At 39.9% G+C, this 123340-nt stretch overlaps 7 protein-coding genes across 15 annotated transcripts in view; 4 read left to right on the top strand and 3 right to left on the bottom strand.

Annotated features, from left to right (window-relative positions):
- The first annotated feature begins 1810 nt into the window (after nt 1–1810).
- On the top strand, nt 1811–10599 carry LOC137593172 (flavin reductase (NADPH)-like). 4 transcript variants are annotated; one of them, XM_068311817.1, is made up of 5 exons: nt 1811–1925; nt 2513–2648; nt 5368–5569; nt 6894–7058; nt 8508–10599. In XM_068311817.1, exons 2-5 carry the CDS (start codon nt 2514–2516, stop codon nt 8663–8665), a joined length of 660 nt encoding a protein of 219 aa, XP_068167918.1. In that variant the 5' UTR covers nt 1811–1925; nt 2513; the 3' UTR covers nt 8666–10599. The 4 variants fall into 4 exon arrangements, with proteins under 4 accessions (XP_068167918.1, XP_068167920.1, XP_068167922.1 ...); XM_068311819.1 differs by having other exon boundaries at nt 1815–1834; XM_068311821.1 differs by having other exon boundaries at nt 1862–1880.
- A 4954-nt stretch (nt 10600–15553) lies between these two features.
- Nucleotides 15554–31219, bottom strand: LOC137592666 (long-chain-fatty-acid--CoA ligase ACSBG2-like). The gene is made up of 15 exons (XM_068310978.1): nt 31057–31219; nt 29631–29705; nt 29291–29493; nt 24187–24470; nt 22596–22684; nt 22284–22404; nt 22114–22194; nt 21836–21985; nt 20853–21020; nt 20594–20775; nt 19788–20021; nt 18407–18624; nt 16810–16949; nt 16476–16719; nt 15554–16180 (listed from the first exon to the last, which is right to left on the bottom strand). The coding sequence occupies exons 2-15, from the start codon at nt 29693–29695 to the stop codon at nt 16095–16097; spliced, it is 2265 nt and encodes a 754-aa protein (XP_068167079.1). The 5' UTR covers nt 29696–29705; nt 31057–31219; the 3' UTR covers nt 15554–16094.
- Nucleotides 31220–33193: 1974 nt separating this feature from the next.
- Nucleotides 33194–34844, bottom strand: hint2 (histidine triad nucleotide binding protein 2). 2 transcript variants are annotated; one of them, XM_068311886.1, is made up of 5 exons: nt 34523–34844; nt 34286–34423; nt 34006–34110; nt 33613–33685; nt 33194–33513 (listed from the first exon to the last, which is right to left on the bottom strand). In XM_068311886.1, exons 1-5 carry the CDS (start codon nt 34706–34708, stop codon nt 33422–33424), a joined length of 594 nt encoding a protein of 197 aa, XP_068167987.1. In that variant the 5' UTR covers nt 34709–34844; the 3' UTR covers nt 33194–33421. The 2 variants fall into 2 exon arrangements, with proteins under 2 accessions (XP_068167987.1, XP_068167988.1); XM_068311887.1 differs by having other exon boundaries at nt 34622–34844.
- A 461-nt stretch (nt 34845–35305) lies between these two features.
- On the top strand, nt 35306–42240 carry mrps30 (mitochondrial ribosomal protein S30). The gene is made up of 5 exons (XM_068310443.1): nt 35306–36045; nt 36755–36900; nt 37092–37197; nt 39761–39937; nt 41149–42240. Exons 1-5 carry the CDS (start codon nt 35448–35450, stop codon nt 41406–41408), a joined length of 1287 nt encoding a protein of 428 aa, XP_068166544.1. The 5' UTR covers nt 35306–35447; the 3' UTR covers nt 41409–42240.
- Nucleotides 42241–43142: 902 nt separating this feature from the next.
- Nucleotides 43143–44854, top strand: pebp1 (phosphatidylethanolamine binding protein 1). The gene is made up of 4 exons (XM_068310118.1): nt 43143–43346; nt 43633–43742; nt 43882–43982; nt 44321–44854. The coding sequence occupies exons 1-4, from the start codon at nt 43212–43214 to the stop codon at nt 44536–44538; spliced, it is 564 nt and encodes a 187-aa protein (XP_068166219.1). The 5' UTR covers nt 43143–43211; the 3' UTR covers nt 44539–44854.
- Nucleotides 44855–45051: 197 nt separating this feature from the next.
- On the bottom strand, nt 45052–122064 carry taok3a (TAO kinase 3a). Of its 5 annotated transcripts, none has more exons than XM_068310113.1 (21): nt 121478–122064; nt 112415–112484; nt 86888–87124; nt 83306–83377; nt 82294–82395; nt 82014–82059; nt 81241–81337; nt 80407–80520; nt 78775–78866; nt 78555–78648; nt 69985–70066; nt 65548–65715; nt 63841–64038; nt 62134–62271; nt 53447–53683; nt 52431–52559; nt 51419–51622; nt 50646–50885; nt 49982–50194; nt 49365–49547; nt 45052–46604 (listed from the first exon to the last, which is right to left on the bottom strand). In XM_068310113.1, the coding sequence occupies exons 3-21, from the start codon at nt 87017–87019 to the stop codon at nt 46443–46445; spliced, it is 2703 nt and encodes a 900-aa protein (XP_068166214.1). In that variant the 5' UTR covers nt 87020–87124; nt 112415–112484; nt 121478–122064; the 3' UTR covers nt 45052–46442. The 5 variants fall into 5 exon arrangements, with proteins under 5 accessions (XP_068166214.1, XP_068166215.1, XP_068166213.1 ...); XM_068310114.1 differs by having other exon boundaries at nt 112421–112484; XM_068310112.1 differs by lacking the exon at nt 112415–112484 and having other exon boundaries at nt 121478–122063.
- Nucleotides 122065–123286: 1222 nt separating this feature from the next.
- suds3 (SDS3 homolog, SIN3A corepressor complex component) overlaps nt 123287–123340 on the top strand; it is a 9299-nt gene continuing 9245 nt past the window's right edge. Inside the window, exon 1 of the mRNA XM_068310473.1 lies at nt 123287–123340. This exon is cut by the window's right edge and continues 142 nt beyond it. The gene's annotated coding sequence lies outside the window, so the exon portion shown is untranslated.

Genomic DNA, 123340 nt, shown 5'->3' with positions numbered 1-123340 from the left:
GACTTTCATTCTTCCCTCTATAAATATTGATTATTGCATTTTCAGCCTGAGGTGCAGGCTGCCACATATTTTCAAACAAATCTTCTACAGTTTTGAACTCTAAAGCCGTCTTTCATTTCATAGAGCAAGAAGTGGCTCTGCAGCAGCAGGAGAGGTGACACAGCCAGGCATTTGACTTCATGCTTCATAATCTCGTTATCTTCTGGTTCGCTCCCAACCTCTGTGATTGGCCTCAATCCTGCAGGAGAGGACTGCTTTGGTCTGAATTCTACGAAGGCTTACATAAAGCAATCTAACATCCAAATGAAGGACTTCTTCCCTTTAAGTTGTTTTGAGGCAATGGAAAAACTCAGACATTGATACACTCCAAAAGTCCATGCTCTTTCAGATAAGGAAATGATGCCTGGATTACTGTTTACGATTGAGAGCATCCAATAAATGGTTAAGCATTTAAATTCAAATAAGAAAGAGTTCATCAAATTGTGTTTGCATGGAACTTTTCGTTTCTTTGGTTTTGACCTGTTAAATTTCTATGATATGTTTCATCACAGATGATTCTCTGATCAAAACATGCTTATCATAACACACCTGGTCTACTGGTTTCTTCATTGACCATATCAATATAAAAACGGTACTTTACGATATCTAATATCAGAGTTATTACTTACGTGGTCACCTTGTTTATCCAGTCACCACTTCCCAAGTTGTTTGGCTGTCAGTTCTTAAGCAATCATCTGTTCTGTTTCGCTCACCGTTAGTCCCCCAGTCTGTTTCTTCACACCAGTCATTGCAGGTGGATGAAAGGCAGCAAATATGTGTGTGAAGCAGCTAGCCCCACCACACAGCTCTGACCTAAAGATGGTTTAGTCTTTGTGCTGTGATCACCTAATGAAGGCACCAAGTCACAAGTGGATTACCCTAGCTAATGACTTGATCTAGCCAGACTGGTCTCAATATGGGAGGTGCAGGTGTAAACATGATAGAAAGTACAATTGCAATCAGAATCAATTTCACTTAGTTTGAAAGTGTTTTTGTTTAGCTGCCTTTTTCCCCCCATTTATTTATTTTTTAATTAATTGATTAATTTATTTTTTTTATATTTATTTATTTATTTATTTGTGGTGTCTAGGATTGTGTGTACATCAGGTCAGTTGTGTTTGGACATCAGGACTAAAGCAGAGCAGCTGTTCCCAGTGACGTCATACTTAAGGACTAGTCAGATGAGGACACCTCCATGATTCTTTGTCGTCAGACCTCTGACACCATCAACAAACTTTCATGGCAGGCTGCAGAACAAACAAAAATATTATATATCCTGCCTTTTGTACATTATTTTACATCTTCTTTTGATTTCTCCAAATAGCTATACCAAAAGCATAAACATGTGCTATATCAGTAGTATTTATCTGAAATCCGTTATCGGTTCATTTTGATTAATAGTCCTCTTTAATCATTTTAAAGTGTAGCCTATACAGCTTTAGTTTGTCTGACAAAAAAAAGTTTGCTAACAATCAATCAAGAAATATAAAGAAATTATAACATCCATGTAGCCAAACAACAACTTAGAGACGGTAAAAGTCCATTGTCACAGATTGGGTTATTTTTTGACGACTAGGTTACCATTAATACAGTAAACGAAAAAGTTATGTATGCAATCCGCACATATTCAAATACTGGTTTGAAGTGTTCAATAATGGCTTCATTTAAAAAATAAAAAATAAAAATCCAATAATCGTTACAAAGAAAATCTAAAAGTGTTGCTTAACAAACTCAGCAGAACGCTGTCGCTCTTGAACGCCTCCCTCTTCGGGCGGGTCGTCGGTCCGCAGCGGAGGTGAGGTGTGAAGTGAATGCGGTAAAATCGTGCTTCTCGGGAACAAGTGGGTTCCAAACGCTGCGGGTCGGGTTGTTCTGTCGCGAAGAAGGTAGACTGGGACTGTCTGAGTTTCATGAAATAGTCGTTGAACGAATTTCAGCTGTTGTGACGAACAATTTTGGCGTGTTGAAAGTATGAAAGTAGCTCAGAGTTCACCAGCAGTTGAGACTTGAGACATTTAACCTCAAAAGACCATCAACCTGTTACCAACAGGTAGACTTAACTAGTTTGTTTTTGTGTTGAAAACTAACTATTTTGTTTATTATCAAGTTTTAGTAATTAATTTAACTCAACAATAGCAAAAACAAATTTGTAAAAGTCGACAGAAACAATTGATCTGACTTCTGAATGGAATCTGAAGACTGTGGGTAGTGGGCAGGACAGACATTCCAACAGTAAAATCATTGAATGTCACAATATATCAAAACTATTTCTCTTGAATTGGATTCTGTGTTTCATTCTCCACATTTTAAACTCAAAGTCTGTCAGATGACAAACCTTCATTTCAAAAATAGTGCGGGTTTATTGCACCATAATAATCTTTTTTCACAGTTGGACTTGGGAAAGAGGGAGGGATCTTGACGGCAGCTCATTTGAGGCCAGAGCCGACTGTTGTCCCTTAACTCACTTTGACAGGATGAAGATCGCGGTGCTGGGAGCCACTGGGCAGACTGGACAGTACTTGGTCAGCCAGGCGCTGCAGCAGGGCCACACAGTCACTGCCATCGTCAGGAACCCGGGGAAACTCACCGTGCAGCATGAGAACCTCAAGGTAATGGATTGGAGTGGGACTTTGTGGTATATTGGGTTCAAAGTTCACTCAGTGTGAAGAGACCTACTGAATACTTCATTTTGTTCAAATGGTTGTTCGATGAATTAAAACCTGAAGAACTGAGTGTCTGTCTGATACTTGGACTGAGTACCACTGTGGGTTTGTCACCTGGGTGGAAATGGTACGTAAAAGTGAAGTCAATGAATATTGTTGTTGGACTGTAGCTCTGTAGTTTTTACTGAACTACTGTAATGATTGTGACTTGATATCCACAGACATATGTAACTGTACCAGAGAACCATTGATTTCCATAAAAACAAAGTCATTAAAATATTTCAGTGGCTGCTGCTCTTTCAGTGAGATGAACAGTCAGTCAGTGCTGTGTCGTGCTGCTGTAGGGTAATGTGTTCATCTGCAGCAGAAACTACATCCCTACAAATGTACAGTATTTAAACCAGTTTGAGTAACTTCTGCTGAAACTACAGTATTCAAAGCTAAAATCTAGATGGCATTGTACATGCTGTCATTCAAAGTATATTGCAAATAAACTTTGTAAAAGAAAGAATAAGTGTTTCCATTATAGCTCTCTGTTGAGTTCTATAACAAATAAGTTTATTTGACATAAGCAGGGGGGACACAGCAGCTTTCTGCTTTAGCAGGCACAAGACACAAAATTAGGTAATTGCTTGTTTTTGTTGGAGAAACGTTCTCTAATAAAAAAACTGGCACATGATCTGAGAAGGACAAGTGGAAGAAATACTGGAAATATGCTTCCAACGAGGGTCTGGATTTTGGTTGGTTGCTTTTTACTTTTGGTCTTTCACAACATTTCTCCAGTTCGGTTAGTTTGATGGTTGCCAGCATGGTCAGCCCGCTTTACATCACGCCAAAGATTCTTGACAATATTCAGGTCCGGGAGTGAGATGGCTTTTCCAGAACATTGTATTTGTTCCTCTACATGAATGCCTTAGTAGAATTAGAACAGCGTTTAGGGTCGCTGTACTGTTGACGTATCCAGCCCAAGTGTAGCTTCAACTTTCTCTGATTCTTAAACATTGTTGGCAAGAATCTGCTGATACGGACTGCCAGTCCCTGCAGTGGACAAGATTACCAGTACCTGCAGTGGGCACACAGCCCAACAGCATGATGGAACCACCACCAAATTTCACTGTGAGCAGCAAGTGGTTGTTTTGGAACGCTGTTTTTTTGGTCTGCCATGTGTACCACCTGTTGTTGTGTCCAAATAACTAAATTATAGTTTCATCAATCCAGAGCACCTCATTCCAAAATGAAGCTGGCTTGTCCAAATGTTCTTTTCTTTGTGGCATGTGCCCAGACAAAGCTTCTTCCGCATGCTCCTCCATAGAGATCCCCTTTGTATGAAGTGTGTTGAATAGTTGAACGATGCACAGTGACACCGTCTGCAGCAAGATGATGTTTTAGGTCTTTGGAGCTGATCTGTGGGATGACTTTGACTGTTCTCACCATCCGTTGCCCCCGCTTACCTGACATTTTTCTTGGCCTGCCACTTCGGGCCCTAACTAGAACTATGCCTGTGTTCTTCCATTTCCTCACTATGTTCCTTGCAGTTGAAACTGACAGCTGAAATCTTTGAGATAACTTTTTGCATCGTTCTCTTAAACAATGTTTATCAATCTTTGTTTTCAGGTCATTTGAAAGTTGTTTTGAGGCTCCTCTGTTGGCACTCTTCACAGAAAATGCTAGGAGAACAACAACTTACAATTGGCCTCAGTAAATACCCATTCTCATGATTGGCTTCACCTTTGTATGTCGGTCAAGGGTCAATGAGCAAATTTTGTGTACAAATAATTAGTGCTAAAGTTATTCAAATCAGTAAATAACAAAGGTGCCCAAATTTATGCACCTGCCTACTTTTGTTTAATTATTTCACACTTTCTGTAAATCCCATAAACTTAATTTCACCTCTCAAATATTACTATGTTTGTCTGCTATATGATATATTTAACTGGTATTGTTGATCCAAATAACCATTGATTTGTAATGGAAAATCTGGAAAATTATCAGGAGTGCCCAAACTTTTTCATACCACTGTAAGCAAACTACCCAGTTGGAACTCAACATTTATGTTTAATCAGTTCTTGTGTATTTGATCAGAAGGGAAAACTGAAATAATTTAAAGACAAACCCACAGTAATCTTCGGTTTTATTCTTTTGATGACATTTTTGACTGTAGCAGATCTATAGGGTACCACCAGTCTTATCCTTTGACACAGGGATGTATGACATGCAGAATAAATTGTTAGCTTTTGACTGGTTCTAAAATTATTGCCAATAAATAGAGCTGATTACACAAAGCCACATTACAGTCTAATATTAACCAACACGGCTTCTTCACACTCTGAAGTAGTATTATGAACATTTTAAAATGGTTCGCAATGGATCATGAAACAAAGTAAAAGAAGACAAAAAAGATCAATAGGTCGATACAAGAAGTGCACCAATAGAAGAAATGATGAAAAAGACTGAGACCATGAAGCAGACAGGTGCTGACATAGATGACAGTGAAAACAAAGAAACATCCATATTGTGTCAATTGTTCTGTTCCTCAGGGAAATCTCATTCTTCATTACCTCAGACGTCCAGTCAGGGATCCTGACGATGAACGGCTCCTGAGCATGAAAGCTCAGGTACGTTGGGGACTGAATTCAAACCTGTATTTCTTTTTGTGTGCTTTCAGGTGGTGGAAGCGGATATCTTCTCAGCCGACAGCCTGAAGACTCACTATATTGGACATGATGTGATCATGTCCTGTCTGGGCTTCCCGACCTCCTTCTTCTCTCCGGTGACGGGCTACACCCTGTCCATGAAGGCTACGATCAGCGCCATGCGAGAGGCCCGAGTCAACAGGATAATCACCATGACTGCCTGGTACACTGAGCGTAAGGGCAGCACATACAAAGAAAACTTCTATGAGGCTGTGATGAAAGTTGTTTCTCTTAATTTGATTGGTCAGCATTACCACGAACAGAGAGAAGCGCTCGTTTGGTTATTTTCTGTTATATTTTGTGTCTAATGCTTTCTGATTCCACGGGTGATTATGTTGACAGCTGTGGGAATGAAACACCATCATGGGTTTTCATGTGGACGTCTCAAGTCTCATCCCATGACTGGACTAAAGCGCCTTTGAGATGAATGTAGAAGTGTAGAAAGCAGGCAACATGTATATACCTGTATGTACAGTGTATGTGTGTGTGTGTGTGTGTGTGTGTGTGTGTGTGTGTGTGTGTGTGTGTGTATATAGACATACTGTATATATATAATATATATAGTCGACCAAATCGGTTTTCGACCAGAAAATCCGAGAATTTTACATCCCCGAACTCGACCAAATTTCGGCTCTCGACCAAACCGAAAGAAGCCGAGCGTACCTGAACGCGACTCACTCGGGAGCCGAGCGAACTCGAATGCCCAGGAGGCTTCCGCCGTAGCACATTCGTGTTCAAAGTTCAATAGGATATCTTTTATTAAAATAAAACACAGTGTCTATTTCTATCCCTTTTTTATTTATGGTAAACAGTATACAGTGAAGTTTGTGGTGTAAAATAGTAAAAAAAAAATATAGAAAAACTTGTTTTTTAGACTTGGAACGGATTAAAATTCTTTACATTAATTATAATGGGAAAAATAGTTTCGGATTTCGAACAACTCACTTTTCGAACAGCCTTCTGGAATGGATTATTTCGAAAATCGAAGGTTGACTGTATATGTAATGTATATTACTGTTTCTAAGGTTCTAGGTTTATAACATAAAACTTTATATATATATATATATATATATATATATATATATATATATATATACACACACACACAGTATATACATATATACAGTATATATATACAGTATATATATACAGTATATATCTACAGTATGTATATATATATATATATATATATATATATATATATATATACACATATAAGGGCTGTCAGGCACTATGCAGAAGACAGGGTTAGATGGAGGCAACCGATATATATAAATATATACATTTATATATTTATATACGTTTTATATTATAAACCTAGAAATTTATTATTATTATTATCAGGTCAATGTTGTAGTTTTTTTCCATCTTTCTCTTGATGATGTTTTAATGGATACAAACCCCTGAAAGTTTCAATATAAATTTCAGATCATTTTTCTTTGAGTTTTCATTCAGTTTCACTTGACTTTAAAATGCTTGCTTTTTCTCTCTTTGTTAGCCAACTCTGGACAGCAGTCACCTTTTTTGATTCGGTGGTTGTTGCTGCCAATGATCCGGAGCGTTCTCAATAACATGCTTGAGATGGAACAGTTCCTGCAGGAGACAGAGGACATCAACTGGACCGTGGTTCGCCCACCTGGTCTCAGGAACCAGCCTGCTTCAGGTAGACATAGACTAACAGCGGGTAGCACCTTCCCTACCTGATAGCTATCAGTATAATTGGGTTATATAATTGGTGGAACACAAAGCAGGCCATTCAGTATGTATAACCAGTAATCAGAAGTAATAACAACCACAGATATCAACCACTGCTTTCTGATTGGTTCAATCTCAGTAACATTAAATCAATGTGAGCTGACCAGTAGCAAATTACGATTGATGATATAGACCATAAATTTATAACTTGTCAATGTGCTGACACAGTTCTATGGATATTAATCTAATTGTTTTCTTTTTTGATTTTCTAATGCTGTAGATATCGTATCTGTAGGTCACCTTTTAATAGACAACATGTACTTGGGATGCTTACTAATATTCTGTGCCACGTACCTCTAATTTTATTTTATAATGTTTTAATTGAAATTGACACATCCACTATTTTAATCTATATTTTCATTTAAATGCCTATTGACATATAAAATCTCTTTTACAAGGAAGTTGGTCTGAAATCTAAATAGAGGAGCATGTCAGACAAACAGACAATTTGACATCTGCAACTCAGTCCGCACAAGTAGAAAACTTTATTGTAGATCTCTACTCATATACAGACAACATAAGCAAAACTCTGAACACAGAAAATTCAGTTCTGTAACTACTGACATCCAAGATTACATGTCAGACATTAGTTATAGGAAACACAATTGTAATTAGTGAAACGGCTTTATGCATTTTAACAGATATATCTGATTTGTTTACTAAATACAAAACTTTCACACGTCTAAATGATGACATCAAATATGGGTGAAATTATATTATTGGCTGGCTGACGTCAAGACAAGAAATTCCTTGATTAGTTCCTTAATAATAAAAGCTGTGTGCTGACTAACTCTTCATATGTTAATTTACTTTTATAAAATACATTTGAAATACATGAGAAGTTATAAAATTGCATTTTAATAATATCTTAAATTCACGTTTTGTTTTGTTTTTTTATTCTAATGTACTGTTCTGAGCCTATAGGGAAATCATTAATTTAGTTCGAACCATTTTTCACTTCCGGAAAGGATGTGTAAATCACAGTCAGCCCTACTGATAAAATAATGAATACATAGTGAACAATTAACCATTTGAGTAGTGAAAATGACAGAGGCACCATTCTTCTTTTTTCATGTCAGTGTACCATCAAATCGATCATCAAATAGCTTCTGTTGAAGAGCAAACAAAAGCGCTTAATTCCGTGAGACGTGTAAGAAACCATTCTGACAGCGATCCCGCTGATTGGCCAAGCTGATGGTGTTGGTGAAGATGAATGAGCCTCACTGTTCCTGTCATTTACTCAAGACCTCATCAACTCTTTGATTTGATTTTTGACTGGTGCTTTACGGTCCCTACCTGAAGGACGACGTCCAACTGTGTTTGACTTCCTATTCCTGTTGCTCCATTTTGTCCACAGCTCAAGAGTTTCTGACCCATGAGGGATATTATGTACCCAACAGCATTGATCATCCTGTAAATACCGCAGTGGGAAGAGGAGATGTGGCTCGATTCATGATCTCTCTCCTCAGCAGCAATGCCTGGGTCAAGAAGGGAGTCGCCATGACAACAAAATGAGTGAAAAGAAGACAATATCAGCATGGTTGTAATGTCAATTAACTCAATGTACCAAAAAACAAAACATGTACTCGGCACTCTACAAGCGTCTAGTCATGCATTCTTTAATATTTTGCCTTTGATAATGTGTCATCTGTGCAAAAATATCAGCTGTAAATTTGAAATCATAGCTTTCAATTTCTCTGTTTGGTTCTCAAAGCTCTTGTGGTTCTGTTTTCTATATAAGTCTACATTACTCTCCAAACTCTACAAAGCAAACAGAGCAGGTTTATGAGGTGATCAATGTCGTATACAGAGATAAAGTCATTTATTTTAAGTACAAATGTCTCTTTTCAGTCATTCCTTTTCATTGTAAATGAATAAATCTACAGAGCTACTTTTTATCAACCATCCACCTAATAAAAACTGTTGATGTCGTGCTGAAGGAATAATGTAGACCAACAAGAACTTCCAAGAGATGGCTTGGAAAAGCCTTAAAGTTAGGTAACTGGAGGTAGAAAAGATTTAAATACTTAAGGGAATAGAATGTCTTTTGAAATAATGTACTGGCTGTTGCATTCACAGTGTTATAAAATACTATAGCTGCCTTACAAACCTTTTGTCTGAGTAATATATAACAAATTTTTAACGTATTCATGTTTGAAAGCCATCATTGAGAGCATCATTTAACCAGAATGAGTACAGTATATGCTTCCCCTGAAAGTTGAACCATCGTAAACATCTGCACAGATAAACAATTTATGGAAAAAAATTACATCATAAACAAATTTAAGTACCATGTAATGTACAGTATTAATTCACTGTCCCGCTCTATTCCCTCTGGTGTGAACAGGTGTGTAAAAATTTCATTTAAGATGCCTAGACAGGCTATTTGGATAAATTCATAGTTCCACCTGTGTCAGGATCTACACATAACCTTTCACAGGTTCCTGTCCAACCCACACCCCACTCCACAAACCCTTGAAAAAATATTCAGTTCATCTCATGTAATCCTGCCAAACAACAAACCAGTAGGATGTATTTCATAATATTAGCCACAAGAGAGTGGTGTTGTGTCGTATCTGGTAGCAGCAAGAAACTCTGCTGTTAATGGAGGGATCAAACTACAGCATAAACAGGTTAATGAGAAGACATTTGGAAAAACTGAAAGGTTATGTTTTTTCAGGGTTCATGTGTGCATGCCACACAAAGGATTTGGATTTTGAAATTCATCAGAATGTTAGTGGCTCTTCCTATGCAAAACTAATCATTTTCACATTTCTATTTGCCCGTAGAATCACTGGTTAATGTTTTTGTGTTTTGGCATTATCAGTGAAAGTCTTCTGGTGGATATGAAACTATCACGACCCACCCTGTGGACATGTTGTGATTGTTTAATTCACATGGTAGAGGTATGTGGCCTCCCTTCCCGTTATGTTTTGTAGAATGTAGGTCAGTGAACAGTGACAGCATGTCTCATCAATAGCAATTGTATAAGCAGCTGCACAGTTCAGTGTCAGTCAAGTGTGTGTATATGGTCAAACAAAAGTCAAATGAGTGTGTGTGTGTGTGTGTGTGTGTGTGTGTGTGTGTGTGTGTGTGTGTGTGTGTGTGTGTGTGTGTGTGTGTGTGTGTGTGTGCGTGTGCATGATATTTAAGGTGCTTTGGGGCTGTTGTCACTAACTGCTGAAAAGTTGCTATCTTTGATCTCAGTCTCAGAAAATGACATTGTTTTTGCAAAGGAACATGTCAGACATTCATCAAATATTTTAAAGATTTAATGCATATGTGGAGCAGCTCTTAAATACTGAAGCAAAGCAAATAACATTTGTATAATGTCTAAATCTCTTCAATACTGTATATCACTATATGGGCCACGAACAATGTAACATTGAAGTGGTGTGTCCTAATTGCACATGTACTGCCTGCAACTATTAAAATAATGTTTGTTTTTCTTTCTTGAATGACTTCCTTTGACACCGTTCACCGTCATTATTTTATTCAGGTAACAAGCTTAATTACTTTGTACATAAAGTCAATATAATCATTTCTACAGACAGACCAGTGTGACAGACAACATTCCAATGAAAGATTCTATCACTCTGAAAGTTTCTTAAAGCTGCAATTGAACAAACACGTGTGACTTTGTCTAGAAACATAAACCTCGTGTTCAAGTTTAGATCAAATTGTCCTGCTTTTATTTTACTGGCTTTGCAGGTCTCACCATGAAACTGAGGAGGACCGGTGTGGTGAAGATGCACCCAAAAAAAAAATAATTCAGAGTCAAAACTACATAAACATATTTTTAAACATGGAGATGAGACACTAATGGAGAGAGATAATCATCATTAAATTCATAAGCATTGAAATTTTTTTTGTGCAAATTTCTCAAATTTTTGTTTAACCTTTTGGATGTTTGTTTTTTTTCAAATATATTTTATTTTCATATCATTGCTTCTCCCAAGCTACTTCTACCAACTCCCCTGGAGGGATCCCAAGACATTCCAAGACCGAAACCCAGAGATAGAATCTCTCCAGCGAGTCAAAAGGTCTCCTCCCAGATGGACATGACGGACAGACGTGTTCCCCCTGTGGAACACCTCCCTAGGAAGGAGTTTAGGGGGCATCCTGACCAGATGCCTGAACCACCTCAGCTGGCTCTCCACGATGTGGAGGAGCCTCTCCAGGATGCCTGAGCTTCTCACCCTATCTCTGAGAATTAGCCCACCCGGCAGAGAAAACTTATTTCTGCCATTTGTACATGACAAGTGGATTTAACCATCCTTCAGATGTTCCTGGAGATCCTGCAGGACTATAAAGATCATTCAGCCGATGCTTCATGAACAGCTGCTAAAAGGTTTTTCAGGACTGTATGTCCATAATATGGAATTGTAAACCTTTATAAACTTTTATAGTGCTGTTGGTAGAACATACATGGAAAAGTTATCATAAGGTATATAATAATATGACCTCAGTAATACTCTCACACTTTTTCTGCAGCCGTCTCTGCTTTTTGTATATGAACATGTTGTGTTTTTGTATATGAGCGTGTGTGTGTGTGTGTGTGTGTGTGTGTGTGTGTGTGTGTGTGTGTGTGTGTGTGTGTGTGTGTGTGTGTGTGTGTGTGTGTGTGTGTGTGTGTGTGTGTGTGTGTGTGTGTGTGTGACATCCACAGCTTGTGCCGCCTCCCCTGTTTCATAGACATGACAATGCGTCCTGAGGTGGGGTGGCTGCTGAACTCACATGTAGGTCACCAGCACCAGAGGCCCTGTGCTGCTGCGCCCTTAAAGATAAACGTTCATCAGGAATGCAAACGTCTTGTCATCTTGAATACTTAAGATTCCTCTGTTGCTTCACTTCACATTGTGCAGTTGCAGTATCTCTGTCACGCTCATCTCAAAGTCAGTCCCTCTTGTGTCTTCTGACTGTATGTCTGACCTTAGTATGAACCATATATGTGAGGTATAGTTGAAGTTTTAGATCTTCTTTGTAGGGGTGGAGGCATCAATGTTCGGATCCTTCAACTGCTGTTGAGGTGTGGATTGACATGTTTTTCACTGTTTTTGACACAGCAATAATGTTTGTCAAATCCATCATTTGGACTCAATAAACTACCTATAAACTATTCAAAGGCTTAAATGTACATGTTAGGGTACATGTTTAAAAAAAATATAAAAGTGTGAAATAAAGTCATTTCTTGCAGTACACAGCATATCCAATAAACAGAACATAACCAATTCTCATAAATGGGGGAGAGTGCATCTATAGATTTCAATCAAAGCTGTGCTGACATGTCTTCTGACTGTGTGCCATGTCAGACAACATTCCAGGCATGGTTGCTTAGGAGTGATCAGAGCTGTCACTGTAAGACTGATTTCGATTATTTCCTTTAAGGTAATAGACTTTCAAACTCTTTAAGGTCAAATTTCTTCTCTCTCCAAATCAAATGAACACGTCCACTGTGAACATGTAATACATAAATTGCTCCAGTTTAAAGATAAAATTACAGACATAAGCTCAGCATCAAGGCATCAAGCATGATGAAACATGTTATTGTTTAAAGAACTTATTTAAGTTTTCAATGCGAATTTTGTTGATTCTCATCCAGTTCAGCTTGAAAGATTATTGTATTGTTATAGAACTGCATTTGACAAAACAGAAAACAAAACATGAGTTGATGCAGCAGCATCTATTTAAAAGAAGAGAAGAAACAGTCAACTTCTAGACTTGTAGTCTACCTCAGATTTGAATTGCCTTTTGATACATGTTTGTGCAGTCACCTAATTTTCTGCAATCACATAGCAAAGCATGCAAATGAATTTGTGCTTCTTGGTATGCAGTCAGTGTACAGACGCATATTTAAATGTGTGTCCTCAAATCGATGTTAGACTCCCAAGATCAATGGGAGCAAATAAAACAGTACAAAGTGAGTTCAGACATGAATAGTTTAGTCAGCATTGTTTTTCAATTGAGTACATCACACCAGAACCCTGAAGTGGGACATTAGCTTCCAGTGTAGTAGCATGTTCTATGTTCATGTTCTAAAATAAGGACGTATATCTGGTAGCATTCATTCCTTGCTTCATTCCTTCATTCCTTCATTCATTCACTCACTCACTCACTCACTCACTCACTCACTCACTCACTCACTCACTCACTCACTCACTCACTCACTCACTCATTTATTAATTTTCTTCCTACTTATCCAAAGTTACAGGTCATGGGTTCTGCTGAGGACACCACAGTGGTGCAGTGGGTAGTGGTTGTTGCCTCACAGCTTTCTGTGCAGTTTGTATGTTCTCCTTGTGTCAGTGTGGGTTGTCAAAGGGGTTGTCCGGCTTCCTCCCATCACCAAAATACGCAATTTCTGTGAATTACTCACTAAAAAATTGTTTTCTATGCGCTGGTGATGCATCCAGGGTGTACCACACCTCTCACTGGTAGCAAGCTGGAATTGGCTTCACCTGTGACCCGGATAAGTGGCTAAAGACAAGGCGATTACGGTTCTGCTTCTCCTATCTCAGCTGACAACAGGCAAGACGTTGGGTACATCCCAGATGAGACGCCAGCTCACTGCAAGGCCACATAAAAGCCAAACAACCATTCATGCTCACACTACGGACAATTTAGGTGATCAGTTCTGATGCATTTACAACCTTAAGTCACGCTACTCACTCATGTGAAAGAGACCAAACAGGTGGAGTTGCAGATGTTTTCAATTCAAGCCTATAAATTCTGAAACACTGGTCACTTGTTCTAAAGTACTTCCTTATTCTACAGTTCTGTTGCAGTTCAGTCTGTAATAGTGTGCCCCTCCCATGGACTGCTAAAGCCTGACATTACTGTGTGGGTTGTGGTCGTCATAGTTTTACTGGATTTGATGTGTAAATTTAGTGTCTTATAAAGTGTGCATATGAATTTTTTTAAAAATCACTATGTAATTATATTCAGTATACTTACTTAAAGGGACAGTATAGTTAAGTTTAAGTGACATATATGTTGTTCATCATTATGAAATATAGAAGAAAAAATAAATTTTATAAGTGTAACATCATCCCTTTGGTAAGAAAAACTTAAAATCTGCGTCACGTGGGCGTCACACGTCACTAGCGCCCAACATAGCTTGGCAGCCATAAGAAACAATGCAGTCCATGACGCGATTAACTCCAAAAATATCATAGTTAAATATCAGACGCCCACGTGACCACTGAATATGGAAAGCTGCTGCGGCACAGATTTTAAGCTTTTCTTACCAAAGGGATGATGTTACACAAATAAAATTTATTTTTTCTTCTATTTTTCATAATGATGAATAACATACTGTATATTTCACCTAAAATTAACTTTAATGTCCCTTTAATAAAATGCAGAAACTGCATTAAAAAACCTTGGAGCTGCTGTTGATTACACCATATTTACACTTAGTTGTATTGTGTAAAAGTTTGTGTACAGAGGCTTAACATCTTTGTATGTCATGTGATCATGACTGTGATGTTAAACAGTTTAAAAATAGTTTCATGCTTATTAATTTAACCTTTAAACAATGTGTCTCATACGGAGCCCCAAAGGAAGGCCTTTAGGGGCTCCGTATGAGACAGATCCGCAAGATTTTTCTCTCCATGAAACCTAAAGGGCTCTGTAGGTCTCAGTTATAACCATATATTTAAATAGTTAATGTTTATTTCATTATAAGTCATAAATGGAAGACCAAAGTAAACATTCACAACTTAAATGTGGTGTTTTATTGCTGTTTGGGTTTTTTCCACCATGATAAACAATTATATAACATTTGTTCGGGTATTTCTTATATACACTGCAAAGATGACAAGGTACGAATGGAGAGTTAAAATGTATAATTAAAACAACTTTTTTTACTAAAAAATCACCATCAATCATAAAATAAACAGTTCAATATTTCTCAAAATGTACATCAATAAGCACAAATTCACATATATGCTCTACTATTTGCACACGCTTGTGATCAGACATCATCCGACTATCGATTATTCACAAAAGAAAAATACTTATTCAGACATCGGCTCAAATCCCAGGTCAACATTGTCCTGTTTAGCCTTCAGGCCACAATGATTTACAGAATACAAAATTACAATTTTAAAAGTATAAAAAGTTAAACTTTTAAACGTTTTTACTTTGCCTCCAGGACAACCTTTGTTTTCCACCGTACATACAGCTTTGTTGCGGAGCTATAATTAGTAATTCACCTGTGCCTGTCACACAATACATGGTGAGAGTTTGGCTTCGGTTTGACTGGTATATTTACAAAATGTGCAAACCTTCGTATATGTATTGTATGTCTGTGTATATATATATATATATATATATATATATATATATATATATATATATATATATATATATATATATATATATATATATATATAATAACCATTACTTTAATTGTCCCTCTTGGGGAAATTATTTTTACACATCACACTTTGCATGTACTGTATATGTTAATTTCACACACAGCGGTTACAGGCCCCAGAACACAGCACACACTAGGGGCCTGTAGGCATGCAGTTAGTATAGAGAGGACATACAGAGGTACAAGGAGGCAGAGTGATGGGTCGCGCCCCAATGAGCATCTTGTAGGGGGGATGGCGCCTTGCTCAAGGGCGCCTCGGCAGTGGCTGGGAGCTGACCTGACGCCTCCCACCGTGGGCTCACACTCCGATGGTTCTTCTGGCGGGAGCTGGATTCGAACCCCAGATGGCTGGGCAATCCTGTCTTCAACACGTTTTGCTCTCCCGCTGAGCCACTGCCGCCCACCATATATAAAAGCTCAAATCTCGATTCCACTAAATGAAACAATCAAAATGACGTATTCTGAGGTCTAAAGACGTTTCCTAACATGATGTCTGGACACATTCTTCATATATTTTATCACAACCACCTCTCTCCCAGCAGTCTCTCATTTTTCTTCCATACTCTATTTCTTTGCTTCCGCATAAATTTCATTGATTTTCTCCTGGTACATCTTTACAACAATGGGCCTCCGTAGTTTCATGGTGGGCCCTGCACAGACAAAAACAGAAAAACAAGTTAGTTCAGTTTTAATCTCACAATAGAGACTCAGCTCTTACTGATGGATACCTGCAGTCAAAAGCTGCAGTCTGTGGTTGGATTGCTGACATCAGTAAGGGAGATATCAGACTGCTGTCTAATGAGTGTGACTGGAATGTTATCTTTCATGAGATCCAGTTACGAGGCATGCCGCCAGAGTTTTGATTAAAATCTATTTAAAAAGCTCCACTTTTATTGCTAAATGTCATTCATAAAAAGGAGTCAAAACAGAGCTGCAATGACTCACCCAGTTCTCCTCCAGTGACAGAGAATTCTCGCTCCAGGATCACCCACTTCTGAACTCTCTGGGCATTGGATGTGGCTCTGGCATTGACGCGATCCAAGCCCTCCTGAATGGCTTTGTAGATGGCTGGTTCCTTGCTGGCTATGATCTCTGACACCTTCGTCGCTGTGACACCATGCTGCTGGCAGAAATCCAAAGCCTCGGGGCTCAGATCATCAGTTGGCTCACCGTTCTCATCTATGTCACACTGAGGAAACAGAGAAGTGTAATTGCTGTGTTTGTTTTGCATTATTTATTTAGTAGGTGCTTATTTCTGCGGGAATGCAGGCTGTATTACTTTAAGAGTGAGCAGCATGGAGAGGAACTTGAGCTTGTCTCCAAGCAGCATGGCATTGCTGATGATGGGCACCTCCGCCTTCAGCGCATCCTCAATGGGCACAGGAGGGATGTTCTCTCCACCGGCTGTGATGATCAGTTCTGTTGAGAAAAAAAAAAGACAATGACATTATTGCTTGTGTTGTTTTCCAAGATTTATGTGGCTTGTGTGTCTTCACAAGCACAATAAACAGGACACTGATATCCAGATATCCGTTTTCAGCCACTGCTCCTTATTAACAATCACTGGGGGACGGGGATCTCACAAGCCTATTGGCTTCCATCCGTCAGCCCTTTTTTTCGGATGTTGTTGTTAATATTGTAAATGTCACGAAGGTGTGAAGTCTGCTATATTAACATGTCTGAAAAAATAAACTAAATAAACTAAAACATTATCAATGTATAAAGTATGTAGGTTCAGAGTGGAGGAGGAGTTGCCTGAGGACATCCTCCTGGGGAGGTTTTGTGAACAAAAGAGACTCCGGAAGGAAAGATTTTATCTCTTTGTTAGCTTGGGAACCCTTTCTAGAACGTTGAGGTTTGTATTACTGTGTTATGTGTGAGTGTTGTTATTGTAGTTGTGATTATCAGTTCAGCTGACATGACCTCTGGTGGCCTCCAGGTCTCTTTCTCTCTATCTCTATCTCTATCTCTATCTCTATCTCTGTCTCTCATTCTGTCTGTCTGTCTGTCTGTTTCTGTCTCTCTCTACACAACCGGTCTAGGCAGTAGTCCTCCCACCCTGATGACTTCAATTACAGTTTGATGCTTTTACAAAAAATTTTTTTTTTAATGTCATTTTATTTTTGCTTGTTGAGTCTGTGGTTTTTTAAAATTAATTTCTACAAATAAAAGTGTCGTCCTGTGGTTTCCAATGAAGGGTTCACGCCTCTTGAATGTGACTAGAAGGGGATGATTTATTGAAGTAGGAATAATTATTTTTGAGACTTGATTCTTGTGTTGCATTTGATCACTTTTTCAAAAGTCTAAAACCATCATTTTTATGATGTAATAGAATATAATCACTGCTGGTGTCACCTTTAACAGCTGTTCTATGTTCTTTTATGTTATTAAACAGAAACTGCCCACGCTAACAAAGCTCTATTGTTGTTAGCTAGGATAATATATCTGTGTTAATGTACAGTCTGCAGACAAATGAAACTGCAGTACTAGGTTCAGGATAGTTCAGACACAGCCATTAATACACAGCGTAAACATTAGAGAACAGTGACGACTGATTTCCAACAGCAATCTAAATCTAATATAATCCATATTCATAGAGCAGATTTATGTGCCTGTTTATCAGTACTGGCCTAATAATCCAATGACAATCAGTTTCTAAAGGTAAAGCTTACAAGGTAGAAATACCTCAAACCTGGATTTCAGTAGGATTTACTATGACATATACATAATACTGAATAAATGTATTCTGATTCTTTGTATTACTCTCTTTGTTTAGACCTACAGAACATACAGTAATGTACAGGTAATAGGAAATGCTTCTTTCATGCCAAAGTGCTTCAAAATGTCCCTTTAGATGCTTGTTTGTCAAACATTACCCTTGATCCTTCCTGTGATGTACAGGAACTCATGGTGATCAAGTTTTCCCACATCTCCGGAGTGAAGCCATCCATCTTGATCAATGGCCTCTGCTGTTTTGTCAGGCATGTTTAGGTAGCCCATGAAGACGTGCCTACCCCAGAAACATATCTCTCCATTCCCATCCTGATCTGGCTTGTCCAGCTTCGTCTTACAGCCTGGCATCACCTTTCCACAGCTGGAAAGACATAACAAGAAACACAATCATTAGATCCTGATATATGAGACTGACTCACGCTGCACGTGCAACCCACGCTGCAGATAAGTACAGAAATAAGTCAACATAATATCAGTAAAATATCGTTCATTCATTCATTTTCTGAACCACTTCCTCTGCTTTCGCGGGTCACAGGAGTTGCTGGAACCTATCCCAGTGGACTTACAGGCGGTCAAGTAGCCAGCGCATCAGTAAAATATCAACAACGAAAAACAATCATCCAAAACATGTCAATTTTACAATTACAATCAAACCTGTCTAATATTTGATTCAGAATGTATTGGTTCACAGAATTTATTGGACTATGTAAACATTTAAAAATGAATGATTGTCAATTTGTCAACTATGTGATTAGAATTATTAAAACTATTATTATTATTATATACAGTATATAATAGTAATAATAATAATAGTAATAATAACAATAATTATAATAATAATATTCCCAGAAAGACACATCAAGTATAAAGGCAGCAGATGAAGGGAATCTAGCTGCAACATTTTATGCACCTCACTAAAATAAAAAATAAATCCTTTTAATTTAGGATGAAATATTTGTCCATCTCACATTGGACAGTTAAAAATGAATATATCTTAAAAACATTCTTTCAACACCCGAGTTTTGCCAAGGCTTTCTGTGTTCGTTGTTAATGTAGCCTCCAGCTGCTCAGGCTGTCAGCAGAGAGCTTTGTAACCTCATTTATTTATACTTTCACACAGACAGACTTTTTTTCATTTATAGTCTCACATAATCGCAGATAAGATGACAGAATGTGGAATTCCTCTTTAAAAGTAAAATTGTCTTATTGTGTTTGGCGAGAAAACCATTGTGTTGGCTTTTTCTAGGAACATGTAAACAGTTTTAATAATGTTCAAGAAAAACCTCAAAGGGCAGCACATCTCCGATTACAGTCAGTGAGGACAGAATACCTGCATGTCGCTTGTTGACGTGGCTCTGTGCTCGAGTGTGTAAGCATTTATCTGTCTTGTTATGTAATGAGGGTTTTCTGACCTTTTGAAGTGAACATTTGAGACGTCTTACCCTTTCATCAGCATTTAGTACATGCTCACTTGATTCTATTCTATTCTTAAGTGATTGTGACTTGCTCCATAACTTTGCTGACCTTGTGATGCGGTATTGGTCATTGCTGGAGACGGTGTGTGGTCCTGAGCTTTCACTCATGCCGTATATCTCCACCAAAGGGATGTTCAGGCTCATGAAGTACTCCAAAGTTTCTTTGGTGATGGGTGCGGCGCCCGTGACGCAGAGCTTACAACGGTCTAAACCCAAAATGGCGCGCACCTTTTTAAAGACCAGAGTGTTCGCCAGAGTGAAGCCCCAAGGTACCAGATTCTCCCTGAAAGACACCAAAGATTAAACAAAAGTTATCCCCAAAGTTTACGTACATTTGAGATGATTTTTTAACAATTAAGAACCAAGCATAAACTGAAGCATCACCACAACGGCATGTTCATTTCACTCATTGGTCCACAAAAGACACTAAACAGAGAGACGGACATGAAACTGTCACAAACATCCATAATTGAATTAAGATTACTCAACTTTTTATCTAGATATTTTACACAGACGATATTTGTGTTTTTTACTTAAATATCTCAACAACTATTGAGTGGATTCTATGAACTTTGTTGAAAATATTCATGTTTATCTGGGGATGAATTTCAAACATTTTGTAAATTCCCTGGACATCTAGCACCTCCATCACATCAAGATTTCAAATTGTCCAACAGTCTGATGCATACGGAAGCAATTCAATTCAATTCATGCATGTCAGTCATAAATGGATATTTCTTATACTTAAAATTATTAAACTTTATTCAGTAATCAGATTTGATGCGACAAAGTAATGAATAAACGGAACAAAAGTCTGACTAATTGAATTCTGATGAAGCATTGATCAATACTCACCCATTCATTGTACTATAGTTATACTGGAGGCCTATGGACTTGGCCCATTCGGCTATTCTCCTCTTCAGGGGCGACGCCTTTGCACCAGCAATTTTCATTTTCTCATGCATCTTCTCCCAAACACGGGGAACACCCAAGAAACATGTCGGACGAGCCTCTCTCAGCGTGGTTGCTAAGGAGCCCTGTAAAAGTGAAAGAGTGTAGCATCACCGTGGGTCTCCATCCTTTTTTCCACAATGACAGCAGTAGTCATCGTTACCTTGAGGGCATCTGGCTCTGCAAAGTATGTGGTGACAGCATAACAAATGCACATCCACATGTCAAACATCTGGGCTGCCACGTGGCTGAGCGGCAGGTAGCTGACCACCACCTCCTCGCTTTTTATAAGATTGACCACAGATATCGCCACACGTGCCGTCCATGTCAGCTGCACAATAAAAAATGAAAGAAGTCATCATTAACTTTTCATTCAAAATTTTCCTGAATTTTCACAACACAATTTGCAAACTATCCAGTGTACAAAGTCATACTTTGAGTTGACAGGGGGATTTGTACTGGTGAAATTTTCTGTTCATACAGAAAGATAATTTTACTTAGAAAACATCATGAACTTACACCATATAAGTTTTTTTCAGCAAAAAGGGAATAAATAACTTAACATAACTTTTAAAATAATGGATAAAGGTTTCTTGATCTAATTTAAAATGCAGGTAATTGCAGACATATCTGAAGTCTAACTAATTCCAATCTTTGTGCAATCTGCAAAGACAGACGGAATAATTGGGGAAAAAGGTAAAAAAAAAATCTGTTCTATTAACCAGCTTTGTGGTTGAGTCTGAACTGAACAAATTCAGCTGTCTGGAAGTGAGATGTGTCTTAACACGCACTGGAGCGTTCATGACAGCTTTATTACCATTTGAGACAGATCAGCTTTTGAGCAAGATGAGGCCAGAGCAGCAGCTTAGTAATATATTAAATATTTCTTTCATTTTTCAAGCAAAAATGCAAACAGTATTGAATATTTGTTCATTCTAGTTTTGGAATCGGCTTTCCTTATTTGTGTGTCATTACAAATTGATGTCTTTCCAAAACATTTGTTGAGGTCATATTAAACCCGGGAAAGGACGATTTACAGATTTTAGATTGGTTCGATCAGCTGCCAATTTAGAATGGTTTAAAAGAAAAAAGAATGGTTTTCGTTGTGTGAAAACAATAGGACACAGTCTTGTGTGGAGGACTCACATTGTCGTGACTCAACATGACTCCTTTAGGGTTACCGGTTGTTCCAGAGGTATAGATGAGAGTGCAGCACTCGTTCGCCCGAAGGCTGTCGATCACAGCATCCAGCTGCTCCTCGGGAACATCCTCTCCAAGCTTCATGAACTCTTCCCACTGTATGAATACAGACAACATGTTTCAAATAAGTTACATCCAAATCCATCCAAATCTCTTATTTTATAAGTTCAAAACATGTCAATGAAACGCAGCACACAGTCAGCATGTTTGGTGGGTGAACATACCGTATACAAGAACGGTTCCTTCTGTTGCACCTCGCCTTTATACTGGACAATCGCCTTCAGATGAGGTAGTTGATCTTTGACCTGTTGAAGGTACGTAAAGTAATCCATGAGGATGAATTCTCTGTTGGCGTAACGTTTTCACAGGCAGTGTCAGGGCTGGGGGTGCTCACCTGTAGGATTTTGTCGAGCTGTTTCTGGTTCTCCACAACCAGGATGTTAGCCTCGCAGTTGGAGGCCACATACTGACAGGCTTCAGGTGAGTTGGTGGTATAGATTCCGGTGGCCAAACCACTATGGCACAAAATCATACAGTGGAAAATGACCTTTTTGAAAGTAGGGAGTAAATAGCAAGAAGTAAACCCCCTCAATTCTTTGTGACATCTGACATGACATGAGGACAGACACACAGATTGACTTCACCGACAGCGATAAATGAGTATTGTCAGGTAAAAGCACTAAAAGATCCTTTAACGCATTCTCACCCGGCAAAGATGCATCCAACATCTGAGATGAACCACTCTGGGGAATTGAATCCCAGAATTCCAACACCATGGTACCGCTGCAGCCCCAACTATAAGAAGACAAGATGTTTGTGTTTTTAAAGAACATGTGTCTTTAACGGCGCAGGGACACAAGGCCGTTACTGCTGACCTACATCTGATCTCAGAATCTACCCCGCCTCATGAGACAAAAACCTGTCAGTGCAACAAGATCTGTAACACAAGCTGTGAACTTCACACACACACACACACACACACACACACACACACACACACACACACACACACACACACACACACACACACACACACACGTGTTCATTTTCAGTGGACGGTTCTCCCAACAGGGACAGGAAGTGGATTCTGAGGTACCATTTATTCAACACATTTCAGGAACTGGAGGCTTTGTATTGTTAGTAAAATATGAATTACATGATAGTTCATGCGAAGAATAGAATATAACACACACTGTAAGCCGATGTCATTGTTTTAGCTTTGTTTTGACACATTTGACTTTTAATTTAAAGAACTGACATTCTGCTCACCTTATTCATTTTTACATTCCTGATAAGGCTTCTGATACAGGTGCTGCTTCCTGTAGGCTATGAATTTTTTAAAAAATGAAGATGCTTCACATGCTTCACATGAGGACAGACACACCTGTAACCTCCTCTGGTAGAACAGAGGAGTTTACAGGTAGGTCCTTCCAGGAGAGGGTCACATGTTTGAGGGACTGGGAAAGGTCAAGACCACAGAGGTTCATGTTGCAGCTTCAGGGTCGGTCTGTTCAGGACAGTTGTGGGTTTGAAGCACCTTGAAGGTCTGTCCAGACCTCAGCAGAGGTGTCAGCTCATGTCTTCAATGTTCCACAGAGAACCGTCTCCACACCGCCTTCGTCTGATTACATCCAACATAACAATAGCGGCGTGACACCACCCCAATGTAAAGTTTCAGCGAGCATCAATAGCAGGTTGTAAACAATAAACAACATCTTTTACTTTCTTTCTTCCTTTATGCAGGATTTGTTCAGGGTTGTTTCTTATTTTACTACTATTGTTTTCTGAAAGTGAATTCCTTCTTTGCGTGAATCTCATTTGGATTTTGTGTGAGTGTGATTATTTTTTTAATTTTTTTTTTTTTTTTTGTGAATAAACGTGCTTTTAAAAATCAAATCAAAATGTATTTATTTCTGCAGCTACTGAAAGCAGTACGTTAGTACAGTACATTACACAACAGATCAACACAATCAGGTGCGTGGAGGAAACTGTAAATACCGTCGCTCTTTAAACCCATCAGGCTGCTGAGCGCGCACGATTTACGGAGTCCCGCCACGCCCGGCCACGCCCACCCATTCAGGACATTTCTCTGGTTTAGGATGGCCAAGAAGGTCAGACACACAGGCGCTAAACCGCATGCCTTCACCATCCTATGAAAAAATATCCCCAGCCAGCCAAGCCTCCGTTGATCGATGCGTAAAAGCGCATGGTGTCACTCCGCACATTTCTACCTGCGCTACAGGGATCGCGGGTTTAGCGCAACACCTTCGATCCAGTCAGGATGCAAACAAACGTACCTTGAGGAAACTTTTGGCGGCCGCCCGGCACTGGTTGTAGTACTGTCTGAACGTCACCGTCACCCACTGGCCCTCCTTCTTGTAAGCCATGGCCGGGTGATCCCCGTAGTCCTCCAGCGTCTCCAGGAACATCTGATGGACGGTGATGGGAGTGTTCGAAGCCACACCTGAGCCGTCCATTCTCAGCCTGACCGCCGAGTGTCTGTCGGTGGTCCAGAGCTGCTCGGCGGGGGCCAAAGTAGCGGCTGCGCTCGCCGCCGTCAGAGGGACCACCCTCGGCTCCTCTGCGATGGGACAACAGGGACAGCCGCGGTTACCAGCCATCGATACGGAATGCAGGTGGTGCAGGTAACAAGAGGATATTAAGCCGTCACCCGAGACAAACCAGGAAGTAGGGGAAGTGTTTCTTACCAATCAGGTTTTGTCGGACGCACTAACGTTGTTTTACGCGTCAAACAATGGACGTGTTAAACACAGGCTGTGCGTAAAAATGAACAGAAGCCATCTTTAAATTCTCTTATCCCATAATGTACTTTTATAATTGTCATTAATTTGTCAAACCAGTGGATTTTTATTGACTACGCAGCCAAACCACATCGACATAAAATAAATAAATATCAAATTTAAAAAGTCCACATTGAAAATGTGGCGGGCCATTTATGCGTAAAAACTCAGTCTTTGTTTATAGTGCTTGAGGGGGTGTACAGTATTATCACTTGAATCTTTGTTTTTCTGGTTCTCAACTTAGGTTTTTTTTTATTAGAGTCCTAAAGTTTATACATGTATACAGTAAATTTGCTGCAAATGCACCTGGGGGGATAGTCTTCATCTCATGGAACGCTGTATTTATGTGCAATGACAATAAACTTCATTCATTAATTCATCGTAATGTCTGTACTGTTTACTCGTGTTTTGCTTTTTCTCTTCTTTGTGCTTTTGCTTGTTTTATTGTACGGAAATGCAGATAATTAAAGTGATGACGTTTAACCAGCATTACCTGACAAATTAAAAGAATTTGTTGTAACAGAGAAACAAGCAAACATTATTTCTGTGCGACTGTAATGTTTGTAACTTGAATAAGTAATAAATTAAGAGTTATTTAATATTAAGGAGTAATTATATTCATTTTACATAACACTGAGTTACATTTAGTTAGATTTTATATCTGATCTTTTGATCACAGCCATTATGCCCATTTGAAAAATGAGTGACGTTTGACACCCCCGCATGGAATAAAAATTAATAGAATAAAAAGTATTCCATTAAATAATACTAACTTTATATGTGAATCAACAATAAAAATATCTATGCTGCAGACTACTGAACTGTGAGGAAAGCTAATGTTTCACTAGAGATACTCAGTCAAAAACATTGTCTATGGAGGACAAACAGCAACCGAAATGTTATTTCACAGAACAGACATATATGTCACCATATTGTCTCAGGAGTTCTGCTTCATGAACCTGTCAGTAAATAGGCGTTATTTGATTTCCATCACTTTAAACACATTATTGCTTTTTGACTTTAAAATCCCAGGTGTAGAGGAGGGCAGAGGGGGAGGAGCTTTTCTAAAGCATTTATATTTATTTTACAGGTGACAGAGAATTAAAAAGTGTGTCAGATCAACATACATCCATCCATCTTCTAATCACCACTTTATCTGCCATAGCGGGTCAAAGGGAACTGGAACCTATCCCAGCTCGCTTAGGGCGTGAGGCGGGGGAAACTCCAGGCACGACGCCAGTGCACCGCGGAACTACACAGAGACGGACAACCACGCACACTCGCACTCACACACTACGGGCAATTTGGAATGGCCAATCAACCTGAAGCACATGTTTTTGGGAGGAATCCGGAGAACCCGGAGAACACCCACGCAGACACGGGGAGAACATGCAAACTCGGCACAGAGTGGGACTCGAACCCGGAACCACCTTGCTGTGCGGCGACAGCGCTACCCACTGCACCACCATAATAAAGAAAAAATTCTGAGACTTGCAGGAAGAATTATGTCAAGTCAATCAATAAATCGATCGATCGATCAGTCGATCAATTTAGAACGACTGATAAGTGGTGTGTTGTGTTTTTTTAAAGGTATGCATTTTAATTGTGAGAAAATGGATGGTTTACTGACGATGTTTTAGATTTCCAAAGAAAACTATGTTTTTGGAGAATTGTTTGACTTTTGAAAAAGAAGGTTCTGGGTTTGAGTCCTTTGTGTGTGGAGTTCATATGTTCTCCCCGTGTCTGCTGGGGTTCTCTCTGGGTTCTCTCTGGGTTCTCTCTGGGTTCTCTCTGGGTTCTCTCTGAGTTCTCCCAGCGACTCCCAAGTCGAAAATCGGCTGAAGAAGTGACAATTACAGTTGTCTTATCTAGAAAATGGATACTAGACATGTTTGTTTTTTAGGTTTGCAGGACATTACCTCCCTCACGCTGTTAATTAGATGACATTTAACACCTACACCAAAACTCCAACTGTTTGCAGTTTGTGAGATGTAGTCGCCATCGTGTGGTGAACATGAGGTTCTGAAGGCCTCTGCTGATAATAATAAGCGCTCCAAATTTATCTTCACCTCTACAGAGTTCATTTTAGCTCACAAAAGTAGTGCACCATGGGATGCGCTTCAGCAAAAATTTGTGCATCCCAACATGACATTTATGCATCCCAAAAGTAATAACAGAATATACAACAGAAACCTTATACGCAAGGATTGAGTTTTGCCAATAGTACAATATAAAAACTAAACAAAATTTTAATTTTTATGATTTTATTAATACTAACGTCATAACTGTCTCAGTAAAAAGGAAAAACCGGGAAAATTACATATTATTTTTATTAAAATGTTACAGCCTTGTAGTCATTTTTAAAAAAAACAGTGTAAGAAATGAAGAATGTCTGACGATCGTGTGTCCCTGTCAAAAAATGTGTGTCAAAGACGCAAGGACACATGCAAACGCGAACACTGCCTCTAATGCTGACAGACCTGGGATCTGGAGAGAACTGTGGTCAGGTAGGACACGGTTGGTGTACCAAGTCGTACAAATATACTTTGTGTTGAGTTTCCTTCTTATTTGATGTCACTTTCATGAACAACTTCTCTGTGGTATCTAAATGTCCACCAGAGGGAGTCGTTACGCTGATCAGGATATTAATTTGTTGGCATTGCGACTCGTTTTCTAAATACAGTACACCTTCGTTACTCGCTGTTAATGCGATCCAGGAACCACACACGAATAACGACTTCCACGATAGAGCGACAAACTAGTTATGTTATTATTTACTGTACTTTAAACGTTTTATGAACCCTGCCCATACTGATATTAAACCACCTTCTATCACCTTTTCCCACACTGTTATAGACTGTTTAAAGGGGTTTTGCGTCTCATGGAAGTGCGCTGCGTTCCTTGTCTCAAAACGCAGCGCACTACCGGATGCCATCAGCCAATAGAATGCGCGTACAGTATCACGTGACCGCCTACCAAAAATCCGCAATGAGGTGAAGTAACGAGCATTGATGCGCAAATGTGTGAGGGCACACTGTATAACCCTGCATGTTACCTCATGACACAGTCATCTCTGTTGTTGTTATCTTGGAGCACATGGTGTTTACATGTCGTGCAATGGATTTCGCTTGACATAACAGTGACCCAAAATATTATGACTACTTGAGAGTCTTAAAATCAGAGTCACCTTACTCCTTTATGGTTACAATTGCCTAGAGCACACTTTTGCTCTTTTTGATACAAAGTCATCAGTGTGAAAAAGATACTTTCACCCACAACAACTATATCTAAAAAACAACAACAACTACCTACCAAATTAAATTATTAAATGTTTACAGATGGACTAGACTAAACCAGGCATCATTACTAACATCATTGTCTCTTCTAAATGTCATATCTAATAAACCATTTTCAGATCCATGAAGTTGTTACAGTAGACCTCACTATGATGATATCAAAAGTAATTCTAAATAAAAAGAGGAAGAATGTCTCAAAATGTGTCCATCTGGGGACAGTTTCACAGATACTGTATTTCTGAGATTCTGAGATGTCACAGATCCACATTCTCTGCAAAAGGTGAAAATACCTCCCAACGTAGGACAACAATTCTTTTTCCCATTGGTGATTTTGATTTGATCAAAGTTACATTTTATATTTACACAGGTTGTCTTTGTTTAATGCTAATTCTTCCAGGTACAATTTAATATGAGATGCAAAACAAAAAAACAGAATAAATAAGGAGGGGATCTAATTTTAGTTTAATGACAATGTAGATTGTTATTCATCAAAGTCAAAGTCTAATCCAAAGACATAAAAAAAAAGTGGTTTCACTTCTTTGAATAGTTAAAAGATGTGTCACCTCTCACCCAAAAGGCTTTTTAAAGTCAGAGTCAAATTAACCTTCTGTGAGGTCGTCAACACACTGACTGACATGTTTAGAGTTGACTCACCCGGAACTGCTGTGGGTCTTTGAGGACAGAAATGTTTTCTTAAACTGAATTTGACTGTCATGTTTGTTGTTAGAATCAAAGTTTGTGATGGCAGTGAAACTGTCTGGGTAGAGACGACAGGATTGCATTGCATGGGGCTGAAAGGTGGTGTTCGCATGGTCCACTGCTGGTGTGGAAATAATCATTCCTGCACTCATTTTTACCCTCAAACTTTGCTGTGCTGTTTTCATCTCAGCCACTGTTTGTCCAGAAAGCATCTGCAGGGGTGTGTAGGTATCAAAGAGTAATGTCAACCCAGAATTAAGTTCATAACACTGATTTCCAATTAGGGTTGTGTGTAAGGCCGAGCAAAACCATTTGAAACAACTATTAAACTGGTCAGCTTAATTTAAAAGTACATTTCAGAGAATTAACCACCAAAAATAATCACTTTAAGTCATTGCATTAAAATTTTGTTTTTCTATTCCTGCAAAGAACTAATTGTTAGTAGAACAGGTTTAACTTTTACAAATATTGGCTTTACACTGTTTTGATCTTTTATTGTGATATAACATCTGTTCAAAACTCTTTCTACACAATGGATGTTTGTATTTTTGGTAAGTTTTCATCTCAGAAAGGTTCCTCTGTCTGACACACACTCCGACTCTTACCTGGTGAAAGTCCTTCGGGGGCCCCATCCAACTCGGGCAACCTGGCAGGTTCAGCCGGAGCCTGAGTGTTTGCGTTAGCTTCCTGGTTTTCTGACACTGGAGCTGTGCTGAAATCAATTGAGGGAGCGTTTCCATTAAGGATCAGAGTGGTTTGAATATTTAAGCTACTGGAGTCTGAGGCAGTCTGTGCATTTTCAGGAATGCTGTAAAACCAAATGAGAAGACAAGGATGAGCTGATATCCAGAGAAAGATAAACCTAATTTTAGATACATAAAAATCAAATGGTCAGAGAATCCAACACACATGATAGTCAGTTTGTTTTTTTATCATTTTACAAACCTCTCACCGACACCGTCTGTGAATGCACCACCGTTAATTTCCAAAGAATCTTGTAGGAGGCTCATCTTGTTTTAGCTGAAATAATACAAACAGAAGACCTTAAATGACTGAAGTAAAAGCAGTATTTAAACACTCCTGGCGTCCTCCATGGGTGTCCTCCACACAGATAAGATTATGTATTATCAAACAGCTCTTTTATATCAGACTGACTTTCACCAAAGTCATTGCAACACATCAAAGCCAATGACTTCCATTGGTAGTTATCAGGTGCAGTGGAGGTCTACATGTTGAAACTTGGATTGTTGCATCACAAAGCATTGACACATCGACATGGATGCACTGTTTATACTCTTTGCCCCAGATTGTGAGCAGCTCAGAGCCGCAGAGCATCTCAGTCCCTCATCTGAGGGAAAGCATCCAGACTGTAGTGAGCCTCTCTAATCACTCATATCTGCAGACCAGATTTTAAAATCATAGATAGATAGATAGATAGATAGATAGATAGATAGATAGATAGATAGATAGATAGATAGATAGATAGATAGATAGATAGATAGATAGATAGATAGATAGATAGATAGATAGATAGATAGATAGATAGATAGATAGATAGATAGATAGATAGATAGATAGATAGATAGATAGATAGACACTGACACACTTCTAGTTCAAAGGCTAACAGATGAAGATCTGCCACCCCAGCAGCTCCTGTGACCTCAGGTTTTCGAGATAATTTTCATCAAGATCACTCTCGACCAAAGTTCACACGACTTACAAAACCACAGTGTAGCAATATGAAATAGCAAAGCCTCTGCTCTGTATTGTGTAATTATCAATGAAAGTTCACTATACTGGAAGTAAAGTCAATTTCAGGCTTTTTACCTATTTTGATATGAAAATTACCCAGAAAATAAAAATACTTCACACCTAAAAATTTGTGTTTTTTAAATCGAATTTTCTTTTAAAAAATGAGCAGCAGAAGTCCTAAGGTGCGATTGGTTAACCGGAGTATTAGGAGTGGTTTAACTTCAGCAAATAATGATGTGATCCAGGAGAAAATAACTTATGTTCCCCATCGTTTTTTTATTCTTAATTTGATCCAATGATTGTAGAGGAGAGGTGACTGTCCTCAGTGACGATCAAACAATAAAAGTAAGGGAGCATGCTGTCATGAGGAATCCATCACGAGCGGTCACGTTTTTATCTCACAGCATTCATACCAGCCCAGGTAGACAGAGGCTGATGATGACATGGAGAATCCAAACCTGTTTAAACTTAAATGGTGTTCTTTGATTAATCACTAAAAATGAGTTGCAATGTGACTAACAGAAGACTTCCTGCCTGTGAATTCTTAAACAAGACATTTCCTGTCGAAACACAATACCTCAAGTCAAACACACAGAAATCAGACAATAACGGTCGCTACCTCTGTCATCCACCGTCGGGTGAAGATCAGACCTGGATCAGTTTGTCCGGTGCAGCTGTTGGACTGTCGCCCTTCAGAGAGAGAATCAGCCTACAGGAGGTTTGCATGCGTGGTTAGCAGATTCCCTGGCTCCCACGCCTCATCCACAGTCAAAGACTTACACAATCAGTCCTCTGAACACCTGCTGCACAGGTCTCATTAACCTGTTAAAGATACACTGGAAAAGTTGGCCAAAGGTTACGACTCTAGGTGACCCTGCTTTGTTTGTGGTAATCACAATAGCTGCTGGCGCTGGTGAGAGTCCAAAACATCTCGAGGTGTAAAGGTCACAGATCCTGTAAGGTTGTGTGATAACGCTGAGTAGTTTGGAGCCTTTATCACATTAACAACGACGATAAAGCCTGTTAGAGGAATATGAAAGTAGATAAGTCTCAGGCACAAGAGAACGCATCAAACCGTGACCCATGAAATCATTTACCAGTTGGAAAAAACTTTTGTACTTTCAATATCCTCCTGATATGATAGTGGAAACCCATCTGTGTTTAATACTTTATGAGAGGTAAAACGTTTAGGAGGGAAATCATTACGCGGCAATGGTTGTCACTTTGAACCATTTTGCTGGCACAAATAGATTCTATATGTCAATGACCACATGCCTTCTTTCCTCCTTCCTTCTGAACTCTGTGGTATCTCTCAGTTCAGGCTAGACTAACATTAACTCAAGTTTTTAAAGTAAATAAAGGTGAAAGTTCACTACTTCTATGAAACCATGGTTACCTTTGTCACGGTCACAGTTGTCAGTGAATCACACCACCAGTCACACCACGTGTCCCCAACAACACCGGTATCATACCAGCATGCTCTATTCAGAGGGATCCACCAATAAAACTGCTCCAGAAGTCATCATCATTGTTTAGAACATCGCTGATGATGACCAGGAGCTGATATATGTTTCATTTCAACATTAAAATGTAAGCCGACTACTCATCTGTGGGTTCCATTGTTCTGAATGTTAGATCATCGGTCCACATGTCACCTCTGGAGGCTGTTAATGATTCCTGGGGGGGGGGGGGGTCAGACAAAACCAGTGATGCTCATAAAGAGGAAGTAGGAAACAAGATATTTTGCTAAATAAAAATTTAGAAAAGACTGCAGGTAAAAAAAGAAAGAAAATGATTTTGTTTTTTAAAAGGCAACAAAAATGACTTGACTTTGAATGAAATCCAGTTGCCACCACCTGTTTTCAAAAGGCACATTTTTAGATTAAATGTAGTTTCAATCATTTTCACACTGAAACACTTCAGTACAGTAATTCATATTTTGCTCAACGCAGGACAAAAACATCTCAAGCATATATATTTAATAACACAATAACATTGATACTATGAATAAAACACATTCCATGATAACTCAAACATGCAAGTTAACTGATAAATCCATGTAGTGTATGAAATAAAAAACATGCTTATCTTAATTTATTTTGTATGTTTGTTTGTTTTTTGCTGTACATTTGTTTCATATTTTGATCCAACTCAAACATTTTATGATAAGTTTGGAACTCATATAACAGATAACAGATGAGTGTTAACTTTATACAATTATAGGAGAATTTAGAATATTATCCCTTTCTTTATGTGTAAAGATAATAAAGTCTTGATTATCAATCAGTGATCAAACTGATCCAGCTTTGTTGGTCCAACTTCCAAAGTGATCAATAATTGATGATTGAGGATTGAGGATGATGATTGAGGATTCTGGATTCTTCCAGTCATTCTGTTGATCCCTGCACCTCCAATTAGTTTTTTTTTATAGTCTTTATTAATGGACATATCAAAAAGTTCTTGTTTTTAATGGAATTTTACTGGTGGGTCTTAAATGAGGAAGAGCTTGTTGGATTTTGAGCCAGATGCAGGTTAATGTGAATCCAGTATTGATCGTGGTATTGATAACGGTATCTCTTCATCTTTTTTTTACCAGTTGTTGCCACCTTTTGGTTTCTATGGAAATGTGGTGACTCATGAAGGAAGATGAAAGATCCTCCTTGATGAGAAGAATCCCACTGGAAAAACAGACTCTTCTGGATGAAACAACTCACATTATTTTAAACTATGACAAACATTGACAGAGTTTTGAGAGTTTCATATCAAAAAAACATCTTTATTTGTTACCATAACAACCATAATGTCATCGCTCTTTATTCATACATTTTCCATTTGTTATTCTCAACATGTTCATATCCTCAGTGATTTGCATTTGTGTGCTACAAACAGGATGTTTGTCTCTTTTAAGTTCATTCATCGTAAATCATTGACGTAGCTGCAGCCTGACCAGACAAAAAAGATGCACTAAGATCCATTTTAAACCCTTATCCCGGTGGCCACTTCATCTGTCTTCCTCCTATGACGTGGATGTGCAGGTGGTAAACTGACTGAGCGCCGTGCTTCCCGTCGTTGATCACTGCAGAGAACAGAAACACACTGAATATCGTACGTCAGTCAGTAAATAGCCTGTATTTCCATTCAAATGTCTGCAGGCGTTTATTATCGAGGATCTCACCCACTCTGTAGCCCTCATTTAGAGATTCTTGCCTTGCAACATTTTTGGCAACAACCAGTAAATGTCCTAAGAGCTGCAAAACAAAACATGATGAGTCAACAGTTGTAACAGTTTTCAATGTTCAAAAAGTGTAATCTGAACTTTTTAAGGCAGCCAGATTTGACCTGATCCCTGGTGGCAAAACTACGAAGACTGTAGATTGGAAACACTAATTTCAATCTTTTTCACTGAAACCATTTACCAAATTGTTTTGCTTGGCTATCACTACTGTAATACTAAAAGGTAAAATGTCTGCAGCCGTAAACTTCACTGAAATCCTTGTTGAAACATTGAATGTCAATATAACAACTTTAATGACCTGTGGGAATATAAACGATAGATCGCTGAGCTTACCTCAGCATCAGCGTCTTTGACCTCACTTATTCTTGGGATTGGGACCCTTGGGATCACCAGGAAATGAACAGGGGCTTGTGGGTTGACATCCCTGAATGCCAAACACTGCAAAAACACAATATTGTATGAAATGTGTTATTCAGCCAAAGCCACAATTGTAGATTAAATTAATAAAATCACTACAAGTTATTTTAATACCATGCACACAGGCTCAGTATTGAATGTGGAAAAAAACTATGTGGCAAAGCATGGGCCTGTTTTGAAGAGGCTGTTTATTTACCTTATCATCTTCGTAAATAATATCCGCAGGGATGGTCTTGTCGAGGATTTTGGAGAAGATGGTTGGAGCTGGGGAACCATACTTTTTGGCCGCCTCCTCTGCCAGCCTCACCTCATCATCTCTGGTACACAGAGGTCTCTGGAGGTCAGGGGACACAACACAACAATTATTAACAGAAATCTGTTGCGAGCCTGAACGCAACACGCACCCAAAGCACTAAGGTGGAATGGACCCAACCTGTGGTGGCAGGACACTGCTGTCTGAATGTTCTGCTGCAGTGGAAGTAAACACAACGTTTACAAGAATGACAAGAAGACAGCTTTTCAGAGTAACTACCTCGGCTCGACAGGGTCGGTGCAAACAGCAGAGACCAGCTGTTCTGGTCCAGACGAACTGTGTCCGGACGATCTGACGTAAATACATCGTCCGTCGAGGAGCTGCAGGTCGGCCGGATGTCAATACAGTCCGTCTGTTCACTGGTCAGCTACTACTGTAACGTTCAGGTCCGGTGGGGATTTTTTAAACTTGTCCTGACTTGTCAAGACGTCTTCGACATTAACATCAAACTAAAGAAAAAATAAGTGAGAGATCGTTAAGAATGTATTCTGTTGCTTATTAAGTGAAAACGGAAACTACGAAGGTGTGGTCTGTTTGACAATACTTATGCAATACCTATGTTTTTATGCAAAAATGCGGTTCAAATTCTAGACTCACATATAACGTAATTTACCAGAGCAAAAATGGTGCTGCGCTTCGTGAAACAGCACTCTGTGGCTCTTACTCGACAAATTTGTAAATTACAACGATCGCCTCTGTTATCTACGTATTATATCAGTGAGAAAGGTAGAAATTTACTACATTATGCGTGGCAGTAAAGTGCACGTCTTAATGCCAAGAAAGCTTTATTCAAGAGCCCCAACGTTCTGAAGTGTTAACAAAAGATTAGTTGCGTCAGAAACTCCTCCGATGTTTGCCACGCCAAAAAAAAAAAAAGATTTATTAATTGCACTTTTTTTTCAGTTGACACATATTCTTAAATATTTAGGCAGAAACACACTTAAAGAAAGAATTTCCCGGTGACTTTTCGTGCAGTAGGGGGCGCTGTTAACGGAGCGCGTTAGTTACGTGTCAAGAAAACGGAAGTGGAATTCACACGAGAATCATGGCGGCCCGCAGCAGACTGCCCTTGCTGTTCCATCTAAAGCTGGTCCACACCGAGGCTGCGGCCAAGAAGCCTGCGTATCCCCCTATCGTTCATTCTCTTACGGCTAAAAGTAAAGCTGCAAAGGCGCGACAGCTGGAGGAATGGGTGAAAAAAACAATCGCGTCTCCCGTGGAAGAGAAGCTCGCCACCATCACTCGGATGCAGCGAATGAAATTCGTGGTTTACCCTCAGACTTTCGCACGGAATGCTGACAGATGGTACCAACACTTTACCAAGACAGCATATGTTTCGGGCCTCCCTGAGAAGTTTTCTCTGGGTCAGGAGAAGAGCACCGAGGAGAAGAGCACCGAGGAGGGCAGCTCTCCCCCAGCAGCGACCCAAGCCACTTTACCGGGGATTGACCGTGATGCGTTCGAAGACATCCGTTCTGTGGTGACTCGAGCGATTTTATCCGTGCATTGGCATACAAAGAAGCCAAGAACCTTCGTGTACAGAGACCAGGAGCAGATGGTTGCACCTTTTCTGAGAAACCTGGTGACTGGACTCACCTTCAGTCTGGCCAAGTACAACCCACTGCTCCTCCAGGCCAGCGTGGGTAAGGATTCCTCACCTGGTTCCAGACAGATTGTTGAAAATGTAGCTCCTGTCATAGAACTAAGCAATGGAAACCACGTGTTTTACCTCTCAAAGGGTCTCTGTGATCTTATTCCTGTTGTTTGGAGAACATTTTGCATTTTCAGTATTTTGGCCATCAATTATTAACTATGTGAATATTATGACAGTGGAGCTATTTAATGACCATACTTTTACGTATGTTAAACTGTCTTCTTGTAGAATAAGTGTTTACAAAATACGTATTCATTCATCTTGAAGACAAAATAAATCAATAATTTAACAGTAATATTTTAAGCAAGACACTAGAATTTGGTATCAACAAATCCTGGAGTTAGAACGCCACAATCACTTTCAGAAAACTATTAAGAGTTTGTTTTTTTCACATTATCACTGAGGAATAAAAACATTTTCTTGCACTAACAAATTTTTGATCAACAAAAAAACTTTAGAAACTTCAATTTTAATTTTAACACAAGCAGAAGAGTAGTTTACACACATTGTATTTTAGAAAGTTTAATAGGTCACTGTCCAGACATCAAAGAGTTTTGAGGTTCAATCCTGGGATTAATTCTATGGAGCCAAACTCCCACCAGCTTCAGGTTGAACTGATGGATCAGATCTCTGACCAAGATGGTGAGTGTTCTGGAGAACTGTCTTTTTGACCACATATTGCTTGTTTGTTTTGCCAGATCTTAATCCCCAGGTTAACTTTTATTGGTGGAGAGGACAGAGAATCATCCCAAAGGGCCACCGGAAGGGGCGAGTTGAGGCGCACAAATTTCAAATTGATGACCACCCTCACAGTCAGATAAGGATAACGCAACAGCTGCCAGAGGTAGGAACCAAGAGCAAAATGATCTCACAAGGAAGGATGTCCATTATTTAAACAGACTTGTACTTAAAGATGCTATTAAAGAAACTGCAACCTTTAAAACTTGACACACATTTTACATCAGAGACTGAAAATATATTAAATTCAATGCAAGACAGGCATGTGAGTTCTGTTTTCATCTGTATTTCTCCTAGTTTACTTCTATGGAGGCCTCCTACGCAGCTGAAGTTCCAGAGGTGACAGTAGCTCCCAACCTGATGCCTCTGTTCAGGAGACAGTATGAAAACCACGTATTTACAGGTAAACTACAAGGAGCCAGTCTCACCCACTGTTCAGCTTCTGATTACCGAGAAGCGTCTCTCTGCTTTTCTCTTACTCCCCAAGTCAACATTCGTTTCCTCACAGAATCTGGGAGCTGCTATGTTTGGAGCTGTGTCCTTCTGTTTTTTGTTGTTGTTGGGTTTTTAGAAAAAAAATTTCTACCAAGTCCTGCATTCCTCGCTTTCCTTTTACTCTGCCTTTTCTTGTTTTTCCTATTTCCACCTTTTCTCTCCAAATTTCTCTCTTTTCCCTTCCTTCATTCATCCCAGTCACATCTTCCACTGTTATCCTTTCCTTGTCGCGTATGTTGAATGTTTCTGGTTCCGTCAGCTGTTCAGTTACCTCTTACTGCCCCCAGGAGGCGTCATTCTACAACAATCAGTCAGGATTATTCCCCCATTGAGGGATGGGGGTACACTAATCACATGTTACTCGCAGCTAATGTGTTCCAGGACCACCAACAAAAAACAAAATTCCCCGAAATAGCTACAAACTATTTATTTTATTTTTTACGGTTTTCTTCTTTTTCTTTCGGCTTTTCCCTTCAGGAGTCGCCACAGCGAATCAGTTGCCTCCGTCTAACCCTGTCTTCTGCATCCTCTTCTCTCACACCAACTACCTTCATGTCTTCCCTCATTACATCCATAAACCTCCTCTTTGGTCTTCCTCTAGGCCTCCTGCCTGGCAGTTCAAAACTCAGCATCCTTCTACCAATATATTCACTATCTCTCCTCTGGACATGTCCAAACCATCTCAGTCTGGCCTCTCTGACTTTATCTCCAAAACCTCTAACATGTGCTGTCCCTCTGATGTACTCATACCTGATCCTATCCTTCCTGGTCACTCCCAGAGAGAACCTCAGCATCTTCATCTCTGCTACCTCCAGCTCTGTCTCCCGTCTTTTCCTCAGTGACACTGTCTCTAGACCAAACAACATCGCTGGTCTCACCACAGTTTTGTACACCTTTCCTTTCCTTTTTAGCTGAAACTCTTCTATCACACATCACACCTGACACTTTCCTCCACCCGTTCCATCCTGCCTGTACACGCTTCTTCACCTCTTTTCCACACTCTCCATTGCTCTGGACTGTTGACCCGAAGTACTTAAAATCCTCCACCTTCTTGATCTCTTCTCCCTGTAACCTCACTCTTCCACTTGGGTCCCTCTCATTCACACACATGTACTCTGTCTTACTGCGGCTAACCTTCATTCCTCTCCTTTCCAGGACAAACCTCCACCTCTCTAGCTTCTCCTCCACCTGTTCCCTGCTCTCACTGCAGATCGCAATGTCATCTGCAAACATCATAGTCCATGGAGATTCCTGTCTGGCCTCGTCTGTCAGCCTGTCCATCACCATAGCGAACAAGAAGGGGCTCAAAGCTGATCCCTGATGCAGTCCCACCTCCACCTTGAACTCCTCTGTCACACCCACAGCACACCTCACCACTGTCTTACAGTCCTCATACATGTCCTGCACCGCTGTAACATACTTCTCTGACACTCCAGACTTCCTCATACAATACCACAGTTCCTCTCTGGGCACCCTGTCATAAGCTTTCTCCAGATCTACAAAAACACAATGCAGCTCCCTCTGGCCTTCTCTGTACTTCTCTGTCAGCATCCTCAAAGCAAATACTGCATCTGTAGTACTCTTTTTTTGGCATGAAACCATGCTGCTGCTCACAAATGTTCACTTCTTCCCTTAGTCTAGCCTTCAACTACTCTTCAACTACAACTTCGTTGTATGGCTCATCAGCTTTATTCCTCTGTAGTTGCCACAACTCTGCACATCTCTCTTGTTCTTAAAAATGGGCACCAGCACACTTCTCCTCCATTCCTCAGGCATCTTCTCACTATTGAAGATCCTGTTGAACAACCCAGTCCGAAACTCTACTGCCACCTCTCCTAGACACTTCCAAACCTCTTCAGGTATATTATCAGGGCCGACTGCCTTTCCGCTCTTCATCCACTTCAATGCCCTCCTCACTTCATCTTGACTAATTTTTGCTAATTCCTGGTTCACAACAGTCACCTCTTCTAGTCTTTGTTCTCTCTCATTTTCCACGTTCATCAACTCTTGAAAGTACTCTTTCCATCTTCCCATCACACTACTGGCACCTGTTAATAGACTTTCCACCGTCACTCTGCAGGTGAACAGCACCGATGGCGGTCGTTATTAACCCAGGCCTTGACCGATCCGGTATGGAAGTCATAGATTGGATTTGCATGTTTGATTTGGCAAAAGTTTTATGTCAGATGCCCATCCTGACACAACCCTCTGTATTTATCCGGGCTTAGGACTGGCAAAATAAGACACTGGCTTGTGCCCTCTTGCGGCTACATCTGCCAATATTTTCCTTTATTAATCCATGAATTGTTTGGTCAGTAAGACAAAAATATTGAAATGCCATACATATCAAACCATCAAATATTTGTTGCAGCTTCCTGATTTTTCTTGCGAACACAATCCATGCTTTCTTACAATAAAAACTCTGTTCATCATGTCATCTGTTTAACCTTTTCCTCTTGGCCTTATTAAAGGATCCAAGCTGCCTGACCCAGCATGTTTCGGTCACACCCAGTTCCACCTGGTGCCCGACCGTTACCGTAGAGACCGGATGGCTAAGATGCAGCAACTTGATCAGGTGGAAGTGTTCCTCAGAGCCAATGCACTCACCAGCCTGTTTGCCTGGACTGGAGCTCAGGCCATGTACCAGGGTGAGTCTGACGGTAGCAAGCGTCTCCTGTTGACCAACACAAACACAACATATCCAGTGTCTCGTTCAGGCCATGTGAGAGTCAAAAACTTACTTTATTCTTCTTTGCTTAAATTTGGGTCATAATATTCAGTAAGCTGTTTTTAAATGAAACCCGGGAAGCACCGGCGCTTTGCTAGCTCTCAGGAACAGCATTCCTGCCAGGTTCTTCTTTGCTACTAGAGAGATTAATCTGGCTGTTAAAGCATCAAAGCATCCGCTTTCATGTATGTGTGTAATGATTCATAATTTAAAGACTGGACAGACTGCTGTGTCAACTGTTTGATGTTAGTTTTATAGCAAACAAATGAAAAATATCACTGTGAAATGTGACGTTTCATGTATGAATTTGGTTGATAACGTGTTGTAATGAGACAGATGTTGTTGATTCTGGGGACGGGAATGTTAGAAGCCAAATTATTTAGAAGCCACAATTATTAAAGTATCTATCTATCTATCTATCTATCTATCTATCTATCTATCTATCTATCTATCTATCTATCTATCTATCTATCTATCTATCTATCTATCTATCTATCTATCTATCTATCTATCTATCTATCTATCTATCTATCTATCTATCTATCTATCTATCTATCTATCTATCTATCTATCTCGCTCTCTCCCTCTCTCTAAATGGCTTCTACCAGTCAACCCTTCCTTTTCTTTTTCGGATGTTGTTGATGTTGCAAAAGTGAAAGTCTGCTGTAATAACATGTCCGGAATACGTAAACTAAAATGAATGAATGAATAAATGTCCAGTTCCAGTCGACATTTCTTCTGACTGAACATTAACTAGTTAACACTATTGTCTCCGTCACGTGACTGCACTCGTGTGTGAGTGACGTTGGTGTGAAAACATTGACGTGTGAACATGCTTTACAGTAGATGAATGCAGCAGCGCCACTGTGTTCTCTATAATAGAGTCTTCTTGGTCATTATTGTCTATTTACTGGTGGCAACAATCATTGATAAATGATGTGCTTTAAAAAAGTTTTCAGTGACAACGGCCATATGTTCAAAATATCAGCCAATGTCCTCTTTTACAAGAATTTTACAATATTTAAGTTTGCAGAGACATGTCAACACTCGGTCCAAATTTAGTAATGACGACGCTTGGCGTTTAAATAGAAGGCATATCTGATGTTTACATTTCCCTCTGGCTTCTCGTAGGTTTTTGGAACTATGAAGACGTTACCAGACCTTTCGTGTCCCAGGCCGTGATCACAGACGGCAAATTCTTTAACTTCTTCTGCTACCAGCTCAACACATTGGCCCTCTCCGTGGAAACGGATGCAGACAACCCCAGAAAAAACGTCCTGTGGGGAAACGAGACCCTGAAACTGTACGACAGGGTTGAGGATGGAGTAGTGGTGGGTCTGAACGATGATGTCATCAGACTTTTGGTTCAATTCCTCATTAATCAGCCATAAAAATCTTCTGGTTTTTGGACTTTGTCTTTTCAAAATAAAATCATGACGAGTTCTTTGAGCTCTTCAGGACATTGAAGGATGCAAGAAACCAAGACAAGAGATTCAAGGAGCCTGACGGCCGACACGACGGTTTTGTTACCTTGTAAAATATTATATGATCAAAACCTTAAATATATCTATGCTGTCTTGAAAGAGTTTGAAACCTGAAGTGGACTAGTAATGCAAATTAAACCGTACTTGTCAAGTTGATGAACTTGTGCTTCTGTCAGTTCTTACTGCTACAATTTGAGCATTTTAAGACTCTTGTAAGCTTTTCTTTGAAGTTCAATCGCCAACAACCCCTCAGATTTGAGATGTGTTCAACTGTGACCACTGATGACTGAGGCAATGAGCTGTTTCCATTCTCTGTCATTTTATATGTTTATACAGTATATACTGTATACCTGTATATATATATTTTTTATATTACATCTGTAGTCCTACATTGTACTGATAATTTTGACTTCACTACATTCATTTGACAGCCTTGAAGAGATCAATGGTTATTTTACAGATTACAGATGTACTTCATACTATAAATACATGTAAATTTATTAGTCACACACTGTCCAGAGGGTGCCTACATTGGAATCTGATACTACATAAAATACTAATGCAATCAAATTAATTTTATCGCTAAACCAAAGCCCTACCCCTACTCTTTGTTGTATAGGAAAAAACATTTTTGTTTTAAATAATGAATATTGTAGTTCAGAGGTTTGCATTGGAATTTAAAGGGTTAAAATTATGAAAATCATTTAATGTTTGGTTGTTTGGAGCAGATCTTGAGTTGTTCAACGTGATTTTTGAAAAAAGCAGAAAAAATAATGGATTTGTGATGATTTTATAGCAGTTTTTTGTGCGTGTTCATTTTTTCATATAAAGTGTAAAAGAGCCTGGATTCAAAAAAATATTGAAAAGAAAATTTATTGCAAAAATTCATGCCACAAGCGGTAACACATTCAATTGATCAGCAAAAAAATAAAATAAAAAAAAAATCACAAAGATTTACAAAAATACCTGAGGAGGGTAAAAGACTTGATATCATATAATATTCTTGCCACACTCGTGTTTCATGCGTGTTTTTGAGATCTGTGGCCTGGAAACGTGAGCGACTGGGTGGATTATCCATTGATGTGTGGAAGCAAAAAATGAGTTAACGGAGCGTTGGGACTGGACGGACGAGCTCAGGGTACATTATGTGTTAGGCAGGACTATTAGACAATTAAAATCCACGTTGTAGTGACGTAACAGCGCCATCTAAAGGTCACCTCCAGCTGGTGCTGTTTGAGTCGTTCAGGGTAATCACGGTATTCGTAACGTTTAACAATTATAACACATTTACCATTTCATAACATATTAATGAACACAAGAAAGGCCAATAAGTTGGTATATTTTTGTTTCAGTTTGTGCTTTGCTTACAAATAACTGCATTTATCACGACTAATACTTCTATCAGGGTCCAGACGGGCAACAATCCCCGTAAGGATCTGTATTATGATTAACACCTGTTTGTTGATATTGTTGTAATAACTGAGGTTTTGATCCAAATTCTTACACCACATTTACTGCAGCTCGTCTTTGAGTAGTCCGATTTCAAAATGTACTATGAACGAAGATATTTCTTTCAACTTTCAATGAATACGGAGAGTTTTCACAGTTCCCTGACGCGAGAGCGGTACTTGAACGCAGCACTGTCGGCTGTTGTTTCCGCGTGTCTGTCCGTTACGTTGACAGAAGGTCTGCAGCGAGCTACGAGTCAAAATGCCCGTGGATCTGAGCAAGTGGAACGGGGATCTTGCTCTGCAAGACGTTGCAGAGAAGCCAGCCCAAGCTCTGAATGTTAAATACGGATCGCTGGAAATAGATCAGCTCGGGAAAGTCCTCACACCAACACAGGTTAGCTGACTGTTGGCTAGTCAAGATAGCGACTCAGCTAATGTTAGCGCGTTTATCACGTTGTATCAAAGAGCTAAATTGCTAGCGCCACCGTGGTAAATGCTATTAAAACAAAATTGTTGAATAAATCACATGGTTTTAACTTTTTTGGAAGTGTTATACAACATGTTTTTGATTACGTAATCCATTCAGCATTCCTGCTGCGGTTATAAATTATGTACAGCACGCTTAAATGTTTAAAACGACAATGAATGTAGCTCTGACATCCATCCGGGTTCCCCTGCAGGTGCAGAACGAGCCCACCTGCATCGCGTGGGAAAGCTGCGACCCCACGAAGCTGTACACTCTGGTCCTGACCGACCCAGACGCCCCCAGCAGGAAAGAGCCGACGTTCAGGTGAGAAGGTTTTAAAAATGGTGTTATATGTTTTAAGCTTAAAGCTTAAGCTTTAAAGTTTTAAGTCACATGGTAGGGCATTATTTATTGTGTTCTACAAATATAAAACCAATAATAATCGGTTTGCCTTCTGTTGAAGGGAGTGGCACCACTTTTTGGTGGTCAACATGAAAGGGAACGACGTGTCTTCTGGCTGCCGCATGTCAGACTATGTGGGCTCCGGTCCTCCAAAGGGCACAGGTGAGACGGCAGCTCAGGTTTGACTTGGTTAGCTTTTTGTTTGCCCAAAGTAGATGGATTTGTCAGTAAAGACAATCGATGTTCATTCACTAAACAAATAGAGTTCATGCAATCTTGGAGTCTTTAAGTTCTAGACTTGATGAAATCCTCATTTGGATCCAGAAGGAAACTGAAGAATAGACATCCATATGAAGAGACATAGACATATGACGCTGCCATTAAACAAACCAATGAACTCCCATTTGTCCATCAGACTATTTTTGGACAACATGTTTGAAGACTTTGCCACTGCTCTTCAATTATAGGATTTTCAGTCAGCTCTGTCTTCATCTCCTCAGGACTCCACAGGTATGTGTGGCTGGTGTTCGAGCAGCCAGGACCCCTTAAATGCAGTGAGCCGGTCCTCACCAACCGCTCCGGAGAAAACCGTGGCAAATTCAAGATCCAGAGCTTCAGTGAGAAATACAAGCTGGGAAATCCAGTGGCAGGAACCTGCTACCAGGCCGAGTGGGACGATTATGTCCCCAAATTGTACCAACAGCTGGCTGGAAAATAAGTAGATGCCTTGACTCAAGAAGATCAGCAGTTCAAGTTCCTAAGGAGACTATTTGCCTGGAGGAAACCAAACAAATCTAACCACAAATTTAATGTGCCTATTAAATTATCCCCCCAACTCCACTATTGCCTAAAGATGCTGCAACATAAATGACCATTCCTGCACTATTCTGCAATTAAATCTGTTAAACGCTGTTTGCAGAGATGTTTGATCTCATGGTGGCGGCCATGCAAAACATGACGTCAAAATGTTTCTAGTCTGTTAATTCACCCAGGTTTCATCTGTTTGGTCAAATAAAGTAAGACACCGAAAACTATGTTTTACTATATATACTTTATTATAACTTCCACAGAAGATTTAAGGTTAATAAAGACTGCAGACAGGTATTTGCCATGAACTTTGTTCACCATTCTCCTGCCCACAACTGGGTCTGAGCTTTGTACTATGAACTCAGCTGGCTTTCACAATCTTTGACGTGATCACTGACAACTGCCTCTTTATTTGAACTGTACTGCATTACAGTTACAACTAGTACGATTTTCACTTAAAACAAGAGTCCAGTACTGTAGGCCCATTTTTAACACCAGTTGGCTACTTCTACTCGTAAAGCGATGTCTAGTTCTCACTGAAAACTGTAGATTGGAGCTTCTGTCAGACGTGCACTGTCCAAATTCTGCAAATTCAAATTGGGTTTAAGCTGCTTTCTCCACTTGAGTGTTAACAGCTTTGTGCTGCCGCATACAGTGAATATGATTGGAACATTTTGCTTTGAACACACATAACGTGCCCTGAGTTTGTGTGATGAGCACTTTATTTACAAATATAATTAAAAGCTCTGAAAGATTCATGCTTTTTATTAATCTGGAAAAAAATTAAAGTGCATGCAATAATAAAGCATCATACTGGTCTGGTAAGAAAATACACAGCTTGGAAAATCAAATGAAAATCTGTTGATAGGTGAGTCAAATACTATGAGGAAGGAGGACAAAAGAAAGCGCCTTTAAAAATTATTTTCTGATTTGAGTGACAGTTAAAATACAATAAGAAAATAAGTAAAACTCTCCATAAATCCTTCTATACACAAAGTACAAGACCCCCACCCCACATGAAGCCCTTTGTGCTAGCTGGGAGTTCACGAGTCACATGTATTATTATTCACATTGGCTGCCAGTGCAGAGAAATCAGTACGATACAGAGTACCAAGAATCACCCTCCCCTCAGTGATTTAATTAAGATTCACCCAAAGAAGTCACATTTATCAGAAGCGTACCTGTATGTACATCATATTTGTCTCTCAAAGTATCAAATTATTCAAAATTGTCATAAAAATGTCCTGATGAATAAATACCAAAACACGTTGAAAGAAGCAGCACCGACAAGGGGCTGCGGAAGGATCGGCTGTTTGATCTGTCACTTTGAGAGATTTTTATTTTTGCACCACTTTGGGAAAAAAAAAACCTATGAAAAAACTAATCACCTCTAAAAATGCATGTTTGTGGAGGATTTTTCTCATCATCCTGCCATAATTTTGTCTCTGTCCTCCTGTCTTACACTTTTAGTCATACTAAAAGTGTTAGAATTGCACAACAAACACTGTTAATATTCTTACAAAACGTGAAGACAACAGGAACTGCTCCAGCATATCTTTTGTTTTCCCGCAACACCATGAGAGGCAAAGACAGGGAGGAATTTTGGGAAGGTTTAGGGCACTCAAGCTTGACATCAACTCTGTAAGTGGCTCAGAAAACAGCCGGCACTGGTCACTGGCCATTTATATTTTTTGAGAGAGTTTGACCAAGAGCATCAGCAGCAGTGAACACCTGTACTGTCAGCTCAGGTAAATTGTGAGGGGCAGACTGGGCCTGGGGAACCATGAGACAACATCAGCAGCGATGGCGGCCCCCTCATCTGTAGTCATCCTTGGGTAGGTCCAGGGTGCCTAGGTTGCCGAAACCAAGCCGCATGCTTTCCATGTCGAAGCTGTCAATCTCCCGCTCCTGGCGCTCCAGCAGGTGTTTGATACGGTCGGTTCGCTCCTTCTGAAGGGAAACCAGCTCCTCTTCAATCTGCACCAAACAGACACAGATTCAACAATAATATACCAGAGCAGACATTTGTGATTCCTTTATTCCACAAAAAACATGTTTTTAACAGACTTTTTATTTCAGCTGTATGTTAGTTGGCATAACCCTAATTAAAAAATATGCATGAAAGTAAAAAAATACATGTAATAAATCATCAATTACACTGTTTTAAAGAGGTCAAAGTCATTTTTTCCAGATGTGCAAAAATTGATTCATTTGAGTACAAAAACAGAACAATCAAAACAGTATGGAACTTCATAAAATATTCTTTTCACTATTGACATATTTTGGCCACAGTTCTTCAAGGTAACAGCCAATGATTTGACTGATGATTTGATTTTGCTCAAGATTGTAAAGTGGCACAAGATTCATTTTGAATTTTTTGATTCCCCTGTGCGAGTAAGTCCATTGTTATTTGATATGCTTTTATTCATGTGGCACTCAAGAGCAGTGTGTGGAAACAGACTCATTTTTAGGTGTGTTTATTTCTATAGTTGTTATTTGCCAGGAAGCTCCAAACAACACAAACGTTCAATAGTGTAATAAACCCAAAAAATTAGATATGTAATGAGCTGAAATCTCAAAATATACAAAAGAGTTATAGCCCTTTTCTGACACACTGTATTTGTTACAGTGCCACTGTGTTGGTTTGGAGTGTTCAGAAGGTTTGTGTCCGCCTCTTGTAGTCATTTTATATCCTTAACTAATTAACTCTGAAGACATGGAACACTTCTCTGAGATAAGTAACTGCATACAGATTTGATGTGCACCCTTTTACACTGTTTGGCTGTAGGTTTATGAAATCGTTTCACTCAGGAGCTGTCTGCAAGATCTTACAGCCAAACCCCCACATAACCTCGACACACACCTCCACAGGTACAGACAAAATACTGCATGGTGCAATACGGCAATCTGGCCATCAACTGAGCATGCACAGAAAACTCCAGACTTTAACCATGAACTGAGCCCAGAGGACAATAGTTCTTCTAAAACCATGACATCATTCCATCCCATAATGCTGGTCTTGATCCATCCAGGAGATGGCGACAAAACTCCGCAGCATCTCAAAGTGAGACTGGCCCCAGCAGAACTGGATCATGGCGGCATTTCAAATGTGTCTTTCTTTGTTGTCGGACTACTGTCTGGATACTGTAGTGGTGACGTTGGTCACTTTGAAAGCAGGCGTGCTCACTAGCTCTAATCTTATCACATGTTGCCATTGATGACAGGCTCCCTGAATAGTCTCACTATTGATGCTTTTCACCAGAAGTGTCATGTCACCAAACAAGAGGTCAACGATTAACAAACAATGAATCACAAATGATAACATAGGAAAGCTAGGTATCAGACAAACACAGACACGGCTTTCTTAACTTATGCGACACAGGAGTACTTACACAAGCAAGTTGGATGGACACACACACAATAACAAGTTAAGATTGAGCTACATTAACGATCTGAAAAACAAAAGCTGTGTTTCATAAATAATATGGGATAATATGTTGTAATAAAATAACAATACTGTTGTGTATAGATTTTAACACCATTAGGAGTGTGTGGGAAAGGACTGGTTGTCTGCTTCCTGCAGTATGGCATGTCACTGTCATCCCCACCTGTGGTGAGGAAATCTGTGTGTGTCTGTGTGTGTGTGTGAGCGTGAACTCATGAATGCCTATGCCTGCGTTGTCTTTCATTCACACACAGCCTCCAGAGATGGGTACAAATGTGTATCTGGACCCTTTCAATTAAGCTTAAAGTGCAGCGCTGGTTGTTGGTGATTTAACTTATATTGAAGCCTGTTTGTCTGAATAAGCCCTGGATGTTTCTAAGGGTTCTTTACCTCCTGTGTGATGTACCGTCAGCCCCATCAGCTTCTGTGTTCTGGAGGTGGTTACTGAGGGCAGACTGGATGTATTATTTTATACTAGTGACAATCAGGATACAGGGATTCTAACTAATCCATGACCATCAAGCAGCAACGAGTTTTAACAAGCCTCAGAACAAAAATATTCATTTTGCTTCTAATGATCCCACTTGTGTTGCAAAAAAGCCTGCTGTCACAGAAAGGGTGCAGGATGAACTGGATAAATAGGGATAAAGGGACACACACTCATGCACTCATTGTGTTGTATTTGATTATGCGCCCCAAAATGACAATAGTAACATGATGATGGACTCCGACTGAATGAACAATATCAATTGAACAACATCCTAAAGAACACTATTACACTTGCCTAACTCACCTTTGTGTGAATGTTTTACGTCTTTTCAGGTTGAATATTGCTCCCTGCCTTGTATTATTATATCAATGAATTTGTGATGTGTGTCTTTCCTTACTCCATTACTTTCTCTATTTGTGGTGGCAAAGCACTTTGGAATTACCATTGGATTATCCTCATAAGAAAATAAAAACTGGGATGATTTTAAGTAAAACGTGATGATTTTATGGCAAAAACATAAGTTGATTTTGCCTCTGAAAGTTGATCCATGTAAATAGTTTTTTAAAAAATTAGTTAAATGAATTCTCTGTCTGTAAAAACGCTTTGAAATGCCTGATGATGTAATGAAACACTATACAAATAAAAGTTGGTTGATTGACTAATAAATGTATGTGCCTTGAGTCCTTGGTAAGAAATTGTTACTGTCTTGTGTTTCATTTCATCAGTAGGATTGATGCATGACCTGAGGAGTAGGGATACAAATGACCCTCATGTATCACTTAAAGCTTTTCGAGCACAACACCTTTTGTTCCAGGTGAGCCCGACGCAGCGACACCTTCTGCTCCAACTTCTGCAGTTCGCGCTCGTGCTGTGCCTCGGTCTGCATCTTGATCTTGCTCTGGTAGGCATTGAGCAGCTCCATCTCCTGCTGCAGCTGCTGCCTCAGAGCCTGGCACTCTGCTTCCTGGGCCTCATCCAGACGCAGCTGACACAGCCAACCATGGACCACGACAGAGGACAGGGAGGTACAAAGGGACAGAGTGAGAGAGCACGACCGAGAGAGATGGGAAAATTAAGGGGAAGAGTGGGGGTACATTGATGACACATTGAAGGAGACAGAGGAAAAAGAAGGAATCAATGACAGACAGGGAGAGAGGTGAAATAAGGGCAACCGGGACAGAAAGGACATGTGGGCAGACAGTGTATGGGGGGGAGGGTTGATAAAGGCAGGAAGAGAGATTGTAAAGGTGAGATTGGAAGGACAAAAGAGAAAGATCAGTAGAATACAAGATGAGAGCAAAGAAGGAAGACAAAATATAAAAGATTGAGCAACAAGTAGCCAGACGGGCAACTGAAAGTCTTCTCATCTGGAAATGCAATCTCCCGCATTTATAAAATTTGAAAGATTTCTCCGCTTACCGCCTGTGAGGCCATCATCTCGTTGATGCTCTGTTCATATTGTTCAGCCAGGATAGCCAACTTGCGCGTCTGCTCATCCTTCAGGGCCTTGAGCACCGTCTTGTGCTCGGCTTTGGGTGTAACCTCCATCTGGTGATGGCGCAGGGCCTTGTACTGCTTGGTCTGCACTTTACATGTATCCTGGAACTGTTTCTTGATCTGCAGCTCCAAAGCCTAGAGGATGAGACAGACAAGGCAGAAGAACAGTGACAAGAGGATGGAGACTGCTTAATTTTAAGCATGAGAAATCTGCTGCTAAAGTAAAAAAAAACAAAAACAGAGTTCTTTTCTTTATTGTTCTCAAAAGCAAATTAAAACGAATGCCATACAGAGAGACATTTTATACACTCTCCAGTTAATCTGTTACATTCATCTTGCATCACTGTTTTATGAATCTCTTCTAAAAAACAAAAAGACATCGCTCATAGTTTGTGTCATCTTAGGCAGAGGTAGATCCAACTGATCTTTTCAAAGACTAAAAAAAAGACAAAAAAATAAAAAGGAAAGTGATTTCATTTTAGTTCTGTTTTTAACTTGAGCTCTGAAATTAAAGCAGCTGTATCCTCATGATGATACGACTCACTATCTTTAAAATCCAGTCACATAAATACCTCTTTCAACTCACTTTGAGGTTTTTAGGCTGTTGCCGAAGCTCCAGCACATGTTTGCGATGAAGTTCTCGCTCACGTCGGTTGTTGTACTCAATCTGGTTCTCCAGCTCGGTCTGGTGCTGCAGACGAATCAGGTCCATCCGCAGCTTCTGCAGGTTCTTCAGCTGCCGGTGCTCCAGCTCCTGCATGGACTCATCGTGGCGGATCAGCATGGCGTGCTCCATCTCTTTCTGGGTCTTCTTCTTGTTGAGCTCCTGCGGAGGACCGCAAGGAAAAAGAGGGAAACGTGAAAAGAAGATAAGCGTAGAAAGCATGGATGACTTGTAGCTCTCAAACGCAATGGAACATTTTCTGACATTAAGATTTGTTTGCTTTGACCTCAATACATTGATCATAGCTGAAAACAACAGAATTCACTCATTGTTAAACCTCCTCATGGTTTGTATATTTTCCCATGGTAAGATTCTGTACCTTCTCAGAATTTCTCCAGATTTACTCAGCAGCTTTGCAGATTATGACATTGTTGCCTTGCTTTAGTCTGGATTAACAATCTTCTTAGCGTAAATATGAAACACCTCAGGTCTAAAGAACAACGGGTGTAATTATTTAAGAAACATTCCATTTTACTGAGAACAATATTTTTGGTTCCTCATTACGGTGGGTGTCTGTTCTCACCAACACTACACACAAAAACAACTAAAAAACAGGACTTCTACACCAATTCAACTAAATTAAAAATGACTTCTTAAATGACACATAATGCTTTAAGGGATGCACATCTTCACACCTCTCGGATCTGTTCCTGCTCCAGGTCGTGCCTCTTAATCATGACTTTGCGCTTGAAGGCACGGCAGTTTCTGTCATAAAATACTCTCTGTTGGGCCAGGAGGTGGGCCTCCTCCTCAGCCTGGGAATGCTGCATGTTCTCTTTGTGCTTGGAAAGACGCTCCTGCTTCTCCTTCTTGGGTGTGCTATGGTCCTCGTTCATCTCCTGAAAAGGAAGCAAAGGAAATTTGTGAGATACAGCATAAAAAGAACTAATCACGGGGCTATAGTTAAAATAAGTGGAATACTTTTCATGTGAATATCCATTTGACTCAGCAATAAACAAAGCAAACAATAAATGTCCAAATTATTTTTTCATATCAATGTTTTGAATATCACAACAAGCAATCCCTCCATGAATACTGCATGAACACAGAACAGTGTTCACTGCAAACTCTAACTGACCATCAGTCCTGAACTAAAAATGACTCTTACAGCCAGAAGAGAAATTGCAGCCAAATCTTTCCCTCAGTGTGAGTTGTCTTTCATTGGCTTTAAGGTAATCTATAACTCAAGCTAATGAACTCAACATGTGCGCCTGATCCTCACTCTCTGTGGTGTCTAATTCAGTTATAACCCTCAGTGGGTGGATATATCTCTCACTGCCAGCCATGTTTTGTTAACTGTACTGACCTAATTTTGGTCACTTATCTTGTCACTAAAAATGCAGAGTATTACACTCCCAGTCCATATAAGTGTTTGCTGGATTTAGATCAAGGTTGTGGAGGCACACAAATATACACTGTTGTCAGGATTTGTGGTTATCCATTGATTGTGTATGTGAAGGAACATGGTGAGTAGGCTGTGTGACTCAACACAATTTCCAACAGACCATTTCAGAAGTGTAGAATGTCCATGTTACTGTGGAGGAGGCTGATTCGACAAACAGCATACAGTACCATGTGTCACACATGAGAAGGGTGTACAGAGGAGCTCGCTCAGGAAGAATAAGGAAAGCAATAAAATCAGCGCACCTCCTTAATCTTCTCCTTGCAGAGCTTGTACTGTTTCTTTTGATTATCCAGGAAGGTTGTCAGCTCCTTCTTCTGCTGGGCCATGATCTGTTGCTGGAACTTCTTCTCATCTGCTAGTGCAGTCTTCATCTGCATGGAATGGTGTGGAAACGGGGGGGGGGGTATTAGTATAGCACAGAGACCTTCACTGAATACAAAGTACACACTGACTTCTAAGCAGTGAACAGTTACATTCATGAAAATTCCAGGATTGTACAATACCACCAACAATGTAGAGTGAGTCAGATGACCGCAAAAGGACGTTTGGCTAACATTTGTGGTGTTTTATTAGGATAATAAATACATTTTTTCAAGTTTTCAATCGTTAGTTGGCAAAATTGACATAAAAAACCTCTGATTTGATCGCCAACACAAATAATTCTTGTTTGCTGCTTTAAATCACATGTTGGTCATCTGTAGACATGTTTGTTTTCTACATTATATTATAGGATAAATTAGACCTTTGGCTTTTTTAATGATATTTAAAGAAGGTTTTCACACATCCCAAAAAAAGTTTGACCAGTTTACCAGACCAGAGCTGATCACGCCGCTGTGAAACCAACATCTAATGTCTCATGGCTTTAGGTGAGTTAAATCAACTCAACATATGATATTACATGTTTATGTTGCATGTTGATTAATACCCCTGCTAGTCTGACATACTGCTAAGAGACATACAGCTTGTTTTTTAGAGACTGACATTCTGTGACCCAGCTTTGTCAGTGTGTTTTACAAAAATTTCCCGAACATCCGGTGTGAGACTGATGTTGAGGCATAAATGATCAGAACAATACCATTTAAAAAAAATTCAACACACTTTTCTTTACCAGCAATAGATTATCCCACATCATGTTATTTCCCAGCCACATGGCACATTGCATATATACAGTAAGTCAATGTAATAATCTGTGAAAAACTATGGAGCTACCGTCCTGTTGCATCCACTCATTCACCTCACCACCTGTCACATGTCCCACCTCTTTCTCGGTGTGCACAGCATGGCGTTTTGCTAGCTTCTCCAGCTCAATGTAGGCATTATTAGCCTGGGTTTCCACCTCCTTCTGCAGCTTGAGCCGGTGCTCATCCATCTCAGCCTTCAGCTTGTTCTCCAGGGCGATCAGCTGCTTCTGGTGCTGCCGTCGCATACGCTTGTAGCCTGACATCTGCTCCCGCAGCTCACTCTCCTGCTCATGTTCGTGGATCTGCTTAGTCACCTGTGGAGACGGGGAAGTTTTGAGAAGTCTTAAATTTTGATTAGAAAGAAAAATATTTTTTAAAGGAAAACAAAAGCAGATTAAAGTTTGTCACAGTATGGGGTCCAACAAAACAGTAACATGCTTAACATGTCCCCACTCTTTCAGTATGAAAATTATTGATAGATGAAGTATTGATTTATATGGATTTCACCTCCAAGACGAACTGAATTAATCCAATTGTGTAAATCAACATATTTTAACTGTTGAAATCAGCCAGCAACATTTGACATTATTAGAGCAACAATACAGAAACATCACCGATGGGGAAATTATGACCTTAAATATATGCTGTGAGAGCCCAGTAGATGAAGGTACCGCTAGAGTCCAACAAAAGCTCTTTCATCGGACCATGCATATATCATACAACAACAAAACATCTGAGATGTGTTTAAATACGAATCAAAGAATTTACCCCAACAAAATGAAATTCATATCCATATGAATCACAGTCTCTTGTCAAAAGCAATGTCATCCATTGTTGTTGCAAAATCTGCATCTGAAAAACCAACCTGCGGACAGAAAGGGTTTTCCACATCTAGGTAGTACTCGCTCCTCATTTTCTCATAACTTCCACCTGAACTCCTCAGGCCAAACATGATGGCAACTTTAGCCAAATACACCAGCATCCAGGAACCTTGTGCAGCATCCTATGCCCAACGGAACCCTATGTGAGCTCTGATGCCACCCCAAGACCCCACCCTTACTGGACAACGACCCCCTCCTTCTCCCTGCTGCTGGGCATGCAGCGGCTGAGGCAGGCGTGTGAACTGTGAATGAGGGAGGCTGACCACACGGGCCAACAAGAGCACAGAGCAGCTCTTTAGTCAGGATAACGTTAAGCGGCAGACAGCAGGTGGGTCACATGAATACCTCATTGAGAAAGAGTCCGAGAAGTTGGAAGATGGGGGTAGAGAGATGATGGTTGGGGGTGGGAGTGATAGCCAAGGAGAAACAGCAGATGGACAGTGACTGCGAGAGAGTTCCAAGGCAAAAGAAAAAAATGAAAAATAATGTCAAGTAAGATCAGCCCTTCTAGAAGGAATAAGAGAGTGTCTGTGTGTGAGGGGGGTGCTAGCAAGGGGTAGGTGGAGGTTAAATTCCCCCTCCCTCCTTAATCTGTGCTGAATCAATACCCCACTGTAACAACAAGTTCCAGCCCCTAGTCACTTGCCATGCTGCTACCCTGCATGGTGCCACAAAAGGCCAAGTCACGTCATGTGACGACCTCTTTCAAACAAAGCTCAGGGACTGGAAAGGAGATCATATTCAGCAAAGGGGAATGTAGACTAGAGTGAATGTTCCAGTGAGATCAGTGGGAAATGAGCAGCTTATTTTTAAAAAGTAAGATGGTCCATCATACAGAAATGTTTTGTTCTACTTAAATGTCATGATCTGTTGCAGAGAATAAATGTTCTACATGCAATTAGTGGTTGCTGTAAATACTAAAATCAGTCGGGTGATACATCACAGATGGACAGTTTGAACTCTGTGGGGTCAGAGAATATTAATTGATCTTATGTTCTACGTATTTATCATTAACCAGTCAGATCTATCACTGCTTCTAAATGTGTTTGTTCTCCTAGCAGGTAGCACCTGTGTGGTTCTGCTTATTTCTAGAATGATTCAATGCAAGCAAAAACAACAAGATAATACAATACAGGTAAGCCGCTTTTTCCATTCCACGGCTAAATTTCATTGGTCATTAGATGAGTATTTCACCTTCAAAAAGACTGGCAAGACTGTGATATTATTCCTCAACGTATAAAAAACATTAACAATTCAAGTCTGAAAGGATTATTAGGAACAAGATAGGAGGAAAGGACTTGTCTCGACACTGAATGTTGCCACAGATGTGACATATGGTGAAGTCATCTGGTTTAAAGAAGGGAAGCAAAACGTCTCAATAGACCCATATTTATTGTCTTGTATTCATCCTCAAAAAGGACACAAATGTAACCTATTAATTTGAAATTAACCTGTTAAGACCTACATCTTATAAAGCATCGGAGCATATAGCTATACCTGTCAGCAAAAGAGCTGACCAACAAACCGACGCATCTTGAACTGCAGACTATAGTCTGCTGCAAAGACTGAGGTTAAAACCTGCAGCAGAGACCAGAAGACAAGTCATGCAGCAGATAAAGAGAACTATTCCACAATGATGTCGCCTCTCATGCAGCCTTCAGTCCGTTACTTCATCTGACCTATAATAACCCCTGCCCTTCTTTTTACACACTGGTTATGCCTCGATTGCTCCTCCTCCCATTACATCTCTTTCTTTCTGCTGGTCCCATCTCTTCATCCTTTTCCCTCTCCGTACATTTATGTCAGTGTTTCATGTTGCTATCCTTTCCTATTATTCACCACCCATCAGCTAATTTCTGTCCCTCTATTCACCCTCTCCTTTTCTCTCTCCAAGTTTGCCCACCATTACATCAGATTCACCATGTGTTCACCATGTTTTTATCTTCAGCAAACGTGCTTATTTATTTATTTCTCCATTCATGTTTTTCAAACTCCCTCCATCATCGGATTTCCTCCTTTGTCTCGTGGAAATATCAGAAATTTCCTTCAACACAAATTTCTCGCTGAGGTATTTATATGTCTTTTTGAACATGCACCGTCTGGCTGGTATGTTTGTATTTTTCCTATTTATATGTCTTTTTGAACATGCACCGTCTGGCTGGTATGTTTGTATTTTTCCATTTGTCTAATTAATATTCACTCTTCTTTCCAGTTCTTCATCTTCATCCCTCTCCTTTCTTTGGCAATTCATTACCCCTCACCATCTGGACCTCCTGTTTTTCTCTCTCTGTCTCTTTGTCTACCTGCTGATTTCAGTCTCAGTGAATCTGAGGACATGTGTACTTGGTAGAAGGGGATGATGTCATGTCTTTCATAGCCAGCGGGCAAGACTGGTGCTATCACATGACACAGATTCTGTTATATACGCAGTGCCACCTCTTTTCAAGATTGGCAGCCTCAATTACATCAAGATGCTGATGAGAATCACCTCAATTACACAAATCCGAGTAATTGTGCTAAACTTTAACCTCTATCTTACAATGAGCCAAAATAGTTTTAAAAAGGGATTACATAAGTTAAAGATCAACAACAAATACATGGTAGGAAAAATAGTTATACAAGTGTTCATTTTATAGATTTTTTCAATATAAATTTAAGACAGGAGCATTCACAAGACATAATAAACCGATAAATCAATTAATAAATTTAGGATTCATAAGTGCATGCAGTAAAGTTGGTGGGCTGAAGCACGGTGAAATGTGGTGAAATATTGTCAGAGCCCAGTTTGCTTAAGGTTTTTTCTCGTTTGATTGAGAAGTGGAACTGAATGGAATTCAAAATAAGCATGGCACTATTATTGGCAGTCAGGCAAAGGATAGATCATTTTGAGAGGTTGGAAGGTGAATGCCAGAAAATAAGTAGGTCTCATTTATCGTGGTTTTCCTCACATAAAGTATATGATGTCAAGAGGAATTAAGAGTGAAAATTTTTGATTTGAGAGTATTCAAATAATCTTGATATTACAGGCAGTACTCTACATACAAAAATAAGATAAGCTATACTTTATTATTGTCAGTCAGATTTACGAACATCTCCAACACTGAACTGCCCCTCTTGCTGGTTGTTGTCTCTGTGAGCATCTCAGAGCGCCAGGTTTCGTATCTCCAATACTTTACTGTTTATCGTGGATGATATAACAAAAGCAAATGAAGATATTAGCAATGATGAGGATCTCTCTGATGATAACTTTGCCTCTTAAACAACAACCCCTCCCCTCCTCTTCCTTTTCTCTAAAGGTAAGCTACATGCTACAATACCGCGCAGTGGATCGGCAACATCAACAGCCGATTCTGGCTGTTGGATGTGCTTAAAAAAGTTGTCGAGAGTTCTCTGAAAAATTTTCTTCTTCTCATTGACAAAATTATAAGGAGCAAAAGCTTACCCTGTGCACTAAATTCACTTAATTCAAAGCAATCGTGTCAATCACGAGTGACGCTCAACAGTAGATAGTGGAAATATATGTACTTATTTTAATAGTTATTTTAAAAGTTTTCATTCCTATTTATTTTACAGTAACATGACATTATGTGGCCTTTACAGTTTTTCTAGTGATTTTACGAGTCCTATAAATGTGGTGGACAGCCATAAAGTACGCCTGTACCTATATTTTATTTTATTATGTATTCTTAATATGTCCTGTTACTGTTTTTGGCAAGTCTTGGGGTATAGTACTTTTGCATTTAGAGTAAGTAAATGACCTTAAACAGCAATTAAGGATTGAAATTTATTAAATGACGACTTACGAACAATTCAACTTGCAAAAAACGTCTTGGAACCAATTGTGTTCTTATGTTGAGGACAATATGTTTTTCAAACTAATGCGCAAAAAGAAAATTACAGGATAACAACCTAGTTAAAACTATTCTTTAATTTCAGTATTTGGTACACAAAGTTTGAATTGTACTTTTTAGATAGTCTAAGAATTATTCCTATTAAACAAGACATAGAAGCAGCACAAATAAGAAGCTCTCAGCTTTAAAATGTCGCAAGAACAAAAGATTGGGAATCATTTCTGTTGAATATAATGCTCAAAGTGCGAGGCACACTTGAAAGGAAACTGCTATAATTCTAGCCATGTTAACCTCAGTGTCTGTAAAAAAAAGGCGCAACATTCGTCTTCAAATGGAAGATACACCATTAATAGATGCACTAGGCTGGCTTTGTTTTATTCATTGTCTCCTTTGGGAATTAGATTTTCAGTATCAAGTCAGCCTTCTTCACTGTGTTCTAATTTCCTACCCTCAGATTTTACAAGGCTCACACTAGAACTACATCATGTCTGGAGTTAAATGTGTATGCCCTACTGATGTCTCTGAGTGTCTATGACTGCAGGGTTAACAAAAAATAACTAATACAGATATTCATGGTTAAACAAAAACATAGGTCTTGACTGTTGTCTCCGATCAAGGACAGTCTGGGAACAAAGATTTTCATTTTCAATTCTTGTGTTCTGTCATGTCTGATGCAAGACATGACAGTAAAATCGAGCCACAATTAAAACCAGTGGGCCATGGATGACTAAAGACACATCCATATACACACACAACACCACAACTACTTACTAGTTACTAGAGCTGGTTTCCATGACAACAGACAGGGAGGGTGAAAAAGAAAAGGAGACATTGGGGGGAGGAGAGAGAAAGAGACAGAGAGATACACCCCCTTCAACTCAAAGCCTTGAGTCAGATCTGAGAGTGATGTATTATCAAGTGCAGGAGTTGAGGAAATAAAGGCAAGGGAGGAGGGAGGAGAGTGGCAATGTGAGACAGAACAAGAAAAACAAAAGGAGTAAAGAAGAAGATAGGAAATACAGCAGAAGAAGAAATGTTTTGCAGACACTGGGTCGAGACTGGGGAGCAAACAAAAAAGGTGAGGTGGAAAAATAAATGTTAATGACTGTGGCTCAGGTGGAGGAATGGGTCGTCCAGCTACCAAAAGATCAAATCTTGGCTCCAACTGTCCAAATGTCGAAGTGTCCTTGGGCAAGACCCTGAACCCTAAATTGCTCCAAGTGGGCTCTCAGCACCTTGCATGGCAGCAGCCACCATTGGTGTACGAGTGTATACATGAATGGGTGAATGTGAGGCTTGCTAAAGCACATTGTGCGCCATGAAGGTAAAGCGCTACCGGTAGTCCTGAACTTACACACATTTGACGTACTAACATTTAGTGATACGAACAAATATGCAACGCCATATCTGACTATTGTTCTTCAGTTCCCCTTTCTACCACAACCCCCGCCGACCAGCACCGCAGAGTTCACACATCGCCACCACTTAACTCTTGTTCTAGTTTGATGTTGTCTCTGAGAATTTCAGCCTGTTAGACTGTGTACTGTCGATACTTTATGGTTTATCATTGATAATAAAGTAAAGGCCAATGAAGATAGCGGTAGTGGTGACCATGTCTGATGACAGCTATGCCTCTGACTGACAATGATTTCTCCTTTCCTCCTCTTCCTTCACTGTAAAGGTAAGCTAATCCACAACTGACTCTGGTTGTTATTGTTTGATGCGCTTAAAAAATGGTCAAGAGTTCCTTGAAGTGTCCCCTTCTTCTCCTCAAGGATTAAAATATAAGGAGAAAAATCTTATCGTAAAATAATCTGAATTCAAAGTAATCACCTTATGAGCCATGTTCCCTCCAAGCTGTACGCATGCGCAATTGCATAGCCAAAGCAGGACCCTCACATATAACATACTACACATCTCACAAAGAACAAGATTTTTTGTTTTTTTCATTTCAAGTGGGCCAAATCACTTACATTAAAAGTAAACAAATGAAATTTGCTGCTGTAATTTGATTCTTTTAATAAGCCACATAACTTGCTATGATCCAAGGTTTTGAAAAAGTGTGACACTGGTGTGTGGCCACAACGTGCAAATCTGATGTTGGTCACTGTGGTCCTCAGTGTACTCAGGAAGTTTGTGTGTTTGCCCAGACACATGAAAAACAAGAACCAATGCAGTCACAGACTTCAACATCCCGCAGCACCCCTGAAAATTTTGCCCCGACCTACTTGCATAGGTCAAAGATCAAAGCTAGTGCTTTGACCTACTGTCAGTGATCAAAGCCTAGCTTTGATCTATGGTCTTACAATAGCCTTCTCCGTCTTTCTATCTTAACCGGTTCCTGAGTGTACAAAAGTTGAAATTAGACCTTGACGTAGTTTTCTCAAACTCAAGGTCATCATCTCATTTTCACTCCCTTTGCCACCCAAGCCATGTGCTTTTTGTTTCATCATTCTATCTGTTACGGTTCGGAAGATATGGACATACGAACGAACGGACGAATGAACACACGAACACTGAAAATAACATCACCGCTTTGAAGCGGGATGTAATTAGACGGAGCACAGATTATGAGTGATGCTTAACGGTAGATATTGTATATTATATGTATGTATATTAATATGATGTTTTTATTATTCTTTATTTTACAGATGCATGCATTATGCGCTTTTAATGGTCTTCTAGTGATTTTAAGAGTCCAATATGGGTGTCGGACAGATGTTTAATCATGTGAAATGACGTAAATTTGATTATTATTTTTTTACGTGTTTTTTATTTTAAAAACGACGTTTAATCGAGAATGACTTAACTTGCAACGACCTGTACTTGTATGTTATTTTATTATGTGTTGGTTTTTTTGCTGTTAGGTTGTCCCCCTGTAGGAGCTCAATGATGTAGGAACCAATGTTTTCGGGTTAGGTTCCTGCCCGGAAGCATTAACTATCGCTAACTCTGAATTCTGAATGTTTTGCTATTTGATGTTAACTACTGGTCAAGTTAACTGAAAATGTAAATGGCAATAAACCAGAATAATCAAGCAAGAGCGTCAGTGTGTCATTCACGTAAGTGCTGTGGAATATTTCAGTGTATTAAAGCTTGGCTTGGCCTCTATACCCCTAAGGATAAAATTGATTCAGCAGAGGTAGAGAAGTGACTGTTACATTATGGTACTACGGTATTTTATTTTGTTTTTCTATTGATTGTATTAACCCAAGATTTCTGGCAGACAGACTTTAAGTCAATTGAAATGACGTAAACTTTATGAAATGTATTTTTCCGTGGATATTTTTGAAAACAAACATATAATCAAGAATGACTTAACTTGAAATGACCTGCACCTGTATTTTTTTTTTAATAAGTGCTGTTATTTCCTGCTATTGCTTCTGGTAGGTCTTAGGGAATAGTACATTCTAAAGATTAAAATTTAATAATGACTTATGAACAACTCAACTAACGAACAACCTCTCAAAACCAATTATGTAAGAATTTTGAGGACTACCTGCATAAAAGTTTAGTCCACTTACTATTTGAAAAAAATAAAAAATAAAAAATGATTTAGAAACAGTGCACAAGAGAAAGACAGGCAGGGTTTTGTGCACCATCATTATACTGAATTTTCGGACAGGTGATCCACATCACATTTCTTTGGCATGTGAACTCAACATTCTAGTGCAGTACTTCTTTTTTGTTTTCTTTAATGTTAATAAGGAAACAATGTCAGCAGGATTGTACTAATAACAACTTTATAAAAAAAATTACATTTATAGTCGCGGCGGAGAGTGGGAGTGTGTGAATTGTTTTCTTCTTGCTAGGGGGGGCGTAACAGAAAATAATTGAGAAGCAGTGCTCTAGTGTCACATTCACAGCTTCACTAAAAATGCTTCTCAGCCTTTGCATGCTGCTGTGGTGTAAAGAAGCACCTCAGCACTTCCAACACAATTTACAATAAATCACTGACCCCAAATCCTTAAAATATTAAACACACGCGAACACAATTTAGGATCTCTGGAGACTGAAAATGACAAAACTTACAAGTGAGGCTGATTTTATGGTAGCAAAGCGGCCCTGGTTCTTGTAGTTTTGGGCCTGGCTGCTCTTGTCGGAGGAGGAGGGTTTCAGTCCTACTCGGTGATCTCGGTGAATCCCTTCATCCCAGTTGTACTGATGGTCCTGTGTGAAACAATTACATAAACACAGATTAGTGAAATGCAAACCAAGTCTTCGAGTCACAGAGTTGTCTTTAAAAATAAAGCAAGAATAAAAGGCCTTCAGTAAAACTGAAGGTGAAAACTGTGTGGTGGTACAAGACAGAACTTAAGGTTAGGGTTGTCACTTTCTGCCATTTTTCTGTGACTTTTTACAAATCTTCAGTATTGCTAAAACTGTGTCAACAGTAATGTTGAAAAACATTAGAAACAGCACATATTGTGGAGCCCATGGATTTTTGTGAACGTGTCACTTTCATTGTTCTAAGCTCAGCCAATGAACTTCAAACACCACTTCTACTGTCTGTTCATGAAGTGACATCCTTATTCATGCACTGTCAAAATACAAAGAGCAGATGAAAACAAAACAAAACAAAACAGTGACAGTGGCCCTTCACTGACTTTGATTCAGTCACAGGACATATTTATTGAGGAGTTTAAGCATTATGTTGACTTGTTGAGGTGCAATGAATGAGTGATCGAGTTTGTGTGTGAGTGCTGTGTTTTTGTACGGGATTGCATGCACATGAAAATTGTTGGACAACTTCCTTGAACATAAATGCTAAAAAAAAAAATTGGTATAGTGCCGAACTGTGGTTTCACAAGTAGGGGTGCTTAACATCTATTAGTTCCATGGGAAAAAGTGACTCTTTCCCATGGAGACGTGATCATATAAACAGCACTAAGGAAGGCTACTCTGGATAGAAATATAGTGTCTGGTTCCTCCATCTTTGAGACTCAAATCTCTATTGGATTTCATCAGTATCACTTAAGAAAAACTAACCCCTCCTCCTTAAATCTGAAACGTAGGATATACAGACGTATTGGTCCCCTGTTCTCTCAGCACAGCTAAACGACTCCAGAAGTTCCCTGATGATTTCTGAATGATCCAATATTGACCTACATGACAACAATGACAAACAGAATGCACCTGTGTGTCATTTGGTCTCACATTTGTACATCCCACTTTTCAGTTTTATATTGTGTTTATTCTAAACACAATATAAAATATTGATTGAATTTGGTTCCACTTCATGATTGTGTCTCACATCTTGTTGATTCTTGAAAAATATTTAGTTTGTCATCTTTAAGTTTGAAGTCTGAAATGTGGCAAAATGTCAAAAAGGCTTGGGGGGGGCAATACTTTTGCAAGGTACTTTAGATAACTAGAGATGTCTTTATCAACTGCTTTCATAGCTTACTGTTTCTCAGATCTAATCATAAATTGATGTGATGCTTAATAATTTGTAAAAATAATGAAGCAAAGAAATCTAAATATAAAAAAACGAATGCATCAAAAATCTGTATGTGCAATATATACAGTAAGTTTGCAACCGTTGAACTGTGTCCAGCATGAACTCAAACAAACTGTGTTGTTGATGAGTCTCATTGTCTTGGACAAAAAAAACCCAGAGACCAGCTTGAGCTGTTTTCTTGGCTCCATTCTTGTTTGATGATTTGGTGTGACTCTTCATCTGGAATCCAATTCTAACCATCCATTTTCCACCGTTTAAATTCCAACTTTGAACTTCACCTTCTTGGTCTGTGGGGAGGATTCCAGGGTGGTGCCGTAATCCTGGGGATGCATCATGGTCATGTCAGAACAGCTGTCGTCCAGCACCTCCTGCATGCTGTTCACACTGCTGCTCTGACTGCCCGTGCTGACTGACGTGCTGGGGATGGAATGGTTGCTGCCCAGGCTGTTCATCTTACAGCTGGCTGCTTCACTGTCCTGCAAGAGACCAAACAAAAACGATCATAAACACATGCTTCCACAAAAGAACACTGATGTTATGTTGTAGTAAAACTATACACATAAAGCATATATATATGTGTGTGTGTGTGTGTGTGTGTGTGTGTGTGTGTGTGTGTGTGTGTGTATGCCTCTCCAAATTGTATAATTAAATGTAGTCATCTTAACAAAGAAAAAAGAAAACTCTTTTGAGTCAGCATTCGATTAGCCTCAAAGTATCAAAGTGTTTGTTGATGTTCAACGCTAAACGGAATAATCCTGCAGAGCTTTTAGGTTTAGCAGACATTCTGCAAAAACTATATTAGGATATTATAATCAGTCTCTATATCTTGCACTGAAACCATGAAATGACAAGTACAGCTTTTCTAGTCTTACTGCAGGTCCAGTCACTGCACTGATTCCTTTCTGTGGTGCAGAATGACATGACAGTGGCTATCTGTGCCTGTTCATGCTGCCTCTGGCCAGGTCAACAAAGGGCCATTTACCCTCAATGTCAAGGCTACCATGTCTGCAGCTGATGGGACCAGCCATCGAATGTATGTCTGGGGTAATCATATAAACAGCCCTAAGGAAGGCCACTTTGGATAGAAATACAGTGTCTGGTTCCTCCATCTTTGAGACTCAAATCCCTCTTGGATTTCATCAGCATCACTTAAGAAAAACTAACCCCTCATCCTTAAAGCTGAGCATAAAGATTCCCACAGCCGGACTCAAAAAGGTGAAACACTCCTTCACTGTTGCCACAATATAGAATTGGTACACTGCAGCACAGCTGAACACTAGGGCTGCCAAGGTTAATATTTTTAACACATAAACACTTGCTATTCATCTAGAAACCCTACACATCGATTTTGTTTCTATAAAAGCTAATCAATTAATGGAAATAATTTCTTCCTATAGTTCACCAGGGGAAATAGCAGTGACTGAGGAGACAACATCCTGTGTGTTGAACATCAAATTTGACTTTAAAAAGCTTAACTATGAAACATATTGCAGTAACACATTGTCTTTCCTCAGAAACCTATGGCTCAAGTATCATCTTTCATACTTGTCCAGAATGTACCCACATTTTTTAAGACAACCATAGACCCACAAAAGGAAATGGTGACACAACAGAATCACAACATAGCCATACTAACCTCAGCTGGCAAAGATAGAGATACTGCAGGAGCCATGAATTATGTTCTAATGACTAAACAATCAATCAATTAATTTACAAAACAAGTAGAAGATATTATGAAAAGAAAAATATTGTTGGTTACAGCCTTTGACTACCGTGAAAAGTTTCCCAGTGGTTAATTTCCACTTCATAAATGTATTTTTCAACTTGTGTCTGATCTGGTTTGGAGTAGCTAGATATGAAAATCAATGGTTTATGTTTTCACTTCTTTTCACTTTCTGCATCTTCTAATTATTACTCCTGATAATCTCTATGAGTTATTGTATAAACCTTTCAAAGGGACCATTCCCTATCCCTTTTCCTCCCACCTCTTCTTCCTCTTGGCTCTCTCCCATAGGACCGTTGTGTTTCTCCTGGTAGAGAATCTTCTTCATCTTTCGGTACTGCAGATTGTCAAGCTCACGTACGGCATCCTTGGTCCTTTGGATCAGGTCGATGAGGATGCGCGGTGAGCGTTCTCGACGCACAAAATCATGCTAAAGAGAGAGGAGGGAGAGAATAAGATAGGGGTCAGAGGTTATTTAATGAAGGATGGAGGGAGAGATCAACTGGCATACAGAAAATACAGAAATTTTGAATTTCAGGTAATGTTGCCAACTTCTTTTTGTCAAAGTACCAGAATAACAACCTAGAAATTAAAAAAAATTCTGCTATATATGTTGTAACTAAAATCAATAAAACATGTACTTCCCATTTCTACAAATCGATAATAGGAAAAAGACATTTCTAAAATAATATTACATAAAAAGTGGTGCTTGCCATAGAAGTGCAGAAAATTTAAAGATGGGATCATTTTAAAAATTATGGCTTGAGAATATCTTATAACTGCACCTTCAACCTTAAAAATGGCATGTTGTTATAAGGTGCATTCAAAGGACATCAAAAGGCTGCCATAACTTCAATGAACACCAGAACTGTTCTATCACTAGAGGGCGCCTGCAGGTTTCTCATCTTGGGAGTCTGGGCCCTCATCCTCTGGTACACTGATCACATCCCTGTGAGATTGTCCATAAAAATAGATTTTTGTAAACACTATAAATCCTTTTCACTGCAATGAAATCATACTGTGTTTGCCTTGATCCTAAATTAGTGACAGTTTCAATTAAATAATATCAAGAAACACATACAACCAATGAGTAATGCATTCCTCAGGGAGTTTTATAATCTTGGATCCTAGATTTAATCCGTTTTTTGCTTTATAGGGAAGCTTACATGAACATTTACATGTGGGGAAAGAAACATTACATTGTAGTGGAACTGAACTCACCCATACCCTTGCCTCGTTCCTGCGAACCTCCACAACATTTCATATACTGTACACAGCACAAGACCTTCTTTTATATATAGGATATTAACAGCCTAAAATTTCCAATTCAAGAAAGTTAAAATGCTAACAGTAATAAAGAAAAATCTTACAAAATTACCCAAAGAAAGAATTTCTTTGTTACAATGTATTATATTTAACCATAATTTAAAGTTTTACACTAAAGTAATGATTAAACCATCTAACCCTAACCCTAGATCACATCTCTATGGTCAGTAGTTAAACCATAAAGACCAACCTTTCTGTAATTTGACGAAGGTGTTATTTGATGGAGTTCTGGGCATTAAGCAGTTTTTTGCACTAATTTGATTTGAATTACATGATGGCAGGTTTGAGTAGGTGTGTTATGCTCATGAACTAAACAACATGTTGAAAATGTAAGAGTATTTTGTTTTAATGATGCTCTTTCAAGGACTGAAAAATATTAACACTTTTATTTATTTTTTAAATTTTATATACTTGATTAATCCCCAAAGGGAAATTAGTGGCACACTCTAGTTAGTCAAATCACATGCATATACTGTGTATGCGTGTGTACAGGCCCTGAACACACAAACTCACACACACAGAGGGCCTGTACACATGCAGGGGGAGGTAGGGTGCTGGGCAGCTCCTGCTCGGTACGCCCAAATGAACAACTTGTAAGGGGGTACGGCGCCTTGCTCGAGGGCACCTTGCTCGAGGGCACCTTGCTCGAGGGCACCTTGCTCAAGGGTGCCTCGGCAGTGCTCCAGGAGTGAGTTGACACCTCCCACTGTCGCTCACACTCCGCGTGTTTTTTGGGCAGGAGCAGGAACTGAACCACCGATCTCGGAACATTGGACAACCTGCTCTACCGCCGAGCCACTGCCGCTTTCTAAAGACAAAATGAAAAAAAAAAATCTCTATTTTTAACTATTTATTCATGCCTCCTCCAAGTCACTCTCATGTATCAAATCATCTGTAATAAAGCTCAAATGTAAGCAATCTCTCAGTACAGGACTAAAATACTGATACTGCATTAAATAAATAAATTCCAAGTTATATTGTGTGCTCACTCTCACTGGACATGAAAGATGCTATTGTATTGGGTAAACCAGGACACAGGGGAATGACATCGCACTGTGAAAATAGAGATTACATTTCTTTGTCCCATTATGGACAGATCCACACCAAAGAGTGAGTGGCTGACCACCTCAGTTCCATTTGACCCATGACGTGATGTTCAGTACTCTTCTCATTAGTTTACCGTATGTGAACCATCTACTAACACATTTTAAGAGATTTAGTCCACCAGCTATCAGCAATTTGTGACGTTGAACACATTTTGCCCTTCGCTTTAATCCGTGTCAGTTTCCTCAACTGGAATTACAGCCACATTAGTAACAGTCCCCAGTGAACAGACTTGACAAGCCGGATGTATTAAAGGAACAATTTAACATTTTGGAGAAGTTATAGTTTTTCTAGCACTTTGGTGAAAAGACAGATACTACTCCTCTGTCCAATATGAAACTGGAGTCAACACCTTGTTTGCGTATCTTAGCAATAAGACCAGAAGTGAGGGAGAAGAGCTTGTCTTTCTAACATCTACCAAAACCTGTAAAGCTCACAAAATTAATTGATTAGAGCTTGTTTTGTTCGATTCATATAAAGTATAAATGTGGACTTAATTATTTTATTATTCAACTTTCAAAAGCACAGGCTAGATATTTCCACCTGTTTTTTGTGATATGCATGAACTGAGCAAATTACCAGTTGCTATCTGTAGATAATTATCATTCAGAGAGCATCAATCTTGTCATTTGATTGACTACAAGGTCCTCGACAGAAATTTTCAAACAATTCTGAATAAATCTTTCATCAAGGAGTAATGTCCGTCATTGGTTCTGGCTGCTGAATTGTCAGAATTTGAAGCGTTTCATTTTTCTGTTAGTGTTACGTTATTGTGAGTGAATGGGATTAAAATGAAATCTAGGCCCAAACCACCTAGAACAATTTTTAGCTATTCAAGAATATTTTTTGGTTGAAAAGCAGGTATTTTATTATAGGAGGTGACTGAGAGTTTATTATCTTATTATGTATATAATGCTTATTACTCTGGGATATGGGATATACAGGTTAGCTGTGTGTTTAACCTGAAGCCAGTACAGTGATAGCTCAAGGCCCCCAGATTAGTGACCTGATTTCCCCTTTAAACAGCTTGGAGGGGCATGGTCCTGTGTGTATATACAATATAAGCAATTTTGTGTGTCTGAGAAGAGAAAGTGGGGTATTAGTCATAAGCTAACAGCCCGCCCCCAAGCCTTTCACTATAAATCAGCCCCTTCAACATAGATCCAAAGTCTGTTTTGTACTTATCCCTCTTAAATGTGTTTCCAGCCAGGATTTGGGTCAGGGTTGTTGGGAGGAGTAAATTCCTGTCTAAACATTGATCAAATCCAGACGACAGTCCAGAGCCCCTTGTTAAACTGCTACCTAAACTCACATCTTCCATTTCATCCTCCCAAAGGTGTGTCAGGTGAGAAAAGTCCTGCTCGAACTCCCAAAATGTTGAGCGAGATCTCCAAGAACATAAAACTCTTAATGGGCCAATAGGATTACCTGTTGGTCACACAAACAAAAAGATCAACTCCTCATGTACAGCGAAACACAATGAACATACACAGATTAATGCTGTGTTAATTCATTGGGTTTTATTTAATTTTATAATTATTTGGCAGAATGGCTATGTTTTTATGAATGTTTGAGCTGACCATTGAAACTGATTTTATGGTTTTATATTTAAACTATCATTTATTTGGCAAAGACATTACAACGGATGGACAGAGAGAGAGGGGTCACATGTGTTATGATCTAATTTTAAAGTATTAAGGTTCATTAATGATTTAAAGATTGATGTTACAAAAGAATATTTCTTGTCTTTTAGATATTTCAGTGAAACCTGTGGAAATTTTTAAACTAAGAGAAATGTTTTACTTCTAAACCTGATTTGGAAAGTTTGCTGCACATCCTTCCATTGCTGTCTCTCCCCTCACGTCACTTGTCAGGTGATCAAAACAGCATGAAATGGTTAAAAAACATGGTCAACTAAATGGAAAGAAACACACAGATAATTGCATATATAAAGGTGAGTATGAGCATTTAAAAACCAGCAACTCGTTACATACAAATCAAAGGAGTGATGCAAAGACAGTAAATACACAGAGGCATTGAGCCCCTCAATCAGAGCTACAAAGCGTGGTGCAGGAAGTAGAGTTACAAAAATATAGAGAATGAGATCAGCTGCTCACAAGCAAGTGCTTGATTTCTGTGCTTGAAGAAGACATTCTTGTGTATGAGGGAGTCGTGGGTGTGTTGCAGTGACTCAGCCACATGGCTCAGGGACTGAGTGAGACAGGAAGTGAGGTCATAGCTGGAGGGAACACAAAGGAAGCCCACTCACTCTTAGCAGCTCCCCTGACGAGGGTCTGTCCTGAGGAATTTTCAGTAGGCAGTAGTCGACAAAGCTCCGGAAGGGGTCAGACCTTAGTAAATAGGACAATAAGATAAAAGTGAATTATTTTCCTTCAACAACATACTTCAATTTAATTAAAGCAAAATATCAAACAATTTGATCATAGACCCACACATACTTACTGCTAATGACTGTCTAAGTGATGGAGGATATAACTTTCTTTTGTGCCATATTAACATATCAATGAATTAAACCCGAACAATCCTATGTAATCTCTTAGTGTGATCCATATATACACACACTATACACTCATTATGTAAATACGTGGCACAATAAGAATATAGGCCAATGGAGCTGTGGAACACCGTGCCACTGACTGATCTAAAAATACACAGGATAACACACTACATCCTTAGGTTAATGTGATGGTTAGTTCACTGAGAGAAGCCAGCTGTACTGTTTAAAACTTCTGTAGAGAAAATGGACATTCCTGGTCCTTGTTGGAACAGTAATTATATTTATCCCCTCACATTGCTCCTTCTTAGTCTCTACATCAAACATCCTCTGTGGCTAGCCAAGTTTCACAACAGAACTTGCATGACTTGTCAATATGTGCAGATTTTGGCCTTGTTTATGTGAAGAGGAGTTACACCACAGCAATGATGTCTCATCTGGTGGGATGTTTTCAATGCCTCAGGCCGCTGAGTTCCAACTAAAATACCCTAACCCCCCGCTGCCTTGCACAATTGCTCACCTAAGTATGATGCTATTGCACTAATTTTATAACAGCTACTCTCCATGCACATTTATAGGTAATGAGTTCTTGCTTCAGGTTTCTGAAGACAAGCCCTATGTCAGAGCCCATATTACATGCTATCTGTTACAGGGTAAAAATGTTAAGTGAAATCCTGGATGGAAGACACAGGAAGGCCCCTGGTGCCTTCAGGCATGTCTGACATGTCTTCCCTCAGCTATGGATGAAATGCAGATTCTTCCATCACACAAAAAAATGCAAACACTGATAATGACACATACTCATACGTATATATAGGTTAATTATGGGGACAACATTTAGCATAGGGTTAATATTTGATGAGTTTTGTTCCCCTGTGAGTATTGCACCTCACATATCAAATATGAAAAGTGTCTAGAGCAGCAAAGAGCAAAAGAGTAATATTTTTTATTTTGTGTGTGGTTGTATAAATGCATTTGATATTTGAAAATATAAACATGAAATATCCAAAATATGGTGACTAGTCCAGTTTACCATTATTCTTACAATTCAAGCTAATCCAACATATTCAAATGAAAGGCCATCATCTCCCCACCTAAATATTTGAAAAAGCTCACTTAAAAACCTGACACTGTTACGCTTCAAGAGCCTACCTGGAAGTTTGGGCCGTTTGCCAAGTTAGCTCTTCACATTTGTCCATGTCTCACTTACGGAGCCGTTTTGCTTTTGTCAAACATAGCTGTCGTGTGGGGAACCCCGATGCTTTATTTACCAGGACCGAACTCACAAAGCCATCGTCAGATGCCAGACCGTAACGCCTAAGCGGCCTTCATTTGCGTTCTTCTGCCCCACACACACAGCCGTTACGGCTTTGTCGGGCACAGCGATGAAGATTTATATCTATCTCTCTCTCTCTCTCTCTCTCTCTCTCTCTCTATATATATATATATATATTTATATATAGTATATATACAGTATATATAGATATATAGATTTTCTTGTGATGGCGAAGAAAAAAAAGAAAGCAAACAAAGTCTGATATTATTGTTTTATCATGGAATTTCCACCTGTTCCAGCTAGTTAGATGAATAACCGAATAAATGAAAAATCAAAAAGTTTTTACTTCATCAAGAAAAACAAATGTGTAAAAAACAGACATGATGTGTATAACAGAAATCAATAATTCCATAAATGTTATTGATGTACACACACAACCTCAAATTCCAAGATAACACACAACTACTAGCTTTACCTAAACAAAAGTGCTGCGTGTGAGTATTGGCTATAACTACAGAGCAAATCCTTTTATTGTCAGTCATAAGCACAAAGATTGTGTGCAAAGAAACCTGTTGGCATGGCAAAACTCAAAAATTGCAATTGTGAACTACATAAATTTTTAGAATAATGCTACTTTTGTTCTGATGCTGACACCCTTTAAATATAACTAACCCAGCAGGAATGCTATGGTATTTACAAAGCATTTACTCGTATTTGAGCTTTCACAGGTAATTACATAAGAGACTTAAACACAAGGCCTGTCAGGGATCACAGGTCACGCAGATTAGCACAGGGATGTTTTACCCTGACTGAGCCAGGAGTGGATTGTGCTTATATTATATAATATTTACAGATGATTGGTAGTAATCTAGTTTCAACTGACTTTTTTGGAGGGCTTATGAACCTTTTGTTGGGTCAGTTCCATATTTTATTAATTTATACATATACATATATATATACACATATACATATATATATACACACATATACATATATATATATACATATATATATACACACATATACATATATACACATATATATATACATATATATATATATACACACATATATATATATATACTGTACAGACCAAAAGTTTGGACACACCTTCCCATTCCTTCCCATTCAATTTTCCTTTCTTTTCATGACTATTGACATTGTAGATTCACACTGAAGGCATCAAAACTATGAATTAACACATGTGGAAATATGTACTTAATAAAAAAGTGTGAAACAACTGAAAATATGCCTTATATTGTAGTTTCTTCTAAGTAGCCACCTTTTGCTGTGATTACTGCTTTGCACACATTCTGCATTCTCTTGATGAGCTTCAAGAGGTAGTCACCTGAAATTGTTTCCACTTCACAGGTGTGCCCTGTCAGGTTTAATAAGTGGGATTTCTTGCCTTATAAATGGGGTTGGGACCATCTCATGTGTTGTGCAGAAGTCAGGTGGATACACATCTGATAGTCCTAATGAATAGACTGTTAGAATTTGTATTATGGCAAGAAAAAGCAGCTAAGAAAAACGAGTGGCCATCATTACTTTAAGAAATGAAGGTCAGTCAGTCCGAAAAATTGGGAAAACTTTGAAAGTGTCCCCAAGTGCAGTCGCAAAAACCATCAAGCGCTACAAAGAAAGTGGCTCACATGAGGACCGCCCCAGGAAAGGAAGACCAAGAGTCACCTCTGCTGCTGAGTTCATCCGAGTCACCAGCCTCAGAAACCGCAGATTAACAGCAGCTCAGATTAGAGACCAGGTCAATGCCACACAGAGTTCTAGCAACAGACACATCTGTAGAACAACTGTTAAGAGGAGACTTCGTGAATCAGGCCTTCATGGTAGAATAGCTGCTAGGAAACCACTGTTAAGGACAGGCAACTGCAGAAGAGACGTGTTTGGGCTAAAGAACACAAGGAATGGACATTAGACCGGTGGAAATCTGGTTTGGTCTGATGATTCCAAATCTGAGATCTTTGGTTCCAACCACCGTGTCTTTGTGCGACGCAGAATAGGTGGACGGATGGACTCCTCCTCCATGCTCCGTGAAGCATGGAGGAGGAGGTGTGATGGGGTGGGGGTGTTAGCTGGTGACACTGTTGGGGATTTGTTCAAAATTGAGGGCATACTAAACCAGCATGGCTACCACAGCATCTTACAGCGGAATGCTATTCCATCCGGTTTGCATTTAGTTGGACCATCATTTATTTTTCAACAGGACAATGACCCCAAACACACCTCCAGGCTGTGTAAGGGCTATTTGAACAAGAAGGAGAGTGATGGGGTGCTGCGCCAGATGACCTGGCCTCCACAGTCACTGGACCTGAACCCAATTGAGATGGTTTGGGGTGAGCTGGACCGCAGAGTGAAGGCAAAAGGGCCAACAAGTGCTAAGCATCTCTGGGAACTCCTTCAGGACTGTTGGAAGACCATTTCCGGTGACTACCTCTTGAAGTTCATCAAGAGAATGCCAAGAGTGTGCGAAGCAATAATCAGAGCAAAAGGTGGCTACTTTGAAGAACCTAGAATATAAGACATATTTTCAGTTGTTTCACACTGTTTTGTTAAGTATATAATTCCACATGTGTTAATTCATAGTTTTTTTGCCTTCAGTGTGAATCTACAATTTTCATAGTCATGAAAATAAAGAAAACTCTTTGAATGAGAAGGTGCATCCAAACTTTTCGTCCGTACTGTTATATATATACACAGATTATATATATATATATATAAAAAAAAAAAATGTCCCTCTCACCCTTGTGGGGTGGTATCTGTGTGTCATCCTCAAGCTCGGGTCCTCTACCAGAGGCCTGGGAGTCTGAGGGTTCTGCGCAGTATCTTAGCTGTTCCTAGGACTGCGCTCTTCTGGACTGAGGCTTCAGATGTTGTTCCAGGAATCTGCTGGAGCCACTCTTCCAGTTTGGGGGTCACTGCCCCAAGTGCTCCTACTACCACGGGGACCACATTAACCTTAACCTTCCACATCTGTTCCAGCTGTTCTTTCAACCCTTGATATTTCTCAATCTTTTCGTGTTCCTTCTTCCTGATGTTGGCATCAGCTGGAATCGCCACATCTATCACCACTGCTCTCTTCTGCTCTTTGTCCATCACCACAATGTCCGGTTTGTTAGCCAGTAGCTGTTTGTCGGTCTGGAAGCTGAAGTCCCACAGGATCTTAGCCTTGCCGTTCTCAACCACCTTCGGTGGTATGTCCCATTGGGATTTGGGTACTTCTAGTCCATACCGGGTACAGATGTTCCTGTACACTATCACAGCTACTTGGTTGTGCCTTTCCATGTATGCTGAGCTGGCGAGCATCTTACACCCTGCTACCACATGCTGGACTGACTCTGGGGCTTCTTTACATAGCCTGCACCTTGGGTCAGATCTACTGTGGTAGATATTGGCCTCTATTGCCCTTGTACTTAGGGCCTGTTCTTGTGCTGCCATTATCAGTGCCTCTGTGCTGTCTGTCAGTCCAGCTTTATTCAGCCATTGGTAGGTCTTCTTGATATCAGCCACTTCCTCTATCTGACGGTGGTACATGCCGTGTAGGGGCTTGTCCCTCCATGTTGTCTCCTCCTCCTCTTCCTCCTCAGGTTTCTGCTGTCTAAGGCATATATATATATATATATATATATATATATATATATATATAAATAAATAACACACACACAGTGATCCCTTGCTATAATGCGGTTTACTTTTCACGGTTTCGCTACTTCACGGATTTGCATCGTGCATTGTGGTCTGCATTCTGATTGGCTAAAAAGTCACTCTGCTTCTTCTCTACCTCTTCTTCTTTTCCTTTCGGCTTTTCCCTTCAGGGGTCGCCACAGCGAATCAATTTCCTCCATCTAGCCCTGTCCTTTGAATCCTCTTCTCTCACACCAACTACCTTCATGTCTTCCCTCATTACATCCATAAACCTCCTCTTTGGTCTTCCTCTAGGCCTCCTGCCTGGCAGTTCAAAACTCAGCATCCTTCTACCAATATATTCACTATCTCTCCTCTGGACATGTCCAAACCATCTCAGTCTGGCCTCTCTGACTTTATCTCCAATACCTCTAACATGTGCTGTCCCTCTGATGTACTCATTCCTGATCCTATCCTTCCTTGTCACTCCCAGGGAGAACTTCAGCATCTTCATCTCTGCTACCTCCAGCTCTGTCTCCTGTCTTTTCTTCTCTACCTGTGCGTCAATAACGTTGCAGTTTAATATGTACACAAACGTAGAACAGCTTGCCAAATTTACATTACGTACGTGCAAATTCTCTTGCAGTTTCGAGTTTCTCTAAAACCCATAATGTTGACAAAACGCTCTGGATGGACAAACACACCTGCGGCAGGACCCAAAAGGCAGCGGAAGATGCTATCTATCACAGATAAAGTTAAACTTCTGGACATGCTAAGGGAAGGTAAAAGCAATGCGGCTGTAGGTCGGCATTACGGAATTAATGAATCTTCCATTCGTTCCATAAAGAAGGAAGAAAAAACATAAGGACGACAGCAGCAATAAATTTTAATAAGGATGCAAAAAGGGTTGCAACTGCCTGCAACAAGACCATGGTAAGGATGGAGTCTGCATTAGCTCTGTGGATTAATGACTGCAGGAAAAAAAACATTACGTTGGATACAAACGTTATCTGCACAAAAGCGAGAATACTGTATCAAAACTTTGCTGACAGTGACAGGGAAGAGGAGGATGCCGGGCCATCGACACGTGCTGTTCACGCAGTACCAAGCGCATTTAGCGCTTGGTACTGTGTGGACCCTTTGATAAGCCGTTCATTACAGTTCTCCAACATAATCGATGGTGGCATGTCGGTGTATAAGGATCTTTTTGCAAAGAAGAAAAAAGAGCGACAACAACTGCCTATCACTATGTTCTTCTCCCGAACAAACACACCTGCACCGCGGGCTTCAAAAGAAGAAAACACTGCAGAGCGGAGTCAGGATGCAGCGACTCAGTCTGAAGAGCAGTGAAATACACCTGAGTCACTATTTGTCCGACTGTACTTTGTATTTTTGTATTTTTTTCATAATCATTTAAATTTTCTCCCGTTTAATCCAATTACTTGGGTCACAGTGGGCGGTGCTAATCTCCGCAATTTGAAGCCTTCTGTTCACATTGATGAATAAAATTATTATTTGACAGTACAGTACAGAAATTATTTGTTGAAAAAATGTTTCTAAAGTACTTTTATTTGTGAAACAAATGTTTGAGCCTTTAAAATGGTTTCTTCTTTCTTTTCAATGTACATAGAGTGTTTAATTGTGTAATAATTGTAAAAAAAAATAAAGGTTTCTACTTCACGGATTTTGCCTATCACGGGTTCTTTTTGGAACATAACCCCCGCGAAAAACAAGGGATTACTGTACAGTGTGTGTGTGTGTGTGTGTATATATATAAAAGAGAGAGAGAGAGAGAGAGAGAGAGAGAGAGAGAGAGAGAGAGAGAGAGAGAGAGGTGGAATATACAGTATATATTTATCTTCTCCTCCTTTCGGCTTTTCCCTTCAGGGGTCACCACAGCAAATCAGTTGCCTCCATCCAACCCTGTCTTCTGCATCCTCCTCTCTCACACCAACTACCTTCATGTCCTCCTTTCACTACATGAGCGGCACTGCTCAGTGGTAAAGTGGACGGTAGAGCGGACGGTAGACAGAGTCGTCCACTCCCAAAGAAAACCTCAACATCTTCATCTCTGCTACTTTGGTGAGAGTTTTATCCAGCAAAATACCAAAATAAAACCAAAGTACAAGGACGGTGTTTTTACAGCCAAAAAGGGAATTATTTTATTGATACGCAGATCATCAGTACAGATCAATTGGGAACAGCCCCCGGATGCATGTCTCCTGACCCTTTTATAGTCACAGTCCTTTATTCTTGTGTACGTGAGAGGTTTGCGTGTCCTATTCATGGGAAAACCGAAAACATCAGATTTTCCGGCAACTATCCAAACCTAGGTAACCACCCCATGTCAGGTTGACCTGCTTCCTGTCTTCCTGTTTTTTTGGACAATCTGGTTATTCGCTGCCAAACTTGCAAATGTGTTTCCTCTGATTTGAAATGTGACCTACGCATGCATTATTTCGCTTCCACACTACCTCCAGCTCTGTCTCCTGTCTTTTCCTCAGTGACACTGTCTCTAGACCAAACAATATATTCTATATACATATATACAGCGCACCCTCGTGCATCAATGATAGCGACTCCACTTCATCGCGGATTTTTGGTCGGCAGTCATGTCATACCGCACGCGCATTCTATTGGCTGACGGCATCCGAAAGTGCACTCGTTCCTTCACACTTCGCACTTTCATGAGACACAAAAGTGCTTTAAACAGTCTGTCAAAGTGTGGGAAAAGGTAATACAGATAGAAGCTGGTTTAATATCAGTATGGGGAGGGTTCATAAATGTTTAAATTACTGTAAATTTTAAGATAAATAGATCGCAATCTCGATTGCGGAGAAGAAATAACTATAGATGGACTTCGCAGTTAACATAATTTTGAAGTGTCGTAACTGTTCCAACAGTTTTCATGTTTTTGAGCAGGAACGACACACAAAACAAACGAATTCTGAGTGAAACTAGCTGGCTAGCAAAGACAGTGTCCAGCCATGGTTTCTGTTTGGAATGGGACAATCGACGTAGTATCCAAAATGCTCCTCGGGCATCTGACAGAAATGGTCTTTAAGTAACTACATACAGGTCTGTTCATGTAGTCAGCTAACAGAACTATCACTTCTCTTTTGACTACGTTGGGTAAGCTTGGTTTATAATACCAATACATTTGTCTTCATATGTTTGGTATGAAGTCTGATATTGTGTTATTGTGAAATTTCCACGGGTTCCCGCTAGTATATATTTTCCATATATATATTCCATATATATTTCTATCATTTTCCAATGTGTTAGTTGGATGAACCACATACTGGATACTTCTTTGTATTCTACAAACACCACTTTTAAAATTAAGAGGATTAAATATGAAATTGAAAAACAGCTAAAAGGTGAGAGCTGGGATGTGTTTTCAACTCACCACTCATTGGATTGCAGTGTGGGGGAGTCGTTCTGTGCGATGTGATATAAGGCACTCATGGCATTCATGTTGAACAAAGGAGGTTTACGCTCAGCTAAAAAATAAACAATAAGAGATGGGAGAGTCAGTCATTAGTGGATGAGTATAAGTTTTCATAATTGCCAAAAACCATCTTCTTCAATGAGGCAAATTCAACATTACAAATTAGAATCACTCTCACCTAATTCAATGCAGGTGATACCCAGGGACCAGATGTCCACTTTTCCCTCATACTGACCCTCATCCATGGCGAGGATCACTTCTGGGGCCATCCTGAGGACAGAGTCATGCATATAAAAGTGGGCACATGTGGAATTTAAGTATGGGGAAAAAATCCATGAAAATATTATAATCTGCTAAGCCTCTCAAAGCTTTTAAAGTCTCTGGTATGCTGTGATAGAAGCTCAGTTTTTGGAATATATGCATGATTTCTGTAAATGTGGAGTGTGACAACAGAGGACATGCATTAGTTAGGTTAATAGAAATGTTTGGGATACCCAAAATCCTTTTCAGATAAGGAATATATAACAATGCTGGCTCTTATCTTTTTGCAAAAGATTTTAACACATGAAAACCAAAGAGCCTAAATGGAGGCATAACATCATAGAATCTGGTGGACAGAATTGGAAAATGGTGATGGAATGAAGAATTTAGATGATGACTGAAGAAAAGTGTTGTCACAAGAGTTGTATTGGTACACAGACAACACAACATCGATGTTACTGCAGGGGAAAAGGAAAATTATTTTGGTAGTGCATTTTATGATCAATATTTAGACGGAAAGTCTTGGATTTTTAACCTGAACCTAAAATGACATCCTATGGAGAAGTAATTACCATAAATATAACACCAGTTGTTTATGTTAGTAAGTGTCTGACAACATGGAAAGGAACCTACAGAGAAATACACGTATCTCTCTGTAGGATCTGACTGTTTGAATTTCTGTTCAGTAGAAAATGGACTGACCAACTGTGATCATTGGAGATCATTTGAATGTTGGAGGTGGGGTACACCCTGGACAAGTCTCCAGTTTATCAAAGGCCTGTCTATAGACTGACAAACACACATTCTGCCACACGGTCATACCTGTGGTCAATTTAGAATCTAATTCACCTGCACTGCATGATTTTGCAGTTGGGAGGAAGCTGGAGAACCCGGAAAGAACCCAAGCAAACATGGGAAGAGCATATAAACTCATCACTGCACCACCTTGCTGCCCTTAGTCCAATGTAACTGATTTTATTTTGATTGGATAGAGTTCAGTGATATCAGCCTTCCTGCTGTCCTTTTCTATGCTGCATGTCTCAGATGCTTACTTTGCATTGTCTAACAGGCTTTTAATTCAGCTGGTACTAAGCAAATATTCATTGTTGACTAATCAACACATTTTAGAATGTGGTATACTGTCAAATAGGTACTTGCGCTAACCCTACTTGTTTCATGTCTAAATGGCTGCATTGATGATGTAAATCTTGCTATTTCTAATTACTTTCTCATGAATTTGAACAATTACTGTTTTATTGTTACTTGATTTGAGCGAAGATTTTTGTCGTGACAGAGCACTGCATGTCTGAAGCGGTCTCTAGAGTAATATACATCTGTGTGCAAACAAAAATTACGATTTAAGCATGGCTTCTGGTGTCAAAATATATAAATCAGGAGAAGCACAATGGCATAAAAACAATTTCTTATTGCAAAAGAACGAGGACACAATGGAAAGTCCCTAAACAAAAATACCTCACAGCATATGCTTCTGTGTTGTCATCTTTGTTTGGTCTCACCATATGTCGATGCCCTGTCAAGGTATACTGACCAATAAGGTGTTCCCACAAAGGAGTTGGCAGGTGAGGCAATTGAGGCAGATCCAAAGTCGGCCAATTTGACTTGGCCCAGTTCAGTCAGCAGGATATTACCAGCTTTCACATCTCTGGGAAGGGAGAGGGGGGTAAAGGGTGAGCACATGAAGAGAACATGCAGACCCAGCAGCCAGGAGAAATCACTGGTTAGAAGGATCTATTACACATTACATTACTAAACTGGTCATCAATATGGTGCATTTTATTAACATGCTCATTGTAGCAGGTTTACTGTCATTTGATTACAGATCACAATCAAAAGGATTTATTGTGCTCACTCTGGCATTATTTTCTGACCTACTTGCATTGGTCAAAGGTCAAAGCTAATGCTTTTCATAGTCTCACTCACACAGGCCCTCTTCCTTGTCTTTCTATCTTATCTGGTTCCTTACTGTAGAAAAGTTGAAATTTGACCTTGACATAGTTTTCTCAAGGTCGTGGTCATCATCCCATTTTCATCACTTTTGCTGCCCGAGCAATGTGCTTTTTGTTTCAATCTTTCTATCTGCAACGGTTGTGAAAATATTTGGTGGACGGATGGATGGACGAATGGACGGATACACAAACACTGACAATTACAATACATCACCGCTTCGCGGGATGTAATCAAAACGATTTATAGTGCACCATTGTCTCTTATCATAGCTGAATGGGAACAAATCGGATGAGGTTTACAGCTTAATTAGTTACCACTGTGACCAAGGGGATCATGAACAACTCTCAACTCACACTAGTATATTCTTACAAAGTCGATTGGGAAATTTTTGTAGTGAGGAAAAAGACTGACTCACCTATGAATCATATTATGGGAATGTAGGTAAGCCAGTCCTAGCAAGGCACCATGTGTAATGGCAGCAATTTCCATCTCTTGGAGTGGTTTCTTATGTACTATAAGAAAATGACAATTAAATGAGTAGGAAGGCTGAAAATCCTCATATTAATAACAATTTTACTCAAACTACTGCACATTAAATCAAGTTTTACACATTGTTCGGGTCAGATCAAGATAGCAGCAGCTCAAACATCCTCATATTATTCACAAAGTGGCGAGTGTAGGTTAGCGTTTCCTCTATGTTCTGAACTTCTCAATTTTTTTTTAATTAGTGTGTGTGTGTGTGTGTGTGTGTGTGTGTGTGTGTGTGTGTGTGTGTGTGTGTGTGTGTTGGGGAAGAGAGGGGATATTTTTGTATAAACAGTTTATGTAAACACTTTGGGTTACTCATTTTGTATGAAAAACTCTTTATAAATAGTTTGAGTGATTAAAATAAAACTGTACCAAGCTGTCCTGCTGATTTAGGAAGAGCAAAGTCCTTCGTTGCTATCTATCTTATAGTCAGCATGTAATAAAGATTAGAATATGGTGTTGCACTCCTCTAAAGATGCATTACTGTGCATGTTCACAAAAAGACTATGAGCTGAGGCAAAAGTTCACAGCAAAACTATAATAAATACATCTCATGGGAGAAGATAAGTTAAGCCCTCTGATATTGTCCATAGAAAGAGTTTCACAAATATGGTTTGTTAAATATGAGTGTGCACATTAAACATTAATAAATACACCTACCTTCTAACAAATCTGATGCAGAGCCCAGGCAGTACTCCATCACCAACTGAAATATAATAGTTTGTGAAATGACAAATCGTTTATATGGTGTATATGGTGTACAGTCTGTAATTTGGCTACTAGTGTTTACAACATATGCAGAAAAACAAGAATATCCACTGGGTAAGCATAGACAGGAGACTTAAAGAAATAAAGTCTAAGATGGAAAGACAAATGACAAGAAGAGATAGGCCAATAATGTTGTGAAAGTAAAACACTTGACATAAGGAAATCCACTTACCCAGGCAGTGTTGTCTTTCAAGTAGCAGCCTTTGTACTCAATGGTGTTTGGATGTCGCAACTGTCCCAAAAACTTGACTTCTTTAATAATGTCCTGCCACTTCTGCCAAAATCAAATACAGACAAATGTACAATTAGACAATACAAGTACAATCACTATAAACTAAACATTTAAAGCAGGCAAGGCCGGGACAACGATTACATTGTTGCAGTTGGCATGAACATTCAGATAAAATTATCACTGCTTTATTGACATATTTGTGAACTCAAGGTAGATGCTGTGATTACATAGGACGCCTTCTGAAATATTTGTCAATGTGTGTCATATGTCACTTTGCTGGAGGGAGGAACATTTGGTCTTAGGCCCCGTCCACACGATGACGGACTTTTTTTGAAAACCAAACTTTTTAAAAACACATCGAAAACGATTCGCATCTACACGACAGCGTTTTCAAAAAAATCTCCGTCCACACGTAAACGCATCAGTGCGTTTTCGAAGACGGCTATAAGCATGCCAAACCATGTGGTGGCAGTATTGAGTCAAATTTTATCCAATAGGAATCCTCCGTGTTTTGTTGTCATAAAAACGCCTGCAAGCATGCTGCCATCAACAAGGTTCGTACATCCATCATGTTTGTACACACAGGTCTATAAATATGACGTCACAGCGGTTTTCGTCGCAGGCAAGACGTCAGCGTTTTTAAAAAGTTGCGGATACACCGTCAACACGACAACGCAGACCCAGTGTTTTTAAAAAAATCCACCTAGGCCAGTGTTTTCAAAAAGTTGCGTTTTCGTTCCAGATATCGGCTTTGTCGTGTAGACGGAAGGCGTAAACACAACAAAAAAGTTGCGTTTTCAAAAAGTTCCGGCATTGTGTGGACAGGGCCTCATTCTGTGACTGAGCGACAAAGCCACTATGTATATGGAAATGTACAGTGTATATGTCTGTGTCACACTGTTGTTGAAGGAAACGTTTAGCATATCTATAGCTCTCTGTGAGTCAGTCTTACTTCAGTAGTCTGCTTGCCATTATAGGACATCTTCTTGATGGCCACCACCTCATTCGAGTAGGAGTTACGTGCCTGTGGAGGAGAACAGGGAAAAGACTTATTAATAGTCTTCAAACATTTATGGACAAACAACTCTGACAAATATAAATGGCACAATTGCTGAAGCAGACATCACAGTTCTTCTCTTTCTAGTCCCATACAACAAAGGAAGACCAATATAACAGTGCCAATAAGTAGGCGGTAGAAACATGCTACCCCTATCAAGAATTCTGATGTGGCACAGTTACCACAGGACTGGAAAAACTACAAGATGAAAAAACCTACAACGACATTTGAGTGTTAAAAAATCTTGTTGCTCTCTCTCACTTTCTCTTTGCATTTTTGGCTGAAATATGCATCCCTCATGAAGACAAATGTTCCCATTAGAATCTATAAATTTCTATAAGATTAAAGAACATTATTAGACAGGTTTAGTAATGTGTTGGTATTCTGCAGGGACTACACGTTTCAGTTTCATTCCTATATTTAGTAGCATGGCGGCATAGTGGTTAGCGCTGTGGCCTCACAGCAAGAAGGTCATGGGTTCCAATCCCAGCATTTCCAACATGTTCTTTCTGTGAGAGTTTGCATGTTCTCGCTGTGTCTGAATGGGTTTTCTTTGGGTTCTCTGATTTCCCCCATTCATCAGGAAAAAACATGCCTTGTAGGAATATTACATTATGTTGGCCTGCAGTGGCGGCATACCTAGGGTGCAGTGGCTCAGGACCAACTCTCCATACTAACCTTGTAAAAAAGCTTCTTAATCTTAATCTTCGACCAATCTTGATGGAGTTTAATTGTCATTATACATAAAAACAGGGTTACCATGGACAAGGAGATAAAGAGGTATGGTAATTTCAAAATAATTAAAGGAATAGCAGGAAAAAGAGTATACCCATTTGACTAATTTTCAGATTCATTTTCTCCCTTCAACTGCATGTCACTACATGCATAATAGCATAATACAGTACAGTGCCAATGGTATAGAATATAATTAAGAAGAAAAATCATGTAACATCGAACCACTGAAATATATTCAAGATAATTGTCATACCAGAAGAAAGACTATGAATGAATAATTACAAGAAGCTAATTCATTCAACATACAAGATAGTAGTATGTTCAAGGCGTAGGCTGATGGGCCTGCAAACTCAAGGGGAATTCCCCATGTTCCTCTAATGGAATTCATCCCTAGCATTCACATTCGTTAACTATGAATGAACATGCAATTGCATATATTTATGTGACTATGTATACAGTAAAAACAAGGAAGCCAGTCTTTAGTTCACAAACATTTTACCATGTATCAGTGGTCAGATTTTTATCCTATAGCGAGGTGAGTGACGGTAATGTTTTTAAATTTTTTGGAAATAGTTGTGGGTACCTAGACATTTCTACTTTGACTATCATTCTAACTAAAAAAAGAACCAATGCAGTCAGAGACTACAACATCCCGCGACACCCCTGAATTAAAATTTTACCCTGACCTACTTGCATAGGTCAAAGATCAAAGCTAGTGCTCTGACCTACTTTCATAGATCAAAGCAGTAGCTTTGATTGACGGTCTTACTCACATTGGCCTTCTTCGTCTTTCTATCTTATCCAGTTCCTGAGTGTACAAAAGTTAAAATTTGACCTAGATCCAGTTTCCTCAAGGTCAAGGTCATCATCTCATTTCCATCCCCTTTGTCACCAAAATAACAGGCTTTTTGTTTCATCTTTCTATATGCTACGGTTGCGAAGATATTTTGTGGACTAATGGACGGACGGACAAACGAATGAACGGACTAACAGACAAATGCTGACAATTACGATAAATCACCGCTTTGAAGCGGGATGTAATTATCATCTATTATTATTATTACATCCCTCTTCAAAGCGGTGATGTAATTGTCAGTGTTTGTGTTTTTGTTCATCAGTCCGTTCGTCCGTCTGTCCGTTAGTCCACCAAATAATCTTTGCAACAGTTGCAGATAAAAAGATGAAACAAAAAGCACATTACTCAGGCGGAAAAGGGGATGAAAGTGAGATGATGACCGAGAGAAAACTGGGTCAAGGTCAAATTACAACTTTTGTACATTCAGGAACCAGATAAAATAGAAAGACGAGGGAGAAGGCTTGTGTGAGTAAGACCATAGATCAAAGGTAGTGCTTCGATCTACCTATGCACTAGCTTTGATCTATGATCAAAGCTAGTGCATAGTGCATTTGATCTACGATCAAAGCTAGTGCATAACTTTTACCTACCCTGAAACTTTGACCCTGACCTATCCTAAAATAGGTAAGGGTAAGTCGAGGGATGTTGCAATCTCTGACTGCCTTGTTTACTATTATAATGCTTAGTTTAGCAAACCTAAGTGGACTGTATGTCAAATGAATCAAAAAAACATCGAAATTGATCAAATGTCCTCCAAAAGATCTATTACTTAGTAGTTAGTGCGACAAACAATGCATTTGTTGCTTAGGGTCAAAAACTACGGTACATTCTTCGCCTCCTATGAATGTTTTTCTTGAAGATAATTAATCAATGCTATTGAAAGAAAGGTAATAAAGATAATGTTAATATGAACCAGTGACCTAAGAAAAAGCAGTAAGACACTATTTAAAAGACCATATTTGCTCTTATTGTTGATATTCTTGAATTATTATTACAGTACATTCTGGTACAATGAATAATGGTGTAAATCGTATTCATTTTGTTACACTAACAAGACAACCAGTGTCATCGTTTTGTATTTATTTGCAATACGCAGATGAATATCGTCTAATATTTGTTAGCAGGTCACTCCAGAATTTGTACAGTAACTATATCTCAATCTGCCCAATTTCATTAATGCTGCTCTGTGGAAGAGCTAAGGCTTGAAGTGTGCCAGTGGTTGTGTAAGTGTGTCAGTGAACACAGCACTGGCATCAGGGCAGGATTTAGACCAACAGTGGAGCCTGTTAGCCGGGCACTGGGGCTGCAACTGATGTATTTTGGCTGTGTGAGTCAGTGAGAGGGGTAGAAAGAGAGAGAAGGAGGGACACCGAGAAAAAAAACAGCTGTCTTATGAGGGAGGAGGCTTATTGCCCAAAGCCCTGCATCTGGAGAAAAGAGAGAAAAGAGAAAAGAAGAAGAAGAGGAGAAGGAGAGATGGAGAGAAGAGGAGGAGAGGGAGGAGAGGAGCGGAGAGATGTGATTTCAATCCCCCCCCTACGTAGCTTAGACTCATCGGTTTGATGAGGAATTAGTGATTATGGGATTAATAAGAAAGACTACCGAGTAAGGGTCAAGAGGGAATCTCTTCACTTAATTGCATTCAAAGAGCCCATAATGTGGTTTACGGAAGAGCATGTGTACAAATCAGTGAATTGATAAATGTATTTATAGCTTGTTAATAGACAAATCAAAGTTGCAGAATGTAGTCATGATAATCATGTAGCGAATGGCTAACAGGGCCATACTTAGTGGGAATATCTCTTCTTGAAGGGTCCTGTATGTTGATTATAAAATATTTTTCTGTGAGCGATGAAAAAAATAACAACTCAAGAATCAGGACTTACAAAGTATACAGCCCCAAAGCTGCCATGTCCGATCTCATGTAGGTCACAGAAGACATCCTCAGGGTCATCTTTGAAGAAGAGGTCGGCCAGCTCAGGGTCTTTCAGCACCCCTTTGCGTGTGGACGACGGCATTATGGGCTGGACATGAGTTAGGAGCTGGGGACCACACTCTTGTACACACTACCACTGCTACCGCCACCAAATGTCCACGATGGGCCCGGCATTGACCAGCCTGACCTGGGAAACCGAGAAATGGAGAGAATGAGCAAATTACTTTTTATTTCTCTGTACAGCACAAGATGATATTTTTTGTTGATGTGGTGAGCTATCCTGATTATAGTCAAATGGACAACTAAGAACATTCACCACTTCCTGTTTGAAAAATTTAAATCAATCAATCAAGTTTTGTTTGTAAAGTGCTTAATCATGTCAACAAACACTTCAAAGTGCTTTAAAAGACATAAAAAGACAACAGAACCCTCCAGAGGAAGCATAAGCATCAGCGGCAGGGAAAACCTCCCTCATTGAGGAAGAAACTTCGGGCAGGACCCTAACTCTTTTGAGAGCCATCTGCCTTGACCAGTTGGGTGGAAGAAAAATACAATCAAGATAAGGAAAGGGTAAGAGAAAGAAACAGAGAGAGCGAGTGGCAGACTGGCCAGATAGAGTCAGTGTCTTTATGGTTATGGTTAGGCGATTTGATGCAGACACTGAAGTGGGGATGGAAAGTCAGGCTGCGTTCACCGACTCATGGATTGTTGTCTTCAATACATGTTCCCTATCATGTAGTTGGTTAATTCAAACCACAATTACAGCTGCATAGATGACTGTACTTTATACCAATAAAGGAAACTTAGCAACATCCAAAACGATCTAGCGATACCTTACAATTCTGAACATCCATGTTCATCATTGCATGTATGTTTGTATGTTCCTTTGCAAGTTTATATATCATGGATAGCAGGTGGGTAAAAAAAAAAAAGTCATATGATGATGGGTAGCAGTCTAGTCATGCTGGCCATCCGAGTCATAGTCATGCTCACAAGAGCCACACTTGACAGCTGATACTGAATCACTGACTCACCATTTCCTCACATCTCATAGGATGTCTACATCGTTATTTTCTTTGTCCTTGCAGACATAAAAAAAACAACTGTTTGCATCAGATGACTGCAGACAAGCCATCAAGCACTTACACATCCTGGACACCCTGCTCCAGTTGGCTTTATTGCACATGCATCACATTCATACACATGCTTGCACACTATGTCTCTCATTCCCTTCACTTTTGTCTCTTGCTTTTTTATGTCTACTATGAAATCTCTGTGTACAACGGCCAGTTGTAGCAAACAAATCCGATTCCAAAGGCTAGCCTCACACAGTGTGAACTGACACACAGGCAGAGGCAACAAGACAAATACACACCAAGGCTAAGACTAAGGCATCAGCATCAACCTAATCCCCTGCTCTATAAGGAATCTGAACTCTCGCTCCCACTCCAAAAATATCAGTCCTTAAGACAAAATCCAATGTTTACAGTTCCATGATATCAGATACATAATAATGAAAATTTTGGGTGAAATGTTTGCTTGTATGTTTGCTGGTTGAGCAAAAGCAGGAAGTGTCAATGGCTGTTCTGCTGAGCCTCTTTGACACAACTGAAGGACCTTAATAACTCTTGACTCTGAGTGCCCTTTACAATGTTCACTGTGAACAAAGTCAGTGAAATTCAGATGAAACTGTCCAATCTTGGAATGCTCTTTCCTCTTCTGGTTAACTAAAAAGTTCTCCTGAACCACTAAATGCCTCAAAACTAGCACGGATGCCCCATAAGACTGTCACATGATTAAGAAGTATGGCTTCCAGAAAATGCTAAATAACATGTACAGCACTACATTTTTTGACCACTGTGGAATCCTTATGCAGCATGAAACCCTTGATTAAGAACACCATGTCTGAAAAAATAATGCACAGTGAAATATTTATACAAGTTAAGCTGCAGCGGATCATTTTTGCGTATACTTGTGTATGTGTATATGTGTCTTTGTGTGTGTGTGTATATAAAATATGAACTTTCATGTCCAAGTGTTTCTAAATTTTAGGGTTAATTTTATTTGCGTGTGCATGTATGTGTATGGGGGTGGCACGGTGGGTAGCACTGTCGCCTCACGGAAAGGCGGTTCCGGGTCACGGTCTGTGCGCAATTTGCATGTTCTCCCCGTGTCTGCGTGGGTTTTCTTGGGATCTCCGGCTTCCTCCCACCTCCAAAAACAAGCAATTCAGGTTAATTGGCTGTTCAAAACTGTCCGTAGGAGTAAGTGTGAGTGTGCATGGTTGTCTGTCTTTGTGTGGCTCCATGGCGCACTCGCGTTGCGCCCAGACTTTGCCCTGCCTCACGCCCTATGAGATAGGCTCCAGCTCCCTGTGACCCACCATGGCCGATAAAGCGGTTCGGAGGATGAATGAATGAATGAATGTATTTGTCTCCAGGTTGCATCAGCCCTGTCAGTCTCTCATCTGAGCTGCCCCCAGCCACCCAGAAAAACTTTGTGAGGGAGGTTTGAAAGATGACCTAAACCACAAAGACTGGAAGGAGTAAGCAGGTGAGCCAAAGAGAGACAAAAATGGATAAAATTAACACCGAATACATGTAATCACTCTAGAGACTGCACACCTCCCTCTTACCCTTTTTCAACTCTTCTCTTCTCCTCTTCCTCCTTTCATCACAGTTAAGTGTTTAGTGATGCAATGTAGCAACAACAGGTTGTAACACAGGGGCTTGTAAAGCTGTTGCTAGTGCATCAAAGCCCAGTGTTTGTGCAATTCAGTGTGTGTGTGTGTGTGTGTGTGTGTGTGTGTGTTCAACTATGGATTGTATTGTGCTGAAAGAGCTGATTAGGCAAATGGCTTAGACAGATTAAACGTTTGGTGTGTGTAAATTCTTTAAACAGTACATGTCTGGGCTTGCGCTATCCATTCGCCAATTTGCCATAGGCGAAATAAATTCCAGATTGGCTACAAGGTGGTTGTAACCACAGTGGCGTTCTTATTTTTATGGAAAAAATGGTAAAACTTAAAACTTTGTCGCTCGCTATTTCCGCTAGCAAACGGCGCTTGCTATTTCCGCTAGCGAGCAGTGCTAGCGCCGCTATTTCCGCTAGCGAACGGCGCTAGCGCCGCTATTTCTGCTAGTGAGCAGTGCTAGCGCAGCTATTTCTGCATACCGACGGAAATAGGCAAACTGCTCTGAACGCTCCCGATCATTAAACATGCACTCGGGTCATGACCTCCTCTTGTCCAATGAAAAACAAAATATTGTTTTTTTTACAAGCTAAACCCGCAAATTTATGTATGAGAAGGCGAGGACGATCGATCAAAAGAATCCAGTGTTTTATAGTAGAGTTTGTGTTAAAGTCCTCATTAATAAACTCCAGCTCCCTCGCTCGCTATTTTTCATGCCTTTTTAAATTGAAATGAAAAATCATGTTATTGAATTAAAAAAACAAAAACAAACTATGGCATACCAATGGTGCTGTTGGTGGTCAAAGTTAAAATGTCTTCTAGTAAAACTTACAAGTAAACATTGGGTAATATTTTGTATGACTATCTTCACATAGTGAATGCAAGTTTTCAATTGCTGAATCTCATATTCATACCTGCATGAAGTAGGACAGAAATAAAGATAGTTCAGCTTGAACTGTTGACTTTAGTGTATTTTTGTAGGTAAACTGAACAGAAGATTTTGTCCTCAGAATGCAGGAAAACAACCCCATTTTCCAAAACATGTGTTTTCCAAAAAACATGTATGTCCCCCACGCCCCTTGCAACGAGCGTCGGTCATCCGCGCACTGCGCCACTGTCTTGGACACAGAATGTGGCTTTTTGTGGCTTGCTCAATTCTTTTACACTGAGCCACAGTGGCTTAGTCATACTAGCTCCTATTGTAAGCTATGTGCACAACTACACACCCTTCATGACTTTGCTTATGTGCAGGACATATAGTGAGCACTTAATATTATCTGAATAAATCATAAAAGAAATGAGAGAATTAATCTGAAGGTGGACAAAACATTTGCTATATAAATAAAGTGAATCGAATCATATAAAAGTGAAAGGCATGAGTATTGGTATTTGAATATTGGAGTAGTAATTAAATTCTAAAACAGGCAAAACAAAACTTAAATGTTTCACCCAAGTATTCTTCTGTCAAAAACAGTTTTCCTCAGGCTTTATTTAACCTGTGCCTGGTATGCTGTATGTCTTTCAGGGGATGGTGGTAATTAGTCAATTGCAGGGGTGTCAAACTCATTTTCACCAAGGGGCGCATAAGCATAATGGCTGTCCTCAAAGGGCCACATGTTTATTCATTTATTCATAAATGTAACTAAATGCAACTAAATGAAATGTAAAATGAATGTAACTGCTCCTTAATATAAAATAACTCTGAATTTATTACTTATTAAAAGGTACAAACATTACAATAGCACAGAATAACATAAATCCTTTTAATTTGTTAGGTTATGAAACTCACATAACTACCAATCAAATATCAAACTATCCAAGTGAATGAAGAAAAATAACATCACACTGCCGTCGTGCCCGGAGTGTCCCCCGCCTCACGCCCTAAGCCTGCTGGGATAGGCTCCAGCTCCCTGTGACCTGCTATGGCGGATACAGCGGCGGTACATGACAATGAATGAATGAACATCAAACACAAGTTAGGACATTAAATTTCTTCAAATTATTTTTGTTTATGTTCAAATGGACTTAATTAGTGCATTGTGGGAAATGTCATTTTTGGTCAAAGCACACTTTGACCTATTTATTTTTAGACACTGACCTGTTCTGCTTTCACGGGCCACATAAAATGATGTGGCGGCCCGCGGGCCTTGAGTTTGACACATGTGATCTAAACACTGTTTGCATCCACTTTTGACAAAAACATGGCGCATGTGCCCGCCCACACACACACACACAAACACACACACGTTGTACTTAAGCTAATGCAGTCAAGATATGAAAGACTATTTCTGGTACTTCTCTATTGGTAGCATATGGTGTATATAAGCAAGCAAGTACACCCATGTTGAACCAGAATGTCCATACAAGAAACACATGAGCTTACACAGAAAAACACAAATTATACCCCTCTCACCCTCAGGCTCTGTGAGTCCTGTTATGACTAATTGATGTACCAACATGTTGTTGCAGGACCAAGTCCATCAGGCTGGTGTATGCAGCTCTGTACCACTTACATCAATAGACTTATTTAAATGGAACAGCATGCTGTCTAGCCCAGTTATCAAAACAAATAAGAACAATATAACCAAATTATATAAAGGTATACAGACGTTTGAAAATTTATTTTCATCAGTCTATAACTTTCCCCTCACTGAAACTCAATTCTCGTTTCATACGATACTCTGAAAAAGCTTGTGTAATATCTTTGATATCATTCATTTTGCACTTAGTCTCCTGTGTTAGCTAATGTTCTATAAAAACTCCATGATAGCGCATGGGAAGTGGATGGTTGTGATTGTATGTATATTTATTTGCATATAGTCATATACAGATGTGGACGGTAATATATTCATGCCATCCTGCCAGTGGGAATGCCCAAGTGTCATTTATGTGCACACTTCATGTATTTGTGCATGTACAGCCAGAGGGTTTAGCGGCTTACTGGCCTCCTAAAACAGCTTTCGACAGGAACAGGAATTAGGCAGACTCTGGGAATTCTTGCTTGAATTAAAATCAGCAGCTCTAATCACCAGCTCTCTAATACAGGACCATGGAATTCATCCAAACTATGCATTGAGACAGCATCAGAGGGCAGTCTAAAATTGGATACATGCCCATAAATTACGAAATACTGTATTTAAGTTTAATTCCAAATCATACTGTATTAGTAAATTATCTGTAAAGTAAAGCTGAATTTCAAGCTGTTCACATTTACCTTTGGTAAGACCTGCCTTCTGGATGTAAATTCATGTCCCTGCCCTATTATCACCTTCACACTATATCATAAAATCATAAAAACCTTTCTAACTCTTCAGAATGTACTTTTCACGGTGCACATTACTGCTGTTTATTTTTTAAATACTGTACTCCAAAGCACTGGGCTGGGTCTTGGCTTGGGGACTGGACGGTGGCTGGTTTAAGACCAGCATGGACCAAAACGCATGAAGAGTGAACTGGTAGATGGAGAAGTGCCAGCTCATCTCCTGGGTACTGCCAAGGCATCCTTGAGCAAGACATCGACCCCAAAACCCACTTGTAGTGCTATGTTGCCCACCACTCTACCATCATCCTTTCCTAATTTGTATGCCTACAGGCCCTTTGTGTGTGTGTGTGTGTGTGTGTGTGTGTGTGTGTGTGTTTCCACACACATACAAACAGGCAGTGAAACACAATTTCCCTACAGGGCTCCCTATAGTATATAAAATAGTTTTGAAGTTTATTTTTTTACCTGTTCATGAGTTCTGCCCATTATTAAGGGGCAATGTCTGTATAATTGTTGTTTTGTTTAACAGGACTTGGCATTCCTTTCCTTCCAATACCTGGGCTTGCACTAGGTGCTAGTATGACTAAGCCACTTTGGCTCAGTGTAAAAGAATTGAGCAAGCCACAAAAAGCCACACTGTGTCCAAGACAGTGGCGCACGGGCGGACGACCAACGCTCGTCGTGGGGGGTGGGAGGGGGTCCAGGGGGCCTCCCCCGGGAAACTTTTTAGAAAAGGGGTTGTTTTCCTGCATTCTGAGGGCAAAATCTTCTGTTCAAGCTGAACTATCTTTATTTCTGTCCTACTTTATGCAGGTATGAATGTGAGATTCAACAATTGAAAACTTGCATTCACTATGTGAAGATACATTTATACAAAATATTACTCAATGTTTACTTGTAAGTTTTACTTGGACTAGAAGACATTTCAACTTTGACCACTACCAACACCATTGGTATGCCATAGTTTTTTATTTTTTTTAATTCAATAACATGATTTTTCATTTCAATTTAAAAAGGCATGAAAAATAGCAAGCGAGGTGAATACATATTTACATGCATCGCTGGTTATTCCTGCCGGTCATAGGGAACATAAGTCTAAGACTACAATCAAGTATTGATAATATCTTTCATTTACCTTCTCATCGGTCTGTCACCACTCCTCCCCCCTCTCAGCATTCACCAGTTGTTTATTAATGAGGACTTTAACACAAACTCTACTATAGAACCCTGGATTCTTCTGATCAATTGTCCTTGCCTTGTATTACACCAATTCGCGGGTTCAGTTTGTAAAACAATATTTTTGTTTTTCATTGGACGAAAGGAGGTGATGACCCGAGTGCATATTTAGTGATCGGGAGCGTTCGCGTCACTTCGGCTATTTCCGTCGGCATGCGGAAATAGCGGTGCTATTTTCGCTAGCGGCGCTAGCACCGCTCGCTAGCGAAAATAGCCTAACGAAAATAGCGAGTGCCGCTTGCTAGCTAGCACAAGCCCAGAATACATACCTCTAAACAGGATGTTCAGCATATTTTATGTGCATATTCATGCCCTGAACTTACCACAAATCTCCTTACAGGCTTGACACGGTTGAATTTGAACCTTCGGAACCGTAATATTGCATTGCAACCACGTTCACCAGTTAGGAAGTTCTCAGATTTGAAATCAGCTCCCAACTTGTCCAGAAGGACATTCTGTCATCAATAAATGTTCCCCTTCAATTGTGGAAAACACATTTTCCACAAATATTGTGACTACAAAGGAAGCTGTGCTCACAACAGAAACACATGTTCATATATGACCTTCTACTGAAAAAAGTGTTTGTTGTTGACTCATAGATCATAAGTTCGGGCGGCAGTGGCTCAGTGGTAGACGCCTTTTTGACATTGGCGGTTCGATTCCCGCTCCCGCCAGCCACCCTCGGAGTGTGAGCTGACATTGGGAGGTGTCAGCTCACCTGCTGAGGCGCCCTTGAGCAAGGCGCCATCCCCCCTACAAGCTTCTCATTTGGGGTGCACCCCGAAGTTGCGAACCGTCACTCTGCCTCCCCATGTACTGAATGTTGTACTAATTGAATGCCTACAGGCCCCTAGTGTGTTGTGTTTTTTCAGGGGCCTGTACACAATATTGTATTGTATGCATGGTCTGACACATATGCATGTAAGAGTGTAAAGATAATTTTCTCGTTGGGGATAAATAAAGTTGACTTTCTTCTTCCTCTTTCTTCTAGTTCACAAAATAATGGTCCAAACAAACAGAAAACCACTAGAGAAAACTAGAAAACTGTTAAAAGCATACAATATTATAATACCTTGGGTATTAACAATAACTGTATTAGAGATAGAACCTGTGTCTGCAACTTCCATCAGGCTTTAACCATCTCTTTACACAGAACTCTGAAACAAAATACAACTCCCGCTCATCACTAACCCTCGTTCCCTTTACCCAAGTTTTGTGAACTTCCCACTATAAGGCATACATGATCTTTACTTGATATACAGTATTTAGTACTAGGGCAGTGTCCATTGTCTGAACACACAACAGTAACATTTTATTCACCTCCAGACATGAAACTGATCTTCAGTCATTGAGCAATGGCAGGTGAAGATGTGGATGTAGGAGAGGACACCCCAAAATTACTCTGCATAGACTTTAAGTGGAGAATCAATGTGACTGAATGTTGGTTTTATCCTAACCTGTGTATGGAACTAAAATGATGGCTGGCAAATGAAATGAAACAGACGGCCAAGACAGTAAGTCATTTCCACATCCATTAAAATAAATAGGAAATGTAAAATGGTATCCTGATATTCAATGCTGTGATGGTCTTTCTGCTGTCTGTGCTCCGGGGTTTTCACTTCAAGTGTTCACAGATCAGTCGTACCACTTTGATTTTCAGAAGTCACAAAGCACCATGAACTATGCATACTGCCATTCATGAGTAACTGCAACCTTTGTTTTGTGGTGCTTAATTTTTATGTGTAATCAAACACCTCATTTTCTTCTCAACATTTTTTACATCTTATCTATTTTTCCCTTGGCCCTCTTGCCTTATTAGTTTCACAGCCTCTCCTAACCTACTCAACGCTCACGCTGATCGTACCACATGCAGAAATAAAAGGAGAGGAGGGAAGGATGAGAAAAGAGGAATAAAAATGAATTGTGCTTCTTCTGAGTGTCCCTGAATGATTTATAACAAACTGACGCTTGCATGATCCTCTAGGGAAGTTGGGCTGCACTTCTCCTCTTCACTCACACCATCCTGCTTGGCTTTTGTGACCAACCAACAAGAAAAAGATATAGATAGAAAGAAGGGGTGAGAGAGAGTGAAAGCGCATGTTTGTTACTTCAGGCCATCTTCAATAAGCTTATTTTACAGATCAAGATACCACAAGACCTCAATCATCCAACATTTCCGTTCTCACTTGATCTGTTGTCAAGAATTATGATACATATGGGAATGCTTGTACTCCTGAATTTACTGTGTTTGTGTTGTTGTCAATCTAAAAATGATGAGGTATGAAACAGAAAAAAAAATACAAAAAAAGCGCAGAGGAAGTCATAGCCAGCGATTACCCACTTCCTGATTTTCAAACCACGTTTCTTTTTAGATTAATATTAAGATGCTTTTCACAGACAGCTTGGTTGGACTAAATTAATTGGACAGTGCTCGCGATGCATTTTACAAACTACAGTCACTGAAATTTGAGACCCTGAAAATGACAGTATCTTTGTGTGTTGCTTTGCTACCCTCAGACATTCAGTGTGCACACTTTTGAAAATCTTCCAAGGTCTGAGTGTTTAAAGACATGCAATATAGGTTCTAATAAATGTAGATAAACATAACACCATCCCTTGTCATATATTAGCATAGTCAGGTGTATTGACCAATGATACAAATTTTCAAAAGCAAGATTTTCCATTCTTTCAGTAACTCCACCCTAACATGACAAATGATGTGATATGAATCATAAAACTTGAATAATATGATGTAAATTGCTGGAAAAAAACCCGGTTGGGTAAACTGTTTTGATAACTCTGAATTAAATTTGGGCAAATACAGCAGAGTTAAAAGACAACAGACAATAAAGTCATTAAGCTAGATATCATATTGGGTATGAAACAAGTGGTCCAGCCTCTTTCTAACTTACAGTATTTTCCGCACTATAAGGCGCACTGGACTATAAGGCGCACCATCAATAAAAAATGAATACAATTTATTTGATAAACTGCAGCGGCTGTAGTTGTGCAATCAGTCCACTAGAAAGAGCCGCGCTGCTCAGGCAGTCATGATTGCATTCATTACTTCCCAACTACCTTCGAATGGCCCCTATTGTTATGTTAATAACCCATTCTAAGCCTCATCAAGGACACCTGATCATATGATCACTTTGCCATCTTAGAAAGAAGTCAACATGCACATTAAAAAACCTGACATTAAAAACTGGTTAAATTCATTACGAGTGCAGTCAGTGCAAACAGAGCAGATTATTTCCTGGTCTGAAGTTTGAAGCACATATTTAAGCTCCGACATTTGTCTTCGTTTATTAATTAAATATTGTTTCGATCGATAGTCCAGTCGGAGGTCAGGTGCAGCTATTTGCTGCTGTGTGTCCTAAACAATTTTTTGAAGTAGTTTTTAATGTCAGGCTGCTAATTTACTGGCAAATATGATGCTGTTTTACTCTTAGAACTGACTTTAACGTCGGTGTCTCACCGCCAGGAATCTCACAGCACGTCGCTGCAGACAGAATACACAAGCCTGAATGCGCCCCTACATTTGTAAATAAATTGCAGCACGCCCGTTGGCACCTTTGTCTAGCAGTGACTGTGCTCTTGAAATTTCAGAAAAGGCTGGAAGTTCAGCTTTGAGGGTCTTTCATTCACCTTTATGCCACAGACTAATAGTATGGACCGTCACTAGATTCCAGATGACAGCACAATGGCATTTTTAAGACTAATTAAGTTTAAGGTGGGTTATTTCCGAAACCAAATAGTTAGGAAATACTGAGATAAGTCAATCAGTCAAACTTTATTAATAGAATTGTTGAAAGTTCCTTATGTTTTGCTACGTAATCACCGGTGCTCCTACAGCCTGCTCTACCGTCTGAGAGAAGCTCAGTCAGAGCCGGGACTTCGGTGACGCCCCTTGACTACTGTTGTTAGGGGGCTCAGGCCCGAGTGCCTTGTGAGGGTGCTCCTCTGGTTGCGGAGTGCGGCATGACTGGCGGCCAGACTGCTGGCTTTTTTTCAGCGATCATGTTTTTAACCAATATTAATATGAATATTAATCCATATATAAAATGCACCGGATTATAAGGCGCACTACAGGTTTATGAGAAAATTTTAGGCTTTTAGGTGCGCCTTATATTGCGGAAAATACTGTAGTTTTCACTTCAGCCTTGATAAAATATTTAACTAATACATGGATGCAGCAAGGCTCTACATGATGCATCACCTCCTGACTACCAGTCTTTATGATACTTTTATTTATAGATTTGCCAGAATTTGATCAATAACTAGAAGGGCACTCGGTAATGCACAAACCTTTAACAAGGGGGCTCAGTTTTCTCATCATGAAAAGCTCATCCTTAACAAAAATATTACATTCATAGTAGATAGAAACTGTAAAAAGAACCTCAAAACCTTGTGTTAAAATATCCTGGACTTAGCACTTTATCTTCAGCTATGTCACGATTTTGTGCAGTCTCCTTGCCTGTCTCTCACTGGTCTGTCTTTCTTGCAGGTACGAGGGGTTGGCTGGTAGGCGGGGCTTTGAGGGAGTGCCTGTTAGTGCCCGCCATTCTGTGTTGGGCCGGCAGGGCTTATTAAGGACCGCCGTTTTGGTTACATTCTCTCTCTCAACTGGGCCTGGTCACTTTGTTTGGTTTGTTTCACCTTACAACACGTTTACACCATGATTCACTTATCCACACACCCTCAACATGACTGATACCTTTCACACATACACAGGCCATCAGTAATTAGCTTTTTCTCATTTGTTTTAGTTAAATAAAACTAACTTTGACTGCTATATCAGTGTGTGGCCTTCCTTTTGTTGCCGGCCTTGAACCAGTTGGTAACAAATGAGGGCTCGTCCGGGATACTTTAAAGCTGGGACTCTGGTAAAAGTATAACTCATTCAGGGAGTGCTTCACATAGATTTTGGGTTGCCCTGGTATTTCTTGGGTTTCTAGAGATCTTTTTGTTGACTTTGGTATTCCAGCAGCATGTTGTTACATATATTTTGGCCTGCAAGTGTTAGAACATGTTTTCCTGAACTGCCAGTAGGATTTGAGGGCTGGCAAGTTATTTGCAACCCTTATTCCTGATAGGTATAAGCAACATGGGTCACTGGCTGTCTCTGTTGACCCTTTTTTTGTTTTAGTTTGTTATTTTTGTGCAGCAAGTGATTAGAGCATTGCTCAGGGGCACTTCCAGGACTGTCCAGGTGATTTTCAGCTTGCTAAAAATTAACCGAGTCACTGGGCGTCGTGCTTAATACATCCTGCCACAACCCTGCATGATGACTAGGGTTGAGTGAGTTAGCTAGTTATTGGTTGGGCAGTTAGCCAGAGGGATGAGGTTCCAAATTCAAAGCAGCCATTAATCCTGTTGTGCAGTAGTGGAGAATTTTGTCTTTGCTTCTAAATTTGGCTTATCTGTGGTGTGATGAAGTAGTTTGGTGCTGAGGGGAAAAAAAATAACCCTTGTTGGCAAACTGGGAAATGGCTTCGATTGAAGATTTTGTTCAGGCTCCATGTAAGGATTTGCTCAACTCTTATAAAAGAGATCAGCTCTTTCAAGTCGCTGATTATTATAGTGTTGAGGTTTCTAAAAGGATGAATAAAGAGGAGTTGCTAGCCACATTAAAGACCCAATTGGTAGAGCTAGGAAGTAGAATATTTTGCCTTCTTTGGGGAAAGGTACAAGTGCTCCGGTGGATGTGACTAAGCTGTCTGATGTAGCTTTGGCTAAGGTCAGTGGGCCCGATAAAGTGTTGGCTCCTGCTTTGACTGGGCTTGCGACTGGCTTGACGTTTGAGCAACAGAAGGAGCTCCTTCTGCTACAACAAACGAATGTTCTGGAGGTAGAAAAGCTGAGACAGGAGGCCCGTCTGCGGGAAACTGAACTAGCCCATGTCCAGGCAGCACAAAAGCTACAGTTGGAACGTTACAAGTTGGATTTCATAAGTGAAGGCAAGCTTCAGGCTGAGCCAAACACTGAAGAGTCCATTTCACGTGTTCCTCCCACTCCGTCATTTGATGTTGCCGTCAATTTACGGTTAGTTACGAAGTTTAATTTTCGGAACCCTGATATTTTCTTCGTGTTATTTGAGCATTTAGCTGAAGCACGTCATTGGTCTGATGTGGAGCGTACTCTGCTGCTTCAATGTGTGCTCACTGGCATGGAGCCAGGAGGCTTTCTCAGCCTTGAGTGCCACAGATAGTGGTAGCTATTAGTTGGTTAAAGCTGCTGTACTAAAGGCATTTGAACTGGTACCTGAAGCTTCTCATCAGCGTTTCAGATCATTCAGGAAAGAGAAGCAGTCTTACACTGAATTTGCTCGCTATTATCACTTTCTTCAACCGCTGGTGTGCCTCTTCTGACGTAGAAACTTTGGAGGATTTCCAGGAACTAACTTTGCTTGAGCAGTTTAAAAATGCTCTGCCTGTTCGTGTCATTACTTACCTAAACCAGCAAAAGGTACGTAAGGTTCCAGATGCGGCTAAACTGGCTGACGAGTTTGTCTTTACCCATCAAGTTTTTTTTGGTGAGAGCCGTGGTCGTGTCAACTCTGGTTGCAGGGAGAGCATTGTGGGGGCTTTCCCCAGCAAGTCTCTGTCAGAAGGGACAGATACGTTTTCAACTAAAACGGATCGCAGTGTGCGGGGTAAACTGGACCCGAACCGCGTCTAACTATTGTTTTGGTAAGGGACACTGGCGAAATGAGTGTCCAGCGTGGAAGAAAAGGTCAAAGTCTGGTTATATTTCTTCAAAACTCTCTGGGGCTGCAGAGTCAGTGCGTGCAGAGGAAAGGGGCCATGCCATTGCTGCTGTGCAGGCACACACAAGGTTACGGTTTTGGAGGAAGGACAAGCAAAATTTTCGGCTAATGAGATGGATCCTGGTTGGGAGTGATAGGAAAGTACCTGTAAAGATTCTGAGAGACTCGGGCACTGGACTCATTTATTGTGAACTCTGTGTTGCCTTTCTCCCAGAGACTGATACTGGGACAAGCGTGGTTCTCCGGGATATGGGTTTGACTGTCTTTTCCGCTACTCAGCATAAACTGACACTGTTTTCAGATCTGGTGAAAGGTGATGTGACCATGGGAGTGCGCCCTTGGAAGTTCTTTGCAAACGTGTCGATAATCCCAACTTTAAAAGTGCATGGGCAGTACCCCCAATATTCATAATCTTTTGTGAAATACATTTTTAAACATTTTTTGATCTATGCCCAGGAAAGTCTCATTTGAGACAAATGCCATTTACAGAAATTCAATTTGTACAAAGAAATTCAATTTTTATACAAACATTATAAATGATAAAGGTAACCAAACAGAAAAAGTTTTTAAAATTTTTTGAGTTATGCTCAAGAAGCAAACTTATAAATTGAGGTGAAGCTCTAGATTACGGTAGGTTGTGATATAAGTCACTACGCATCAAAAAACTTCTGTAAATGGCCCAAAGAAATCGCTGGCTGTTGGTTCTTCTTGTTGAGATTTCGACTGTTTGACTGACAAACATTTGAAGTCGTCAGCTTTGGCCTGTATAACCTTCCAGAAAAGACCCGGTTGTTCAATAATTAAAAACAATCATTAGTAAGTAAACTTATTTGTTTGCTAACATTTCAACAAATTTCAATTTTAACAATAACCAATGCAGTCACAGAGTACAACGTCCCATGACGCCCCTGAATTGAAGAATTTACCCTGACCTACTTGAACTGATCATAGCTAGTGCTTTGATTTTACCCTGACCTACTTGCAAAGGTCAAAGATCAAAGCTAGTGCTTTTCATAGTCTCACTGACAATGGCCTTCACCCTCGTCTTTCTATCTCAGCCAGTTACTGAGTGTACAAAAGTTGAAATTTTATCTTGAACTAGTGTTCTCAAGGTCATCTCATTTTCATCCCATTTACCGCCTTAGTAATGTGCTTTTTCTTTGATCTTTCTTTCTGCAGCGGTTATGAAGATATTTGGTGGACAGACGGACGGACGAACACACAAACACTGACAATTACAATACATCACCGCTTCACGGGATGTAACAAAACGTTGACCGTGTTTCTTCTGGTAGGCTGAGCAATTGCTATTGTGTGGCTGTCTCACAGAACAAAATAACTTACTAATCTTACTAAAAATAAAACATAATTGCTCCAGATGGATCGCAATGGAAAAAGCATTTATCTCAATGCCCTGGGGATCACAGTCAGATAAAAAAACAGAAATTGTTCCAGCAATATCTCAGTGATAATCTAATAGAAGGCCTATGTTAGACAAGCTCACACATACACATGTCTTTTGATCACGCACAGACTTGACACACCCCTCATTCAGCGTGAAAGCTTTTTTAAACCAATCCTATGAATCCAGAGGGGTCAGTGTGTGCGTCCATCTTTTCAGAGTGAAGCCTAGAGTTTTCTGTATTAAAGCCATTCATCCTTTCTGGCAGCTATCAGCGCTCGCTCCTTTTCAACTGAAGTTTTTTTTAATCCCGTCAATGGTGTGTGTGTGTGTGTGTGTGTGTGTGTGTGTGTGTGTGTGTGTGTGTGTGTTTGAGAGAGATCTGTCTTTTTTCAGAACACACACAAAAGCAATCTCTTTACCCTCTTCTAAATCCTTCCTGTTAAATAAAAACAAGTGTACACAGATAACCACACTGAAAGAAACAAGCACAGACACTTGTGTCGTGTCACAGAATGCAGTCAACAGGATGTTAAATTATTCAATAGTCCCTCACACACATGTCTGCATATCAGAGAAAGTGATGGAGGTGGAGCAAGGGTACTACTGGCAAAGATGGAATGTTCAAGATCAACAGGTTACAGAAGCAATAAGCAACATGAATCAGATACGACTTTCAAATCAGGAGGCCTACATATGATTTTATTAGATATACCCAGTTATCTGCTATACTATACTACCACCAACACCAATAGTTATTGCTCAAAAACTGTTAAACAGCATTAGGGGACTGAAGAAGAAGACATTAATTTTCAGGTTGATGGTCAAGTCAAGGGAAACTGGGAAAATGAAAGATGGTTTTCACCTGATGAACCACCTGGACAAAGTACAATAAATAAGGGAGTAGACTGACTGAACCTTGATCTCACACACACAGACACACAGACACAGACACAGACACAGACACAGACACAGACACACACACACACACACACACACACACACACACACACACACACACACACACACACACACAATTTTAAAGTTAGAGAAAAAAAATAAAGAATTCTATCACATACCTTAAAATAAGCATTTCTTCCAAAATCGGAACCTTAACATTTTAAACACAGCTCTTATTTGCATATTAAAGCAGAAACAGTAAAAAACACAAACTACATGTAGAAATTTCAATTAAAAGTAAGCATACTGCTTGGGACACTATTATAAGAATCCCATGCAAACAGTTTAGTAATATCGTCGTCACTCTATAAGCACTTATGTCTGCTTGATGACAGCTTCCCAGAGCACCATGTGTCTTTCATGACATGCCTGAAGTATAACACTTGTCCAAATGGGGGAGACTGAAGTTTATGTAATTTCTTTTCTCTCAGGCAATCATTATGGTCTAAATCTATTTTTGTAGGCCCGGTACACTACCAGTTTGTTATTTTAACATAGCACAAACCCACCAGTTCCGCCTCCTCAGAGTTGACTCACTGAACAAACCTCAAAGTTCAAACTGTAGTCGATTGAATGCAAACATATTTGAAAACCCTTCACTTAAAGTAATTTACAGAGAAAACATGTGGACCTTGCAAGCAACATATTAGACATTGGAGGAAAATTTGAAATACATAAATTAAAAAAACAAAAACAAGAGATAACACTTGAATTGTAAGTCTATGTAAGATATAGCACGAGCAGCATGTAGCAGCTCAAGAGCTCTGGCTGATCAATACACGCGACACGTCTGTCGGTTTTTAGTCATCCAGGTTGAGGTAAATCTAGTGGATCAAAACAAAAAAACCCTGAGTCAACTGGACATCTTTAAGATTGGTTGAGGTTGTTTCACCTCTCATCCAAGAGGCTTCTTCAGTTCTGATTGACTGACAGAGAGCCCACATACCTGTACTCTTGTTAGAGTGGGAAACAAACGACCAAAGAAATCAAGTCTCATTAAGAGTCGTTACCTTTCATAAGGGAGTTGTCTCACATACATGACTTACTCATGTAGTACAGAGTGTGGGTCATCCATGTTTTTGAAGGGATCACAGCGAGATGTAAAATTAATGTCTGTTTGAATTACCGTCTGCATAAACACATTATAACCTTCATTTAGAATTTAGAGAAAATCTGACTTATATTAGCTTGACCCTGAGCTGTCAGTCACAAAAAGCATGTACAGGTCAGGGACTTTCTAATATATGTGTTATACATATAGAGCAAGACAAGGAGGTCATGAGAGGAAGATGGAAAAACACGTGGGAGAACATGAAATAAAATGAAAAGCAGACTGCATCTGATGAAACTCCAGTTACAGAATGAAGAACGAAGGAGAGCAGCGAGGTCAACTGGAGAAAATGATCATTTACTGTACTAGCAAAGAAATCGTTAAAAAAAAAAATCACAGCCAGGTTTTTCCTGGGGCGCCAAATATTTTTGGCCTGTGACCCCTGAAACAAAGCAGATTTATAACTTTAAAGATTAAACAATTAAACTCAACTTTATTAAGCCTTGCAAATGTCAATGGGCAGCTGAGTTTAACAGATAGAAACTGATTTTTGCACTCTAATTGAAATGACAGCAGATACAGTTGCTAACACATGTTTTTGAGTATTTTCACAAATATGATGACAATACATTCAATTTATCAAAAATAACCAGTATAGCATATGAAGCAATTACAAACCAATACATTAATTCATACTCATTCAGATTTTAAGGCTCAAAAACTCATTCTATTGAGCAGGCCAAGAGCACATTTTGAGAACATGATCCCTATGTGCTGGCTCCAGGATGCAAATCAGGTTCAAGCTGAAGTTAATTTTCTCAGCTATTTCTTTCTCACATAGTTGTAGTCCCATGTCAAATGCCCATATGAAGTTTGAGACTTTCACTAAACTACCTAAATATATGGTAATTGTGAGATTCTGAGCACCCGCTGTCCAGGAGGAAACTTCTGAGGAGCCAGAAACTCTGAGGTTTCATTAGTCTTTCATACTTTCATCCAGGTTAGGATTGCTACAGTCCTTCACCACAGCTTCATCTGGCTTTTCCCTATCCTGGAAATTAGTGGTCATAGGTTTTGTTTTGATTTAATATCAATTCAAAACTTTGAAATTTTGCTTCACATCATCCCTCCCTACATCTCTCACCAACTTCCTGAATATCTGAAAAGCAACAAAGCTACAAAAATCCTGAAACAACAGTAGTAACAACACTTGGGCTGAGTGCGGCTTAACATTGACTCCACTGAAACAAATACATAGAGTTGAATGCCAACACATTTAGAGAGATGTTTTGGTGCTGTTTCCCAAAAGGACATTGAAAATGTATGAGACTGAAAAAGATTTTGAGTGTTTTAGAGAAGACACACAAAGGACTTCCATATGTACACATCCATACATATGAATGGATAACACAAAATCAACACATGAGCTGCTTTCGTCATTGAATCAGCAATGAACATGGACACACACAGGCGGACTTCTATTCATGGAAGTACTCACCAGCTGATCTAGTTTCAGCTCAGAGTGCTGTGTGTGTGCGTGCGTGCGCACATGTTCATAGGAAGAACTGAGCTTATGAGGAGCTACCCTCAAGCCAGTAGGATTTTCCAATCAAGAGCGGCAGAGACAAAAAGGTTAAAAAAATACCAACAGCAGACTCTTTACTGAAAGCAGTGCATAAGGGTAAATACTATGACGAGCACGACAAGCAGCCTTGCTTGAGTTTCTTTAAATGACCAAACCTGTTGAGCTGCCACGACCTGGAGGGTGAATGGTGCTGTTCCACAATTGATGGCAAAGTTACTACCAAAGTACTACTGGCTATGCATTTGTGCATCTTTGCCAGACAGGATGAGCACATAAAGTTGCTTAAGTCATTTTGTGATCTAGTCAAGACAGAGATAAAGAACACACTACTTGACTGAAAGTATCTACATATTTTCTATAGTCTCTCATTAATCTGCCTGTCAAGGTTTGCCATTTTTAAATGTATAACAACTGCTTTCAGACAAAGCCAAGGCAATGAAGAACAGCTTGGGCTGGGAACCACTAATGTATCACAGAAATTTTTTGATCCGAGTCTGTGGCTTTAAGTTAGCCATAAATAGAAAACAAAAATGTGGGCGTGCGGTTTTAGGTGTTAAATCCTACAGGTTTTTCCAGAGAAACAACACTGGCTTAAGCTGGAACACTGAATGCCAACATGACCCACTGTCTTATCTTGTTGGTATGGAAGGTGTCTCCATGTCAACCACATACAGTGCGCTCTCGTTCTTTGCGGTTAATGCGTTCCAGGAACCACATGCAATTAATGAATTCCACGATAGAGCGTTGAACTATTCATCTTATTATTTACGGTAATTTAAATGTTTATGACCCTTCCCATACTTATATTAACCCACCAATCTGTATTACCTTTTCCAACACTCTTATCGACTGTTTAAAGCATTATTATTATCTCATGAAAGTCCAAGACTCACGGAACGGAGAGCACTTCCGGATGCCATCAGCCAATAGAATGCGCGTACAGTATCGCATGACTGCCTATCAAAAATCCGCGATGAGGTGAAGCTTTGAACGCGTGAGGGCGCACTGTTTTACTTCAAAGTAATAATCCACAAAATGTATCTGCCAGATGATGAGTAACTTGACTTATCCACAGTAGCTCTACACCTCAATCAATGTGACGTGGAAAAAAAAAGACTCAAGTCACATTTCTGAGTAGTTCAGTACATTATGTATTGTCTGATGTTTAACTACACAAAAGGGGTGTAGTTTAACATCAGCCAGTAAAGGTAATCACTGATTTCTATCCTATGTTTTAATATTATATCACTAGCTGAGTAAATGCTAAAAAGGTGGAGTTCAAACACCACAAACACTAATTGGTCATCAAGAATTGCAGTGGCAACTTTAGTCTGTGCTCTGAAAAACCACTTCCATGCTGTTTTTTGCCAAACAATTTTTGTTTTGCTGCTTCTAGTCTTCTCAAAATTAGCTTGTCTCACAAATATACGGCAAGGGAAAAACATGTGTCTGTGCCTTTCAGTGTGTGTGTCTGTGTGGAATGTGTGGTTAGAAGATTGAGATACAGACAGCGAGAGAAAAGTCATGGTGAATATGAGTGGAGTAAAGAGATTTGCAGTAAATTTAGTGTTACAACACAACGTAGTTGATCAGCAATTCCTACAGATTCTCTCGTACAGTTCACCAGGAATGAGATTGATGCAAAACATTACTATGGTAACATGGAACACAGTTTTACATCCACTATTTTCTAAAGTAAAACTTCTTTACTTATTAACTCAAGAGAAGGAGATTCAGTAGTGAAAGTATAGAAATGACCAATACATGCCAAGTATAATTGCTATATACAGGTGTACCTTGACATATGACTTTTTCGAGTTACAAGCTGCGGCACTGTCTACATTTTTGTTTGACATACAAGCAAGAATCCAAATTACAACTCGCGTTTTGGGAAACCCTATTAGTTGGCGGATGGACACAACATCAGCTGGAACCACATCTCCGTCTTTCCCATGTGCTGTCCGCAGAGTAAAAAATAGCTTGTGTTTACTTGTGTCCCTCAAATTCCAGTCAAAACCCAAACCAAATTAGCCAAATTTACGCAAACATTTCGTACACAGAGAATGCACAACAGCAAAGACCTTTGTCCAAGACAACAATGTTAGTTTTTCCCTAACAAAACAGTGGTGGTGTAAAAGTACCTACAGTCTGTTCAAGGCAGGACAGGAGTGCCTTTACTCTGGCTCAGCATTTTGCATATACACAATGGAGGCATAAAGAGAGTTCTGTCGTTTGACCTGTGTGACGGAATTGGAGATATAAACAATGCCTGATCGGATATCTGTTGATATCTATTGCCTTTTGCAAATACACCCTGACAGCATAAATTACATACATCATCAGTGGGGTTTGCACAGAGTGGGAAAGGGCTCATGGGTTTTGGACTTAGGATTTCAGCTTTTTATCCTTCGCCCGCAATTAGTTTGGGAATTAATTCATGCTCAGAACTTAGCCTTCCTCTTCCACTTTCAGATCTGTGCCGATTCATCCAAGCCCATTCCCCACGCAAAGACACGCAGGCACACACATGTATGGACACACACGCACAAACACCGTTGTTCACTACAACTTTCTGAGTTAAATACTTGTTTGCCAATTCCATGCAGTCCAGTGTGTGTGTGTTCCATGCAGTCCTGTGTGTGTGTCTGTGTGTGTGTGTGTGTGTGTGTGTGTGCACGCGCCCACACATTTACAAGAAAGCTGTAAATTATCAGGCCAATTACATCAGTCAATATGATCAATCAATCAAAATGCCAACAGTAGCAATGGGATGTGTGGGGTTTGTTAGAGCCCACACATCTCACATTAAATGTTGACTGTTTTATTTTATGAATCTACTTAATATGAGCAAATCTGACCACAGGCAACATACTGGCAGAGTTAGGCCAAACTATGTCAAATAACGATCTCTCTTTTGCCCGGTACTTAACCTGCTGAGTTTCCAGCACATAGCCAGCCATCAGCACCACTTGTCTTTTTGCCCCAGACCTTAATAAAATTTAGAAACAACATTTACAGACTGTTATTGGATAGCCTACATAATGTCATGAAAAATATTGTTCAGAAGTTGTCACATTAAACAATGATAATTTTATTAACATAGCTTATTCACAAAAAGTGCATCATGCAATAGCAGAAAATATAGTTTTAATGTAAAAATTTTTATTCAAGTAAGAATACATTGTTCAAAAACCCATATGATTAAATAGACAAGATGACATCTAAACACAAACTGAGCCTAAATCAACACAACCAAAGATGAAAATGCAGATTAATAAATTAAATAATTATCTCAACCTTTTTTCTTCCACCAAATGGAAGAATTCTCAGGTTTCCACAGAATCACTTAATATGTTAGTCACATTTTACAGTTTGGTTATATTTATCATCTTCACTTATCATTTGATAACATCAAGCTTTTATTGTTTTCTTTTAATGTGCTGCACTTTCTAATATTATGAATGAATGCTTTATTTCAAACATGTGCAGAATAACAACAATAATCCAGACAACAAATAATAATAATACACAAAACATGTCCGAAAAGGAGTAGGATGAAGCATAAGCTTATTTAATCCTACCCCTTCTTCAATTCTCCATTAACATGAATTCACTACTTATATTAATTACTGACCGTCGTGTAACGTAAGAAACTATGGTCAGTCGTTTAATTGCATCTATTATTTAGATGTAATTAACAGTTCAGAATCTGATCAATGACTGACTGCTAAATATGCTTGTGAGTTACAGTGCATATATGTTTTATAGCAGTAGCCTGGTGATTACTGGTGAGAAAAGCAACTTGAAACTTAACATCTAATATACTTTCAATACCTGCCTGCTTCTTAACTGGTTGATGTACAATAGGCTTTCCAATCTGATATGGCACATCACAACAGGAAACAATTGCAGGATGTAGGTCATAAGGTTGTCTATGAAAGGTAAAGAAATAGGTGTGATTGCATCTGCTTCTTCGATACCCTTATTACACAGTAATTTAACCTATTCCTCTCTGGGAATATACTGTCCCAGCAATCATCCTTGGGTTCATGGACTCCTGGCCTTTAAGTGATGCACATCTGGCTCATTTGTGTTTGTGTATGATGAAAGCTTATATGTGAGTGAAGGAGGAAATTAAATCAAGAATTAGTGAGAGGAGGAGTGGAGTTGGTTGTTGACAGGCAAAGTTTCCTTCGCATCACAGTTTAAATGGACAGTTGTTCAGTCTGACCTCAGGCTAACTAGCTTTAAAAAAGGCATACAACACTTTCCTAGCATGAAAGACTGAACGTCAAAAGAGTGGCAGCCGAATCTGCTTTGGCTCCGATTGCCATTTTTCCACTCTGACGTTCCCTCATGCAATATGCTACACCATTTGTACCCACCCAGAGGAATCATAGGTTAGGTAAAAAGCCCAGTTAGAGGTACTGGAAAGTGATAAAATGCAGAAAGTAGCTTTGCTGTCCAATTGCTCGACAGAAATCATGTAACTCCCATAATCCATTTCACCTTGATATTATTTTTAACTATTATTTTTTTTTGACTCCTGGGATAAACATATTTGGTGAAGCTTGGTCACAGACTAAACAAAAACGTAGAAAAAATTAAACTGACATTTATTCAACCTCAGTGCTGGCTGATGTGAACACAATCTCCCCCAGATTCATTAGAAGCAAATCTCCACTTGACCCAATGGAGGCTGTCCAGTCACAGCATTAAGGCTTCACATAGCTTGCGTAGAGGCCTAGATTCTCCTACGAATGGGGGTAGGCGATGGCATATACAATGGAAGCCCACCAGATGAGAAATTATGAAGCATTTATGTCAGTTCTGTGGCAGCCGGACCGAATATGCTCATGGCAGTCCTCATCATGGTGATATTCCTCTTATAAACCCTGCATGACATGGCAATGCTTTAGAATGAGAGTTTCTGAATACTGGTTAAATAATATCAGCATCAACCACAGTATCCACTGGTGACTGTCCACGAAAGTGGTCAGCCAAAATGTTAGGTATGGTTGGATACATGTTCTAGAAGGCTCTAAAAAATTATTATGATGCAGGCCTGTCAGAAACCAAAAAGCTTTGGGCAGGCGCTCCAAAAATAGATAATATGGTGCAGTGCATTACCTCACCCCTACTAACATCAGCAAATGTGTCCATCATACTCATGCATTCTAAGCTGTACTGACATGCCCCTCTCTGCTAAGCTAGCCACACTCACTGGAGTCTTCCTAGCCGGTTGCATGCAGGAGAGAGTCAGCAGAAAGGACACAAATGACATGACACTTTCAATTTTTTAAAGGCCTTTGCCACACTGAATATGTAGTTCTAAAAATACTCCTGCCTAAACCCTTTTCTTCATTCTGCCATGCTGAATTAGGCCCTAGGCCCAGAAGGGGCAGTGGTGGGCAGATGTAAGACAAGTCAGCCATCAGCAATAGTCATGTATCTTTGTGTGATGATGATGGCTGTAGACATAGTTTCCCAACACTTCAACTTGACCTAGTCATGGAAGAGCAAAGAGACCTACAGATTACACCAGAAAGCTGCAGACAGATGTAGCCAGACATAATGGGGATTGAAAAAGGGGTGTGGGGGTTGGAGGGGCAAACTTATCATCACAGCTGCGAGCATGCCAGATGATTGTAGGCGTGCTTCTCATGAAAGGCTGTAATCAAGTCACTCATGTTAACCTCCCACACCCAGTGAAACTGAGTTGCCAAAATGCCTCTCTTATGACACAGGGTTTAGTATGCTTGAGGAAAAAAGGAGCAAGGGGCAGGACACTTTATTTGATACACAAGATACAATGAGATATTTAACCACCAATCTGTTCTGAATTTTGGTATATATCAGTAACTCTGTGCAGTAAACAAGTTAAGCCAGATGTCACACTAGTGGAGAGCCAGTAAGAGGCATGAAGACAAAATGACTGGACCTACCAGGTGAAAAAAATGCCGACACATTTGTCCAGATTTAAGAAAAAATGTGAAATACAACAATAAATGTCTTATAGTCATTGTGAATACTTGGGTGGGTGACACCTGGGTAGTACCGTGCAGCGAGTATCTAAATTAGTGGGTCAGATAGACAATTTTCAGCAGTGTGAGGTGAAACATCTGTTTGACTGCAGCTTCCTTTCTTCTGACACAGCTTTCAGGTAAACCAGCTGCTTGGTCATGGCTAGATCCATTTCAAAATTTTCCTCATCACGGCAATAGTAGAGTGCAAAGAGTTTCAATAAAAATCTAACAAGATACAACAGTTTCTGACTGTGACTTCACTTTTGCTCCTTCAAAGATAAAGACCACCAGATAGATAAGAAAATGTAGCTTGGTAGTCCTTACACAAACACAATATATTTATGGCCGAATTTGAAGTCTTTTTAATCCTCCCCCTCACAACGGAGTTAGGACAGGTAGTAAATGAAAATGTTGATCAAGGAAATGGGACACCATCAGTCACATTATAGGAGGTCAGTTACATTATGGATAAAATAACTGTAGCAGACATTTACCTTTACCTTGACAAACGAGTAATCAGTCTGGTCATTCACTCCCGCAACAGTTTGACAGAAGATGTCCTCTCTGTTGGAAATCAGATCACATACCTGGTGCTTAATATATTAAAGCGTTCATATTTTCAAGTGTCGCTTAAAAATGTGAACACTTAATAGTAATGTGTAAGCCTGATACTGCAACCATGATATACTCGTGACAAGTCTGCCCTAATTATTTGAAAGTATACAGTGCCTTGCAAAAGTATTGGCCCACCACAAGAACTTTTTAACATTTTGCCACATTTCAGGCTTCAAACTTAAAGATAACAAAAGAATATGTGAGACACAATCGTGAAGTGGAACCAAATTTATTCAACATTTTATATTGTGTTTACAAATAAAAAACTGAAAAGTAGGATGTGCAAAAATATTCTCTCAGCTCAGCTAAATGACTCCAGAAGTTCCCTGATGACTTCTGAATGATCCAATGTTGACCTAAATGACAGCAATGACAGAGTACATCTGTGTGTCATTTGGTCTCACATTTGCATATCCTACTTTTCAGTTATTTATTTGTAAACACAATATAAAATGTTGAATAAATTTGGTTCCACTTCACGATTGTGTCTCACATGTTGCTGATTCTTGAAAAATATTTTCAGTTTGTTATCTTGAAGTTTGAAGCCTGAAATGTGGCAAAATGTCAACAAGGTTTTGGGGGGCCAATACTTTGCACTGTACATAAAATTTACAAAATACTTTCAGTCACCTTTCATTTATGCTGCCTGTTTGCAAAGAGTTCTGGGACTGTCTACCGCTATATTCTACCCCTCCATGTTTAGTACGTAATTGAAAAAACACTGAAGAGCCCTTGGGAGCTCTCTGGCTACATGACCACTATCCCTCCATACCCTAAAGAAAAGGGACAGACTACCCTACATGGAAACACGCAACATGGAGGGGTAGAAGCTCCAGCTAAAGAGGGGAATGGGGACTAAGCACTAATTAAACTGACGACACTCAGTTGAGTCTGTGGTGGACGAAAACATAGCATTGAGGACAAACATAAGAAACTTCATGCGCTGTTGACATGGGCATGTAAATGCAGAATAATGATGTGAGTACTGTAAATAAAAACCAAGTATTATCCTATTACCAAATATCTGCACTGATTACTGTATTTCTCTTAATGGTTTGGGAAGACCTGAATATTTTAGCTGTGTAAGCTTATTTATTTTTGTATAAAACACCTGCGGTGTACTGGCGTCGTGCCCGGAGTGTCCCCCGCCTAACACCCTATTCCGCCGAGATCCTCTGACCCGTGACCCTCTGCGGCAGATATAGCGGTGGTAATCTGACAGTGACTGACTGTATAAAATATCATTCAAGGCAGCCCATGTTACCACATTTGCTTGTCGAGGTAAGGTGGGGGCATAATAATTGTCTTTGTCATCTGAGATAGCGTACGCCAACCATTATATTTGATATGCTAAACTAGATAACTGCAGAACATTAAGCATGACACTGGTGCTTTAATATTTGGTGTGCTCCGCTACCACAGCAGAAACCACCATAGTCCTGGGCTTGCGCTAGCCATTCGTCACTTCGCCATAGGCGACGTAAATTTCAGATTGGCTACAAGGTTTGTAGACTGTGTAACCACAGTGGCGTTCTTATTTTTACGGAAAAAAGGCTCAACAACTTTTTTGCTCGCTAGCGGCACTATTTCCGCTAGGCTATTTCCTTTAGTGAGCGGCGCTAGCGCCATTATTTCCTTTAGTGAGCGGCGCTAGCGCCACTACTTCCGCTAGCGAGCGGTGCTAGCAAAAATAGCACCGCTATTTCCGCATGCCGACGGAATTTAGCCGAAGCATGCCGACTGAAATAGCCGAAGTGACCCAAACGCTCCCGATCATTAAATATGCACTTGGGTCATGACCTCCTATCGTCCAATGAAAAATAAAAATATTGTTTTTTTGCAAGCTGAACCCACGACAAGGCGAGGACAATCGATCAAAAGAATCCAGTGTTTTATAGTAGAGTTTGTGGTAAAGTCCTCATTAATAAACAAATGGTGAATGCTGAGAGGGGGTAGGAGTGGTGACAGACCGATCAGAAGGTAAATGAAAGATATGATCAATACTTGTTTGTAGTCTTAGACTTTTGTTCCCTATGACCAGCAGGAATAACCAGCGACGCATGTAAATGTGTATTCACCTCGCTTGCTATTTTTCATGCCTTTTTAAATTGAAATGAAAAATCATGTTATTGAATTAAAAAATAAATAAATAAATAAACTATGACATACCAATGGTGTTGGTGGTGGTCAAAGTTAAAATGTCTTCTAGTCTAAGTAAAACTTACAAGTAAACATTGAGTAATATTTTGTATGACTGTATCTTCACATAGTGAATGGAAGTTTTCAATTGTCGTATCTCACATTTATACCTGCATAAAGTAGGAAATAAATAAATATAGTTCAGCTCGAACTGTTGACTTTAGTGTATTTTTGTAGGTAAACTGAACAGAAGATTTTGCCCTCAGAATGCAGGAAAACAACCCCATTTTCTAAAAAATTTCCCGGGGGAGGACCCCCGGACCCTCCCACACACCCCCACGACGAGCGTTGGTCATCCGCGTGCTGCACCACTGTCTTGGACACAGAGTGTGGCTTTTTGTGGCTTACTCAATTCTTTTACACTGTGAGATACTCCATTCTTTTACACTGAGCCACAGTGGCTTAGTCATACTAGCTCCCTAGCTCCTAGTGCAAGCCCAGCATACTGCTATGGAAATGGCTCACCTGGAAATTTTCTAATACATTTTTCAAAAGTCAGCCTTCCATCACACAGAAGAGGAGAAAAGTTCACTGCTTCCAGCTTAGTGTTTGTGAGAGGTGCTGAGATGGATTAGTTAACAGTGAGGAGAAGGTGTTTTGCTGTTGTCTTCAACAAAGTGCCCTAGATAAAAAGCAAACAACAAAAAAACAAAAAAATACTGTGTCTCTCCTCTAATTTAAACATTTTCAACTTCAGGAAACTACCATGCCTGTCTCACAGATATGATCAGATATGAGGAGCAGACCTTGCACACAGCCAGTAAACTCATTACAGGGTTGGTGGCAAGCCAGACATATGGGCCAACCAGTCGGCCTGTTGTTCTTCGTCAGCAGAGCTGGTAAACTTGTTAACTTTGACATCCCCATGACCTCAGGAAACAACACAGCTAAGGGAGGAAGAGTTCCTCACACTGCAGTGGGACATCACATCTTAGGTCACAGTTGGGCAGAACAGCCTGTCCTGAGCAGTGTTTTTAGCAATAATTGGAATAAGCCCAGGTTTTGTTACGCCTTCTGGTCCTTAAATTACACATGTCATGATTGAAGTTAGAATGAAAAAAAATCAACTGCATTGGAAAGGTTGTGAATCAAAAGCAAAAATACACCAATGCTGTAAAGATGAAAAATGAAAAAAAGGTAACAAAGGGCTCTAGAGCAATGACATCTGAATATAAAAAAATAAAAAATAAATAAAAACCCAGCAGCAATTTGCAGAGATTTACAAAGCTTTCAGTTATAGTAGTACTCTCCAAATAAGGACACTTTTCCTTTTTAAAAATGATTTATATAAAATTCTGGATAATCAGACATCAAGTATATGGAAAAACAACCCTTGTTGATGAATATGACAATATGTAGGTAAGTCACGAACGGTTCTTATATTCATTCATCTTCTTGAGGTCAGCTGTAAGTCAGTTATTACTTGAGCCTGTCTCAGCTGACAATGGAAAAAAGGCGGGGTACACCCCAAATGAAATGCCAGCTCACCTCAGGGCCACACACAGACAATGGCTCATGCACACAGATATGACTTGCAGAGTGAACAATTCTCCTAAATTGCATGTTGTGGTGGTGGGAGGAAGCCAGAAAACCCTGACAGAACATATTCAGACACAGGGAGAACATATGAACTCTGCATAGAAAAGCCCCAGGTGGAATCAAATCCAGTGGATAGTGGTGTTGCAGCTAACTGTATCAAACTTAGACAATCTTAGACAAATCCAACTCTTGGTTCAGACTTTCAAGTGTGAAACCTCGTTTGAGAGTCATCAAAAGAACAAATACTAAGTCGGGCCTCGAGCCACAACCACTCTAATGTACATGTGTAAAAGGTTGTAGCATAATTTGTTTCTCAGTCCTTTATTTATTTTCAGGAGAGAATGGCAGACCACAGTCCAATATAATCATCTCCCCACCAATATATTTGAAGAAGCTCACTTGAAAGTCTCACTCTGTCATGCTGTTACCAACTCCACCCACTACCTCTCAATCACTGCACCCAAACAATCATGGCTGCCAGGGGGAATCACGTGAACAATATGGCGCAAGGCATCTGCTATGTTAGGAAAAGAAATAACTATACATGGACTTCCCAGTTAACATAATTTTACAGTGCCATAACTGTTCCAACAATTTTCATGTTTCTGAGCAGAGAGTCCAAACAGCAGGAACGACACAGAAAACAGCAACAAATTCTGAGTGAAACTCCACCTGAAAGAGAGGAAGGGATTGCGTCACAAAAAGAGAAGTACTACTTAGCCAGAGCCAATGAATGTGGGATATACAAAAAGTATGTCTGTTTACACAATGACTGCTTCGGCCAAAAAGGAAATTCTTATATTTGCAACGTCGGTCCATTTGCGAACAGCAGGGGGTGAAAATTTTTCTAAATGCTGTCGTACCATCGTCAAAAAAATGGACAAAACTCAACAGAAAAGGTTGAAATCAAAGCTTCGCTTTGCACTTTTATTAAGTTTTCTTCATAATTGAATTAATTGCATGATTACAGGCTGCTAGTGTGCTGTGTTTCAGGGGCACAATACTGTGTGATGTAATAAGACTAACACATACAGTATATATGCATGTACTGAGAGTGAGAAGAGAATTTCCCCTCTGGGGATCAATAAAGTGTGAATTATTATTATTATTATTATTATTATTATTATTATTATTCCAGTCTTGCTCATATACGCAATCAAAAACCAATTTATGGCCAAAACAACAAGGAAAAATCATCGGACTGTCCAGTTGTGCTTCTGCTGCAGACTCTGTTGAGTTATCAACGCTCTTCCGAAGAAGACGAGCTGAATCCCTACTGTGATCTCATTCTGTATGAATGAGTTTGAAAAGTCTCTCCACCAGATTACAGACTCAACAGAGGTTAGGATGGCATCGGCACCGTAATGGACGTCCTGCTGGTTTTGGTTCCTGGTGTCCAACGCTCGCAACAGGATGTTTCCAACTCTGGAAAGTCACATCAGCAAAAACTTCAACTTTTATTGTTCTAATAAAACGTAGAAATCACTGTTCAGGTAGTAATCTACTAGGAATATGCACTAGCATACATGGCATCCCCGTGTCTCACATTGTGTTGCAGCAAAAGCTCGGAAAGCCCTAGGTCCTGGCAACATTCCTGGTCGTATCCTGAGAGACTGTGCTGACAAGCTCACAGATGTCTTCACAGACATCTTCAACATCTCCCTGAGCCAGGCTGTTGTCCCCACCTGCCTCAAAGCCACTACCATCATCCTAGTCCCGAAGAAGTTGCCCCCATCCTCATGAAATGCTTCGACCGGCTAGTGATGCACCACATCAAGTCTGCCCTCCCTTCAACCCTGGACCCATTTCAGTTTGCTTACCGGTCCAACCCTCAACCAGTAAGAAAATCTCCACTGCCCTACACTCGACACTCACCCACCTGGAGACCAAAGACTCATATGTCAGAATGCTGTTCATCGACTCAGCTCAATGTTCAATACAATAATCCCCAGCAGCTCATCCATAAACTGGACCCGCTTGGTCTCAACACCTCCATATGCAACTGGCTGCTGGACTTCCTGACAGGGAGACCACAGGCAGTTTGAGTCGGTAGCAACACCTCCAGCAGCATCACGCTGAACACGGGGGTCCCCCAGGATGTGTACTGAGCCCTCTCCTCTTCACTCTGCTGACCCACCACTGCACTCCACCTTCCAGCTCCAACCTCTTCATAAAGTTTGCAGACGACACGACTGTGGTGGGTCTCATCAACAACAACGAGATAGCCTACAGAAATACAGTGAGACGCCTGGCTATGTGGTGCAAGGACAACAATCTCTGTCTGAATGTGGACAAGACGAAGGAGATTGTTGTGGACTTCAGGAGACCATGTACCCAGCATGCTCCACTAACCATCGACGGTGCTGCAGTGGAAAGGGTCAGAAGGTCCAAGTTCCTGGGTGCGTACATCTCCGAGGACCTGTCCTGGGGCCGCAACACTGCATCACTGGCCAAAAAAGCCAAACAGCGTCTCTACTTCCTCCGCAAACTTAGGAAGGCGAGAGCCCCACCACTCATCCGGTTCACCTCCTACAGAGGCACCATCGAGAGCATCCTGACCAGCTGCATCAGTGTGGTATGGCGCCTGCACAGTTTCCTGCCGCAAGACCCTGCAGTGCAGAGCAACTGAAAAGATCACCGGTGTCTCTCCCTTCCCTCACAGACATTTATAACACCCGCCTCACCCGCAAAGCCATCAACACTTCAGGTGATCCCACCCACCCCTCTCACAACCTTTTTCACCTGCTGCTATAGGGAGGAGACTGCAAAGTCTGCAGGCAAAACTAGCAGGCTCAAGGACAGTTTCTTTCACCAGGCGGTAACAAGGCTCAACTCCCTCCCTGCTCTGCCCCCTGCCACAGCCTTGATCTTTACCCTCACCCTGACCCCCCGCCCCCCAGCACCTGACTACCTCTCTATCTCCCCCCATCAACTCAGGGACTGCGCACACGTCACTTCCCCTATGGGATTAGAGAGTGTATATCGTTCCTTTGTGTTTTGTCTTATACTTTGTGCTGTACTGTTTATTGTGCTGCCCGTGTTGTGCTGCCCGTGTTGTGCTGCCTGTTGACCGTGGGTCTGAGAGCACTGCAATTTCATCTGTGCTGTATGTTTTACATTTGTCAATAAAGCTGACTGGGATAATCAACAAGGTCTTGAAAATATTAAGAATTGTTACAAAATTTTGATCATTGTTGTCAGACCAGCCTGAAAGAAGTCACACAATTAGATACAAACCTGACCATAACTTGAATTAAACCAGTTCCATGGAAAATTGGCTGCCTACCCATATTGTAAACTTTGCCTAGATGTGAGCTTGACTGACCTGTGCCCATTCCATACCCTGCATGTGACAGTCACATCAGGGTATGTGACTGTCACATATACTGTATATATATACGCACAACACTCGGATTCACAACATTTGAATTCAAAAGGAATTTGTGAAAATTCATAAAAACACTCCTAAGCTAATTTATCCGTAATCTTTCCCAACCCTCTACAAAAAAACATGAATGAGAGCAATATCCATGTCTGATTGACTCTGCCAGTTGAAAGAAGCTTGTTCTCACATCACATGATCTGTAACATTTTGTGTTGAAAAGATTACAGTACAACCATAAGCAGTGGCTAATTAATCAGTGATTCAATTGTTAGCATAACTATAAGCTTTTCCCTGACCACAGGGGTAGACTTTCAAGAAATAAATACATTTACGTAAAAAAACTAAAAAGAAAATCCTGATAGACTATGGAATCCTGGTCAACCTTTTCACAGTTGCATGGTCAACAAACTGCAGATGAACATAACACAGAGGATGTGAGTGATGTAAACAAGAGGGGCGACTTACACAACAGTCCAGCTCCCTTTGAACAAAATCATGTCGATTGCAAAACTAATGTGCCATACCGAAACTTATAACTACAGACGTGATGACAAAATGGAAAAAGACACAAATCTCTTCATTAGACATCAATTTGATACTTGTTTAGCATTTCCTCGAAATGACAAAAATATTATCGCAAAACAAATGCGTAAGAAATTGTTTTACATACTCTCTTCCATTAACGAATAGCAAGATGCTTTAAAATATCAAATAATATTAATAACATGCATCTCGTAATTTGACTTAAATTATTTTATCATAATTGACACAGTTCTATAGTGAGACGCGGATCTGCTGCCTCTCCTGCGCTCTGAAGAATCGATGACATCATGGGTCAGCTTGGGATTTGGTGCTCAGATGGCTTTATGCATCTGCCATTTCGAGCGCGTCATAATTTACTTTTAGCGCCGATTATTTATTTAAATGGTGGCTGTTAAAGCAGCCTTCACGCCACACGTGATTTAGGCGACAGATTAGTGGAATGACGTCGGGTTATTGTCTTTGGATTAAATTAATGCAAGCCACTATTACAATCGAAATCGTAAGTGTCACATATGCGCATGATACTCGAGTGGTTAAGCGTTCACAAACGTAGTAGCTCTAAATGTACACTGCTAAAACGCGCTCCGGGTCATTTGTAGTAAATGCGACCACGTACAACCGACTGCGTTTATAGTAAAACATCGCAAACATGTAGGATGACATAGATGGTACCACAGTCATTTATCACAGATCCACACACTTTCCCGCGTTGTTATTTGGATGAAATAACTGGTAGTGCGAGTTTACATATCGTCCATCCTCCGCGTCGACATTAAATCAACAACTGTACTTCAATACAACCTGTCATCCGCTTTTCTCTCCATACTCACCCTTGGGACAAAAAGCAAAACGTGTTCCCCGTCAGTTCCACGTAATCCTTTAATTTTCAGAGTGTATTTGAAGCAGGTGCATACACACATCCATCGACCAACACGCACTTTGCTCGGGATATTTAAAAGAAAAACCTACGCACTTAGCCCTGTTGAGCTGATGCTGCTCTCTACTCACCACCTTCTCTGTTGAGCGGTGTTCAAACAAGCCTCACAGCGTCGAAACCAGGTGGCGGTGGTCATGTACAACTTCATGTATAACCAATAGGCTCAAGCTTCTCATTGATATCCACTTCTACTGCGTGTGACATTTAGCTGCGGTAGCTTAGCCGCTCAGACAAGAGGAAGTGTCAGTCCGGTTTGAGAGCGCGAGCCTAAAACGAGCCCTTCTCCAGGGAGGTAAAACAGTGACAGTAAAGCAAACAACAGCGAAAACAGACGCTCACCTTTTGTCAAACTTGTCTCATAGACAGGTGGGCTCACTTCAGGTACATTTAGTCCAACTCTGAAGTCGTCGGTGTGACTTTACGAAATGTTGTCGGTGTGGACTTCCTGAATGACGGAGCAGCGGGAACTCAACCCCTCATCCGCGTTTGACAGTTTGACAGGGAGCGGAAATTGTTGTCTCGTGCCATGAAAGGTCCGAATGCGCGCTTTTCAAGCGCGTGCACAGAACACACAATAACACGCATTTGGTTTGTAAGTATATTAACATCAATTGTTTTATCTACATAGAATGCAAACATAAGCAACAGTAAATAGCTCACCCGTAGCGTAATCCAAATGTAAAAGGAAAGGCCAACAGCTACACCTAATTTCATTGTAAATCATTAATGATGCATGGACTGAGTCATGGTAATAGTAATTCCATGGTACAGTAATTCGCTTGATCTCCATAAATCCTTGTTACAATGCTGCCACCTGCTGTTGTACCTGTGAAATCTGTCAGATTTTCAGAGGGAAGTCCACTCATTTTCTAAACTCAGTCATAATCATTCGCACAACGTGCAGTATATTTGTACACAAAATATCCCTGAAACTTCAGAGCAGAACTCACATCAATGTAGCATATTCCATACAGCAAAATAAAATTCATACTTGTTTAAAATAAAAACCCACATAACAATAAAAAGACTATACAGCATGCACAGCTGATTCAAAGTCTTAAAGATATTTTATTACAACTGTTTTATTTTAGTCTGTAAGCTAAAAGTGTTAAGGTGCAACCAGTCTGAGGTTGGCTTAGCTCGAACAATTATATAATATATGCACTGCTGACTGATCTTGAAAAACATAAGTGTTTACCTGCTCCCTGGAAATTATCTAAGGCAAAAGGGATTTCTACCATGTTGCAACAAGCAACAAGTAATGTTGATGGATCTTATCACTACATTTTAATTGTTTTACAAGTGACTCGTTAAGATTGTCTGACGCACATGTAACATGTGCTGACTGTTGTCGGCATAGAAGATATAAATCATAAAAGAAGGTGCGTAAATAATGCATTGAGAAATCTTTGACTCTGGAGACTTTAATGATGTTGTATATGCTGTAACTGATCTAAGAGAATGATTTCAAGTCAATGAATAAAGTAAGTGAAGTATGCCTAATGTGCATGTGTGATAATATACAGTACATACATATAAAAAGATAACACACTGCTACTACATAAGTAAACCTTTAGTTCTTAAACATTGAAAAACATTTCAAATGTATTAGAGAATGATTACAATGAATGCTATAAAAGCACATTTACCGAAAAACAGAAAGTTATCTTCAGAGATGGAGGAGGATAAATGTACAATTAACCACCAAACTTTGAACGTGGAAAAAATGAATGACGAATAGGGGGTTCATTCATTTTGCCCTTCATCCCCCGCAGCCGGTCACGGGGTGCTGGAGCCTATCCCAGTTGGCATAGGGCGTGAGGCGGGGGACACTCGAACCCGCCATGTTGTACGGCGACAGCTCTACCCACTGCGCCACCGTACAATAGGGAGTTCACTTGGAGCCAAAACAACACAAAACCACATCCCCTGGAGCCCAGAAATATGCCTGTTTAAATGTCTTTCCATAAATTGGACTGTGTGTGTAAGAACTGTATTTATTTCTGTTTAATACCGGCTATATTAAATTCTTGCGTTATTTCAGAAAATAAAAACAAGTTGAAGATGTTTTCTATTTTAAATTTTAATTATTCAGCAATTCATACAGGCATAACGTCAGGCAGCTTCATACACTTAGCTCTTGCCAGTTGTAGGCGCTGTTCCAAGCAAGCTGCAAAACAGAAATCGATTGTTTTTTTTTAG

Source organism: Antennarius striatus, chromosome 3 (assembly GCF_040054535.1).
Source record: "Antennarius striatus isolate MH-2024 chromosome 3, ASM4005453v1, whole genome shotgun sequence".
NCBI lineage: Eukaryota > Metazoa > Chordata > Actinopteri > Lophiiformes > Antennariidae > Antennarius > Antennarius striatus.
The sequence above is the reverse complement of the archived record's forward strand: the minus strand, read 5'-3'. Positions and strand labels throughout refer to the sequence as shown.

Excerpts from the sequence above, each read along its gene's own strand:
- LOC137593172 (XM_068311817.1), top strand. The coding sequence starts at position 2,514 with ATGAAGATCGCGGTGCTGGGAGCCACTGGGCAGACTGGACAGTACTTG. Across the intron at positions 2,649-5,367 it reads TGCAGCATGAGAACCTCAAG|GTGGTGGAAGCGGATATCTT; the intron begins GTAATGGATTGG and ends GTGTGCTTTCAG. Across the intron at positions 5,570-6,893 it reads GACTGCCTGGTACACTGAGC|CCAACTCTGGACAGCAGTCA; the intron begins GTAAGGGCAGCA and ends TCTCTTTGTTAG.
- LOC137592666 (XM_068310978.1), bottom strand. The coding sequence starts at position 29,695 with ATGAGCCTCCTACAAGATTCTTTGGAAATTAACGGTGGTGCATTCACA. Across the intron at positions 22,405-22,595 it reads GTTGGATGCATCTTTGCCGG|TGGTTTGGCCACCGGAATCT; the intron begins GTGAGAATGCGT and ends TTTGTGCCATAG. Across the intron at positions 18,625-19,787 it reads GACCAATACCGCATCACAAG|CTGTGGAAAGGTGATGCCAG; the intron begins GTCAGCAAAGTT and ends ATGTCTTTCCAG.
- hint2 (XM_068311886.1), bottom strand. The coding sequence starts at position 34,708 with ATGTATTTACGTCAGATCGTCCGGACACAGTTCGTCTGGACCAGAACA. Across the intron at positions 33,686-34,005 it reads TCAAAGACGCTGATGCTGAG|CTCTTAGGACATTTACTGGT; the intron begins GTAAGCTCAGCG and ends TTTGTTTTGCAG. Across the intron at positions 33,514-33,612 it reads AAATGAGGGCTACAGAGTGG|TGATCAACGACGGGAAGCAC; the intron begins GTGAGATCCTCG and ends TGTTCTCTGCAG.
- mrps30 (XM_068310443.1), top strand. The coding sequence starts at position 35,448 with ATGGCGGCCCGCAGCAGACTGCCCTTGCTGTTCCATCTAAAGCTGGTC. Across the intron at positions 36,046-36,754 it reads GCTCCTCCAGGCCAGCGTGG|ATCTTAATCCCCAGGTTAAC; the intron begins GTAAGGATTCCT and ends TTGTTTTGCCAG. Across the intron at positions 36,901-37,091 it reads TAACGCAACAGCTGCCAGAG|TTTACTTCTATGGAGGCCTC; the intron begins GTAGGAACCAAG and ends TATTTCTCCTAG.
- pebp1 (XM_068310118.1), top strand. The coding sequence starts at position 43,212 with ATGCCCGTGGATCTGAGCAAGTGGAACGGGGATCTTGCTCTGCAAGAC. Across the intron at positions 43,743-43,881 it reads AGGAAAGAGCCGACGTTCAG|GGAGTGGCACCACTTTTTGG; the intron begins GTGAGAAGGTTT and ends CTTCTGTTGAAG. Across the intron at positions 43,983-44,320 it reads CGGTCCTCCAAAGGGCACAG|GACTCCACAGGTATGTGTGG; the intron begins GTGAGACGGCAG and ends TCATCTCCTCAG.
- taok3a (XM_068310113.1), bottom strand. The coding sequence starts at position 87,019 with ATGCCGTCGTCCACACGCAAAGGGGTGCTGAAAGACCCTGAGCTGGCC. Across the intron at positions 78,867-80,406 it reads TTTGTGGGAACACCTTATTG|GATGGCCCCAGAAGTGATCC; the intron begins GTCAGTATACCT and ends CTCTGTCCTCAG. Across the intron at positions 50,886-51,418 it reads AGCAGGAACAGATCCGAGAG|GAGCTCAACAAGAAGAAGAC; the intron begins GTGTGAAGATGT and ends GGTCCTCCGCAG.